Raw genomic sequence first — 144,179 nt, forward strand, 5'->3', positions numbered from 1 at the left:
GGGAAGCTTGGCCAAACACCTGGGAACCTCAGAAAAGGATGGAAACACCACGGAAATGGACAGGAAACAGCAGGGGCAGCATGCATGGATGCCTCTGAGGCTGCTTAATCGCACCATTATGCCAAAATTATGGGCAACAGCATGGCGATGACACTAATGTGAACAAAAACCATATTAGATTACGCCACACGGGATGTACAGTGCGCTTCACCGGCAGAGAGAATGTGGATCGGGATTTCTGGAGACTAGTTTGCTAAACAGTAGCAGGCAGACTAAGCTAGATGAAATTGCATTTGCATCACTGACAGCACACAAAAGGATGACTGTGCCTAATTCAATCAATTGTCCCACTTAGGTGTTTGAAATGGATATGTGTGTCACTAAGAGCCAAAAATAACGTTCGCAAGTCTCCCTGCAAATTCGTCACAATATGGTAGTAACTGCACTACTAGTGCCAACAAGGCCAGCCACCAGCAAATAAAAATAAAATAACGCTATTGTAGCCCTAAGAAGGGCTGTTGGGTTCTTGTAGAATCACTCCTGCCTAACACTATTCTAATAGAACAGCCTAACGCTTTCCCTGACCAGCAGCAGCTCTCTCCCTAGCGGCATCCAGACACAGAATGATCCGAGCAGCGCAGGCAGGGGCTAGTCTATTCCAGGGTCACCTGATCTGGCCAGCCAACCACTGCTATCGACGTGTAAGGGTACCACGTCATGCTGGGTGGAGTGCAGAGTCTCCTGGCTTGTGATTGGCTCTGTTTCTGGCCGCCAAAAATCAAAACGGCGGGAGATGCCATTTTCTCAAGCTGGCAAAATACTCGTCCTAGCAACGAGCAGTTGCGAGTACGCTAATGCTCGAATGAGCATCAAGCTCGGACGAGTGTGTTCGCTCATCTCTAGTTAATACACTTTTATTGAACTTTGTACAGAACAAAGTATTCAATGAAAATATTTCATTCAGATATAGAATATGTCATTTGAGTGTTCCCTTTATTTTTTTATTTTTTAATCTTCTAAGGGGTTTTCTATCTTGCACCTCAGATCTTGTTTTGGTGCACCTTTAAGGCCCCTTTCACACTTGCGTTTTCTGCGCGTGCTTTTGACGCGCAGAACTTGCATTGCACTCTGACCCATTGTAACCAATGGGTCTTTTCAGACTTGCATTCTTTTTCACGCACACACGCACGTTTTTTTTAACGCGCGTTTAAATCTCGACATGCTCTACTTTTGCAAGTCACGCGTGAAAAACGCACCATACAAGTCTATGGAGATGCATCAAAAACGCATTGCACTCTGAGACACTTGCAAGTGCAATGCAAGTGCAATGCGTTTTTCACGCATCGATTGCCATAGAAAAGTTAGAGCTCAGCCCTGAGTCCTTTTTCACGCGCAGGTAATGCGCGAATGCATTGAAATTGCATTGAAATTGCATTGAAAACGCGCGTGAAAAACTGAGACACTGAACAAACTCTGACTAAAAACTGATTGCACTCTGATGCAAAATGCGCGTTTTTCACTGACCAAACCCTGATCGCACCCTGATCAAACTCTGACGTGATCTGCAACGCAAGTGTGGAAGGGGCCTAACATGGGGCTTGCAACACAGTTTGCATGTCAAATCTGCAGCATCGGCCAACTGAGCATCAGAATGCGCCCTAAGTTCTGTCGCATGATGACTAGTGCAGCCACGCCACAAAAGGGTCACGTGCAACAAAAATGTGGCGCAGACACTTCTTAAATACCTGTGCAAGCAGTTTGCACTAAAAAGTAAAATACCATTTTTAACAATTCCTACAAAAAAATGAGGGTTTAATTACTTCACTATGGACGTGTGTATTTGACAGGCCACAAAAGAAGAGCAGAAAACTGTAAACTCAGGCAGGAATAGGAACCTGCTGTATAATTTGCGGATCAGGCAGTTGGTGCTGAGTGGTATAAATGCAAAGCCTCGTATAACTGCAGTAATAAAAAAGAAAAGATAAGCCAGCCAAAGAGGAGAGGAGATGAATTGGTTAAAACACACTCCAAGCTAAAAAAAAAAAAAATGACTGTGGGAGGTGCGATAATAAACATGGGGCAGAACCTGTAACTTGTAAAAACAATTTCAAACAAGATTAAAAAAAAATTGGAAATGATAAGCTAACACGGAGTATAAGATCAGCCCCCTGGGAAGAGATCCAGTTGCACTCTGAACTTCCTGATGTTATGAAACCTGGACACTGCGTTGCTGGAGAGAGCGAGAACTGGCAGCATGTCCCGTCAACTTCTCTCCCGAGCTCTAGTGTCTATAAACTGGCTGTCTCAGGCCCTAGAAACTAGCAAGCCAGGCCCATCTCTACGTGTCCTGGATGCTTCCTTCTACTACCCACCGATCCGGGATGGACGCAAGGAGTATGATGAAAAACATATACCAGGAGCTTTATATTTTGACATTGATGAATGTAAAGACCATGCCTCTCCCTATGAAGTGATGCTCCCTAGCGAGTCCTTCTTTGCCAATTACGTGGGCAATCTTGGCATAAACAATGAGACCCATGTTGTGATTTATGATGCTGATCAAGTGGGTGTGTATTACTCTGCACGGGCCTGGTGGATGTTTAGGGCTTTTGGGCACTGTAAAGTATCGGTTCTGGATGGAGGGTTTAGAAATTGGGTAAAGCAAGGCCTTCCCGTGACATCTGAGGTGGTAAAACCAAAGCCAGAGACTTTCCGAGCAGTGCTAAACCCGGCTCTGGTGAAGAGCTTTGAAGACATTCAGAGGAACCTGAAAGCAAAAGAGTTCCAGTTGGTAGATTCACGTCCTGCAGGACGATATAACGGTGTGGAGCCGGAGCCGGGAGAAGGTAAGACTAACCACTGCAGATATATGTGCATATAGGCTCACAGTCTCACAAAATACTTGAAACGATAAGAAGAATTTGATAGGAATACGTAAAGCTGTCTCCCATAGAGTCCTGGAAAATAATGGTTGTATAATATGAAGGCTAGGGTAGGGGAAAGTATGGCTGCATTCACATTGGGTTTTGAAAGTGGTAGGGGATTTGCCTAATTACATTTCAAAATGCAATGTTAACACAATATTAACATGTGTTAACACCATCTAAAGATTTGCAATGTTTAAACACTGTTATCATAACATTATTGCACCGTATTCACATTTTATAGAGTTTTATAAATGCAAATGTTAACATCAATGTCGTTTGCATTTCAAAACACAATCTAGACACCATGGGGGACATTTACATAAAGTGTTGGTGTCTGCATTGGCTTTGTTACCGACCTGCTCTCGGAAAGAAGATACACATTTAATATTGTAGAGCTGTGCAGAGACATTTCTGGCGCCGAGACCATTTTCTGTCCCCGGGACCAAAATCTGTCCCGAGCACCAGATATATGTCCAACAGTCCCTGCTAGACCAGTTTTCTTTTGGTCTACTTTCCGCCAGTTTACAGCGCCCAAAAATGGCTGTGACACATATTAATTCTGTCTGAGTTTCCACTCCGCCAAAGCCACGCCCCTTTTCGGAGAAGAGTCGGAGCAGACGGAAAAAGTCATTTTTTCTGTCCCCGACAGCTAATAAATAGGTCTGAGAGCAGAACATGTGGTGAGAGCGCCACAAAACTGGCGGAAACACCATAGTAAATGTCCCCCCATGTGTGAATGCAGACTAAGGTAGGTGGATAGTGAGTAGCACATGTGATACTTGTTGACTTGCTGAAACATTTGTTACCATGGGCTAGGTATCACAGGCTGGATAAAGTTGTTGACTTGCTGAGGCTGGTGGTGCCACAGCCTGGATATCACATGTCTATGTGTATTTGCTGGTTTATTGAGGTATATAGTGTTGCAGACTCCACTTTGCAGGCTGGATATAGTGATTGGTGCAATGTCGCCATAAGTGCTGGAGAGTACATCCTGCAGGCTGGATAAAGCTATAGGCATGCTGAGGTCAGTAGTGCAACAGACTGGATTCTGTAAGCTGTACACTAGAGTGTGAGTATAAGACCTTGATAAAGACATGATGGGGCACATTTACTTACCCGGTTCTGTCGCAATCCCGTGGTGCGTTGTCCGACGAGGATTCGGGTCTACCGCGATTCACTAAGATCGTGCGCCCGAGTGCCTGCATCCGTCACTTATGCTCCGAGGTCCGCCGGAGTTCACCTTCTTCTTCCCGATGATGTGAGTGATGATCTTTTAAATTCCGCGGTTTGTCCGAATCAATCGCGTTGTCTGATATCCACCCCCCCCCCCCCCCGATTTCTGCCGCATGCAAGCCGATGCCTAAGCGCCAAATTCCAATCACGTGCGCCAAAATCCCGGGCAATTCGGCGCAAAATGTCAGGAAACCCGACTAAAATGCGTCCGACGGACCCTTAGTAAATGAGCCCCGATGTGTCGGTCTGTGAGACATATCCTATATGTGTCGTGCTGGACTAATGGATATATTCCTTGCACATTTACCAAAGCCCCTGCACAAGTTTTCTGCTGGAATTAAATTTTTTTTTTAATGCAAACTGCTTGCACAGGTATTTAAGAAGTGCCTGCAGCTCATAATGACAGACATGATGTGGCTTGGAATTTTGGAATAATTCCTTCTCAATGACTAAATGGAAGGGATTTAGATGAGTAGTGTATCTATATTCCACCACAGCGCTTCATCATTTCATCTTTCACACTGCCATGGTCCGTCTCCGAAATGTACAGTATCCTGGATTGATCTCACCACAGAGGACGGGACTTCTCTCATCATATATCCGTGCATCATATTTGATGCAATATCTATATAGGACATTTAAAGTGGAATATTAATGACATCAAATGCTTCTTTATTGTTGGACGTTTTTAGAATGCCCAATGTTTTAGGTAATAAATAGTATGTTGTATAATTAGATATATATTTTTTTATATATTTTTTCTAATGCACATATATTGCATTAGAGAAGCACTGATGCCACTTAGTAAAAATGGCATTATGTAATATTGGTAAACACACTTAGTTACAGTGTCTGTGCCATTATCATGTGCAGGGTGTGGATGTACTACACCCAGATTTTTTTTTTTTTATATAGGAAATTAAGAAACCCTATAAATTGTCTGCTGTAACATGCAGATCTCGCAGACTGCTTCTACTGGTTAGCAGTCTTCAGTATTAAGTAGGTGGGAACAAAGAATGAATGTTAAACAGTCTATGGGTTCCCACACACATTACTGAAGTAGGCCTGCCAAAACCACTTACTGTAACATACTGTACAGGGACAGATTTACCTACCGGGTCCATTTCGCGATTCAGCGGCGCGTTCTCTGCGGTGGATTCGGGTCTTTCGGCGATTCACTAAGGCAGTTCCTCCGACGTCCACCAGGTGTCGCTGCTGCGCTGAAGTCCGCCGAGGCCCGTCGGAGTGCACGATCCTATACTTGGTGAAGGTAAGTGCGTGTCCCGTGACACTTTTTTCTAAAAAATGCAGCGGTTTTTCCGAATCGGTCGGGTTTTCGTTCGGCCACGCCCCCCGATTTCCGTCACGTGCATGCCGGCACCGATGCGCCACAATCTGATCGCGTGCGCCAAAAACCTGGGGCAATTCAGGGAAAATCTACGCAAATCGTAAATATTCGGGTAACACGTTGGGAAAACGCAAATCGGGCCCTTAGTAAATGGCCCCCACAGTGTGTTAGTGCATACTGCTCGTATATATATATCATATGTGTGTATACAGGATATTATAGGGATCTGTCACTGTGGCGTGTGCACACTGCAAGTAGAGTTTCGCAAACTTTACAGGTTTTAAAGTCCAAACTTGTATTTATTTTATCCAAATAGAGGCAATAAAATTGTGCAGTCATTTTGAGCATATACACCTAACAGGTCAGGCTTTTCACCTTGTCACACTAATCTATGTCACTTCCCAGGATCTGACTAGTGTCAGAGGTTTATGTCCACTACCAAACCTACATTATGTTCTATAAAAATCCAGGTCCATAAAGTCAAAACTCAGCAAACTAGGTTTCTGTTGTATAGGGCGGCACTGTGGCTGAGTGAGTAGCACTTCTGCCTTGCAGCACTGGGGTCCTGGGTTCAAATCCCACCCAGGTCAACATCTGCAAAGAGTTTGTATGTTTGCGTGGGTTTCCTCCGGGTACTCCGGTTACCTCCCACACTCCAAAAACATACTGTTAGGTTGTTTAGAGTGTGAGCCCCATTGGGTCTGGGACCAATTTGACAAGCTTTGTGCAGCGCTGCGTAATATGTGTGCGCTATATAAATAAAGAATTATTATTAAAAAGGATTATTACACTGCGCAGTATTGAAATTGCATCACCAGGAAGGGCAAGGTGATAACATTTTCAATCACCCTTGTGCAAAAAGTAAGGTGAAATCTTTTCATCCTCATAAACTGGTTCCAGCCTTGTGGAGTGATTTTACAAGCCTCCTGTTATAGCCACTTGTAGCAAACTGAAAGGGACAAAATCCTTGAACTTAGAGACTTAGTTTTATCACCCTGACACATTGATACTTTAGAAAGCCGAGATGTTCAATACAAGTTCCCCAATATGTTCTCATTATCTCTATTTATTCCTTGTAGTGATTCTCCCCGGTCACATTCCTGGATCCTCAAACATCCCATTTACGAGCTTCTTGACAGAAGAAGGGTTCGAGAAGTCCCCAGATGAAATGAAGCAACTTTTCAAGGATAAAGGAATTGATCTGACAAAGCCCCTGACCATTACGTGTCGGCGCGGTGTTACCGCATGCCAGCTGGTCTTGGCATCATTCATTTTGGGCAAGGAAGATACCTCTGTCTATGATGGGTCATGGTTTGAGTGGTTCCACCGGTCTAAACCAGACGATAGAGTCTCTGCATAGAAAACCAGAAATATAATGGTGTCATTCTACTGTGAATGTTACATAACCATAAAGTACATATCACTATAACAATGAGAAAGGGATGGTCAATCGTAGTAAGACTTTAGAGAGAAATTATACTTTAAACTTCATTCAATCAAAACTTAAAGCAGTACCCAGTGTTTCTTCCATTTTCATAGATATGGGCATTTTTTTTTGCATTTAATAATGGGAGTATTTAGTTACTAAAGAAATGAACACATGTGGTGGTAAGCTTTGTTGGAGATATTTGAGATGCTACAATACTTCTTGCTATTATGTAATATTAAAGAATGCAATAAACATGCAGAAGTAAGAATACAAGCCTCAATGTGTCTATATGACTTTAATTACCTAAATCAGGAGCACCTACTCATAGCACTGTGACTGTGATAAGCTTCTTATATTTGTTATCCATGGCCTCTTTCCTTCTAAAATAAACTTTTTCAATTATGAACCAATGAACCAGAAAGGCTACTGGGGCTGCACCTAGAGCCCCTCCAAGTTGCAGATTCAAAGGCTGTTACACTGTCTCCTGCCCCTCTACCTGATGTAATCTCACTGCAGAACAAGACGTTTCAGCATACAGTGTAACAGCCTGAAGACAGATTACCTAACATTTAAATATCAGATAGAACAGAAAAGCGAGTTTGGGAGCGTTTGCCTGTGCATTGGTCCAAACTGTGTACAGTGTTCAATACAGAATTTAGGATTAAGGGATTTAAGATTGAGGAACTTTAGGAGGTATCTGCTGTGTTTTTGTGGTACTGCTGTGTGGGATGTGTGAAAATTGGAGTTTCAAGGCTGAGAGCAATTGCAAAATGTAGCGGAATTTGCTGATCCTTGAGCACAAACTCTCTGGGGAAGATGAGTGGAAGTATGGAGGTGCAGAGTGAGGGGGCAGCTAGTTGGGAAACATGTAATGCACTCCAATAATTTTGCCAGGCTGGTGGATATCAGCTCAGGGGTAGCAGTGCTGCAGCAAGACATGGCCTCTAGCAACCAGGCAACTGTGTGCTCCAGTAAGAAGGGTAATGGGAGCACAGGAAAGGTCAGACAGGTGCTGGTAGTGGGAGATTATATTATTTGGGGAACAGAAAGGGCAATCTGTCACAAAGACCGTGCATACCGAACGGTCTGTTGTTTTCCAGGTGCTCGGGTTTGGCATGTTGAGGATCGGGTTGACTGATTACTGGGAGGGGCTGGTGAGGAACCAGCGGTCATGGTCCACATCTATACTACCTGTACCACGTGCCACACTAGAAAGGCAGCAGGAGATTAGGGAGGTATATATATATGACATCATACAAGCTCCTCCTCAATGACTACAAAGATCCCTCCCCAATGACAACACACACCCCTCCCCCACTAACAACATCCAAGCTCCCCATCACTGACAACGTACACTCCCCTTCCCGCACTGACAACACATACATTCCCCCAACCCCCACTGACAACACACACACTTCCACTCCCCTACTAACAATAAACTGGCTCTCCCTGTACTGAAAACACCCCCCATTCTTCATTGACAACACACAATGCCCCCTCCCTACCGGCTAAATTCATCACTAAGTGACCAATGCCTCCTGTTTCCTGTTCCTCTTCATGCTGCTTCTCACAGTCTCTTGTAGCTGGAGGAAGGGTGGTTAGAGATTGTGCCCTAGGCAATTGCCTACCTCTGCCTACCCCTCATCCTGGTCCTGCTTCCATTGTATGGCCTTGCAGCATCTGACCTACTTGCCAGTGGTGTAACTTGAATCTGCAGGGTCCCAGTGCAAAGTCTGTGCCAGGCCCCCTGACTATAAAGTTTGGTATATAGTACTAGTCTTTTCATATGGGAAAGTGACACCATAAGGACCCCTAACCTCCTGGGCCCAGTTGCGATCATACCCTCTGCACCCCCTCAAGTTAGGCTCCTGCTACTTGTTCCTCCACTTTGGCCATGCTGCAGTAGGCTCTAACAATCACTGCTTTGTTCCTCATTCATGGAAGAATCAGAAACCCCCTAAAAAGGAGTAAAGCAGGATTCTTGGCAATTCTGAAGCTCCTGCATCAACCACTTGGCAATATAACTCCTCCACCAGGCTCTCCATTGTCTTTAGGTAATGGCAGGGTCAGATGACTGCCTAAGATCCCTGGCACTTGAGGTTTATACCACCAATTGCTTCCTGGTGACAGCCTTGCATTGATCCAAACCTGGACCACAGATGACCCAATGCACCTCAGATGTGACCAACTTTATAGCAGGAAATTATATTTAAAATAGAAACTTTAGGATGTGACCACAAGGACCCGATACAACACTTATATTCTAAATTTGGGATAGCAGAGAATTTGCAGCATATTACATTAACGACAAAGTGGATTAGATTTCACTAAATGCCATCCACATACTGACGAGAAACTTTTAGTAAAGTCTAGGTACAAATCATCCTGCAACGCAAGTTAACTGGCAAATTAATTTATGTTGCAGGTGTTCAATGTCAATAGTAGAATCCACTAAAATGTTACTAAAACTTATAATAATGGTATGGATGATTGATGTATCAGTTACCTGGAGCGGTTAATATTCATTAGACCTGGTCATCTTCCAGTTTTCTGTGGTTCAGTTATGATGGTGCCCATTGTGCATGCTTTTTGCAGTGGACAGAATGAACATGTTCACTTGGACCAGTCTATGTCTATGAAACTTTATATACTGCTTTGTGATTTTTAATTATTTTCTATTATATCCCACATTACTCTATTTATTAGCATTTATTCTACAGTAAATGTTCTATAATATAATACCAATACATATAATACCGAGCACTTACCTTTGTTAAATTCCTGTTAAGTGGGTCACATGACCTGTTGGCAGCAGGACTCGCGACTTCCAGTGATATCCGCTGTCCTGCTACCTGCTGGAAGAAGGAGAGGGATGTCAGGATCAGTGGTAGTGGATCCCCTGTACCACCACGGACGATGACATAAGCCGACATACTTATACATATAATACCGAGTACTTTCCTTGGTTAAATTCCTGTTAAGTGGGTCACATGACCTGTTGGCAGCAGGACTCGGGACTTCCGGTGATATCCGCTGTCCTGCTACCTTCTGGAAGAAGGAGAGGGGTATCAGGATCAGTGGTAGTGGATCCCCTGTACCACCGAGGACGATGACATAAGCCGACACCTGGGACCGGAGTCTAAGTGGCACCTGGTTTTCACCAAAGCCGGCCGCAAAGCAGGTTGGACTTGCTGCTGCGTGGTACCACCAAATCATTCCACAGGCGCGACTTTGTCCATGGTGGCGGCCAAGGCAAAGTACAGAGTCGTCAGGTAAACTCGTGGTCGGGGACAGGCAGGAGGTCAAGACAGGCAGCACGGGATCGGAGTCAATAACGGAACCAGAGTCATAAAACACATGCAAAACACAGCAAAATGGAAAAGCTTTCTCAGTGGCACAAAGATCCTGGGGGGAATGCTGGGAGAGGCCGCCTTTTATCAGTTTCCTGGAAATGTCCAGCACCAATTAGTGGTGCCCTGGCCCTTTAGATCCTTGATTGGTGCATCCTAGGTAGTAGGGGCGTGCGCGGCGGGCTCCCGAAGCAGGATCGCGGACAGGTAAAGCATGGAGGGGAGCCGGGGGCTGCGGGGAAGCTCGAGTTTGCCTGCGACCCGGGATGTGGGTTGATGTGGTACCCGTGACAAGGGGCATGCCGAAGACTTCTGCATGCCCTTCCAGCTACTGCTATGGGAACGATTATGATAGAGAGAGTAGGCATACAGTAATACCTGCATCCATCCCACCATTTGCAAGGAGGCAGCAGGACATGAACGTCACAGGAAGTCCCAAGTTCTGCTGCTGGCGACTTCACAGAAACGTAACGTTTAGCTACTATTTCGGTGAACCTACTAGGGTCCAAGGCTTAGTGGCCAACCTTTAATTTTACATGACTACTTATTGTAATAACCACTGGTAATAACCAGTGAATGCCGGAAACTGGAAGATCTCCCATTTGGAGATGTTCTTACAAAGTTATTCATCCATCAAAAATTTACTTTTGTTGATCAGAATCTTAGGCTTGTCCATTTTTTATGCTTCCAGCACATTAACCTCAAAATCTTCCCGTCTCCTGCCTAATATATCTGTCCCTTGACAGGTAACATTTAACAAGATATTGAATGTTATGCAAATGAGCTCTTATCCAGGAGGAGAACAGATAATGAATGTTATTCACTTCCCTGTCTCTGGATTTCATGTTATGGTTGATCCGTGTGTTTTATGGTCATGATGAGAAATAAATATGATTAATAACTTGTTCTCTGTGTGGTTATGAATCCTCACTGTGAAGTAAATGGTACGAGGGCTAATCAACTACTCTAAAAATAAACCTTCCTTGACCGAAGCGTTGGGACATTGCCTGATGACTCAGGATGGTGTGGCTGCAGGATCAAAGATGAGATGCAGCAGTGCAGATTAATAACGTACAGTATCATATAATGGTTTCACCTACATCCTCATCGTGAAAAATAAATATACAAGAATAAATTAGGCAGAAATGATCAGGTTGTGATTTTTAGCATTCTCCTGGAAATTTGAATACAGGCAGTCCACGGGTTACACACAAGATAGGGTCCATAGGTTTGTTCTTAGGTTGAATTTGTATGTAAGTCGAAACTGTATGTTTTATAATTGTAGATCCAGACCAAAAAAAATTCTTTCCCCACTGACAATTGGAGTTTCCAAATTTTTTGCTGTAATTGGACCAAGGATTATCAATAAAGCTGCATTACAGACACCTTACAGCTGATGAGTGCAGCCTGGGACTATAGTAATGCATCCAGAGAGCTTCACCAGAGGTCACAGGGGGCAGAGGGGTATGTCTTCAACTATAGGTCATCTGTAAGTCGGGTCTGTATTTCTATTTTGTAAAAAACAGGTCTTAATAGCTTCGGACCAGAAAAATAGTAGTAAAACCATATCAGCTCTAACCTGCTCCATATTTCCTACCAGGCAGGAGACCTTTTGAGAAATATAAAGGAGAATTCATCAAGCCTTGTGCTGCACACGCCAGTCTCAACCCCCCGAGTGATGGAGTAATTTGCACCTAGTTAATTATGTGTTATATGCCTCGTAATGAATTAGTCACATCTCCTGCCATCTGCAATACAAAGTCAAGACTATGGCAGCTCCTTGCTCTTATGGATCTGACAGTTAGAAGATCTGTCTTACAAGGACAGTATATACTGATCAGCAATGTTCAATTCTGATGGAATATTGTTATAAAACTACTACTACAATTATGTCTGTGTTTCTCCTTCTTCCTCTATAGATTTTGTAGGCTCTCTTCACTGAAGCTAAGCAGTTTAGCAGACAGAAGAGAGCTATTAATTGGAGAAAGAAGAATCTTCCACTCGTAAGATACGGTATATTACAACTATTAACCTGAATGTTAGTCTTACTACCCAAATTAGTTACTATCAGTTTGAAAAACAGAACATTTTGAAGTTTGAAAGTAGAAGAATTTTTCAAAATGTTTACCAAATTCACCTTTTTTTCACAAATAAATGCTAAATATATCAACCAAAATGTCCCACTAACTTGAAGTACAAAATGTCACAGAAAAACAATCTCAAAAACCCTTGGGTAAATAAAAGCCTTCTAAAGTTATTACCGGATAAAGTGACGCATGCTGGTTTTGAAAAATAGACCTTGGTCATCAAGGCACTAAATGAGCTTGGTCACTAAGGGGTTAAGTATTTAAAATATGTTTCAAATATTCAAATATGTTTGAATAAAGATTATCTGGTAATAACTTTAGAAGGCTTTTATTTACCCAGGTGTTTTTGAGATTGTTTTTCCATGACATTTTGTACTTCAAGTTAGTGGGACATTTTGGTTGATATATTTAGCATTTATTTGTGAAAAAAGGTGAATTTGGTAAACATTTTGAAAACTTCTTCTATTTTCAAACTTCAAAATGTTCTGTTTTTCAAACTGATAGTAACTAATTTGGGTAGTAAGACTAACATTTACCATATCTGAGCTTTGTATTGGTGTCATTTTATAAATGTTCTTTTGTTTTATTACAACGTTAAAAAGATCACAAATCAAACAGCATTCTCTGAAATTTTCAAGAAAATTTTACAATCAATAATTTTAGGGACCATTTCTATAGGGGTTTTTGGAAGTTCTGTTAATAGCACCCCCCACATATCATCCCGTTCTATTAACTTCGCCCCTTAAAACAGCATGTAGGAAGCTTGTTAACTAGAGATGAGCGAGCACTAAAATGCTCGGGTACTCGTTATTCGAGACAAACTTTTCCCGATGCTCGAGTGCTCGTCTCGAATAACGAGCCCCATTGAAGTCAATGGGAGACTCGAGCATTTTTCAAGGGGACCAAGGCTCTGCACAGGGAAGCTTGGCCAAACACCTGGGAACCTCAGAAAAGGATGGAAACACCACGGAAATGGACAGGAAACAGCAGGGGCAGCATGCATGGATGCCTCTGAGGCTGCTTAATCGCACCATTATGCCAAAACTATGGGCAACAGCATGGCCATGACAGAGTGACAGAATGAAGCTAGATAGCATGTAAAACATCCAATAATTGACCCTGACATTATAGGGGACGGCATGCAGAGGCAGCGGCAGCAGCGGCAGGCTAGAGAGTGTCATGGCGACATACTCTAAATGGACTCAGGCTTCAAACCAATGGGTGGCAGAGAGGAACCAAAGGAGGTGAGCAAGAAGCGCTCAAATAATATCGGTACATGATAAAAGTTTGCCAGTATATTTTGTGGATTACACAGCAGGGTGGCGACAAAGTTAACATGGAAGACATGAAAACAACCCAAAATTCTGCCTGACACAGCTCGTTTGATAAGGGGACCATGTATGGAGGCAGTGAACTAGTAGTAGATTAAAGGTGCTGCAGTTAAAACTTGTTAGTTGGATCTTGGCATGGAGCTGGCGCTCCGCTGCCAGGCGAGCTTTCGCCAATCCAAGCCCCTGTCTCTAGGCTACTCCCCAAACAGCACTTCTAAGAACCTTTTGTATAAGATCAAGTGTAGTAGCGTTCTTATAAGTTTGGGATATGGCGGGTGAGGGGAATGTAAACAGATGCGCAAGAAGCGCATGATGCGCATGGAGCTGGCGCTCCGCTGCCAGGCGAGCTTTCGCCAATCCAAGCCCCTGTCTCTAGGCTACTCCTCAAACAGCACTTCTAAGAACCTTTTGTATAAGATCAAGTGTAGGAGCGTTCTTATAAGTTTGGGATATGGCGGGTGAGGGGAATGTAAACAGATGCGCAAGAAGCGCATGATGCGCATGGAGCTGGCGCTCCGCTGCCAGGCGAGCTTTCGCCAATCCAAGCCCCTGTCTCTAGGCTACTCCCCAAACAGCACTTCTAAGAACCTTTTGTATAAGATCAAGTGTAGTAGCGTTCTTATAAGTTTAGGATATGCCGGGTGAGGGGAATGTAAACAGATGCGCAAGAAGCGCTGAAATAATATTGGTAAATGATAAAAGTTTGCCAGTATATTTTGTGGATTACACAGCAGGGTGGCGACAAAGTTAACAACTTTGATGTGGAACCCATGAAAACAACCCAAATTTCTGCCTGACACACCTCGTTTGATAAGGGGACGATGTATGGAGGCAGCTATATGGACGACTTTTGGAGGTAGCAATGGAGACAACGTGTGGAGGCTGCTATGGAGACAATTTAATTTGGATAGTGCCTGTATGTGGCAGTCCAAAAAAGTTTTCAAACCAGAGGAGCAGGTAGGTGGCCCTCCAGAAAAATGAAATAGATTGAGTGCCTGTATGTGGCAGTCCAAAAAAGTTTTCAAACCAGAGGAGTGGGTAGGTGGCCCTCCAGTAAAATGGAATAGATTGAGTGCCTGTATGTGGCAGTCCAAAAAAGTTTTCAAACCAGAGGAGCAGGTAGGTGGCCCTCCAGTAAAATGGAATAGATTGAGTGCCTGTATGTGGCAGTCCAAAAAAGTTTTCAAACCAGAGGAGCGGGTAGGTGGCCCTCCAGAAAAATTGAATAGATTGAGTGCCTGTATGTGGCAGTCCAAAAAACTTTTCAAACCAGAGGAGCAGGTAGGTGGCCCTCCAGTAAAATGGAATAGATTGAGTGCCTGTATGTGGCAGTCCAAAAAAGTTTTCAAACCAGAGGAGCAGGTAGGTGGCCCTCCAGTAAAATGAAATAGATTGAGTGCCTGTATGTGGCAGTCCAAAAAAGTTTTCAAACCAGAGGAGCGGGTAGGTGGCCCTCCAGAAAAATTGAATAGATTGAGTGCCTGTATGTGGCAGTCCAAAAAACTTTTCAAACCAGAGGAGCAGGTAGGTGGCCCTCCAGTAAAATGGAATAGATTGAGTGCCTGTATGTGGCAGTCCAAAAAAGTTTTCAAACCAGAGGAGCAGGTAGGTGGCCCTCCAGTAAAATGGAATAGATTGAGTGCCTGTATGTGGCAGTCCAAAAAAGTTTTCAAACCAGAGGAGCGGGTAGGTGGCCCTCCAGAAAAATTGAATAGATTGAGTGCCTGTATGTGGCACTCCCAAAAATTGTTTAAAACAGAGGACCGGGTAGGTGGCCCTCCAGAAAAATTGAATAGATTGAGTGCCTGTATGTGGCACTCCCAAAAATTTTTTAAAACAGAGGACCGGGTAGGTGGCCCTCCAGAAAAATTAAATGCATAAAGTACTATAGCTAGAGCCAGTGGGCCCTGTCAAAAAATAGCCAGTTTCCTCTGCTTTACTGTACAAAGAGGAGGAGAAGGAGGAAAATGAGGAGGAGGAGGAGTGGATAAATTATTTAGGTTGAGGTTCCTTCACCTGGTGGAGATTGGAAATTATGAGAAATCCATGCTTTATTCATCTTAATAAGCGTCAGCCTGTCAGCGCTGTCAGTCGACAGGCGTGTACGCTTATCGGTGATGATGCCACCAGCTGCACTGAAAACCCGCTCGGACAAGACGCTAGCGGCAGGGCAGGCAAGAACCTCCAAGGCGTACAGCGCCAGTTCGTGCCACATGTCCAGCTTTTGAAACCCAGTAGTTGTAGGGAGCTGTGTGATCATTTAGGACGATGGTATGGTCAGCTACGTACTCCCTCACCATCTTTCTGTAAAGATCAGCCCTACTCTGCCGAGACTGGGGACAGGTGACAGTGTCTTGCTGGGGTGACATAAAGCTGGCAAAAGCCTTGTAAAGCGTACCCTTGCCAGTGCTGGACAAGCTGCCTGCTCGCCTACTCTCCCTCGCTACTTGTCCCGCAGAACTACGCACTCTGCCGCTAGCGCTGTCAGAAGGGAAATACTGTTTCAGCTTGTGAACCAGGGCCTGCTGGTATTCATGCATTCTCACACTCCTTTCCTCTCCAGGGATGAGAGTGGAAAGATTTTGCTTGTACCGTGGGTCCAGGAGAGTGAACACCCAGTAATCGGTGCTGGAATAAATTCTTTGAACGCGAGGGTCACGGGATAGGCAGCCTAGCATGAAATCTGCCATATGCGCCAGAGTACCAACGCGTAAGAATTCACTCCCCTCACTGGCCTGACTGTCCATTTCCTCCTCCTCCAACTCCTCCAACTCCTCTTCTTCTGCCCATACACGCTGAACAGTGAAGGACTCAACAATGGTCCCCTCTTGTGTCTTGCCAACATTCTCCTCCTCTTCCTCCTCATCCTCCTCCACCTCCACCTCCTCCGATATGCGCTGAGAAACAGACCTAAGGGTGCTTTGGCTATCAACAAGGGAATCTTCTTCCCCCGTCTCTTGTGACGAGCGCAAAGCTTCCGACTTCATGCTGATCAGAGAGTTTTTCAACAGGCCAAGCAGCGGGATGGTGAGGCTGATGATGGCGGCATCGCCACTGACCATCTGTGTTGACTCCTCAAAGTTACTCAGCACCTGACAGATATCAGACATCCACGTCCACTCCTCATTGTAGACTTGAGGAAGCTGACTGACCTGACTACCAGTTCTGGTGGAAGTTGACATCTGGCAGTCTACAATGGCTCGGCGCTGCTGGTAAACTCTGGATAACATGGTCAGTGTTGAATTCCACCTCGTGGGCACGTCGCACAACAGTCGGTGAGCGGGCAGTTGGAGGCGGCGCTGCGCTGCCCTGAGAGTGGCAGCATCTGTGCTGGACTTCCTGAAATGCGCACAGATGCGGCGCACCTTCGTGAGCAAATCAGACAGATTGGGGTATGTCTTGAGGAAACGCTGAACTATCAGATTTAACACATGGGCCAGGCATGGCACATGTGTCAGTCTGCCGAGTTGCAGAGCCGCCACCTGGTTACGGCCGTTGTCACACACAACCATGCCTGGCTTCAGGTTCAGCGGTGCCAGCCACAGATCAGTCTGCGCCGTGATGCCCTGTAATAGCTCTTGGGCGGTGTGCCTTTTATCGCCTAGGCTCAGCAGTTTGAGCACCGCCTGCTGTCGCTTAGCGACGGCACTGCTGCTGTGCCTAGAGCTACCGACTAATGGCGCCATGCCCACGGATGGTAATTCGGAGGAGGAGGAGGTGGAGGAGGGGTGGGAGGAGGAGGAGGCATAGTAGGCCTGAAACACCTGGACCGAGGTAGGCCCCGCAATCCTCGGCGTCGGCAGTATATGACCAGCCGCAGGGTCAGACTCGGTCCCAGCCTCCACCAAGTTAACCCAATGTGCCGTCAGCGATATATAGTGGCCCTGCCCGGCAGCACTCGTCCACGTGTCCGTGGTCAGGTGGACCTTGTCAGAAACGGCGTTGGTCAGGGCACGGATGATGTTGTCTGACACGTGCTGGTGCAGGGCTGGGACGGCACATCGGGAAAAGTAGTGGCGGCTGGGGACCGAATACCGAGGGGCGGCCGCCGCCATGAGGCTGCGAAAGGCCTCGGTCTCTACTAGCCTATAGGGCAGCATCTCCAGGCTAAGCAATCTGGAGATGTGGACATTAAGGGCTTGGGCGTGCGGGTGGGTTGCACTATATTTGCGTTTCCGCTCCAGCGTCTGGGGTATGGAGAGCTGAACGCTGGTGGATGCTGTGGAGGATCGTGGAGGCGACGATGGGGTTTTTGTGGCAGGGTCCTGGGCAGGGGGCTGACTATCAGCTGACACAGGGGAAGGAGCAGTGGTGTGCACGGCCGGAGGTGAACGGGCTTGTTGCCACTGAGTGGGGTGTTTAGCATTCATATGCCTGCGCATACTGGTGGTAGTTAAGCTAGTAGTGGTGGAACCCCTGCTGAGCCTGGTTTGGCAAATGTTGCACACCACAGTCCGTCGGTCATCCGGTGTTTCCTTAAAGAACCTCGAGACTTCTGAAAATCTAGCCCTCGCCGCAAGAGCCCTCGCCACGGGAGCTTCACTAGTTGACACATTTGGCGCTGATGCACCAGCTCTGGCCCTGCCTCTCCGTCTGGCCCCACCACTGCCTCTTCCAACCTGTTCTGGTCGAGGACTCTCCTCTGTCTCAGAAGCACTGTGTTCACCCGGCCTATCAACCCAGCTTGGGTCTGTCACCTCATCATCCTCCGATCCCTCAGTCTGCTCGGACTTCCTGCCCTGACAACAACTTCCCCACTGTCTGACAACCGTGTCTCCTCATCGTCGGACACCTCTTTAGACACTTCTTCCACTACGTCAAGAAGGTCATCATCACCCACAGACTGCGACCGGTGGAAAACCTGGGCATCGGAAAATTGCTCAGCAGCAACCGGACAAGTGGTTTGTGAGTGTGGGAAGGGTCCAGAAAACAGTTCCTCAGAGTATGCCGGTTCAAATGCCAAATTTTCCTGGGAGGGGGCAGACTGGGGGGGAGGAGGCTGAGGTGCAGGAGCTGGAGGAGTGCCGATTTCGGTGACATGGGTGGACTGCGTGGAAGACTGACTGGTGGACAAATTGCTCGAAGCATTGTCGGCAATCCACGACATCACCTGTTCGCACTGTTCTGGCCTCAACAGTGCTCTACCACGAGTCCCAGTAACTTCAGACATGAACCTAGGGAGTGTAGCTCTGCGGCGTTCCCCTGCTCCCTCATAAGCAGGTGGTGTCTCACCCCGCCCAGGACCACGGCCTCTGACCCCTGCAGTAGTTGGACGCCCACGTCCCCGCCCTCGTCCTCTACCCCTAGCCCTCGGGTTAAACATTTTGAAAATGAGAGTTATAACTTTAATTTTTTTTAAACTTTTTTTTGTGTTTTTTTGTTTTTTTTTTGTGTTTTTTAGTTTTTAAAACCAAACGATGCTATCCTATTGCTATGGCTATTTTCTAGCCAAGTATGAAAGCACACTACTATGCAAGATGAGATGACGCTGAGTTATTAAACAAAATAAACGTAAAATAAAAAAGGAAATGGCAGACTGTGCCTAATTGAAATCCAACCCCTAATAAATTTTCCCACTTCAGTCTTTGCAATGGATATGTGCGTCACTAAGCCCAAAACACAGCGGTCGCAAGTCTCACTACAAATTGCTCACAATTTGCTAGTAGATGCACTGCAGCAAGTACAGCCACCAGCAGATCAACCAGAAATCAAATATATATAACGCTACTGTAGGCGTAAGTAAGCCGTTTGGATTCTCCTATGGCTATTTTCTAGCCAAGTATGAAAGCACACTACTATGCAAGATGAGATGACACTGAGTTATTAAAAAAATAAACGTAAAATAAAAAGTAAATGGCAGACTGTGCCTAATTAAAATCAAACCCCTAATAAATTTTCCCACTTTGGTGTTTGAGGTGGATATGTGTGTCACTAAGAGCTAAACACAACGGTAGCAAGTCCCCCTGCAAATTCCTCACAATATGGTACTAGCTGCAAATAAAAAAAAAAAAGTATAACGTTATTGTAGCCCTAAGAAGGGCTGTTGGGTTCTTGGAGAATCACTCCTGCCTAACAGTAAGCTAATAGAACACCCTAACGCTTTCCCTGACCAGCAGCAGCTCTCTCCCTAGCGGCATCCAGACACAGAATGATCCGAGCAGCGCGGGCAGCGGCTAGTCTATCCCAGGGTCACCTGATCTGGCCAGCCAACCACTGCTATCGACGTGTAAGGGTACCACGTCATGCTGGGTGGAGTGCAGAGTCTCCTGGCTTGTGATTGGCTCTGTTTCTGGCCGCCAAAAAGCAAAACGGCGGGAGCTGCCATTTTCTCGAGCGGGCGAAGTATTCGTCCGAGCAACGAGCAGTTTCGAGTACCCTAATGCTCGACCGAGCATCAAGCTCGGACGAGCATGTTCGCTCATCTCTATTGTTAACCCTTTATGCATTTTAGAAAACTTCAAACAAAATGAAGGTTTAATTTGTAATTCACTAATATTAATCATTCATATGTTCAGAAAGCCATAAAAATTTACCCATATAAACTGAATAGAAGTAGAAAATGCATCTACGAATATAATGTGCAGTTTCTTCCGAGTACGAAGACACCCCACATGTGGAAGTAGCCATTGACCTTTTTAAGGGCAGAATAGTTGTCAGGTGCCAGGACGTATAATTTACCAAATGCAAGATAAACCTCCCAAAATTTAAATTCAATAAAAAGTATTATAATTTATTATGTATCTCATTAAAAAATAATACATATAAAATGTTTCAGACAAAAGTGTTTGAAGAGCCCCCGGGGCCGCGTTCACACGTGCCATTTTGGTTGCTTTTTGAAACGCAATCCAAAGGCTCCACCTGCGATCGCACATTGAGGTAAGATTGTATTTACTTCGAGTTTATATAATGGGGCACATTTACTTACCCGGCCCATTCGCGATCCAGCGGCGCGTTCTCTGCACATGATTCGGGTCCGGCTGGGATTTAAGATGGTAGTTCCTCCGCCGTCCACCAGGTGGCGCTGCAGCGCCGAAAATAATCTTAACGCCCCGGAATGCACCATCCCATAGAAGGTGAAGGTGAGCGCTCCCCAAGCGACACATTTTCGGATTTTAAATGCGGCGGTTTTTCCGAATACGTCGGGTTTTCGTTCGGCCACGCCCCCCCGATTTCTGTCGCGCGCATGCCGGCCCCGATGCGCCACAATCCGATCGCGTGCGCCAAAAACCCGGGGCAATTCATGTACAAGCGGCGCAAATCGGAAATATTCGGGTAACACGTCGGGAAAACGCGAATCGGGCCCTTAGTAAATGACCCCCAATGTGCGTATTGTGGAAGCACAATGGGACTTAATTACTTAGGGTCCCAAGGCCACATTTTCATCGTGTTTCCCGACATTTCGGGGATCGTACTGGGGATTGTGTTGCAAGCAATCGGATTTTGGACTATCAGCGCCGGCTTTCATGTCACAGAAATTGGTGCGGGGATTTAACTTTGACTTTGTGGCGCAAGATCAAGCACTTACATGCACCGGGAAGAAGAAGGTGAACTCTGGTGAACCTGAGCAGGCTTTTTCCATTTTGCTTTCTGTTTATCGCTCCTTTCAAAAATCAATAACTTTTTTATTTTTCCGTGTACAAAGCTTCTGCATAACAAATTGTACTTCCTAGTGACTGTATTGTATATTCCATGCCATGTACTGGGAAGAGGAAGCCCCATTAGTGACCGACGGAGAAATCCATATGGGTGGTCACTAAGGGGTTAAAGGACATCTACCATCAGGATGAAGGATTGTAAACCAAACACACTGGTGTGTGCCCCCTCTGGCAGGATCTGGACATTTCTGTAAAGCGGGGCATCTGCTGTGGACATTTCATTAAAAGGGGGCTTTGCTGTGGACATTTCTGTAAAGGGGGCCTCTGCTGTGGACTTTTCTATAAAGGAGGGCTCTGCTGTGGACATTTCATTTCAGGAGGTAAAAGGGGACCAGTACGGGCTGCCATTGTGTCGTCGGGCGGAGGAGATCAGGCCACGAGGCACGAGGCTGGTTTGGATGCTTGGGAGGCCCTAGTCATGTGACCGGCCCAGGGCCAATGGGACACTTGATTTGCCATTGTTTATGTTACTCATAACATTTTGTTAGCATGATAGTTCCATGCGTACGACCAGCTTGAGAGCACCGTCGGGCTAGGTGTGAAAAAGAGTCTTTGTTGTGCCTTAAAATAGTGACCACAAGGACGTGAATCTCGACACTTTCCCTGCTCTTTTAGGTTCCCGGACTCTTATTTTTGGTGCAATTTGTGTCATAAACTTAGACTCACAAAAAGCAAGTTCTAGTTCTATTTCTCCTTCATGAATGTGGAATCATTTCAGACACTTTTAGCTGTAGGACAGAATTAGAAAAGCGGTCTATTACAGCACACAGTTTGTGCTCCAAAATAAACAAGCGACACAAATAATAAATTCGTTTTTACAATAACGTCATGCATAAACACGGCTGCCATCTTGAAAGCCGCCATATTGGACGGGACCAGTTTTTCCTATGTGAAGGTGGTTATGTGTTATGTTATATGTTGGGTGCTTCTGTTACCAACACACACGTTCCCCACAAACTCTCATGTAACAATTGAAACCAGCGTCTTCAGCTCTGTGCACAGCACCATGGACATGACGTCAAATAGCTGTGCATCACAAGGTGCGTTCCCAGGTGTTGTTGCAAATCTCCTTTTGCATTTTCTTCTCTGATCTTCTCTGATCTGAAACATGACCACCTTCCCATTGGTTTACCCTAGCTTACAAGATTTGCTTATTTGGGCTTCAAGATGAAGAGCACAGGCTTTATCACACCTGAATATTTCTTGGAGAGTTATACATTGGACTGCCAAGACGTGTTTTGTATGAGTTTAATATGTACAACATGGGAATATAGCACTATAGCCTTGCAGCGCTGGGGCCCTGGGTTCAAGTCCCACCCAGGTCAACATCTGCAAAGAGTTTGTATGTTTTCTCCATGTTTGCATGGGTTTCCTCCGGGTCCTCCGATTTCCTCCCACACTCCACAACATACTGTTAGGTTGAGTAGATTGTGAGCCCCATCTGGACAGGGACCAATTTGGCAAGCTCTGTGCAGCGCTGTGTAATGTTTTATAAATAAAAAATAATTATTATTTATTATAAAGTTAAATGATTGAGTTGCTGCTTGTTTGGAGCTTGCAACAATAATTGTGGACAGAAACCCCTGCAATCCCAAACTGCATTGCTCAAATTTTTTTTATTTGGATGTGTCTACAACCCCGTAAAGAATAAAGTAAACCTTGTATTTTTTTTCCTTGGATTTCTGACGTATGCCCAATAACTAATAGAGAAAATGGTTACTTTTATTAAAAGAGACTTAACTTTTAATAAACTTTGGGGTTGCAATTCCCATAACAATCTTGTAGATAGATATGAACAGTTGATAAATGACTCTACTTTTTCCTGCTAGGGGGCAGCGCCATCTACAGGCAGCCAGAAGAAGTGTCATCATATACGTCAGGCTTTAGTTCTTTCCTTCTCCCCATAACAACGACAACAAAATGGTTTCTTAGCAACAAGTGTAAGGGGTAGAAGAAAATGATTCACTTCTCTGCTAAATGTCTACAGACGTCTTGAATGGAGGCTAAAAGCTCAGGTAAGATAACGCTGTAAATGGCGTAGATGCCTTTGGTCTTTATAACTAAAGCTTATGAGTGATCAGGACATGTACCATTCACAAACATGAATACTGAGTGCCTGCTCAGATAGCCCCATGTAAAGTATTTCTGAGTATCCACTCAAGTCTGAGGCAACTGAAGTCCTAATGCGAAATCCGTACCAAGTCTCCAACTGTAATGTATTATTTTAGTCGTAGAAGAGACACCATATAACCAGTGGTGTAACTAGAAGCTGATGTGCCCAAAGTCTGTGCCAGGCCCCGACTATAATGTATGGTTTATAGTAATAGTCTTCTCATATGGGAAAGTGACATCATAAGGGCCCCCTAAGCCTCTTGGGCCCGGTTGCAACCGCAACCTCTGCACCCCCTCAAGTTACACCCTACATATGGGCCATCATAAGTATCCTAGACCCGGTTGCTTACTCTTATCTTAATAAAGTTACACAAGAATAGTAGCATTTTTTTTTTCGATCTGTATCTGATAATACTTGTATTCATTTTCATGACTTAAAGGAAATGTACTATCAAAATCCATCATGATAAACTAGGGACACTTACCCATAGATCCAGGCACCGTGACTGTGGTAATATTCTGATATGTTTTATCCATGGCCTCCTTCCTTCTAAAATTAACTTTTAAGATTATACTAATGAGCCAGAAAGTCTCTCAGAAACCCTCCGTTCTGTAACTTCACAGCCTGTTACAATGTGCAGTGGCACGCCCCCATCCCACTGTGTGAAATTATAGCAGACAGAGAGTGGTGTAAAGTGCTAAGGGGGGCACTAGTATTACCATTGCACTGTTCCATTGGCTTAAAACTGTCTTCCCATTTGTGGATCACGGATGTTCATAGAACTCAAAGGGGCACATTTACTAAGTGTCCGTCGGACGCATTTCCGTCGGGTATCCCGAGTTTTTCAGTTTTGCGCTGAAATGCCCTGGGTTTTTGGCGCACGCGATCGGATTGTGGCGCATCGGCGCCGGCTTTCATGCGACACAAGTCGGGGGGCGTGGCCATCGGGTAACCCAACTGATTCGGACAAAATTAAAAAATCTAATTGTGTTGCAAGATCAGCACTTACATGCAACGGGAAGAAGAAGGTGAACTCCGGCGGATCTCAGCGGGGAAGCGACACATGCAGGAAATTGGATGCACAATCTCATTCCGGATCGGCGGCATCAACGGGACAGGTAAGTAAATGTGCCCCAATAGTTGCATAATAAAAAATGAGGACATGAAAATAGCCCTGGTGTGATAGAGCCCTTAGACGTCACACGTCTGTAAAAAATGGACTGTGCGCTGGCCATATTTCACAAAGCGACCACAGTGCCAAGGATGGGACTCCATGCATTATACTGATATGTGATGTGAGGAGTCCCTTCTTCCCTGTGGAACAACATCACCAAACTGTGACTGCAGTCGCCCTGCACATGAGTTTTTCGCAGAGCAACCACAGATGTGCACCACCAGCATTACAGTTAAACAAATAGGTATCTCAAATAGTGGTTGCAACAATACTTTTATGAGTAAACCGGAGTAATACCTGGTTATTGGCATTTAAAAGGCTATTCCAGGATCAGGATACAGTTCCAATGTGGTCTCTTCTTTCCAAGCACATACATGGTATATAGTACAGTCCTTTCTTGGTATTGCAGCTCAGCCACATTGCCATGAATAAGATTGAGCGCATACCGTGTAATGAGTGGAGGTGATGTCCCTAACCAGTGAAGCATATGCCTTGCTCATGGGAGCTATAGATACGTGTTCAAAACTGTAAACCCCTTTGAATGCAGTAATTCCGTAGTCTCTATAATTGTGAATCAATGTATATACAGTCAGTCCCCGGGTTACGTACAAGATTGAATTTTAGAACTGTATATTTTAGAACTGTAACCCAGACAGAATTTTATTTTGGTGTATGTGACAATTGGATATTAAAAATGTTGGATAGTCATAAGAACCAGGATTAACGATAAAGCTTCATTGTAGACTCCTTTAATAACACTTACAGCTGATCATTGTAGTATAGGGCTAAAGTACAGTAAATTACCAATTACCAGAGGTCCGTTTGTAACTAGGGGTCGTCTGTAAGTCAGGTGTTCTTAAATAGGGGACCGCCTGTATAGAGGTTGTTACTAATTATCTATCCATAAAATGATAACCTTTAGTCTATTCCCTCTCTTTCCTTCTGGCACCATCCATTGCAGAGTACAAACTCCCCTCCCCCCATTGTAATCCGTAAAAGTTGTAGAACACATGTACGATCCATTAAACTCCAGTCATCTCAGCGCTTTATTATTCAAGACATGTTTGTCAATGCTTCACTCTCTGTCAGGAAAGTGGCATCACTTGCCAGGGAAGGGAAAATGTGCTGCAGCTGCGTCTGCCATTACTCATTCCATGACTTTTACTTCCCGATGCTTTTAACACATTTCGTATTCACGCTATTGTTAAATGGCAAGTGCTGTAATTGTCAGATTTCTATTGTGCCTTACGAGACACATTAAAGGATTTTATATGATTCAGAAACGCTTATTATTATTGCTTTCAGTTATCAAGTACCATCCATCTACACCTGCCCCAAGGTCTGCGCCCCCTAGTAATGTCCAAAAGCTTCGAATGAACAGAACAGAATCATACAATGCAAACCAGCGCACCCACAGCTGCCAAAGTAGGGGTAGAAGAGGCGAGACACCTCAATATCATATAATAACACAAGAAGAAGAAGACAGCAGGAACCTGATACCAGCAAATATTAGGCACAAGTATGGCAGCTCTGTGGTTGACCAACTTATCTCTCCAGAGCAGGTGAGTCCTGGTGTACGAAATTCTTCTTCTTCATCTTCATAACTCAATTCAATGAAGTCTCTCCTCTCCTTCCACGTAGGTGAGAAGCCGCTTGAAAGAAGAAGGAAGAACCCAGCACCATCAAGGATACTACATACCTAGCCTGAGGATGAATTCCATCTTCATGGAGGACTATCCATACAAGATCTATTACGAACTAGGATATTGTCTCCGTAGTAATCTATTCCCAGGTCTAGTTCCATCTCCTATTGCTTACCTTCAACTTTCTCTACTATCGGGAATATTTTAGTGCAAATATTCTGCTATTTCCTTGTTTTTATGAAATAGTCTACATAGATTGTGATAGATCTTGTGTCAGGAATCCACATAGTGAAAAAGTCAAAATAAGGGTGCATGCACACGAATGTATAGGGGGCATATTTGTGGCCGCAAATTTATAGTCACATATACGTACCCCATAGTTGTCTATGGTGCACAGGCTTGATACGGTGAGCACAACATGTACCGCGTTGTGGCCGCAAAAAAGATAGAGCTTGTTCTAGCCAGGTCTCCAGCAGGTGATGTGTGCAAGACATAAGGAGGGAGAGGCGGAAGTACTGGTTTCTCCCTGGGGAAACCCCTGAGTGTCTGTAAGATGAGTTACTGGGTAATGGATGGGAAGCCTGTGGTGGTAGACAGCCATATACAGGGATCAGATGGAGGCAATGTTGTGCAAATCAACTCACGTTTTTTTATTGAACAATGGGTAGCAGGCAACGGGCCTTAAAGAGCAGATCTAAATTTTGGTACTGAAGTGGTTGTGGAGAGTGGTCCTCAAGAATAAAGCACCAGCCTGGTAGTAGATGTAGGCTGGGATGGAGCTGTGTCCAAACTGTGGAAGCTGTAGCTCTGGGTTAGAGTCTCCTGACTCAGCTCCTGGGATTGGTTTCTGTGACAGCACTGAAGGTGTGCTGCACACATTGTCACTCTCTTCACTCTCTGACTCCTGAGACAGACCATGTGCTCCCCCTGCACTGGGGTTTTATACTCCCCCTGGTCAGATGGAAGCACTTCTCCAATCACACTCCAGTTTACAATACAGCGACATAATTGGATAACAACTTACACCCATTTAACTATTGCCTTTCCAGGCAGAGGCTACACATGCAGATTACCTAAGTTCTCCCTGCATTATCCTCTGGGTGAGTGGCGCAGCCTCACCAGATGAGTCCTGACAGGGAGAGGGCCTTATTCGCAACTACCCCTTTGCCTATATGTTGGCAGGGGTGTTGCACTTAGTTAGAGGAAATCTAACTGCAAAGAAAGATTTTACTAAGATAGATGTTACTGGTGAAAGATTTCTTTTTAATGGTCATGTTTTCCAAAAAAAAAATTTATAATGAGACTGTGGGGCGTCAACAGAGCCCCTCTGGGATCTGTTGTTCACAATAATGCAAGCTCCCAGCAGCCATTGCAGGTGAAAGACCTTCAGTCAATCAGCGTTCCAGCAGGTGTCACATCCAGATATATTAAAATGAATGGAAATGAGAATATATACGAAAGGGTGAATTATCGAATTATCAATACACAGGCAGTACCGTACCAGATAGCGTCTATAGGCTTGTTCTTTAGTTGAATTTGTCTGTAAGTCGAAACTGTATATTTTATAATTGTAGTTCTAGAAAAACATTTTTTTCCCCAGCGTTTTTTTTTTGTTGCTGTAATGGGACCAAGGATTATCAATAAAGTTTCATTACAGACAATTTACAGCTGATTATTGCAATCTAGGACTATAGTAAAGCATTCAAAGAGCTCCAAAAGAGGTCAGAGGGGTCAGAGGGCGTCTTTTACTAGGGGTCGTCTGTAAGTCGAGTGTCCTTAAGTAGCGGACCGCCTGTACTGGGTATTGCTTGGCCCTAGTGTACAATCTGTAGTATACAATGTGGCATTTCTAATATTTGGTGTATTATTATGTGGCTCAGGGCCCAGGTGTTACAGCAGAAGAGTCAGTCTCCTTTAAATCAGGATAGCATGCTGTGTCCAATGAGTTAGGGACAGGGCAATAAAGCCTATCATGAGTTATTGCTTTCTGCTGCTCAGTTGTCACTTTCTTGTTATTTATTTTGGCTGCCAGTATATGAGAAGCTGCCATTGTCAAGCGCCATATGAAAAGTTGTCTCTCTTCTGACTTGTACTCTCTGATATTCTAAACCAGCCTCTGTTCTCACTTCCCAATTTGGTCACTTTCTACAATCCCTTCTCCTCCCTTGTAATGTAATGTCTTACACCTCACACCTCTTACAGGGGCGCCCATAAAACAGAACAGCTTGGTACATGATTCCTATACCGCAGAAGTGAATGAAAAGGGAAGGCTGGAAAACTACAACCCTCATCACTGGCATGGGAGAAAGACTGACGACTTAGGTAGTTATCATTTTCTTTAATCATAATATATAAGATCATTTGTGTGTGTGCCCTAAACGGACTTTGTCACCATTTTTTTAATACCAGTAAAATAACAGCTCCTTTAGGTAGGGTGTAAAATATCCTTTCTAGAAGTTTATGTGTTAATCACACATTTTCACATTTATAGCAATAAAAAATGGGTTGTCCATCATGTAATTAGAAATCCCCATATCTAATGGCTTTGTACCATTACTGCAGGCGCAGCGACCATTAAAGTGAAGGATAGACCATCAATAACAAATAATGGATGGATAACCCCTCCAAGCAAAGGACCTTTTACTTAGATTTTAAAATAACCACAAATTCTTTATGAAAGTTTAGAGAATTTTTAGGTTGTGAATATATAATTAGTTTATGACGCCCTACATAGGACTCTTTTAGAGTAGGTTGGATATAATAACACAGGCCCAGAGTGGATGGATGCATCTGTATGACATAATTGTGCACACGGCAGTGACCACTCTCCTCTCCATTTCCAGGTAGGTGGCATGAGAGGAACCTTTATTACCTCAGTCTTCAGAAGGCCGTAGAGCAGAGAAGCAGGGGGTCCCAGAAGTGATAAATAACAATAAAGCTGCTTTCATCACCATCCGCCTCTTGTTTTTATAAGGAAAGCGACTTTAACTTTGACTCGATTTTCCATCACTATTTCTTTACTTTTCTTTTACATTCTAATCTATTTAGTATAGAATATAAAAGTGTAACAAATGCTCTTGTTTTCACAAGTTTTAACCAAAAAAAAGGCTATATTTGATTGGTGGAATTGACAGGCCCAGCCAATTTTAGAGCACGAATGCAGATGCAGTTTGCTCCATAAACTGTGTAGTGTCTCGAAACTGTATCTGCACCTACCGTTCCCACAGATCAGATATCAATATAAAATACCAGACAACCCCTTTGAAAGGAACCTGTCACCAGGGACCTCATTTTCACTAAAGATAGGTTGCAGAAGCCCATCACACCTGCATTGCAAAAATGCCTGCCTTTTATAAGCATCTGCATTATAATATAATTGTGTGTTATAACTTACCTGGCACCCTGACAAAATCCTGGGGTAGTCCCAGTGGTTGGGCTTTGGTTTGGATGCATTTAAAAAAACCACCTTTGTGCTTCTGTACAGCTCCTCCTCCTACTCCCTCACAGAACTCACAGCCTGGTGAGCTGCCATCAGCGGGTGTTGCAGCGTATAAGCAGTGTCAGCCTATGCACATGCATAGGCTGACACTGTGGCTTTAAGATGAAGCCATAGACCCCAGGACTGCCATAGCAGCAATCAGCGCCCCCCGAAGACAGGCTGGGGGGGCAATCATGGTGGAAAGACCCCCAAAGACAAGTTAAATGCTGCGTCCACGCTGACCGCGACATTTAACGGGTCAAACACCCCCACTCCGACCGCGGGTGTTATTCGGGGATGTCAGCGGTAGATTACCACTGACACTCCGTGACTCCCGAAGCCGGCTCAGCTCCGGTGCAGAGCCAAACCGGCATTGGCTCAGCGTTGTACTATGGCGCTGAGCGCTAAGCGCAGGAGCCCCTGCTGTACTAGTACGGCGTGGAGCGCTAAGGGGTTAAGGACTAGAGATGAGCGAGTATACTCGTCCGAGCTTGATGCTCATTCGAGTATTAGCATTCTCGAAACGGCTTGAGAGCATTTAATTAAGAAAAGACAGTGAAGAACAGTGAAAAATACAATGAAAACAGTGAACACAGTGAACACAGGATCATTTAAGTGAAGAACACAGTGAAGAACACATTGCAGATGTTCGCGTACATCTGCTACCTTATCCGAAGACACGCGTGCCGAATGGTGTTCTTCAAAATAGTATGTGAAGAACAATGGGGGTCATTTACTAAGGGCCCGATTCGCATTTTCCCGACGTGTTACCCGAATATTTCCGATTTGCGCCAATTTCCCCTGTATTGCCCCGGGATTTTGGCGCAAGCGATCGGATTGTGGCGCATCGGCGCCGGCATGCACGCGACGGAAATCGGGGGGGCGTGGCCGAGCGAAAAACCTGATGGATTCGGAAAAACCGCCGCATTTAAAAAAAGAAATGTGTCGCTTGGGACGCGCCAGTGCCAGTTTTCTGGCACAGAAGCACTGCAATAATTGCGCTCTGTGGGCATGGTGGGGAAAAGGAAATCAAGAACATTCACGGTTGAATGTTCGTAGATTTTTACTCAAAACTATGTGAGTTCGGACCTGCTGTAGTTTTGTCCACCAGCCAGCCTGGCCAGCAGTTAATGAGGTGGCAGCTTCATGATGTATCCGCCATGACGGCGGGGATCAGGGCTTTATTATACGTAGGTGTCCATGGGCCAGTGTATGATAAATCTTCCCTATATTCTCTATTTTTAGAGTCTTTTAGGGATTATTTCTCAATTCATGTCTTCAATATAATGGATGCGTTTTTAAGGATTTTATGTGTTGCCGTTTTTTTCTACTATAGTTATAAAACGTCCCTGGTGACACTTAATCAAATTAAGCACACTTGTAGTTTTAGTTTGGGTTCAGCGTTCAGGTTCGGCCATGCGACCTCGGTCAACAGCCGATCCAGAAAATTACTCACTATGGCCATGGCTGTTCGGCCGGCAATACGTCCATTTGGTGAACTAAAACTTTGGATCTGTTCATTTCTACCTGCTGGGTCTAGATTTAGGCTGCTGTATGTAAGGTTTAATACTAAGAAGCTGAATCAGTAGAAGTGATAAGTTGAGTAGTCACTTGTAAAAGGGGTAAACTTTACGGTAATATCTTTACTCATTCATTTTGTAGGACCAGCCCTAAGGCAGGTGTCCTTCATGCATCAGCAGAGATCTCTGACTTCTGTAGGCCTCTATGATTTTGCAAATGTGGCATATTAAAGGGGCTAAAAATTGTGACAAAATATCCACAGAATAGGTTCCAAATATAAGATTAGTTACTGATGATTAGAAAGGCTCATGTCACACATTTATGAGATGACAGTGTAGACTTCCTGACTTTATACCCAATTTCTTAGATTGTATAGGTGGAATATAAGATAAGTTCCCACTGTTACTGGGTCAATCTGTCATCAAAAACAATAAGCCAGGGACGCTTACTCATAGAACCAAGCACTACGACTGTGGTCATCTCCTTACATTCGTTATCCATGGCCTCTTTGTCCAAAATTATTCTAATAAGTTAGAAGTGCTTAGGTATGGGGGGGAAGGGTAGCAGAGCCCCTCCTTGCTGCATATTCATAGGCTGTTACACTGTGCAGAAGCACTTCCCTCTCTCACTGTGTGCTGAAACTTCCTATACTGTTGTGGGAGTACATCATGCAGAGGGAGGGCAGAAGTGCAGAGAGAGCAGGGGAGACATGCTCCTAACAGCCACTGCAGAAAGTACCCCGGTCTCCCTCTAATGGCACATCTAGTGACCAATCAGAACTGAGCTTTTCTGACACATGGCCATGCTCTTTTTGCTTTGAAAAATAAAAAAGTGGTTGAAACCAAGTGATAATGAACTGAGGCCATACCGTGGAAAAGTAGGATAAGTACACTGTCCTCAAAGCAGGCATTGGCTCTAGCTGCCTATGTGGCAGTGTGCTGAGACATCATGAAATTAATTGCAGAGCATTGGGAGAAAAGTTCTTTTGCTAGAGTTCTACTTTAAAAAAAATTACTCTTATGAAATAAACATGAAACATGTGATACCTTATCAAATTAATTTCTTATTCGTTTTTATCCTTCTTTATGACAATTTAATCTCATGTCTCTAATTGCTCTTATTCTCTTGCTCTCCTTTCTTAAAAAAAGCCATTTGGTCTGAAATGTTAATGAAAAGAAAGTCTATAGACAAGATCCTCCAGAGCCAGATCAAACAATCGCATGTCTTCCCGCGCCACATCCTCACTCATGTTCCTAAAGATGTTCCTCCTGTTCCTCCACCTCAACAACCACCCAAGAAGACAAGAAAAAAGAGACAACAAACCAAGAATGGAAAGCCAGAGGAGAAGCCTCCATCAGTCCCACCACCCAAAGAAGAAGATGATAACTTTTGGGACTTCTATGATAAATCCATTGAGTGATTTATTTAATCAAAGGAGTATTAAGATTTCGATTTCGATTATACTATCTGTGAGAAACCTGTCCAGCAACCGCGCAACCACAACCAGGCTTAGCTTTCAGACTAGGTCTATGGCTAGGGCTATGGCCCTGCGTGCAGCAGGTAAGCCGCCCTGACAAGGGTGAACCCGATATCAGGAACCTAACTAACAAGTGACCCTTACAAGGTGAAAGGGAAGATTTACTTCGTCTGGCAGCTGCGGGATGATGGAACAGACAGTTAACCGGAATACAGAAATAGGCCACTGATCACACTGGTACCATATTTTTCGGACTATAAGGCGCACCGGATTATAAGGCGCACCATCAATAAATGCCTGCTAAAACGTCTAGGTTCATATATAAGGCGCACCGGATTATAAGGCGCACCTAATCATAAGGATGAATGATCAGCAGGTGGCAGATCTGTGCACAGTTCAAGGCAGCTGCTGTCTGTAAGTACGGTTCATATATAAGGCGCACTGGACTATAAGGCGCACCTTTGTTTTCTGAGAAAATCAAAGGATTTTTTGTGCGCCTTATAGTCCGAAAAATACGGTACACAGAAAACCAACACAAGTCTGAGACAGGGAAAGTGGGACAACACTGGGACACAGCACTGAGGGACAAACAACAGATACAGACAGACAAGCAGAGTCGAACCGGGTCAAAACCAAGATGGGGGCAAAGGTACAGAATCACATAGAATGGTCCGTAGGCAAAGCAGAAGTCAATACACAGAATAGCAAACAACAAGCAATAACACCAGATACAGAGATCCGATACAGAGACTGAATAACCAGCCCCGTCTGAGGGGAGAAGGCAGGTATATAAGGCAGTTCCTGGATACGCCTCCAGCAGCCGCCTGGAGGAACTGTCCATCAGACTAGTAACCCTTGCTGGGCAGGGCTGAAATGCAAGGAGCAGGGTGAGGCTCAATTAATCCAAATACAGAACACTAAGCCACAGTTCACACACAAGAAGCACACAAATTAGAGCCACCTGCCCTGCCAACTGCGCACACAGGGACGTTTTACTACCTGTATCAATTTCTCATGTGCTCAATATCTCATGGAACCATCCATGTTCATTTGCAATGGATCAAAAGCCTTCAATACCTAATTCACACTTGTTACAAGACAAAACTCTGGTAAATATATTAACATGATATTGTCATATCACATTTTATGGTGCAGTGTCCCCAAAATGACAGTAAAATGACACAGTTTTGGAGCAAAAGGGCAAAAAGGCATGACCTATGAGTAGGTGTCCCTGGTATATCATGATGGATTTGACAGTAGATTTCCTTTAAGAGACGTCATCATTTGATAACCTGGGGTCTGACAATCAGCATGTACGAAGCAAATGTTGTGGCCCCTCTTTAGTGACTGATGTTATGTCCATTAGTCACAGAATCCTTCAGTCTGTATAGAGCACTAAGCCCGGTATATACAGTACAAGACACAGTGCTGATAGTGATATACTTTATGTCAATATCAACTATTAATTATTTTCTAGTTTTTGCTGATATTGTTTTACACAAGACAATTGAAATAGACAATAAAAGCATAGCAAAAATATTTGTCATTGAATTCATGAGAAATTAGTATCCATAATAATAAATTATTATATCTTAAGTCACCTCTAAATGGGGTCAAGTGGCAGGTCCCTGTAGAGCCCTATTTACCAACTGACACCCTTCTTTTAGCTAAAAAATGTTTCCATCTGATCCCCATATAATCATCTTTAGAATTCTGTCTGGTATCCAGTGATATAAATATATAGCGAGACGAGGAAGCGTGACCTCCTCAGGCTCAATCCAGCAACTCATCCCCATGCTTTCTCAGCATGCAGCATAGAGTTTGCACTGTGACCAGGGTGACATCCTCTCAGGTCCTTTACCTCTTAACATTAGCAAACTGTACATGATTTATATAGCTGATCACATGAAAGCACAGCATGCCTCCATGGACTTCTACTCCTCCCCATCCACCATCGAGGCTTCTGTGATTTCATGTGATCAGATATATGCATGGTGTACAGTTTGCTTATGGTAAAAGGTTAAAGGACCTGAGATGATGTCACCCTGGTCACATGACATTACTGTTGCATGCTGAGAAAGCATGGGGAGGAGCTGCTAGATTTAACCCAAGGAGGCCAAGCCCCCCTTAATGTTTTAGCTAAAAGAAGGCTGTGAGTTAGTTACTAGGGCTTTATGGGAACTAGCTGTATTTGTGAAAAATGTGGTGACAGGTTCCCTTTAAACTTTACCTTTGACCTTATTTCAATCGTGTCCTGTCAGGTGATCCTTTGTTGAATCCTTTGGTGGACAGAATGCATTATGAACTATAATCTTTGACTTCTCCCTTTACTCTCTGAAGACATGTGTTATTGTCCTGGACCTACCCCAGCAGTAGTATAAAAATGTCTTAGGCCTTTCCATTTAAAAAGAAAACTCACTCTTTACCTTGAAGAACCTCATCTACACTATAACCGAATTTCCTCGTTTTTTGGTAAAGCGAGGTAATCTCTTTGCATAATTTTGAATGTTTGCACAGGAGGAAGTGGGGCAACCTTTGCCATCTGCAGATGCATGTTCCCATTCGCTGGTGTCTTCTTCTTTTCTAAATTTTCTTGACTTCCACGAACTCCAGGGAAGAAGCAATAATCTCCTACCTGCTTCAACACAAGTGGACCAGTCCCATCAGGATTGATGATCATCAATGGTCCTTCCTGGGATACTTGGACTTCTGAGGGCAATGGAATAGTAAAGTAGTTGCTGTTCCTGGACTTATGTTTGTCGTCATCCTGTGTAGGTATCTGAAGAGCAGGGTTTTTTTCCATATTTAACACGTAACTCATCTGATTTCCTGGGGATACAGTTTGACAAGATGGAATGAGCTCTTTGGGAGGACTGAATACCTTATTCTCACACTTAGGCAGCATAAAATAATCTGACAATTTTTGATTGTCTAACTCTTTTGCAATTAAATCTGACATTGATTTTGCTCGAGTGAAATTGAAGTACGGGCTGCTGCGTCCCATCTTGGACAGTCGTTCTGTGGGCTGTAATAAGGGCGTTCCTTTTAGATCACAAGATTCTTCAAACTGTGTACAGGCTTGGAGATGGTGGACCTTCTCTGCTGTAGGTGGAGACATGGAGTATGGTCCCAGAGGAGATACACTAGGCTTTGATGGTGTCTCCGCTACAAATTGTTCTGACCCAGGACATGCAGGATGTGGTGATTCAATTGGACTGCAAAAAATAAAGCAAGTAATGTTTTTACATGATTTGTAGTTGAGAATATGTAATTTATGTGATTACAATTAATAGTAGTAAATAAGGTTAGAAAACGACATCAGTCCATCAAGTCCAGCAAATTAAATTATACCATTTTAATCCTGAAGAAGGCAAAAGTCCTGCAAAGCTGATGCCAATTGGCCCAAATCAGGGAAAAATTCCTTCTTGACCCTAATATGGCGATCAAAATAACTCCGTGGATCAACAGAAACTACTTACAAAGAGTTTTATTCCCATACAATGTGATATTATTGCTCTCCAAAAAATGCATCCAGACCCCTACTGAACATGTTCAAATAATCAGCGACCTCCTGCGGTAGAGAGTCCCATAATCTCACTGCTCTTACAGTAAAGAACCTTTGTCTATGGCTATGGTAGAATCGCCTCTCCTCTAGGCGTAGAGGATGCCCCCTTGTCCTGGTCACAGGCCGAGGTATAAAAAGATCTTTGGAGAGATCCTTGTACTGTCCGTTCAGGTATTCGTACATTGTAGTTAGTTCTCCCATTACCGGCAGTCCCCGGGTTACATACAAGATAGGGTCTGTAGGTTTGTTCTTAAGTTGAATTTGTATGCAAGTCGGAACTGTATATTTTATCATTGTAATCCCAGCCAGAACTTTTTTGGTCTCTGCGACAATTGGATTTTAAAAATGTTGGGTTGTCATAAGAACCAGGATTAACAATAAAGCTTTATTACAGAAACCTGTGATAACTGTTACAGCTGTTTATTGTAACCTAAGACTAAAGTACAATAAATTACCAATATCCAGAGGTCCGTTTGTAACTAGGGGTCGTATGTAAGTCGAGTGTTCTTAAGTAGTCATAGTCATCTTTTTTCTAAACTGAATAATCCCAAATTTTGTAATCTGTCAGTGTATTCTAGTCCCCCCATTCCCCTAATAATCCTGGTTGCTCTCCTCTGCACCCGTTCCAGTTCTACTATGTCCTTTTTATACACTGGTGCCCAAAACTGTACACAATATTCCATGTGTGGTCTGACCAGGGATTTCTACAAGGGCAAAACTATGTCGTAAAGATTTGACTTTATTCCTTTCCAAAGGTAAATTATAGTGCCGCGGCCACAAAAGACGTTCACATGCATCATCTTCTAAAGTTACAATTGAAAACATACAGGACTAACCAAACAACCTAACATCATGGACCTGCTAATGATTTATTGTACACATTTATTAACACTTGGAAGATTGCAAGGGGTTTCCCGCAATTAACTGAAATTTTAACAGGATCTTTGGCTCAAACCCAATTATGAAAGTCTCAAGTTCCATAACTATGATAAACCATTTATTAAAGGATAAAGATATAGTCGGGACATACCCTAGGTACTGTATTGTATATGATGAACCATTTGTTACAGTTAACAAACCAATAAACTTCATTATTATTTTTTAAATTTTCTCTAGAATTTATTTGTGATTTTTCCAATGGGTAATCTCCATTTTAAGCCAACTGCACACAAATGTGTGATTCCATGGACTGCACACATTGCATAGGATGGGAGTCCTTTATTCAAACAGTTATATGATGCAAGGACTCCCTTTTTGCAGCCCCTGTATCATAAGAATTGGTTCAGTACTGGCAATGTAGTTCGGTTGAGAGACAGGGAGTCCTTGCATCATATTTCTGTGATGCAAGGAATTTTGAACAGTGCATTGTATGCATTTCGTGGGATCAGACCAACATACAAGTCTGTTTGTGCACATATTCATGTGCGACCTGTCTTAGTCTAGGAGGTAGAGATAGGGGATAAGTAGAACTTAAATAGTAGAACTTCTATTCAGTCTATTATCAAATGGGCGAGTGGAATAAGCCTCTTCCACTGAACCCCGACCCAAATTTTGTTTTCAAATTCGGTTTCGGCTGAACATGGTTAATCCAGAATTTTAACTAGTCTGCTTATCACTAGTCATGAATATAATAAATGAGAATACCCTGTAAAGCATATTCAAGATGCACTTTATATGTGGTCAATAGCCCAGGGAATCTTATGGGTTTTTCAGTGTTTAATGGTCTTAAGAAGGGAAGTAGCAAATGTTGTGACTTTTGACAGAGGAACATGTCTCCCAATAAATTAAAGGGAAACTGTCAATTACGTTTACCCCACTAAACTACCAGAACCCTCTTTACAGGACTGTAATTACAGGGATAACAGCCATTAGCTGCTGCTGTGGGGCCCACAATGTCAGGGGGCCCCGTCCATCATCTGACCTGACACTGTAAATAGTGAAGGATGTGCATAATTATATACGTAATATGCTGCACATTGTATGGCATAATATGTATACAACATATATGTGATGTATATGTGCTGTATGTGATGTGTGTATACTGTATTTGTATATGATGTGTGTATATATTGTATGCGTGTATATATGCTGTACGCTTGTGTATGGCACTGTATGTGTGTACATGCTCTATATGTGTGCGCATGAGTGTATAAATGTGCGATTGTAACTCGCATGTGTGAGTATTACAAATATGTGTACAGGCGGTCCCCTACTTAAGGACACCCGACTTACAGACAACCCATAGTTACAGACGGACCCCTCTGCCCACTGTGACCTCTGGTGAAGCTCTCTGGATGTTACTATAGTCCCAGACTGCAATGATCAGCTGTAAGGAGTCTGTAATGAAGCTTTATTGATAATTCTTGGTCCAATTACACCAAAAATTTTGAAACTCCAATTGTCACTGGGGCAAAAGAAAAAAAATTGTCTAGAACTTCCATTATAAAATATACAGTTTCGACTTACATACAAATTCAACTTAAGAACAAACCTCCAGACCCTATCTTGTATGTAACCCGGGGACTGCCTGTATTGTTTAAGTGGGAAGGGGGGCTCCATTCAGAAGCCTTTCTCTCCTACTTACGGCCCTGGCTCTCTAGCTGCTAGAACCGTGATTCTCTTATTAGATTAAAGTACAATTCTAGTGCTTTGTGATCTTAGAAACCAGGATTGGCTCTGGTTTCAGTAGGCCCCTGGGTGACAGAGCCTCAGTGGGCCCCTTTGCAATGAACTTAGCATTAAAAATTCAGAAACTCAAACAGTCTCCTGTTCCCTAGTTTACCACCCCAAACAGCCCCTCATGTTTTTTTCTATAAGCCCCCCTCACACACATGCATTCTTTATGTACAGCCTTATGTGGGCCCCCAGCTGCTCTGGGCCCGGGACTTGCCTAGATATGCCCAATGCTGGTGCTGGCCCTGCTCGAAACTCACTCCAGGTAAGTGTTGGAGTAGATTTGAACAATATTATGTCAGTTTCTAGTAAATGTGCATGAGGCACATGGCTTAGGAAAAGTGGTGGATACCTGGTATTACTACAAAAAGTTGCAATTTTGTTGTGCAAAAATTAGTTTGCACAAATAAATCCACCAGTGGTAGACCTCATCGTACGTTCCCACCACTGAGTGTTTTTTATTTGGCTTGGGTGTTTTATAACTAGATCTTTAAAAATATAGAAGCCAAAAAAAGAAAATTAACTGTACGTGGCTACTGATAACAGGGACATTATGGTGGTCACATCATGAGGGTGACCGCTCATATCACAGATATGGATTTCTTGGCAAAGAGAAAAATATGCGAATCTAAGTATATTTTAGTCTTTTACCCCACACCCTTGCAATGATTGTATCTTTTCATGCCTATTGTATAATCTTGGCTGGGATACACTGGCATCTATGAAGTTCCATCTGTTTAGCCAAGACACTGTGTGCCCTTTGTTTGGGTGCTATGCACAGAACATGTGTATTTGGCTCTTCAGCTGGGAGTTCAGCCAGCAACAAGAAATCTAAAGTAGAAGCAGGGAAGCTTAGTGAAAACTGAGACCTTCAACAATGGCGTCATTTCTTACAGATGTTCATTAGGGAATGTGGGTAAAATGAGCTTCCTTTTCCAATGATACATCGATAGCCAGGGTCAGACCGGCCCAACATCTGCTGGCTCTGCCTCCGATCGGCGCTGGCTCTGACTCCTGCTTCATCCGTTTGGGACTACAACTCTGCCTCTCTCCTCTCTGGGCACTGATAGAGTTAAAATCAATGATGATGAAGAAATCTGTGTGCAATAGGGAGGTAGGTATCACAATATGAGAGGGGAAGATGAGGGATTATAATATAAGGGGGCGCTAAGGGGCCACAATATGAAGGGGTGGTGTGGGGCCACAATATTAGATGAGGGGCCATAATATTAGATGAGGGGCCACAGTATGAGGGTGAGGTGAGAGACCACAATATGAGGGGGAGATGGAGGAGATACCAATTGCTCTAAGGGCACATTCACATGGCCGTCTGCGGGGACGTACATGCGGCCGCATGTACGTCCCCATAGATGGCAATAGCGGCGCGGCGAAGATGTGTGGCACCGATCCGGCCCGCACACCGCAAAAAGATAGAGCATGCTCTATCTTTTGGCGTGTGTGCGGCCGTGCGCCGCTATTCTCTATGGAGGGAGGAGGGGCCGCCTCCTCCTCCTCTCCAGCACACGGCGGTATGTCGGCACGGCGGGCATACCGCTGTGTGAATGTACCCTAAGATGAACCTTTAGGCCATGTTCACAAGATGCGATTAAATTTTGTTTTGAAACTAATATCAAGCGCATCGTGAATAACTTCCACCTGAGCACAACAATTTTGTTCAGTAAGTAACATTTCGCCATGTTACGAAAACAGTAGTTGCTGCCTGCCAGACACAAGTGTTTTAGTCTAGACACATCTGTTTTCCGGGTAGGTGATATTCCTAATGTGTTTGCTGTGCGTTTCAAAACACAATTCATTCGGACTTTGAGAACATGGTACTATGCAGTGTAACAACACATATCTGTGTCTTCACCATCATTAATAATGCCCAACCCTGTTGATAACTGACGATAGCTCTTCATATACAGATCACACATCTAGTTCATAAAGCCACAAGTGGTACTATTAGAGAGACTGCAAGTGGTAGAGGAACTTCAGCCCACCGGGGCCTGCGTAGGGGCAACTGGATTCCCCTGGTGCCCAAGTAGCTGGCTAGAGCGCAGCCTAGCGCTAGTCTTGTCACAGTTGCTTGGTCCAGGTTGAATAGGCCTTGTCCACACTGGGCAGATCCAGTAAGGGGATTGCAAGAAGAGGGGGAGGCCACAATATGATGAAGGTTTCACCCTGGGGCACTCCTGGTGTATGTGTGTGTTAGGGATCCCTAGGGAGATGGTAGAGTGGAGGCCCGTGATGTTAACGGCAACCAGGGATCAAGCATGGAAACAAGATGTAGAACATCAACCGTCAGTTCCTTTATTCCAGATTTCAATACAGCAATGATAACGGGCTGAGGTAGTGTTCTATCAGCCAGTGTCTGGTAGTTGAAGCTCACAACCTGGATTAAGGAACTTGGGGCTGGAGAAGGTAGAAGCTGCTTTGGCAGCAATCTTAGGCAGGCTCTGTAAGCTGTCAGAGCTGCAACAGGCCTGATGGGATTGGGTTACCCTCAGGTAAAAGAGAGCAGCAGCAGACGACTGTCTGAAGGCCATGTGTCCTCTCACATGAAGTCCTCAGGCTCTTCAGGAACTCCCAACCAGAGGGGGTATATATCACCTTCCACTCTAAAGGGGAATTCCAAGCATCCAACCAATCAGGAACCTCAGGGCAGAACCAGGATTGACAATTCTCATTGGTTAACATGTAAGCCCTCTTTTCCCAGGCAGATATTATACGGTTGCATTGCCAGTTATAGACAGTAGACGGCGCACAGAGGTGATCAGGCTCTATGGACAGATACCAATCTAATAGGAGCAATATTTCATAATGACTGCATTGGCAGGGCCATTACAGTAGCAATTTGTTATCATATCTGTGATGCCAATGTTTATATAAGCAACAAACCTCTTAACCACTGAGTATCTCTAATCTTAGCGCCCACCACTATGAAAGTACCCACTAAGACTTTTGTCACAGGATAGTAGTAGCCAGCAAACTTGTGAAGAGTTAAACATGGCAGAAGAGCTCCTATCCCCTGCACCCTTCCATGGCTGTTACATGGTCCTAAGCCGCTGACACCAGGTCACTTGTTCCACTCAACATAGCTATAGTAGGTAGGTTGAATCAACAATGTCTCTTCTCCGTTGAAGTTGATGACCCCACCCCACCTTCATAGTGCAGTTTCATAAAACACAACTAGGATTTTTTCAGAAGTTTTCATGGTTGTAGTCAATTAAATGAACAGGACTTGCAACATCATTACCATTGCTACACAGTGTAGTGTGGGAATTGTATCTGTTACACGACGTGTCTCCATCTGCACTGCGCCATAGGACATTGTGGTGTTCATATAACAGAGAGCTATCTGACAAGCTCAATTCTGCATATTACATAAAGAGAACATTTTTTTTCAAATTACTTAGATTGTAATGGGTCATGCACTGCTGAGTAGGCGCTTTCACTTGAGACTAGCAAAGAAGTACAAAATGTCACATGAGGAATGGAGTTAGGGCCAAAAAGGGGAACTTTTATAAATTTCTTAAAATGAATCTGAGCTTAACAAGTCCCTAATGAAATGAACATCAAGTTTCTGCCAAGTCAAGTACTGTAGTTTGCTGTACTTTATTACATTATTATACAGCTAGAGAGCCATATAGGGGGGAATTCATGAAGACCAGTGTTTGATACAAAGTTTGCTGGAATGAAATGCACTAATTTATCCAGAGACGCAAGATGGGGAATTCATGTAGATGTAGGGTACAATTCCTCTGTTTCAAGTGCAGATAATCTGGTGGAAACCTGTTGGCCCCATCCTCTTCTAGTTGTCACTTTTTTGACCAGTCACGTAGTCTGGTCTAGTTTTCTTACCGACAATGCATGAAGCCCCCTTTCTGGGGTGGCCGAGAGGGTAAGATTGTGTAAACTGAGACTATAGCTGAAATTTATGCCAGGACAGACCTAGTGTAAAATGGTCTTACTTTGCTGAGATCGCTTCTCGATATACCGTACTAAGAGGATATACTAATTCCAAATGATCCGGTATATCTACTCTTCTTACTCTAATGACTTATTTCTGTATTAGTAGACCAGTATTCGGCACTACAATGGCGGAAATAAAATCAGAATATCAAAGCAGTTGTCCAAGATCTGACTTTACTTTATATGGGCACCTAGTGAGCTAAAATAAAGCTCTAGTCCAGCAGGCGCCATTTTTACACCACTTGTGGCCCATGTTATAAAAAAATGGCCAATCCCAGTCCACAAAGAAGATCTCTGATCTCAATGAGCTCTTCCTAAAGAAAGAAAATTCTCAAATGTAGATCCCCTAATGATGTTTACACAATAAAGATCATTGTCATTTGTTTTTCAATAGTCAACGTTCCAAAAAAATCTATCAAAAATCTATAAAGGAGTTATGGTGGAGGTAGATAAGACACTTCAACACCCCAGTCAACTGAAATGGGCATTGGAGGTCTATTGAAGTCTATTTACAGAAATGTAAATAATTTTTAACCCCCTTACTTTACAATTTTACTTTGTTTTATTGCTGTTTTAGCTCCCATCACTCAGTGATGGTCAGTGTAAGTTTCCAGAGTCTAAGCGGAGACTCTCTAAGCAGACACATTGGGGCATATTTACTAAGGGTCCCGGATCGCACTTTCGTCGGACTTTGCACCGTTTTCGGGAATTGCACGGCTTTGACAGGTATTCAACAGGTGTCTGCGGTAGGATTGTTTCACACGTAAACGGTTTTTGGCATAGCTGCGCTGCTTCCATGCGACACAAATTGTGGGGCGTACCGTCGGACGATCCAACTGATTTGGACTGAGCGCGGGATTTAACTTTCAAATTGTGTCGCAAACCCAAGCACTTACATGCTGGGAAGAAGATGCTGAACTCCGGCGGACCTGAGCGGGGAAGCGACACATGCAGGATATCGGGCGCACGATCGTAGTGAATCGCGGCACAGTGCATTCTCATCGGACAATGCATTTTCGGACCGGTAAGTAAATGAGCCTCTAGTGCTATGAGATGCTGTGTGCTAACAATGTGGTAAGATCATCAGGGTCCAGGTTTATATACACTTTTATTTACATTCTGAGCATTCACTAGTAGCTGACACATAAAAAGAGAGGAGACAGATCAGAGATGAGAGATGATGAGATCCATGAGATGCTTATTACACATGACAGTCTCAGTTCTACTATCACAGCCACAATATACACAGCTCTGCTATATGCCTCCCTCCCCTGCATAAAGGTCTTATCTGTCTTAGCTTATCTTAGCGTGTAGATTTACTCTTGTCCCACACTACTCCCATTGGCAAGTTAGTATGTAGTTACCATTAGTATGTGCCAGTGTTTGTGATTTCAGGCTATTTCAGCCCTTGTATTGAATTGGATTTATATAATGTGTTTGCACTGGAAATCAAATGTGGTTTTATCTGTATTTGAATAATATACTTGCTGCCATATTTGGATGGGGAGAGTGTGCTTGGTTGTATTGTAACAAAACCCTGATTGTGCACGTTCATGGATACATGCTTTTTAAGTGTTTTTATGGTGTTTTTGTTTAATATAAATTGATTGTTTACTATTAAATTTAGTTCTATATGTGAACACTGTTACACACTACTCTGGTTTTCTTGATACATGTAGATTTACTCTCCTCACAATGGGGGTCATTTACTAAGGGCCCGATTCGCGTTTTCCCGACGTGTTACCCGAATATTTCTGATTTGCGCCGATTCTCCCTGTATTGCACTGGGATTGCTGGCATGCACGCGACGGAAATCGGGGGGCGTGGCCAAACAAAAACCTGACGGATTCGAAAAAACCGCTGCATTTTAAAAACAAATCTGTCGCAGAGCTTGCATTTACCTTCACTCAGCCCAGCTCAGTGTATTCCAGTGCGTTCCGCTGCTCTTCAGCGCAGCAGCGCCACCTGGTGGACGGCGGAGGAACTACCTCAATAAATCCCGGCTGGACCTGAATCAAGCGCAGAGAACGCGCTGCTGGATCGCAAATGGACCGGGTAAGTAAATCTGCCCCAATGTGTTGCTTGCTGGAAGTCTCTTTGTGAGCTCATCTTGGAATGCAAAGGTGGGTGCTGGAGGCAGAGAGCAGCTCAGTGCAGCATCAGACAGGAGAACAATATGTCCTCCTGACCCTAAACAAGAAGATTCAGGGTCGGATCCAGGGGCAATGGAAATTGTGTACACCAGGACTGATAGGGACAGAGTGGAATTTTATCTGTGTTAATAACACTTTCGTTGGATTTTCCACCTTTTTCAGGTTCTGCGCGGCTGTGACAGGTAATTAACTGGAAGTTGTGTCGCACACGATTGGAATTTGGCGCACCTGCCCTGGCTTTCCTGTGACAGAAATGGGGGGGCATGCCGTCGGACAATCCGACTGATTCGGACTGAGGGTGGGATTTAACTTTATAATTGTGTCACAAGATAATGCACTTACATGCACCAGGAAGAAGAAGGTGAACTCCGTTGGACCTGAGTGGGGAAGTGACACATGCAGGATATCAGACGCACGATTGTAGTGAATCGTGGCAGAGTGCATTCCGGTCGGACAATTCACTTTTTTGGAATCTGTCAGGATGGGTAAGTAGATTTACCCCATTGTCTTCATGGGAATACCCATTTGAAGCAAGGTAATTATCCCCGTGAGCCCTATCAAGTTGTTCAGCTTTATACTGTATGATTTAAAGGAAATTAACCAGTGGTGGCGAGGGGGCGTGCATAATTAGCAGCCCGGAGTGCCGGACAACTTGTCCCTGTGTTCTGTGCTGCTAATTATAACTTTCTTTTCTAGTTGATCCTGGCATGTCAAGACTAGCGACACACAGTGCAGGATCAAGATGAAGAGGAGAGGAGGTGAGTATTAATAGTTCTTTTTTAATGTTTTTTCACTGGTTGATTTCCATTAAACTCAAGCACACACCATTATTGTAGTTTAGACAATCTCCCCAGTTGGTTTCTTACCTGATTTGCCATGATACTAGAGGCCCTTCCACTTCTGCGTATAAATCCCGATTTATGAACCTTGGAAAATTTGATCCACTGTATTCCTTAGAAATATAAAAAAAGCTGTTTTACTAGAAGCATTTTCCATACTAAGTTCCTCATAAGCATAAATCACAATTAGACTTTCCATGTTTTTATACTATATTTAGGAATCTGTCAATCCGAAAGTTGCAAGCGATGTATACTCTTCAATAGACACAATCTGAATCCTTAAAATCTAATTTGACAGTTTTTGAAATGATATAAACATGGAATGAGAAAATAAATGATACACTGGAGATGACTCAATAGTAGATCACATTAGTTGACTTATTGGGGCAAATTTACTTACCTGGTCCTGTTGCGATCCCCGATTCAGATGGTCTGACGAAGATGAAGTCCGGAGCGATTCACGTAGCTTGTGCGCCCGATTTCCTGCATGTGTCGCTTCCCCGCTGAGGTCCGCCGGAGTTCACTTTCTTCTTCCCGATGTATGTAAGTGCACGTCTTGCGACACAATTTGAATTTTAAATCCTGCGCTTAGTCCGAATGAGTCGGGTTGTCCGACGGCCATGCCCCTCAATTTGCATCGCATGAAAGTCGGCGTGATTGTGCCAAAGTCTTCTCGCGTGTGCCAAAAACCCCTGTTAAATGGAAATCGTCGGGAAACCTGTGCATTTATAGTAATTCCCCTTGTGACCTCTATTCCATTCCTGACTACGCTCCTCTGCTGACCTTGTGCTTTGTTCCTGAATCTGATCAAGTGGTGCCTCTCATGACCTCCCACCTGTTCACGACTTTGCTCGTGGTGGTGGCCAAGGCGAGGTACAGAATAGTAAGGCTGAGACAAAGTCGCGCCTGTGGAGCGACCTGGTGGTACCCTGCTGCAGCAATTCCAACACGCTTTGCGGTGGGCTCTGGTGAAAACCGGGTGCCACTGAGACTCCACTACCAGGTTTCGGCTTATGTCATCGCTCGTGGTGGTCCAGTGGGTCCATTACCCCTGATCCTGACACTGTACCTGTGCCTGTTATGTCTAACATTGCTGGCTTCAAGTTTTTTTTAAGAAAGCATTGCAAAAAATTTCATAAAAAGACGCTGGTTGTCCTGCTTCTACCTGCCAAGTTCTCCATCTTAGACCAGACGAGCTTTTGTGAATTTTTTTTCCGACATTTTAAAAGATTGCAGATGGTCAATACAACTAACTGTACAAGGATAGAACATACAAACTCTTTGGAGATGTTGTCCCTGGGACAGCGTTGCAAGGCTGAAGTGCTAACCACTAAGCCACCGTGCTGCCCATAATTTTTGTTTCTTTCTTTTTTGCGCCTTTTTCTGGCGGATTTGTATATTTGCAGGTTTTTTGTGTTTAAAACACACGCCTTGCTAAGTTTGCAGTGCCTGAGTTTTTCTGTGTTGAGCCTGATTTATTCATGAAATCTAGATATTTAAGTCTTCAAATGGATAATAAGATTTTTTTACACAAATTAACTACAGTCCTGCGCAGGAGTGGGTAAAAGTGTAGGATGGGTGGTGCAAAAATGTGCACATTTTTTATGACCCTACGCACAAAAACAACAGACTCAAATGTCACCGCCTAAGATAAATCAAACAAGTCCTCCACACACACACAAAAAAACAAGCACAAATTTGTAGTCTAGAGATAAATGACCCCCTGTGTGTTGTAAAGTCCTGTTGATGGGTAATTATAACTAAGTTTCTATGGCACAATATGAAGTAATGATCATATGTCTTGGCCGCCCATTTTGGAAGTGGGCAAAATTGACAGAACTTATAATACTTGTTTGGACTGTGCTTGTGGCACCTTATGTGACTGATGGGAATCCCATCTCAATCACATATGTATTGTCTTATCCATCAGTCATAAATAGCGTAGAATATGTCTTCAGATTGTACTTACCAGGGGGAACTTGCTGAGTTTACTCTTCCCCGGGTCAGGGATGGAATTTTCCCATTGCCGCTTTAGTCTAAGAAAAATGAAACCTAGTTAATTGTGGATTAAAGGAGATACCAGGAAATGCAATCTCCAGAAAAAATAGCGCTGCGATATACACTCACCGGCCACTTTATTAGGTACACCTGTCCAACTGCTCGTTAACACTTAATTTCTAATCAGCCAATCACATGGCGGCAACTCAGTGCATTTAGGCATGTAGACATGGTCAAGACAATCTCCTGCAGTTCAAACCGAGCATCAGTATGGGGAAGAAAGGTGATTTGAGTGCCTTTGAATGTGGCATGGTTGTTGGTGCCAGAAGGGCTGGTCTGAGTATTTCAGAAACTGCTGATCTACTGGGATTTTCACGCACAACCATCTCTAGGGTTTACAGAGAATGGTCCGAAAAAGAAAAAACATCCAGTGAGCGGCAGGTCTGTGGGCGGAAATGCCTTGTTGATGGCAGAGGTCAGAGGAGAATGGGCAGACTGGTTCGAGCTGATAGAAAGGCAACAGTGACTCAAATCGCCACCCACAGTACGTCGAACTTTGAGGCAGATGGGCTACAGCAGCAGAAGACCACAGCGGGTGCCACTCCTTTCAGCTAAGAACAGGAAACTGAGGCTACAATTTGCACAAGCTCATCGAAATTGGACAGTAGAAGATTGGAAAAACGTTGCCTGGTCTGATGAGTCTCGTTTTCTGCTGCGACATTCGGATGGTAGGGTCAGAATTTGGCGTCAACAACACGAAGGCATGGATCCATCCTGCCTTGTATCAACAGTTCAGTCTGGTGGTGGTGGTGTCATGATGTGGGGAATATTTTCTTGGCACTCTTTGGGCCCCTTGGTACCAATTGAGCATCGTTGCAATGCCACATCCTACCTGAGTATTGTTGCTGACCATGTCCATCCCTTTATGACCACAATGTACCCAGCATCTGATGGCTACTCTCAGCAGAATAATGCGCCATGTCATAAAGCTGGAATCATCTCAGACTGGTTTCTTGAACATGACAATGAGTTCACTGTACTCAAATGGCCTCCACAGTCACCAGATCTCAATCCAATAGAGCATCTTTGGGATGTGGTGGAACGGGAGATTCGCATCATGGATGTGCAGCCGACAAATCTGCGACAACTGTGTGATGCCATCATGTCAATATGGACCAAAATCTCTGAGGAATGCTTCCAGCACCTTGTTGAATCTATGCCACAAAGAATTGAGGCAGTTCTGAAGGCAAAAGGGGGTCCAATCCGTTACTAGCATGGTGTACCTAATAAAGTGGCCGGTGAGTGTATAGTGGCCAGACCAGGCACCTCCGGTGTGAAGCGCAAAATGGATTATATCTCCAGCCTCTGCTCATAGTAACCTCTCCTGGATATAGATTTCAGTCAGAGATTGAGGATATATTGACCCAACGATTGTCATATAATCATAGTGCTGTCCCAGTGACCACAACTCCCAATCCTTTATATGGCATTACAAATTTATAACTCAGAATTAGGACCTTTAATTGTTTAACCTTTTTATGGCCGAAATGGAAAGGTAAGGTTGATTTTATGGTTGGATCAATCAATTCACTTTCACAAATAATAATTGCTCAGGCTTATTAGGACTTTGTTCAACTTCAGCTTGTACGAAGTTTTAACAGGGTTTTTCATGTTAAAATAATGATAATCTACCCATATAATATAATATTAGTGGGGACCCAACACCCACAGATCCTTAGTTCTCAGCCGCTGATACATAGAGAATGTAACACAGCGCTCTGTTCTTTGTTCTTAGTGGTGATGACAATACATTATAGTGGATTGTTCCATCATCTTCCAGAATTTGAAACTTAAGACCCTTTGGCCCACATTTACTAAAAACAGTATGTGCAGTTTACCTGTAGTACAGTGGATACCAGATTATGCTTTGTGGTGCCAGTTCTTCATGAATCTGGCGCCCCCTGCACTCCCCCAACATTGTGCACCAACTTTTTAACACCTCTGCGAGTTAAATGTGACGCCTTATAAGTGCAGAAATTGTGTTGGGCGAGGAATAGTGCAGCCACGACACAAAAGGGTAGGTGCGGCACATATGTGACGTGTGCACTTCTTAAATTTGCACATTAAAGAAAGTTTGGACATAAAAAGCAGTTTGCACATAAAAGAAAGTGCAAAGTCTGACAGAAAACTGGTGCAAGGCCCTTACTAAATAAGGGGGAGATTAATCAGAAGTGTCCGAGACCAGAACAGTTCTAGTTGTCCATGGCAACCAATCAGAGCTCAGCTTTCATTTTACCACAGCTGTTTTTAAAATGTAAGTTGAGCTCTGATTGGTTTCCATGGGCAACTAGAATGATTTTACCTCAGATACTTCTGATAAATCTCTGCCATATAATTCTGGACTGAGAGTTGTCACCCGCTTTTCAAACTTAATCAAAAATGTCCAGCTGGACCATACAAGGCCACTTAGTCAAGATTTCTATTTGTATTACCTTATTGTGGTCTAATATAAGAACGAGTAGCAAAGAAGGTGATCTGCTATATTACACATGATTGATAGTACTATCCAGAATACTAATACGACTCACCTCCTGAAACAGATCAACCAGAGATAGATGCAAAGCAAAAAAACAACAGAAATGATAAAAGTAGAGACGCTTATGACCACCGTATTCATGGCTGAAAGAAAAAAACACTTTCTTGATTGAATTGACATTTAATAAAAAATAAAATAAAACACAACTACTTTTTTGATCTCTGGTTACACAATGTAAGATCTCTGACTGAGAGAGACAAGTTACTGACAGATAAATCATCTAGCAGTAAAACTAACATGGTATTTCGTGACGTGGCGTGACATGGCCACAAGGGACAGTCTGGAGGCCTCTGTTCATGTTTGATGTTACATATAAATAATGGACAATTGTCATACACATACAACACATACCATTCTCATTTGCAACAGAGGCCTGTCTAATCTATTTTATATTTAGCCATCAAATATGTTTGCTTACTGCTGTAGTGGGGACCAAACTAAAGTTCTCTTGGGAATCCCCTGTGGTGGTCCTGGAGAGGGACTGGCCATCTCATTCCTGTCAGCTACTACAGGCAAACTAAGTCAATTTGTATAATAAACCCCTGTCTGAGTGAGGAAAGTGAAGATACAGTGCCAACTACTGACCTTTTCTTCTTTTATATCTATATATCATATCTGAGTATGTATGATTGTTGTTTACTATGTATCCTGTCACATGGTAGCATGCAGGCATCTTTATTGGCTGGTCACACAGAACCTTCCAGAAAAGAGAGACCAAGGATACTAAAACGGGTTCCCACCCTGGTTCTGTTGTTAGGAGATATAGTGGAATAGCAGAGTTTCAAGTGGAGTCTGTGAGTGATGTAGCAGATTGGAGATTGCTATGAGTTGGAGAGAGAGACAGATAGCCTGCAAACTTTTATTATAAACCTGCAGAAGCTTTATCCAGCACCAGAGTTAAAGGGATATCTTGTGTCAGAGGATTGATCATGGCCTAAGACACAGCCTGCCTACAGACAGGCAGTCAGCTATTGGAGATGGAGCCTGCCTTACAGTTTTGGGGCTGCTGAATTCCAATTTGTGGAATAAAAAACTGAAAGTTGGAACTATCTAAATGTGTGGCCTCAGGATTGCCAATTTACCATCACAGACCTTCCCTTTACCATTAGCCATGGGTCATTACAAGCTGACAGTGCCCTAGGAATATTGTCATCAGCCAGGTGATCACCATGACCACCCCGGTAGCCCTCTACATCAAGGCCACTCACCTCCTGAATTGTAAGTTCCCATTCCCACTTAGGCCCTTATGGCCACGTTGCACCACAAAATACATCTATACTTGTTCTGTATAAAAACCCTAAGTTGTCATGTACAGACTAATTTTTCTATATTGTTATATGCAGAGTTGTATGGTTATAGACAATTTCATGTGTCTATCATGTCACGTGATGACCTTACCTTTTTCTGTTTTCCAGGAATAGGTTTGACTCCACTCACTCCATGGTCCATTGTAACCTGACCCATCATCAGGCTTTGCTCGCACTTTTGCTATGTAATAAGTAGAACCCAAGAGTTCAGAATTTGGAATGTAATATTCAAGAACATTACCAGATACATTTTTGAGTAAAAGGTCAGGGCATTCTTCATCACCCTATAGGTATAAAAACAACAGAGTCAGCATAGAGTAATAAAAAGTCACCACGTAGGTATAAACAGTAGAGGTAAAAGAGTCTCTATACTGGTATAAAGTGTCACTTTGCAGGTATAATAACAATTACTACAGGTATAATGGCAACAACTAAAGTCACAGAACAGTAGAATCGTAATAGATACAATTTCTAGTGTCATGCTAGGAAATATGCTGATATGTTTTCCAAGGTTGGAAATGGGTCGCGGATCGCACTTTCGCCGGACTGTTCGCCATTATCGGGGATTGTACAGCTTTGGAGAGGTATTTAACAGGTGTATGCACTGGGATTGTGTCACACGTGATAGGTTTTTTTAGCAGATGTGCTGGCATCCATGCGATGCAAATTAGGGGTTGTGCCGTTGTACAATCCCACTGAATCGGACTGATCCGACTTTCAAATTGTGTTGCAAGCTAATGCCTTTACATGCACCACTTAGAAGATGGTGAACTCTGTGGGACCTGAGTGGGGAAACAACACATGCAAGATATCGGGTGCACGATCTTAGTGAATCACAGCACAATGCATTTTCAACATCCCTCACCGGGGCCTAGCCTTTTCTTGGGGTCTGGAGGCAGCCTGTTGCCCAGAATACCGGAGTGGCTGGAGGTTGCGGCCTAGGCACGCTTATGTCACGGGGCTTGGTATGGGGACCGGAGGGCTGTCCTACAGCCTGGCAGGTCTCCAGCAGGTGGTGTGTGCAAGAAATATGGAGGGAGAGGCTGAGATACTGGTTCTCCCTGGGGCAACCACCTGAGTGTCCGCAATATATGTCACTGGGTGATGGATGGGGAGTCCGTGGTGGTAGACAGCCATATTCAGGGAACAGCCGGAGGCAACTTACTGCAAAATAACTCACGGTTCTTTATTAGAACAACTGCAGGCAAACGGCCAAAACAATTTTGGAACAGATTCTGCATTACTGGAGTGGTCATGGAGAATGATCCTCAGGAATTGGGTTTAGCTGAGTGTTAGCCCTGATGGTGGACTAACTAACTGTTTATCTCTCTGTGACAGGATGTGCTCTATAGTGAGAGCTGAGGCCTAAGAGGCCTGTTGTAAGAGCATGGGCTCCAAGATCTTTCTGGAACTGACTGACCGACCTAGCCCCTCCCTGTCTTTTATTACCCTGGTCAGGTGGTGGCTCACTCTCCAATCACACTCCAGTGTACATGGTGCAATTGGTAGACAGAATCACATCCACTTAACCCTTACCTGTTCAGGCAATCTACAGCTGCTGATTACCTGAGACTTACTGCATTCCCTCTTTATGAGTTGATCAGACTCACTAGATGGGTTCTAACAGGTTGAGGGCCTTATTCGCAACTACTCCTCTGGCAATGTATTGGCACGGGTGTTGCACATTATTGTCAGACAGTGCACTTTCAGTGAACTACAGCGGACAGGTTAATAAATGAGCCCCACTATCTCCTTTTGGTACCTTTAAAGGCAGGTAGCAAAATGAGGGATTGTTTTCCATTTCCCACCTTGGAATTAGCACATTTCCCAGAATACCCTAGTGGAGCATCAATGGCTATAGGTCTCCACATGCCTATAAGGTGGACTTAATTGGCAGTCTCTCCATAAGGAGAACTCTTACTTCCTGACCCTAGTGTGATGCCGCAAAGGAAATGACTCTTTATATGTCTAGGGTGACACCCTACAAGAGAATCATCATCTGCAGAGAAAGGATAGATAATGTGACATATGAAGGATTACTTGCTTCCAGAAGCACAGCTGGTATATCAGTTTAATGGTTGGTACTGCAACCACTGGTGGACTCCATCCTAACTTGTATTTATAATGTAACTCATCCTTCATCTGGAGGTCTGTGGGGGGGTCAGTCTGAACTAGGAAACAAAAAAAGGTGTTAAATTGATGACCAGGATGGGAGATTGTTAAGACAATACCTTGGAAACGGCTACATTTTACTAGATCTTGATACTTGTATGAACAAAGTAAAATAAATGAACATTCTTGACCGAATCTGAAAGCTAAGAGTGTTGTTATTTTTTAAGACATAGAAAATAGAAATGTATATGACCACACAGAATCCATAAAAAGCAGTTTTAGTTGTTAAAATTAAACTATGAACCACATGTGGTCATCATCTCAACAATATTGTCCAGATAAACAGATATAGACAAGCCTACAATGGGCATTACAGATCATGGGGGGTATTTATCAGCGTATTTATCACCAGCACTTGCGATTATTTTCCCCTTTCCACCACCTTCATGCCAGGGGGCGTTGAATGGGTATCAATGGTGGAGTGGCTCCATGTGTAATGCGTTATCAATTGGGTCTCTTTATAGGCGCAGCTTTGATTGAAGTGAACAAGAGCAGCGGCACCTGAAATAAATGTCTGGTTCCTGGGTATCCAACCTCTGGAACTTTATTAAAGAAATATGTACCTGTAGTCTTCATTTTGAGAGAGATAAAGGAATCTGATAAAGTGTATAACTCTTCATAGATAGCCTCATCTCCTCAGAGATCTGAATCATCAGGAAAGTATTCTCTAGGAACAGAAAGTGTTAATAGTCTTCCTATCTGTATGGTGCTCTGAATGCTTTCAGATACACTGCTCACCATAGGAAAAAGAGCAGCAAAAAGTCACAGTGAAGCTGCGTTACTCAATAAAGTATAATACAAAGTTTACTATTATCATCTTCTCCATTCATTTCTGAAATTAAAAAAAATATGCCCCAAAGGTTAAGTTATAATTTAAAGGACCTGATCTACTGCCTGATGGAAACCCTATGGATTCACAGCCATTATAATTATTTTTGAGATTTTTGAGATTGTGTATATTGTTGACAATATTCCCTCTTCGTCCCCGGCTAATGTAGAAGATATCACATAGATTTGATTGCACAATCATATATTATAGAATTTCCTGGATTTTCTATAATTACTGTAAGCAGGATATTACTCACTATTATTACAAGCTTTGAATTCTTTCAGTTCCATTTTTGGTCCAACTCGAATGTGAAAGTTGCTTTTTGCTTGAGAAGGGAGTATATGGAAAGTACAGCTGTATAATATATACAGAGCCCCAACCTTCATGTGACTGGATAGATTATGGCATGGCTTCTCTCTGCACAAGAAGACACATTCTCCATTAAAAGATCATGAAAAATAATGTCCTGATAAATAAGAAAAAAGTGCAACCAATAAAGCCAGGCAAATTTATCTTAAAGGACATCTGACACCAGGATCAAGGATTATAAACTAAGAACATTGACATACTGGTGTGTGCCCCCTCTGGCAGGATCCACTCTTCTCTTTGCTTCTTATGCCCTGGTTTTTGTTTAAAAAAAAAAGACTTTTAAAATGATGCAAATGTGATGCAAAGGTGTTAATGGAGCCTGGAGTCCCTCAGTCTCATTTGCATCATTTTGAAAGTATTTTTCTTAAAAATAAGGACATACAAAGCTTATAGAAGAGCGGATCCTGCAAGAAGGGGCACAAACCAGTTTATAAGTGTACTTGGTTTACAATCCTTTATCCTTGTGGCGAACATATGGCATGGGTGCCATAGGTGGCACTCGGAGCCTTCTCTGTGGGCACCCAGGCCATCACCCCAGAATGGAGTTCACCAGACAGAGCTCAAAGAATGCTGGCCCAACAATTCTTCCTGTACATAGGTACCTTGGGGAGAAGCTGCAATAGCCCAAATTTACCCTCCTCCTTTCAACTGCGTTTGTGTCCTCAGCAATAAATTACTGCCTAAATTGCTGTGCTGGCACTTTGCCATAAATAAGTGGCTTTTGGTTGAAGTTTGGGCACTCGTGATCTAAAAGGTTTGCCATCACTGTGATAGGGTATCAGTGTATGATTAATGAGGGTCGCAGCCACTAGGAATGGTGGGTGCCAACACGGCAATTTCAGCAGTAACTTATTGCTGCCTTGTTGCCCTCTACTCTTCCACCCATTCAATGGAAATTCAGATTATCTTTATGGCTTTACCTCCAGGATCTATTGAACAAGAAGAATCGAAGGGCCGTGGTAGGAGCTGCAATAGCTCCAATAATAATCCAGCTCTGTCTGCCAATTCTTATTCTTCCCAGGCAGCCAAGGATGTGGGGTTTCATGTCCTAGGAAGAGCCATTGGGGCTTATTTACTAAGGACCGCCATTGTGCCAGTTTTCTGTCGGACTTTGAATGTTCTTTTATGTGCAAACTGGTTGCACATGTATTTAAGAAGTAATTTAAGGGGCAAGGATTGGCGTCCTCGTGGAGTTATTTGTGATATGCGCATTTTTTATCTACATATGTGAGTAGAACTGGAAATGAAAGTTTTAAAAGTTTGAAACTGTCTACACTATGTCTGGATATGTCTCTTATATGCAGTGAGTGGAGGAGACTAGGACAGGAGTGAAAATATTGACGGTTTCTGGTCTGAATGGTGACTTATCCCTGAAAGTGATCCCTTGTGTTTGGTGCACAAATAAGGAGGAAACGTGCATGGATCGTCTTTTTCGTTTTTGAGCTCCGGTCACAAAAGAGTTTCTTCTACTGTATTTAAGAAGTGTCCGCGACCACATTTGTGTCTTACTTGACCCTTTTGTGTTGCGGCAGCACTATTTAACATGCAAAACAAATTTCGTCATTGAAATGGGCGACAAAAATGTGTTTTACTCCCCATGTTAAAGGTGCACCAAAAAGTTGGTGCATTCTGTGGGAGCAGTGCAGGGGACGTCAGATTCATATAAAAAGGGCACCAGAAATTTTTAATCAGCCCCCTCTGCACACTACATAGGCAAGCTGCACTGTTTTCAGTAAATGTGCACCATTGAGTCCTGTCTGGTGAACTCTTTTCATTGACATCGGCCTGAGTGCCCACAGATAAGGCCCTGAGTGCCACCTCTACCACTTGTGCCATAGGTTTGCCACCTCTGCCCTATAGCTATGGCCCAGGATAACCACATAACTTACCCAAGAGTAGATGTCTTTGCTGTACCATCTTGGTAGTATAACATGTAGGGTACTGAACTCAACTCTTTCCGCACTTCCCAAATGCACTTCATCTGTGTGAACCCATCATATTCACAGTGCAGATTTTGAGGGATGGCTTTGTCCTCTGGGGAAACAACACATTGGAGCAAATTTACTTATACTGAAACTGTCAAAATTCAGTATCTAATGCTGAATTATAAACCTGGTTAATCCATCGCCATCTATCCTTCTACCTACTATGTTGCTTACTTTATAGTGAAATCCACTGCAACTGCCACCACCTTTTTCTTCTTGTCATTTAGGTACAAAAAACACATGGATAAATTTGGTATACTGCACATACTATACACCCGTATTTAGTTAGAAATTAAGGCATCATTCCGGTGTTTTTTGGCATGGCACTACACTGATCAAATAGCCAATTATTTTAAGTATTTTTCCAGGCTATAAAGGGAACTTGTCACTAGAATTTTCACCAATAAACTACTACTAGCCTCTCAGGCAGGGTATGAAATGTCCTTCATAAAATTCCGCCTTGTACGAGAAATCTCCCCAATTTGACTATAAAAAATCTCTTCCAAAGTCCATGTGAAAATGAGCAGAGAAGAGTCAAGTTTAGAGGTGTCACTTTAGATCCCCCTGCCTTCTGTTCTATAGTTCCTAAATGCTTTTGTGTCATATTAAAGTTACTGGTCTCATCTTTCAGATCACATCAGGCTTGTGGCTTTGGGGGCTACAGAACTAGCAATGGGGGTTATTTACTCAGGGTTCCGTGGCCGCATTTCCGTCAGGTTTTCCAACATTTTCGGGGCTCGCGCTGCTAGGACAGCTATTTAGTAGGCGCCGGCTTACACAAATCGGGAGCGGACTGTCGGACGATCCAACGGATTCGGACAAACCACGGGATTTAACTTAAAAAATTGTGTCTCAAGCCATGCACTCACATACACCAGGAAGAAGAAGGTGAACTCTGTCGGACCTGAGCGGGGAAGCGACACATGCAGGATATCGGGCACACAATCTTCTTGAATCGTGGCACAGTGCATTGTCGTCGGACAATGCACTTTCGGGATCTCCTCCGGACCATGTAAGTATATGTCCCCATAGTTGTAAAAGCATGCTGCAGATAAAAATCCAATTCCCACCTATTTTTAAACTGCCTACGTGTCCAGACAGTTATGGCTTGATGGGATCTGAAAGATTATATTATCTTTAATATAAAACAGAAAACATGTTTCTAGTTGATATAGAACCAATGACAGGGGCCTCTGAGGCTTCTGAGAATTGTAATAAAAGAACAAATAAAACGACATAAACAGGGCATGGACACTGGTGGGAGCCGGGCATACAGGGATTTCACCAGTTAAGTAAAGACAAAATAAAAATGTAATCAAACTTCAGTGGGGGAGGCTTATACTACATAAATGGGGATGTCTCCAGAGATTTGGTAGTCTCTAAAGGACAGTTTGCACTAAAGTAATGAAGGGCTTGTGATGGGGGCAGTAGTTTGCTGTGATCAGTATTCAATCATTCATTACCACTCACATTAGTGTTCTAGTGAGATTGCAGGGGTATTGAATTGTAACAGCACAAAATGCTACATAATAAATCTGTTTTCAATTGTTATATAGTGTATTGGTATATGGTTTAGTATATGGATATAGTATAAAGAACCATTGCTGCACCCTGACATGGAAATGGGGTCCATCCAACATAGTGACCACAAGTACCCAGGCAGCAGGTGCAGCAGTTCTCTCACTTTGGGGAGTTGTCCTATTTGTGGACAATTTTACAAATAATGCATTGGTTATTATTTCATTGGTTATTTCATTGAGACTGCCTGTGTCCTCTATTATGGCTTCTGGGTGGAAAGGAGAAGGTAGCAGCTCTCCTTAACCAGTCCATCATATCTACAGTCAATATATTTTTAATTAAAGGAGTTTTCCCACTGAAGTATCTATAGTATAGGGGTAACCACTAGGGTTCCGAATATTGGGACCCCCAGTAATTATGAAAAATAATCAAAACTGCACTGGTGCACATGTTTAATCGTCATTCGATTCATTTCGGAGTTCCTATGGGCAGTCGGAAACCCTTAATCTATAACTTATTCCTTATTCTGTGGATAGGGTATTAGTTACATTGATGGGGCAACCACTTCAAACTATAAAGCAGAAATAATTAAAGGGATACTCCTACCTTCCAGGGTAAGTATCAGACCCTAATAGAGTCACCCTTATTATGCTTACCCTGTTAAAGTTTCTTGTTTGCCACCGGGGGCCGTTATTCACATAAACCTTAGCAGCAGGACTCAGGACTTCCTGTGACATCACATGTCCTGCTGTCTTTTAGTAGATGGCGGAGGGAATGCAGTCATTACTGTGTGCATTCCACTTCCATCATAACCACTCCCATATAAGTGGTTGGAGGGGCATGCAGTTGTCCAAGGCATACCGCTCCAATCACTATGGGGGTAGTTATGATGGAAGGGGCATGCACACAGTAATGACTGCACAACCTCCTTCAGCCACTGAAAGACAGCAGGACATGTGATGTCACAGGAAGTCCTAAGTCCTGCTTCCCGGGGGTCACATGAGTAATAGTAAAAAAGGGATGTGCCAGAAAATATTGTAATCTAAGAAAAGTGCAAATTTATACCAATTGTTGTTATATTCTCCTTCCAATGCCATGCTTGGGTACTGTTCCCCAGTGTTTGTATACATGGGTGCAGAAGTAGTGTACCTGAATACAACAAATAACCCCTGCGATAAATCAAATATGTTATATATACTGCTGAGGTGGTAGTAATAGGTTGCATGGTGATATATGGTAAATATGGCTGCAGGACCAGAGCACTGGCGGTGGAAGTGATGAGGGGAATGTTGTTTAATTAATAGGTTATTAGAATCCCTAACACTGGGCCATTAATTCTATAACTATGTATAACCTCAAAGAGTGAGTCATTGTCCATGTTTGCCAATAATAATAAGAGGAAATTTGTCTAAAAGTTATGGCCCATGTCCACTTTACTCACACTGGGGGTCATTTACTAAGGGCCCGAATCACGTTTTTCCATCGGGTTACCCGAATATTATCATTTTTTTGTCGATTTTCCATGAATTGCCGTCATGCACGTGACGGAAATCGGGGGGCGTAGTCGTCAGAAATCCCGACGGATTCGGAAAAACCGCCGTATTTTTTTTTAAAAAGTGGCGCTTGACACGCGCTTACCTGCACCAGCAACGGATGGTGAACTCCAGTGAACTCCGATGGAATTCAGCGCAGCAACGACACTTGGTGGACATCAGGCGCACTACCTTAGTGAATCGCCGGAAGACCCAAATCCTCCACAGAGAACGCGCCGCTGGATCGCAACAGGACCGGGTAAGTAAATCTGCCCCACTGACTTTATTTACCCAGTTTGCATCAATAAATGCCATTAAACTACAGAATAAATGTAGAACTATATAATAGCTCTACTTTGGGGGATTTTTCCCTTTTTGACTAATTAAAAAAAAAATTGACCATTGTAGTCATGTGTTACAGACTACAGCGGTCACAAGAGAAGATGTAGTTGCTGGAGAATTAGGTTTAGGTTGCAGAAAATCTTTGTTCAAAAATACCTTCTTCAGGCACCGTCCATGCAATAGGGTTACACCAGGCACTGCGGTACCGTGGATCTTTGTCTGGTACAGAGCGAACTCTGAACAGGTAAGTGCTCCCTGGAACCAATTGTTCTGGACTGAAGCTGACCTCTGTCTTTCCCATAACATTTAGTACTGCAGCATCCTGGAAAGTAAAGATGAAATTAATAATACCATATATAACCCCCCCAGGACCTAAAGATGTGACAATTATACCTCCCAAGACTCCCAGTCCTGTCTAAGGTAGGTGACTTGGTAGAGTAGATGTCTATAGTAGGAAATATTATCAGGCTTCCTCCAACGTAGAATTATCGAACCATTCTTTAAATCTGACTTTTGAACCATTAACCCTTCTGGTGGCAGCATCCGAACTGGGAAAAAAATGTAAAAAAATAATATTTTTTTAATTAAATTGAAGGTTCCGGAACAGATACTGATGATGTTAATCTGGGAAAAGTTCCATAGTCTAGAACCAACCATGTGGAATCCTAAAGCAGGAGTCAAAATGGCCTATGTGGTTTACTATACCTAGAAATTGGACATCAATGACCTATTTTATCTATAAATGTAAGTAGTGTCTGTGCACTGTTATAGAGGTTAGAGTTCCACTTGTATAATACAGTACTGTCAATCCCCTAGACTTTGCACACAGCCTTCTCTGCTTATTGGATCTGTTGTCTATTAACTTACCCTTATTGTTTGGGATGATGAGAGTGTTTCTGCTCATATCACGCTTCGGTTGCAGGGAGCAAGTGGTGGTCATTACGTAGCTGAATTTGTCATTAAATTGACAGGTCAGATATACTTCTCCATCTCTTTTCTCTCCAGGGTTATCTGGTTCACAGAGTTGAATACTATTGCTATCGAAAGAGAAAAAACAGCAGAAGAGATCATACTGCATGTAGTGTCGCTACATGACAAACTGTATATGTTTGTGCTTAAAGGGGTTATACAATTTTTCCAATATACTTTATGTTTCAATTCAACATGGAATATTATACTATACAGTAGATAGTATGCATAATTTTTTGTTTTATGGAAATTACTATGGATAGTATAATATTCCAAAACTTTAATCTGTCCAGGATTTCTCACCGATTTCATTCCCTATGGCATCTATTCCGATATTCAAAGAGAAAAGAATGAACCCTGCACAACCAATATAGAGCTCTAGGTAATGCCGTCACACCAAAATGTAGATAATCAACACAAAGAAAAAGCACTATGGGGCACATTTACTAAGGGTCTGTCGGATGCATTTCCGTCGGGTTTCCTGAATTTTTTTGTTTTGCGCTGAATTGCCCCAGGTTTTTGTCGCACTCAATCGGATTGTGGCGCATCGGCGCCGGCTTGCATGCAACACAAATCGGGGGGCGTGGACGACAGACAACCCAACTGACAGACTGCGGAATTTAAAAATTGTGTCGCAAGTTTAGCACTCATATGCACTCACATGGAAGAAGAAGCTGAACTCCGGCAGACCTCAGCGGGGGAAGCAACACATGCAGGAAATTGGACGCACGATCTTAGTGAATAACGGCAGCTCCAAATCCTCATCGGACATTCCAGATCGGCAGCGTCAACGGGACGGGTAAGTAAATGTCCCCCATAGTGCTTTTTCTTCATGTGGATTATCTATTCTGATATTTTAACTGGCAATATGTTATTATAATAATAATTCCTTTATTTATATAGCGCACACAGATTATGCAGCGCTGCACAGAGCCTACCAGATCAATCCCTGTCCTCATGGGGCTTACAATCTAATCAACCTACCAGTATGTTTTGGAGTTTGGGAGGAAACTAGTGGACCCGGAGGAAACCCACACAAACACGGAGAGAATATACAAACTCTTTGCAGTTATTGACCCTGGGACTTGAACCCAGGTCCCCAGCGCTGCAAGGCTGTAATGCTAACCACTAAGCCACCGTGCTGCCCTATTATGTATTAGAAATATGCAGATGAATAGTAAATCCTTGATTTCTTCCCAATGTACAGCAGCTTGAGTTCTGTTTATGAATTCTAGATGTTATGTCCATGCCAGTATTGACTGTCTGCAGCTTAGATACATTGATTTTTCTCTGTGGTTTGTGTGTGTACTATGGCTTAGGTTGCTGCCGTATTGGGACTGATTGAACCACACCCCATTTCTCTGCAGCTCAGCCAGGCAATGGTTAACTTGAGTGATGGATGGCAGTACAGTCAGCTGCTGGGGGAGGCATCCATGAACACCTTTATATATCTGCCAGTTCCATTGCACTTTGATGGTTTTATAGTTTTATTTTGATAGTCCCTGATATAATAATAAAGCTTTATTTATATCATATTCCACAGAGCTGTACATATCATGGGGTATATAAACGAGTCAAATAAGACATTACAGAGTAATAACATAATCAAATTGAGTGAGGGCCCTGAATGCCAGAGCTTTCAATCTATGAGGGGTGACACCGAAGGCGACTTGTACGATGGCCCAGCCATTCTTTAGGGGATAAATTAATGACATGTCCTATCTTTCCCCGTGTTACGGAACGTACACAATGCATTGCAATGGAGAGGGGAAGGGTAACCCCTCCTCCTCTCCATCGCAGCTGACGTATGCCCAACCAGCCGTAGCCGTGGCCACATCCTGTACTCCTGCTGCTTATTATGCATACCCATGCCACCTTCCTCTCTCAGCATGGGAGAAGGAGGTGATGTCACGTGAGAGATGTGAATTCACGCGTCCTGCGTGAAGTCACCTCACTCTCCCATGCTCCCAGCAGGCGGGGGGCGTGCACAATTAGCAGCCTGGAGTGCTGGATATCTCTGTATCTCTGTAAATTTCATGTAATGACCACAAAGAAGAGAACGGGACTTTGTGCGTTATATTGTATATATATATATATATAAACCACCCACCAAGTTTTATACTGAGAAGGACCTTCACCCATGAAATCCTTGTACATCTGTTCCTGCTCACAATACACATGTACACGAGAGCCATTACAGGACCGCCAAATTCCTGAATCCATAAATTGAAAGCAGACCGAAAGAGGACACATTGCCCATCCCCCAAGAAGCTGATTCTAGTACCATGTATCAGGGGCGTAACTTGAAGGGGTGCAGAGGTTGCGGTCTTACCAGGGCCCAAGAGGTTTAGGGGGCCCTTATGGTGTCACTTTCCCATATGAGAAGACTATTACTACACACCATACATTATAGTCGGGGGCCTGGCACAGACTTTGTACTAGGGCCCATCAGCTTCTAGTTATGCCACTGCCATGTAGTACTGTGTGGAGTGCAGTACTCTATGATCTGGTCAGTGGGTGAAATCTGGACAATACAATACCCCATGTTCTAATACAGGGCTGAAGGTTACCAATTCCATCACAGACAAACCTGGTGACATTATTCCAGTGGATTAGGTTCATAGGAAGCAGTTGATGAGTTTCTGCACGTAATTTCCATTGACACCTCCAGTGGGTCTTGTAGTTGTTGACACAGGTTAGAGAATCTACAAGTTCAGAGCCTATAAAAGGGAACATTAGAAATATCTCTGATTAGGAACCAAATCAAAGATTCAGCTTGTATTTCTTGAACACCATGACAGACCAGATTGAATACTGATATAAAATTGATGAATGTGTACTATAATTTCAAGGAAACAGAAAGAACATCCATCATACATCTGATATCAGAGTACAAACAGCCGCCATATACACTTTAATCATTTAAAAAGAACCTATCATCTGGTTCGACTGACCAAGCGACCTCAGATAGGGGGAAAGGACATTTCATATTCTTTCACGTTTACCTATAAAAAATCTTAGCTCGTATCTTTGGTTCTATAGTACCTATAAACAATCTTATCTTTATTATGACATAAAAAGCATATTTGTAGGTGCTATACAACCAAAGATATGGGCTTCTGAAGTGCCAGGCCCGCTGCAGCCTCTAAACTTGACTCATCTCATTTGAAAGTGAGGTGAGAAGAGTCATATTTGCCTGACTTTGGGGGAGATTGTTTTTTATAGATAAACGGATGAGATTTCACACAAAAAAGGGGAATTCAAAAACTAATATTTCATACCCTTCCTGAGGGGGCTAGTAGTTTGGAGGGGTAAAACCTGGTGATGGGTTCTCTTTAATGTAAACTGGTAGCATAAATGATCACTGATATACAGGCAGTCTCCTACTTAAGAACACCCGACTTACAGATGACCCCTAGTTACAAACGGACCTCTGGATGTTGGTAATTTACTATACTTTAGCCCCAGGCTATAATAAACAGCTGTAACAGTTATCACAGGTGTCTGTAATGAAGATTTATTTTTAATCTTGCTTCTTATGACAACCCAACATTTTTAAAATCCAATTGTCACAGAGAGCAAAAAAAATTTGACTGGGGTTACAATTCTAAAGTATACAGTTCCGACTTACATACAGATTCAACTTAAGAACAAACCTATAGAACTTATCTTGTATGTAACCAGGGGACTACCTGGTCACATAACCAGTGTTATTCCTCATGTACACACTGGATGGATGATTCATACAACGTCTGTATTAGGAGGCTTCACTTTAATCCTTAAAATCAACCTAAATATTGCTCCAATAGTGAAAGACTACACATACCTGGCGTTCCCTGTATGTATTGCAGGGTGCAGAGTAGGACAAATAACACTTGGGTTCCCATTTTAGCTCATCTCTGAAATCATGAAAATGGAAACTGATTTGATATCATGACATGAAGTCTTCCTTTCACAGAGAATCAGGGAGAATCTAGTAAAAGCAAAAAAAAGAAAAGTTTTAAAAACCGGGGGTGGAGTCCTTGTATTACGGCCTTTTAAACTAAAAAATTGCAATGTTTATTTATTGGTGTTTTCCGATATTCTCAACTTGTTCTATTCTTGGGCACAATATTTTGGCCACACTTGTAAAACGACCAGTTTTTTGGCGCTTCTATTTTTCCTACACGTTTTTATGGCACTTTTTGTGGCACAAAAATAGCCCAGCTAAAAGGTGGTCTAGGGAGTTTTTCAGTCTGTGCACCAATTAATTAATCCCTTGCGCCACAAACTCATATCCCACTTATCCCAAAATATAGTTTCTAGAGCCGTCCTGCGCCAAAAATAATAAATGCCGCTCAAGGTACATAAAGGCTTATTCAGACAACAGGTACAGTCAGGACTAAGTGTGAGTTGACTAAACTGAGCTTATTTCGTGCTTGTCCCGATGTTGCGAACTTTGGCCCTTCTGTCCTAACCCAAACAATGATGTGAATATGGAGCGGTAGAGTTATGGACGGACAACAACTTACAACATCATAGATCTCCAAGATACAGAAAGCAGAGCTACCATCATCAGTCCAGAAAATATGCTCAATTGTTTTTAAAAATTGAAAGCTGCTCAGTGATTGGCTGCAATTATTTAAGATAATTTTAAGAAACCTGCTCCAATTGGTGTCTTACTGGAGTTTGCTAGATATAGTTATATATTCCACAAAGGTCTGGTGTGATGGTGGGTATACAATTTATTTAACTGCAGCTGTTTCTTTCCCCTATACTGTAAAGACGCTGGATTTCCCTAGTTGCCCTTTTGTCATTAGATGTGAGTACGTGACCTGAGTAATGAAAAAATCAAAGTGTCCAATTTCACCAAGGTCAGGTAGCTGCAGGTGAGCGCCGCTGCAGGTTTTGTCAGGATGAGTTTGTATCTAGGTTACAGTCATGGAGTTTAATGTCTCCTTTTCTTCCAAATTCTTTTTACCGCAGAGAAACAATAAAATGAGGTTTTTACGCACATTTTTCTCCACCTGAGTTTAAAAAAAGGCAGAAAAAGACATTAACAACATTACTGGTATGGGATTTATAGTATCTCAGGAGCCTGGACGAACCAGTTGTACCTGTCAAGTAGTTCAGAAGTTATGTATGGCTTTAAAATGTTTGCTTGTACTTATAGTATAAAACAGAAAGCACCAACTCTCCAGACTGAGGCCATAATAGAGTCAGGCTGAAGGCCAGATGTGTTTTTTATGCATACAATAGCTAATATTATATATAACATGATATCACACATTATACTGATGTGCAGAGGTTGCGATCGCACCTGGGCCCAAGAGGTTTAGGGGGCCCTTGTGGTGTCACTTTCCCATATGTGAAGACTATTACTATAAACCGTACATTATATTCGGGGGCCTGGCACAGACTTTGCACTGGGGCCCATCAGCTTCTAGTTACGGCACTGGATGTGTAGTTCCTTATCCCTCCTCTTTTCTGAAATTTTCAGATATATGTTGTATTTCCAAGGCATTGAAGGGGTTGTGTAATTAACTATATTTATGATATATCCATAAAAAAGGGGATAAAAATATAATTGCAGAGGGTTTCGTTTGGACGGGGGATTATAATTCCACTTATTTGCTCCATAGCACTGGGAGTTTCAGGTTTTGGTCAAGCTGCTTGCCAATCCGGAAGTCAATGGAGCTCAAGATTAAAGGGTTGTCTACTTTAAGCAAATTATTGATATAGAATATATATATAGAAAGTATTTGGAAAATTGTACTTTTCCTTACACAAAACATATCAATAATATGCTGAAAGTGGACAACCCCTTGCAACTCTTGGAGCAGCATTGCCTTTAGACCCTGGACTAAACTCTGAACATCTCATGGAGCAATGTACAATCAGTAATCCATGATTGAAAGTAGTATGGTCCAAGAGCTAACCTACCGAGACATGACCATTCACCTAAACTGACAGGCCTGAGGAGCAGAAGTAGCCAAACTCTAGAGGGGCTACAGATATCCACAGCTCAACTATCAGTGGTGCAATCCACAAATCTTCCCTTTATGGATGAAAGCCATTCTTGAAAGCAAGTCATAAGAAGCTTCTAGATGCAGGTAGAGACATATGTGCTAAATGTCGCAAATGACATTTATAATTTCAAATTCTCTAAAATTTGCATCATTTTTTGGCGAAAAAAAACTTCAGACAAAACCGTACTTAGGAAATGGAAAGAAGTGACTTGAGACATTTGTGCAACCTTTTTGAGACATTTGTAACAAATGTCTCAAAAGAGATCTGAAAAAAAAAACATTTAACACAAGGAAAAAGGAACAAAGAAAAGATAAATGACCCCCATATTGTATAAATATGGCAATTACTGCATAAAACTGTATACACATGGACTAACAGTTATAGTAGGTTACACATATGTCCTTACATCACTTCCTTTATCCTTAATCTTACCTGTACTCATGTTCCTGGGGCTCTAGAATCCAGACGTCTAGACACCAGTGTGGACCTTGTAGTGACAATGATGTTGTTCTAGTTTTTGTATTCACATACAATATTTTTAGCTGTTTTCCTGTATGTTGCAACCTCATTCTAGGAATAGGGAAGTGGCTTTATGTTATGATCACAAATAGGTGGGAAGAGACCTTATGGGAAATTCCAAATGGTACAGTCCTTTTTAAAGGGGATGATGCTAATGTTCTGAAATCTTGAGGTCCCATATATATGGGGCAATTACTTTGTAATTGTAGTCCCCACTGCAGGAGAACACACTTGTTGCAAACCCCATATTAGTTATATAATGCCAATAGTAGTGCCGGCAGACATTGGTGGAGTCAAGGATGGAGCTAAGGGTCATCACTATGAGATCATTAATAGTGACATAGACAAGAGGATAAACCAGTGCCATGGATGATAGGAAAATGTCAGAACATCGGGTAGACAAAAGATACTATACAGACAATCCAATGACCTTGGTGAAGAAGAAGACTGATGTAAGCCTATGCCCATCCACCAGGAGGTCTAGTGCAATGTAAGAAGCATCTGGGGATTCACGAAGCATATGATATATTTCCCCTATAGTGTCTATGCTGCCCCTATCCATAGCTACAATCTCATGTAAGGGAGACATTACAGAACAAGAGCACAAAGCATCTGGTCTGTTGAAACATGTTTTCTTCTACATCATGTGGGTCACTTACTTTGGGAAGAGATGTCACCAGTATGGGAAGACCACTATCCAGTAGGGGCAGTTTGATGTCCTGGCCAATGTTCTGTTTGGGTCCTGGTATTCATGTGGATGTCACTTTGATACTTAGCAGGATAATCACCACACACTTTGTCTAAGGATGGTTTGCTGTGATGGTGAGTTGGCCTCCAAATTCCCCAGATCTTAATCTGATCAAGCATCTATAGAGTGTATCCAATCCCTTGAATCGCCACCTTACACCCTACAGGATATGCCGTTAAAGTCTTGTTGTCAGAAACCACAGGACCTTATTATCATAATGGGAAGCGACCCGTAGCGTCACCTGGTTAGCCAGGACTTCTCACAATGGAGATGAAAATGATCTTACATTTTGAGGAAGTTACAAATGAGTCTTTTTATTTCAGCATTTTTCATGTTGCAAAATATTAGTCTACAAACAATGTCATTGTGCCGGAATTATTGCATTCATTTCTTTGTGCAATTAGGCAAATGTTTGAGTTAAAAAAATGAAAAAGCCTGAGGTGTTCCATAATCATTATATCTGCTAATGAATCTGTATTCTGAAGAGCAGATCCTCCCTTTGTTCTGTATGATGGCGGTGACTACCTCTGACCAGTGCTGGGTTCTTCTCTATAATCTCCAGCTTCGCCAACCACCTGTGTAGCGCTGGTATCTGAGCACTATATGGTCACTATATGGCAGTACTATATGTTATAACCACTGCCTGACCCTGTGATTAGGTTTTTCTATGGTCCACTTTGGAGATTTACATATTAAGAAAGTAGCAATATGCACTGTGCCCTGCTACCATTCCTTACATTCCCAGCAAGAATAACAACATAACTGCACAAATTAGGTTATAGAATTGTTATTTTATTGGAAATCATGCATTTACAGACATGTGATGAAAGGTGACATGGGGCATGTAGCATGCATTGAGGGATAGGGGTAATATTGTATTAGAGCTGCCACTGCTTGTGTGTTGTGGCCTATCCTCATTCGGCCCTGCCTATCCCCATGTGACTACTGAGAAAATAAATTATGTTTTAATGAGCAGTTATTTTCTCCTCGTTTTTGGATTTTCAAGGTACTTTATTCTACAGAACTCAGTTTAAATGTGTGCTTTTTCCCTACAGGACATTATTGACAATTATTTAGTTCTTGCCGAGTTAGAAAATTAGATATTTAATTTCCTGTGACAAATAACACATAATAGATTGTACCGTGTCATTCCTGATAAAGTATCAGTGCGGGATGTTAGTAGCTCATTGTACAGACAAAAGGTGCAAATGTTCAATGCGAGGTTAACCCATAATTATGTCCCTGTATATTGTACGCAATATTTGGGCTGCTTTTTGCACTGCTATCTTATTCTTGAAAGTATTTGCTGGTTAGTAGATTTACCCAAGGAAATGCAAAAAAAGTACCATCAGGGTCAGTTTCCTAGACTCAGACTCTATTCACACTACCAGTTTGTTGCGCCAATAGAGGTCTCTTATGCTCGGTAACGGAGCAGTGAGCACACTAAACCACATGTATCACAATATTGGTTGTAGGGTTTGTGGTGTATTTTGGCACAATTTACATATTAACAGCTTTTTTGCATCTTAATTGTCCTATGCCTAGGGTACGCTGCGCACCTTTCTCCCGATAGATTTAGCCGTGTCTATCCAGGTCTGCTGTGCGTCTTTTCCCTATGTTTCAAGTCGCAAAGACATAAAATAGAAATAATCTAGGCCAGTGATGGCGAACCTTTTGGAGACAGAGTGCCCAAACTACAACCAAAATCCACTTATTTACCGTGAAGTTCCAACGTGGCATTTTAAGCATTAGCTTACTATTATGTGTTCTTCCGCATCTTTCAATTGTATCGGCCACCTAATGCCACTAATACAGTTGAGAGAAAGAGGGCAAATAGCTTCTCTCCATGGCCTCTCTGTACAGGAAGAATGATGTGCCTGATGAAGTAGCCTGCAACTGCAGAAAGATTTGGTGGATTTGGTCCTGTTGGGTAAATTCTGTCCTGCAGTGATGGCATGAGTGCCCACAGAAAGGGCTCTGAGTGCCACCTCTGGCACCCGAGCCATAGGTTCGCCACCACTGATCTAGGCACTAAAGTATTCCAACTTCCAGAAGGAGGAGAATCGGAAACATGAGCATGGACCCCTTCCAAACCCGCACCACAATGTCACCGGCTCACAAACGGAGCCTGTGCCATTCAGAGCTTGTATACCAAAAAGATAACTACAATTGTGGGTGTTAACCCTGGGGTTTCTGCATGTTTACCTGGGGGATCCAATCCTTTCTTTAGCAGCGCTGGGGTCCGATGAGTTTTCTTCGATACCTTGTGTTATAAAAGTATGAGCTTGAACAAGCGATCAGAGGATGACAAGCTTTGTGTTGGGTGGGCAAACTGCGGAGCTGGTGCTGCTACTCTGATGTTTGACGAAATACCAAAGAAGTACTTTTTGAGTAAAAGACACAATAAGGCACTATATTGTGCCTTTTGTGCCGTACTACAATGAACAATAAACCCCTGGGCGGCCATGCCACAAAGTATAACAAAAGTCCTATTTTGGTCTGTATTTTTGTTGCATCAACTACTCAGTTTCCTATGGAGATGAGGGGGCTGAGGAGCGATCGGCTGTGTACTTCACTCGGGCAAACCTTATACCTTCCTTGTTCTTCTCCTTACCCCAAAAATATGGAGCAAAAGAGTGTCAAAATTAGTATGGCATACAGATTTCCAAGTGGAGGAGGAATGATTTAGAATGTGTAGGGGCAGAATGAATTACCATGATCTGTGGCGCCCGTCCTTCATGAACCTGGCACCCCCTGCACTGCTCCGGCACAGTGCACCAACTTTTTTTTGGTGCAACACATTTCTGCCGGACTCTGCTTGTAGTGCACAGTCCTACTGAGCAGCGGAACGCCACTCTCAGTGCAGATATTTGTGTCATGTGAAGAATAGTGCAGCCGCACCACAAAAGGGTCAAGTGCGACACATATGTGGCACAGACACTTCTTAAATACATGTGCTATGCACTTTCACAAAGAAAGTGCATAGTTCATCAGAAAACTATTGCACGGCCTTTAGTAAATGTGGGCCATTGTGTCATTGATTTTACAAAGGGGTCAGGAGAAATAATGCAGTGGTGCACTAAGGGCCTCTATAAAAGAACAGTATATTGTCCCCTTAATCTGGAACAGCACAGTATGGAGAACCTTTCATCCTCTCCGTTATCTCTAGAATGAGATTTATCAGCGCTTATATGCCAGTTTCTGGTGTGTGAGCACTGAAATTGTGATTATATTTGTGACTTTGTAGTCGTGCAGGGGGAGGGCACGGGGTGTTTCTGCATTCGCTTCCTCACTTACTATATCGACCTTGTGTAGATTTGTGGACACCCAACAGATACATCAGAAGGCCTAAGTCTCTTGATGTATCCAAAGAGATGATGGTGGACGTGGCCTCATTCATTATAAATCTCCACTTAGTCTTTACATTCTTTAATAGATGATTTTTTAGACCCCCTTCTTCTGGCACACATTACAGTTATCATCCTATTACATATTGCATCCATAACTATAAAGTCTTTTGGCCAAAAGACAGAACTCCCCCAGATGATAATAGGTCTATTCTAGTGAACCACGCCCCATTACACCCCATTATGCTCTATGTACAGATGGTAAATAGTGGGGCACATTTACTTACCCGGTCCATTCTCGATCCCGTGACGCGTTGTCCGACGTGGATTCGCATCCTAACGGGATTCACTAAGGTCGTGCGCCCGATATCCACCAGGTGTTGCTGCTGCGCCGAGGTCCGCCAGAGTTCACCATCTTCTTCCTGGTGCTTGTAAATGCGTGTCAAGCGACACAAACTTTTTTTAAAATACCGTGGTTTTTCCGAATCCGTCGGGTTTTCCGACGGCCACGCCCCCGATTTCCGTCGCATGCAAAATGGTGCCGATGCGACCCAATCCGTTCACGTCCGCCAAAAAACCGCGGCAATTTGGTGCAAAACGGTAAAATTCGGAAATCCCGATGGAAATTCGCGATTCGAACCCTTAGTAAATGTGCCCCATTGTGTCAATCTTATTACAGGGTACCTTGTGTTACATTCATGACATGTGACCAGTGACATCATCGCAGGTCCTTTAGCCTTCTAAGAATAGCAAACTGTACACCATGTATGTGATTACATGATATATGTGGTCAGAAACATGTATGGGATACAGTTTGCTATTATTAAGAGTCTAAAGGACCTGCAATGATGTCACTGGTCACATGTCATGAACTGTGAGCAGTAAGGAGGCATAAGGCATGGGGAGGATTATATGGGAGGGATCAGCCGAGCAGGACACATCCCCCTCTGATGCCAGGTAATATAAGATAAAAGGTGATTTCTGTGGATGTAAGCAAAACAATTTTTAACTAAAAGAAAGATGTCAGTCAGTTAATAGGGCTCTATAGGAACCTGTCAATGGCTGTATGTGTGCAAATGTGGTGACAGGTTCCCTTTAATCAGTGACTACAGGACTGACAGAGCAGAAGTAGTATCTAAAAAAATTACTGTGGACGACCTTCCCCATTGGGTTAGCAACTAAATGGTGACTTCCTTATTGCTGCACAATTTGCTCCCAGATGTTTCCAATGGGGAGCATTTATCAAGCTGCTTAAGAGAAAGAATGTGCTTTGTTGCCCATGGCAACCAATCACAGCTCCCCTTTAAAATATTCACGAGCACTGGTGAAATGATAGCTGAGCTGTAATTGGTTACAATAGGGCAACTAAGCACATTCTTACTCTTAGGCAGCTTGATCAATCTCCCCCAATGTCTCCTGAATAACAACATTATGCTCCTAAATAATATACCCCTCACACCACATCAGACCATTTTGTGTCCCAAAACAATACTGTATATAGTGAGAAAAAAGATGGTCAGAACTCTGAGGTCAGTAAAAGCAAAGTTCCAGCTAGTTAGTTTAGTTTTGATATTTGCTATACTGTGCTTTTACTGACTATTGGTTAAATAAATCTGGAGTTTTTCCAGACCTTGGGGTGCTGACCATGTTTTTTCTTACCTTGCATTATACACAAGTAGCTGAACGCCTCCCCTGCCATAAGGCACCAGTAGGTGAGCTGATCATACTTACCTGTGCAGCTATATTACATGAAAACAATCACATATCATATAAAATAAAATATTATAGCACAGGACATTGAATATATAGAGTTCTTTAAGGGGGCAATGTATTTTAGAATTTATTATGGGGCACTGTGTATGCAAGAACGCCAGATAATAAACTGTATACATTGTCCTAGAATAAATTAAAATATAAATATGTCCCTCCATAATAAATTATAATATGTGATTGCATTGTGTCCACTGGGTCCCGATCACAAGGACTCAGGCAGCTGTTAGGTACAATGGTATCTTAACCCCTTGTACTTGGCCCTTTTTAGTTTTTTCACTTCCATTTTTCACTCCCCACCTTCAAAAATCTATAACTTTTTTATCTTTCCACATAAAGAGCTCTGTGATGGCTTCATAGTGCATAGTGCACTTCATAGTGATGTTACTTAATATTCCATGCCATGTACTGGGAAGCGGGAAAAAAAAGATGCTGAAAAAATGCATTTGCGCCGTGTTCTTGTGGGCTTGGATTTTACGGCTTTCACTGTACGCCCCAAATGACATGTCTACTTTATTCTTTGGGTTGGTACGATCACAGGGATAACAAATTTGTATAGGTTTTATGTTTTCATACATTTACAAAAATTATAACCTCCTGTACAAAAATATTTTTTAAAATGTTTCCATCTTCTGGCGCCAATAACTTTTTCATACTTTGGTGTACGGAGCTGTGGGTGACGTCATTTTTTGCAATATTTGATGGCATTTTCATTGCTATAATTTTTAGGACTGTGCGACCTTTTGATCACTTTTTATTGATTTTTTTCATATTTTTCAAAATGACAAAAAAAAGTGCCATTTTCGATTTTGGGAGCTATTTTCCTTTACGGGGTAACACGCAGTGAAAAAGCATTATTATATGTTGATAGATCGGGCATTTTTTGACACGTCGATACCCAATGTGTTTACGATTTTTACTGTTTATTAATATTTATATCAGTTCTAGGGAAAGGGGGGCGATTTGATTTTTAGTTTTTTTTATTATAATTTTTTTTTAAACTTTTTTTTATTTTTACTTTTACTATTTTTCAGACTCCCTAGGGTACTTTAACCCTAGGTTATCTGATCGATCCTATCATATACTTCCATTCTACAGTATGGCAGTATATGTGGATTTTTCTCCTCATTCATTACAATGTGCTGATAGCACATTGTAATGAATGGGTTAAAATGAGACAGCCTCGGGTCTTTGGAAGACCCGAGGCTGTCATGGTGGCGGATCGCCGCTCACGGATGACGTCACGGGGAGTGACGATCCGCGGCAAGATGCCGGCGCCCATGCGTGGCAGCGATTGTCGGGAAAACACCAGTGAGCCCTCTCCATGCACCGGGACATGGCTTGCGTCGTACTAGTACGGCGCAAGTCGGGAAGGGCACTTATACAATTGATTCTTTTAGCAGGCCCCTTTCTTTAGTGGTGTGACTGGGCCCCATGCGACAGTACCACCGATAACGCCCTGATGGCAGCCCTGCATTTCAACCTTATATCAGCTTTTTGTTAAACATTTTTTTATTGTCTTTTATATATTTATAATTATTTTGTGCAATGGTACTATTTTATTGTGTTTTATATTCTCTTGTATATGTATTATCATTTCTAGAGCACGTAAATTTGCCCTAGGGGATAAATAACGTGTGTATCTTTAAGCTATGTGATATATTGGCCCAGTCCCCTATGTGCACTGTAATAAGAAACAGCTTTTAAAAGCAAATAGACATTAACCTTCTGCTTCACAGCACAATGGTTTCACGTATTTACATCCCTGGTGTGCTGATACACTGCACTAGCACGGAGAGGGTGATTATGATACTGCGGCGGGTAATGCTGTTGCATTGCAACATCTGAATTGAAACCAAACAATCTACATGTAGTTTATAAGTTCTCCCTGTGTCTACAAGGGTTTCTCCAAATCTCCAAAACAAAGTGACAGGGGATTTAGGGTGAATATATGTGATCCATATGGATTGCCATGCAGAAAATCTGCTGCATAATACATTACCATTGATGATAATACTGTGCTGCGGATCTGTATTGTGGGCCACACTGGGGGCAGTGAGCCATGACAAAAGGGCAGGTTACCTATTGAAAATACATTAACACTAAAAAACAGGCAGTAATGGCTTACACCACATTTATCAACTGTTTGAAACATATAAGGAATGGTTTACCGAAAATGGCTTTGATGATAGTAAGATACTGTAAGGTGCGGCAGAATACAACACGTTCCAAAATATTATAAAATCATATTTATCTGTGATTTTCCAGAATTTTTGATTCAAATGACAGCCAGTATAATAAAAGCCATCACCTGTTACAGTATAAATCGAACAAACCTCCCAAAGATAACAGTGTATTCTTCCCAATTTTAAAGAACGCAAAAGGCAAAGTTCCAAATTAATACGTTTCAAAACATTTTATAAGTTGTAAAGAACTGAAAATGGTCATTTGTTGAATTTGCAGCATTACTGTAAGAGAGCAGCTGCTGAAATGCCATTACATACCAGCAAACAGATATTTATAGCTGCGAATCTCAAGGTGTAGGATCCTTCAAAGACTTGATGTGGTGCATAAACCTACTATTCGGCCACCCCTAACCTGTGCTCACAAACACAAACGGTAGCAGTGGGCCCAGACATACATGAAGACTCGTTTTTAAACAGTCTCGTTTACTGATGAGTGTCCTGCAATCCAAGATGGTCCAAATGGATGGAGTAGTGGATGTTTGGTGAATGGCCACCATGTCCCAACAAGACTGTGACGTCACCAGGGAGTTTGCAGAGTCATGTTTTGGGTCGGTATCATGGGGAGAGAACTGGTAGGCCCTTTTAGGGTTCCTGAAGGTGTGAAATTGACCTTGACAAAGTATGTAGAGTTTTTGACTAACCACTTTCTTCCATGGTACAAAAAGAAGAATTGTTCCTTTCGGAGCAAAATCATCTTCATGCACCACCTACAAAGATACCTCTGTGTCATTGGCTGATATGGCCATACAAGGAAAGAATCTCATGGTGTGGCCACCACCTTCCCCTGACCTCAACCCTATAGAGAGCCTTTGGAGAATCATCAAGCAAAAGATCTATGAGGGGGGGGGGGGGCATTTACATCAGAACAGCAGCTCTGGAGGCTTTTCTGACATCATGCAAAGAAATTCAAGCAGAAACTCTCCAAAAATGTACACGTTCAATGGATGCAAGAATTGTGAAGGTGATATCAGAGAAGGTTGCTATGTTACATATAACTTGGCCTGTTCAGATGTTTTGGATTGAAATAGCTTTTGATTTCAATGAATGTGACCTCCTAATGCTGCAAATTCCACAAATGACCATTTACCATTCTTTACAACTTGGAAAAAAATGTTTGGAAACTCTGCTGTGCAGAATAATCTGGAATTGTACATTTTGAGCTTTTTTTTAATTTTGAAGAATATCCTGTTGTCATTGGGAGGTTTGTTCAATAAAATTTGATTTATTCAGGGGTGATGACTTTTATTATACTGACTGTCATTTGAATCGACCATTTAGGAAAATCAGAGATAAATATCATCTGCATAATAATTTGGAAAGTGGTGTATGGTCCCGATATAAGCTAAAGAAATGAATACATCTTCTTCCAACTGTGGTATACCAGGACCCAATTTTACCCATAATTCCAGTAGAGAAATCCATAATTCCAGAAAGTTCAAATTGTTGGGAAGCAATGATGATGGCAAAGGTTGCTAATAGATAATGGCTGTGGTCTTCAGCGGTTTGTGCCCTTACGGAGGACAGTAAGATCATGGATAGCCTCTCAAGACCTTCTACACAGTCATCACAGCAATAATCTGGAACTAAATCCAGGTGAATCAGGCATTTCTGTATTATCCTTACATCTCCTTTGTACTGCCATTGTTAGTGTACCGGATAGCATGGTTTTGGGTTTCACAGAGATCTATGCTCCGCTGCCTCTGATTGGGAGGCAACAGTCTACAAACAATCTTTTACCAGGTTCTCCTAGAAGCCCAGGTATCTCTGAACAAAATTTTGGCCAACAAATGTGGAAGCTATCCAATGGTTAGGTTTTTGGTGATGTATTTTTATTAAAGCTAGAGCATTTTGAAACTTTTATTAAGTTGATGTTCCTGATTCACTTGCAATGGTAGCAGAATCAGGCTTCAGGATGTCTGATGCGTGCCGCTGTTCTGGCCCATCCACACAAATGGAAGAGTCAAGTATTAATGATACATAACAGTCTCCGGTAATTTTATGTTATATTTTCATGACCTTTTTGGAGAAGTGAAGCAAAAAGATTATCTCTATACAATGGCCTAAAAGGGGTGGGATATAAAAGGCATTAGACAGTCTGTTAGGAAATCTACCATCAAAATCCATCATGATAATCCAGAGTCACTAACTCAACGATCCAGTCACCGTGGCTGTGGAATCTTCTTAGATTTGTTATCCATGGCCTCCTTCTTTCTATAAACTTTCTGGAAATTATGGAATTTCCAAATTATGGAAATTAGCCGGAATGGCTCTAAGGGTGTTACCAGAGCCCCTCAGTGCTGTAGCTTCACAAGCTGTTACAATGATCAGAATATGTCTCACAGAGGAGACCATGCTCTGTTAAATGTACCAGCTTGTGAAGCTACAGCACTGATGGGTGCCCACCAGAGCCCTACAGCCTCATTAAAATAATTAGTAAAATTCATATGTATAATTATATTTTATATCAATTATAAAATTTGATGTGCCTTGATCTATGGGTAAGTGTCTCTGGTTTATCATGCTTGATATTGATGGTAGATTTCTTACAAGGGACAAATTGTGATGATTTGGTCAGACTCTAACATCACCGGTCTTGAGAGGTTCCCCAGTATACAATGCTTAGTATGCACCATAATGGAAGAAGTCCAGCATTTATGACCTGTGCTGGAAAAATAAACCCTACCAATAGGGCCTCAAATCTTACAGGACTTGAAGGAGCCGCTTCTAATGTGTTGGTGCTAAATAACACATAAGACACATTGGGCCATATTTACTTTCCTGTCCCGTCGCGATCCCCGCCGATCCGGAATGTCCGGCGAGGATTCGGGTCTGCCGCGATTCACTAAGATTGTGCGTCCAATTTCCTGCACCCGTTGCTTCCCCCGCTGAGGTCCGCCGGAGTTCACCTTCTTATTCCCGGTGCATGTGAGTGCTGATCTCGCGACAAAATTTGCTTTTTAAATTCCGCGGTTTGTCGGAAACGGTTGGGTTGTCCGACGTCCACGGCCCCCGATTTGTGTCGCATGCAAGCCGACGCCATTGCATCACAATCCGATCGCGTGCACCAAAAACCCGGGGCAATTCAGGGCAAAACGGAGTTCAGACCCTTAGTAAATGTGCCCCATTAAGATGTTTTTTCAGAAACCATATGAGCCTGAGCTGTTTTGGTAGAACAAGGAGGAATAGTGGAATGGGGCTGGCCACTTATTGCAAACTTTGACAGGGTAAGGATAAGTTGCTAATATGGTCACCCATGTTACCCTGTTAAAGTGACCCTTGGGTGCAGGACTTGGGACTTCCTGTGACTTGCTGGATTCTAGTAGATGGAGTGGGTCATGCCATATGCCATAACCACTCCCAAATCAGTGGATAAGGTTAAGTATCATATAGATGACCCTGTTAGGGTCTTACACTTACCCTGTTATTGTTTGCTATAAATGACCATCCTCTTCAATGTAATGGAGGATCAGTATGCATATACTTCAGGATTACATTTGCTTGGTAATAAAAACCAGGTACATCTGTAATGACCAATTTATTGTGTGAAATAAGGACTCTGTAACACATCATTTTTCTCTAACACATATCCCTATGAAACAAAAAATTCAGCGTTAACTTCACATGAATATATTCACACCCTTCATCCCAGCAAATATGTATTTGTGATACTTTCCTGAGAGGATACATGTTTATTAGATTGTGTATGTCCATAATTTGGGTTGGTTTTACTCATCATCTCATATATACCTCTCAAACAAGACTTGTATCTGCAGTATCTTTTGCATCCAGTATAGCAACCATGTGTTATAAAACCTCCAGTTTTTTAAAAATGTGTCTACAATTTTTCAAAAACATTCAAAAAATAGACATGGCTATGAAACCTGAGAAAAAGGGTTAAGGTGGAGGCAAACACTCCACACATGAGAGCAAGATCCCCGTTGTCTGGAGAGCTGGGGATCCCATTCTTGTGATCATCGGAGTCCCAGTAGTCTTACCCTCACTGATCAGCTAGTTGTGGATAGACTTGGGACATCCCCTTTAAGATACATGGTCCCTAATTAATGTCAGGGTTAGGTGTTTCAGTGATCCTTATAACATTATTACAAAGCCTAGATTTGAACATTAGGAGTATTCCCATCTGGGCATTAATATCTGATTTAATGCATCTGCCATATAGAAACCTTATTTCAATTGGATGTTTTTAAATAAAATGTACTTGTGTGAAGCTAATTTCCCATAAATGTCCCCATGTTGTCCTTTATAAACGAGATAGATTTCCTTGGACACAACCACCGCTGCTGTAGTCATTGTACAAAGAAAGAAGTTGTTTTTGCATTTGAAATTTCTAGGAGTTACTACTTGTCCCTCAGCTGTCCTCTGGTAATGAATGCTGAGTGCTCGAGCACATGTGTGGTCACTGATGCCGGGTTGAGGAAGTGGTCGTATCCAAGAAATTAATCTTGTATGAGAGGGACAACATGGCTACATTTATGGGATATTATCTTCACACAAAAACAGCAAATATAAATACAGTACAAATCTATTATTGTTTCATTTTTACATACAAAAATATTAATATTAATATTACACTTTCCCCAACCTCCCCTCCTGTGCCAAGCAAAACCAGGCCACATGCACAAAATCAGCATCCTCTCGGCAGCTCCGGCAGCATGCAGAATTTCCTCTCACCTTCACTTTAAATAATGAACTAGGAGAATAATATAACCGGTCCATAAAATTAAATTAAACCATTTTGTGATTGTATGTCAGACGAATTTAATTAAATCTGAATGCCCTGATTGGAATCCCCTTACTATTCCTAATCTGGTTCCATTGGACTTAGCCTAGAGCAGTGGTGGCTAACCTATGGCACGGTTGCCAGAGGTGGCACTCAGAGCCCTTTCTGTGGGCACTCAAGCCATCACCAGAAATGACTTCAGGTATATTCCTGCAGATCCAGACAGCCCAGGACTTGCTGTGCACAGAGCTATTATAAAGTGACAGTGCTACCTGGGACTACTGGAGGAGTGGGAAGGTGTGGACAGATCTGGATTATCATTGTAGCTACTGCTCTGGCACTGACAATTCTTCCTGTTTATTGGACCCTGGAGCAAAGCTACAATGATCATCCAAATTTCTTCTATTTTCTGCTTTATTTGTGTCCTCAGGGTGCTGGTATCAATGAAAGCTGTGACAGAGCAGGGAGTGTAAATCACTAATTACATTTCTGTGTTGGCACTTTGCGATAAATAAGTGGGTCTTGGTTGTAGTTTGGGCACTCGGTCTCTAAAAGGTTCGCCATCGCTGCCCTAGAGGATTACATGTTTAGGTGCACTTTTCTGTAATACATGTTAGGACATTTTTATATATACTCTCATTTCTTTAAGACCTCCAGCCGCTGATTTTCTCCTTATTCCCCATTCCTATACTCATCCAGGTCATCAACGCGTGTGATGTGTAATTCCCAGGGGAAGAAGTTCTCTAGTTGTGATTTTCTTTTTCCTTTTGTAACAAGAAGTTCCATGTCACTGTTGTCCGTCAGGCGAATCAGGTCACCATCTGCATCCTTCACGTTCAGAACCAGGTCAATGCCAGGGAACTGATTTCTGGAGATGGAAAAGAAATTGTTAAGCAGCAAAGAATTAAGAAATTAATTCCCAAAATAGCTATATAGTAGCACTGCAAAAAGACATCTGGTGCAAATAATCGATCTCATGCACACAGTCATATCTCAGATCAGTGTTGTACTTGTATAAATTCCTTATCCCTTAAAGACATTGGGGATTAAGCTAGTCTTAGGGATACAAGTTTTGTTTAATTTGTTATTGCATTTCATTGGTCCATTTTTCTATTTCTAAAGTGCATGGTTTTTGCAAGACACATTGGGGAAGATTTATCAAGCTGTCTGAAAGTCAGTATATTTCTAGTTGCCCATAGCTACTAATCACAGCTCCCCTTTAAAATATTCATGAGCACATGTAAAATGAAAGCTGAGCTGTGATTGGTTGCCATGGGCAACTAGAAATATTCTGACTTTCAGACACTTGATAAATCTGCCCCCTTGAATTTTTCTACAGAATTATTTTGGGGTGTCTATAATTTATTGAAAACATTTTATTAACTATTTTTTGGGGAATAAAGTTGGGATGTGATTCCTTACATTTTCACCAAATTGGAACTCAACAAGCCCATAATATTAACCTTTAGACACTGTCATAAAAAATGTCTCTTGCTCTTGCAGTCTATGCATATCAATGCATTAGATGAACAGCCATTCTACATTCTATATGGTATGTAAAGCCAGAACCAGATTATAGGGAGGGCTCCAGGGGCGTGTGCCCTGGGGCCCCCACCACTTTACTCATAAGGGGGCCCCCACCAGCAATGTAAAACTCATAATTTAATAAAATAACAAGCTGAGTGTTGCACCCCTTGCTGATGCCCCGTCGTACCTCTGCCACCACTTTTCCGCTTTATTAAAACTATACATTGAATAAACAACCTGGAGATCATTGCTCCGAATGTTTCTGCAATGTTGCTGGCATCATGGCAAAATATACTGCAAATGGCTCGCGTTACTTTGACAATTAAGCCGTATAACAAAAATGAATTTGAGTTTCTTTAGCAGCTATTGATTTTCTTCCATGCTAAAAATACCATTACTGCATATTGCGGCCTTGTTGAGAAATGCCGCCCATTAGTAGCGTGACCCGTCTGCAACCAAGGGAAGTGCCCCCTTCCAGTAATAATGTACACATTGAATAAACCAACCAATTAACGCGCACAATAAACCTAATGCAGCCAATTCTCTATAACACAAGATTAAATGGTTGCTTTTATTACTCGGTTTAATAAACGACTTTTTTTTTATAGCGGAAACTTTAGTTTTACCTTATTAACTCTAGCAGCTCATTGTATGATGGCTGTTGCTTCACATCCTCTTCTAATGGGATATCTCTGTAACACAGGAGATTGTGAACATGTGGGTGATTCACCGCCGTGACAGAATAGCGCCCTCTATAGGTAAATACCTGATGGAGCACATGTTATAATCGTGGAAATAACACCGTAGCCAGCTGACCGGAAACCTTTCCACAGGAAGATCTTTGATGATTCGCACAAAGGACTGTGGAAATATTCCCACTCCGTCTGTAGTAGATCCCTGGGAAGCAAATATTCAGTTTTAGTAGGATCTTCATGAATGTCAAGGAAGGCCCCTTCTATGCCATCACAACCTGGATGCTACTATCGGGGGAATCATAAGGCAAAAAATCCTTGTTGAGACCCTCTATGTGTTGCATAAGTTATGGAACTATCTATTTCTGTTAATGAGATGAGGAGAGACACTATGGGGCACATTTACCTGTCCCGTCGCGATCCCCGAGGTGCGTTGTCTGACCTGGGTTCGGAGCTGCCGCGATTCACTAAGCTCGTGCGTCCAATTTCCTGCACGTGCCGCTTCCCCGCCGAGGTCCGCCGGAGTTCACCATCTTCTTCCCGGTGCATGTGAGTGCTGATCTTGCGACACAATTTGATTTTTTTATTCCACGGTTTGACCGAATCAGTCAAGTTGTCCGACGGCCCACCCCCTGATTTGTGTCGCATGCAAGCCGTTTGTGTCGCATGACAGTCCATTTACGTGCGCTAAAACAGCACAAAACAGAAAAATTCCGAAACCCGACAGAATCGCGGTCCTCGGACTTTTAGTAAATGTGCCCCTATAAGAAATTTTGTAAGTTCTAGCATAGGAGGTCAGTAACAATTGACTTCGCCTAAACTAATAGGTTATAAGTGATTGTACAGATTCCTTTGTGTCGGGGGATATACTAAATTTAGGACACTAGTTCAATGTAAGTGGCTTTGGTGACCTGTACTGTAATGTGACATCATTGGAGCACATCACATCACTGTTTGTATTATCCCTGTCATGTACATTACTGTGTGTATTTCCCCTGTACTGTAATATAACTGTATATTATCCCTGTACTGTGAGATCACTGATTTTATTTTAAAATAATTTGTGGAAAGTGTCATGTTGTAATGGCCCCACACTCCATGGCTAAAGGTGACTTTTAAGCCCCATGAAAATGTTATTTTGTTCCTATGTTGTAATTTTGTGGCTGTTTATTATTAATACAGGCTTATTGAGATTTGGATACATGGGTACGACATCCTTATTGGCTGTGTCCGGAAAGTGGGAGTAGTTTTTCACCATCACTAAAACCAACTGTTATAATGGTAGAGCAGTCTATGTTGAGTTACTCAGAGTAAGGCTGGATTCACACTGCCGTGGCACGGCAGGCATACGGCAGTGCAGGGAGAGGAGGAGGAGGTGAGTGCTGCCTACCTTCTCCTACCTTCTCTGGGCTGCTTGATGCATTACTACTGCAAACACATCTATAGCAATGATTATGATTTATAACTAGAGATGAGCGAGCAGTAAAATGCTTGGGTGCTCGTTATTCGAGACGAACTTTTCCTGATGCTCGAGTGCTCATCTCGAATAACAAACCCCATTGAAGTCAATGGGAGACTCGAGCATTTTTCAAGGGGACCAAGGGTCTGCACAGGGAAGCTTGGCCAAAAACCTGGGAACCTCAGAAAAGGATGGAAACACCACAGAAATGGACAGGAAACAGCAGGGGCAGCATGCATGGATGCCTCTGAGGCTGCTTAATCGCACCATTATGCCAAAATTATGGGCAACAGCATGGCCATGACAGAGTGACAGAATGAAGCTAGATAGCATCTAAAACATCCAATAATTGACCCTGACACTATAGGGGACGGCATGCAGAGGCAGCGGCAGCAGCGGCAGGCTAGAGAGTGGCATGGCGACATACCCCAAATGGACTCAGGCTTCAAACCAATTTAAAAAATTCCTTTTGGCGAGGATAGCGTGTAGCACTGTATGTATCAGTATTTTGCCTGGTTAAGGCGGCAGAGAGGAACCAAAGGAGGTGAGCAAGAAGTGTTGAAACGATTTTCTATTTGAACAAAAGGTTGACGGTATATTTAGTCGATAACACAGCATGGTGGCGACATAGTGACCAAGTTCCATAACGTATCTGGTGAAACACCCGAAAAATGAGCCTGACACATCTCGTTTGATAAGGGGACGACATGTGGAGGCAGCCATGGAGACGATTTCCATGATTAAGAGTGACAGTATGGGGCATGCATATTGCGCTGCTATGATTGAAACTTCAGGTCTCCAGCATGGCGGCGACAGATGGGCCGAGTTCCATTATGTATCTGGTGAAACACCTGAAAATTCTGCCTGACACAGCTCGTTTGATAAGGTTGCAAAAGGGCTCGGTCTCTACCAGCCTATAGGGCAGCATCTCCAGGCTAAGTAGTTTGGAGACTGAGGACGTCCATGTGGACGTTGAGGGCTTGGGTGTGTGGGTGGGTTGCACTGTACTTCCTCTCGCGCTCCAGCGTCTGGGGTATAGAGAGTTGAAAGTTGCGCATGGAGACATTGGTGGACGCTGTGGAGGATCATGGAGGCAAAATGGACAGGAAACAGCAGGGGCAGCATGCAAGGATGCCTCTGAGGCTGCCTAATCTTGGGATGGAGCTGGCAGTTCAATGCCAGACGAGCTTTCGCCTTTCCAAGCCCCTGTCTCTCGGCTCCTCCCCACCCAGTATATTTTGTGGATAACACAGCAGGGTGGCGACAAACAAGTTTGATGTGGAAGCCATGAAAACAACCCAAAATTTGTTTGCGAAGGGGATGATGTGCTGTTTATCCTCTCGCGCTCCAGCGTCTGGGGTATAGACAGTTGAAAGTTGCGCATGGAGACATTTTTGAGCTGGCGGTCCGCTGCCAGGCGAGCTTTCGCCTGTCCAAGCCCCTGTCTCTTGGCTCCTCCCCACCCAAAATGGGCCTGGGGGCCAGAAGCATTTACTTTGAAAAAATTATCATTTTCAAAGCAGACGGGGGCTACAAACAGCACTTCTAAGAACCTTTTGGATAAGATCAAGTGTAGTACTGTTCTTATAAGTTTTGGTTATGGCGGGTGAGGGAAATATAAACAGATGCGCAAGAAGCGCTGAAATAATATCAGTAAATGATAAAAGTTTGCCAGTATATTTTGTGGATAACACAGCAGGGTGGCGACAAAGTTAACAAGTTTGATGTGGAAGCCATGAAAACAACCCAAAATTCTGCCTGACACAGCTCGTTAGGGGACGATGTATGGAGGCAGCTATATGGATGACTTTGGGAGGCAGCTATGGAGATGATGTGTGGAGTTAGCAATGGAGACAACGTGTGGAGGCAGCTATAATGATGACGTGTGGAGGCTGCTATGGAGACAATTAAATTTGGATAGTGCTTGTATGTGGCAGTCCAAAAACGTTTTCAAACCAGAGGACCAGGTAGGTGGCCCCGCAGAAAAATTAAATACATAGAGTACTATAGCTAGAGCCAGTTGGCCCTGGCAAAAAAAAAGCCAGTTTCCTCTGCTTTAGTGTACAAAGAGGAGGAGAAGGAGGAAAATGAGGAGGAGGCGTGCATACATTATTCAGGTTGAGCTTATTTCACCTGGTGGAGAATGGAAATCCTGAGAAATCCAGGCTTTATTCATCTTGATAAGTGTCAGCCTGTCAGCGCTGTCAGTCGACAGGCGTGCACGCTTATCGGTGATGATGCCACCAGCTGAAAACCCGCTCAGACAACACGCTAGCGGCAGGGCAGGCAAGAACCTCCAAGGCGTACAGCGCCAGTTCGTGACACATGTCCAGCTTTGAAACCCAGTAGTTGTAGGGAGCTGTGTGATCATTTAGGACGATGGTATGGTCAGCTACGTACTCCCTCACCATCTTTCTGTAAAGATCAGCCCTACTCTGCCGAGACTGGGGACAGGTGACAGTGTCTTGCTGGGGTGACATAAAACTGGCAAAGGCCTTGTAAAGCGTACCCCTGCCAGTGCTGGACAAGCTGCCTGCTCGCCTACTCTCCCTCGCTACTTGTCCTGCAGAAGTACGCCCTCTGCCGCTAGCGCTGTCAGAAGGGAAATACTGTTTCAGCTTGTGCACCAGGGCCTGCTGGTATTCATGCACTCTCACACTCCTTTCCTCTCCAGGGATGAGAGTGGAAAGATTTTGCTTGTACCGTGGGTCCAGGAGAGTGGATACGCAGTAATCGGTGCTGGAATAAATTCTTTGAACGCGAGGGTCACGGGATAGGCAGCCTAGCATGAAATCTGCCATATGCACCAGAGTCCTAACGCGCAAGAATTCACTCCCCTCACTGGCCTGACTGTCCATTTCCTCCTCCTCCAACTCCTCTTCTTCTGCCCATACACGCTGAACAGTGAAGGACTGAGCAATGCTCCCCTCTTCTGTCTCACCAACATTCTCCTCCTCTTCCTCCTCATCCTCCTCCACCTCCTCTGATATGCGCTGAGAAACAGACCTGAGGGTGCGTCTCTTGTGACGAGCGCAAAGCTTCCGACTTCATGCTGACCAGAGAGTTTTTCAACAGGCCAAGCAGCGGGATGGTGAGGCTGATGATGGCGGCATCGCCACTGACCATCTGTGTTGACTCCTCAAAGTTACTCAGCACCTGACAGATATCAGACATCCACGTCCACTCCTCATTCTAGACTAGAGGAAGCTGACTGACCTGACTACCAGTTCTGGTGGAAGTTGACATCTGGCAGTCTACAATCGCTCTGCGCTGCTGGTAAACTCTGGATAACATGGTTAATGTTGAATTCCACCTTGTGGGCACGTCGCACAACAGTCGGTGAGCAGGCAGTTGGAGGCGGCGCTGCGCTGCCCTGAGAGTGGCAGCATCTGTGCTGGACTTCCTGAAATGCTCACAGATGTGGCGCACCTTCGTGAGCAAATCAGACAGATTGGGGTATGTCTTGAGATTTAACACATGGGCCAGGCATGGCACATGTGTCAGTCTGCCGAGTTGCAGAGCCGCCACCAGGTTACGGCCGTTGTCACACACAACCATGCCTGGCTTCAGGTTCAGCGGTGCCAACCACAGATCAGTCTGCACCGTGATGCCCTGTAATAGCTCTTGGGCGGTGTGCCTTTTATCGCCTAGGCTCAGCAGTTTGAGCACCGCCTGCTGTCGCTTAGCGATGGCACTGCTGCTGTGCCTAGAGCTACCGACTGATGGTGCCATGCCCACGGATGTTAATTCGGAGGAGGAGGTGGAGGAGGGGTGGGAGGAGGAGGAGGCATAGTAGGCCTGAGAGACCTGGACCGAGGTAGGCCCCGCAATCCTCGGCGTCGGCAGTATATGACCAGCCCCAGGGTCAGACTCGGTCCCAGCCTCCACTCGGTCGCTGTGCCGCCAGCGATATATAGTGGCCCTGCCCGGCAGCACTCGTCCACGTGTCCGTGGTCGGGTGGACCTTGTCAGAAACGGCGTTGGTCAGGGCACGGATGATGTTGTCTGACACGTGCTGGTGCAGGGCTGGGACGGCACATCGGGAAAAGTAGTGGCGGCTGGGGACCGAATACCGAGGGGCGGCCGCCGCCATGAGGTTGCAAAAGGGCTCGGTCTCTACCAGCCTATAGGGCAGCATCTCCAGGCTAAGTAGTTTGGAGACTGAGGACGTCCATGTGGACGTTGAGGGCTTGGGTGTGTGGGTGGGTTGCACTGTACTTCCTCTTGCGCTCCAGCGTCTGGGGTATGGAGAGCTGAACGCTGCACATGGAGACATTGGTGGATGCTGTGGAGGCGGAGGTGTGGTTTTTGCATGGGAGGTGTTGGGGCCGGGGTCCTGGGCAGCGGGCTGACTAGCAGAGGCAGCAGGTGACACAGGGGAAGGAGTAGTGGTGTGCCCGGCTATTGTAGCCCTAAGAAAGGCGGTTGTGGTCTTGTATGCCTAGTTTCTAACCTACACTGACAGCACACAACTGGATTTTAAGTCACTTTAAGTTTTGAAAAAAAAAAAAAATCGTCAGACTGTGCCTAATTCAATCAAACCCCTAATAAATTGTCCCACTTAGGTATTTGAGATGTATATGTGTGTCACTAAGAGCTAAATATAACGGTCGCAAGTCTCATTGCAAATTCGTCACAATATGGTACTAGCTGCACTACTAGTGCCAGCAAGGCCAGCCACCAGCAAACAAAAAAAAAATATATATAACGCTATTCTAGCCCTAACAAGGGCTGTTGGGTTCTTGTAGACTCACTCCTGCCTAACAGTAAGCTAATATAACAGCCTATCGCTATCCCTGCAGCAGCAGCAGCTCTCTCCCTAACGGCATCCAGACAGAGAATGATGCGAGCAGCGCGGGCAGGGGCTAGTCTATTCCAGGGTCACCTGATCAGGCCAGCCAACCACTGCTATCGACGTGTAAGGGTACCACGTCATGCTGGGTGGAGTGCAGAGGATCCTGGCTTGTGATTGGCTCTGTTTCTGGCCGCCAAAAATCAAAACGGCGGGAGATGCCATTTTCTCGAGCTGGCGAAGTATTCGTCCGAGCAACGAGCAGTTACAAGTACGCTAATGCTCGAACGAGCATCAAGCTCGAACGAGTGTGTTTGCTCATCTCTATTTATAACCCACATCTCTTTCTTACCTCCAACCAGTTCTTGTTGACTCGGCTTAACAGATATATGAGATCTCCACACTTAAAGCTCAGTTCTTGGATTGCGTTCCCCTTAAAGTCAAAAAGAGCCTAATGTAGAAAAGAAACACAGTAACCATGAGTAGATAGTTGATGATTTTTGCTCTAATAAGCATTAGAATATTTTCAGTATTTTATATGTTATTGGGCTCTCTACTGCCAGATGGGCGTTCCTGGGTTGGAATAGAAAGCCTGGCTCCTCCCATCTGACAGTATAGCTATGACAATGATGACAATCATTACTTGGGAATGATGGGGGCTAGAGAGAAATTTCCAATAGAATTAGTGCAGCAGAACTCATTACAGGTTGTAAAGAGTTGGAGGTGATGGAGATAATAAATGATTCTTTTTAAAGGTGGATTTTTTTTATTTATAACATTTGTCCCCAAGCCCCAGCACAGGGAATTATTCTTTTGGTGCGTGGGGATCTCAGATCCCTTGTGATTGGCAGAACATTGTGCACAAGTCACCTTTTGCTTCCTCGGTCTGCTTTAGACTTCAGCATTGACTCATCCTGCGAGCCATGCTGGAAATCCAATCAAAGAGAATGGAGCACAGTGCAAGGTTTTGCATTGGAATTTCTGTGGATAGGGTATGAGTGTTACCAGGGGCGTAACTTGAGGGGGTGCAGAGGTTGCGGTTGCACCCGGGCCCAAGAGGTTTAGGGGACCCTTATGGTGTCACTTTTCCAACCTCTTGGGCCCGGGTGCGACTGCTCACCCAATCAGTGGTTGTTGGGGTGACCTAGATCAACCACTGATTGAGTCGCCTCCTCTTGTGTTCGCTGTGGTGTCGGGATAAAGAAACAGGGCAGCCATTGGGGGGGTTTAGTGGGACTGTGTTCAGGGGGCCTCAAGGAGGGGAATGGGCTCCAGGTCAATGAAAACCATTCCTCCTGAACACAGGGACGTATTATCATTCTTGGGGGTGGGGGCCCACAAAATTTTCCAGTCAGGGGCCCCAAACTTCCTAGTAGCGGCCCTGTAAACAAAGCTAGTGGAGTTTGATGGGAGCAGAAGCAGCTCTACAGAAGTAGAGATGGAGTGGGGAACATCAAGAACAGTTTAATTTCCTCGTTACTTGCAGACCCCATTTCACCATAATTTTACTTAGCTCAAAAATAGCCTAAACTTTAAACTAATGTATCATTTAGCATAAGTCTTCCAGATGCATTTGTTTAATGATATTATTCAGAATAGTCAGCAATAAAAAAAAATTCTGTGCTTTAAACATGATTTCCCATATTATATCCATTTGTAAGATTTTTTTCCACCTATTTTTCCAGGCACCTAGCATAAATATGTGTGACACACCATAACTAATTGTGACCCCGTGTTACTCATAATGCTACGAGCCGCCACTCTCTATGAGACCCCACCTCATTTACATGGACATCTAATCAGATCTTTCTGCATAGATCACAGGGACACAATTTTATCTGCCTATTATGGGAAAAAGGAGACATCTTGCTTTGAGCGCTACTCTATAAATACATTAGTCTGCTCATTATATTGAGCGACCACAATCCCTAGCACAACGCCAAGTATGTCTAGAGCAGTTCCTGGAGATTATGGTAAGTAATGATGTTAAATGTTATACTATTAAAACTGGATTGTTCAAAGTATATGGTAATCATCGTTATTGAATTTTTCTTATTAGGGAATGCAGAAGTGCAAATCGAGTGAACGGATGACCCTAGAGGTGAACCTCCTTACTGGGAAGATAAGTCTATTACACAAGGCTAGGATAACCTGATGTCTTAATTACTGTATATATTACACTATAGACTCTCTTCTCTATAGGATGACAACATTTTTAACAAATTCTATAAGTGTATCACCTCTGCCCGGGGACGCTCCATATCTGAGATGTGCTGCGAGTTCTTCTTACTGACAAAAACCAAAAAACAACACATTACTCCATGGGTCTGTCTCAGGGGCGTAACTAGGATAGACAGGGCCCCATAGCAGACTTCTGAATGGGGCCCCCCTTTCCGTTTTAAATTTTGCATATTACACTCATATATAAACACACACATTTATATACCTATATACATAAACATACAGCTCATACACACATTTATACACTCTTACACACATACACATCACATATGCACACATACAGTGCCATATACAATCGTACAGCATATATATAATGGTGCATATCCTTTATTCTTTATTGTCAGGTTGGATGATGGGGCCCCCTTGACAGTGTGGGCCCCACTGTGCTACCACTGTAGTTATGCCCCTGGTCTGTCTATTCACAAAGTGCAATTTTCATTTTCGTATTGATTTCTGGGGATATTCTGTATAATATTGATAGCTATCCATGATTATGGGGGTTGCCATATTGATGGCACTACAGTTAACAGCATTTAGTCGTTTGCTTTACAGCAGTCAGAAAGCCATAGACAGCAATAGGCTGAAGCTGAATATCTATGAGCTGTGACATCATCTATGGTCAGAAGTGAATCTAATGATGGCGTTTTGTAGATTTTCTCTTCCATTTTATTCCTGTTTAACTTGTCTGTGATGAAAATAAGGTTACTGCTATTACTACTTTTTATTAAATATAGATGAAGAAGTGAGACATGTTTAAAGAGTTTGACTGATGGTAGATGGCAGCACTTACAGGCTCAGCAGGTGATGCCATTCCTGGAACTGTTCGTAGTAAAAGCAGGAAGAGCAACATTAACAGGAAAAAAGTTTTTAAAAAATATGTAAATTAGCCAGAGGAGCTCAGGTCGACATCAACTGACAGCCTCTCGGCATCGCCGTCTTTTAATTTATTCACATCCCGTCTGCTCCCACCCAACGGGACCTGATTGAAGTTGGCCCCCTCACCTTGTTCAAATCAAACAAAACTGGTGTCAAACATTAGTGCTACGTTTGTGCTTGTTTATGCAGCAAAAATCTTTGTTTGGGCCACTATCGTTTTTAATATATTCATACTTTTTTCCAGAGGTCATCAGAGTTCATTTCTTCCAAAGTACAACAGGGCACATTTACTTACCCGGTCCTGTCGAGATCCAGCGGTGCGCTCTCCAACGAGGATTCAGGTCTTCTGGAGATTCAGTAAGCTTGTGCGTCCAACTTCCTGCAGGTGTCACTGCTGCGCTGTGGTCCGCTGGAGTTCACCATCTTCTCCCCGGTGCATGTAAGTGCTTGATTTTGCAACACTCTTGGTTTTTTAAATTCCGCGTTTTTTCTGAATCCATCGGGTTTTCCGACGGCCACGACCCCTGATTTCTGTCGCGTGAAAGCTGGCACGATTGCGGCAAAATCCCCGCAGAATTTGGCGCAAAACGGAAAAAGTCGGGAAACCTGACGAAAGTGCGGCCGCGGAGCCCTTAGTAAATGAGCCCCAATGTGTTTGTTAGCTCCCCCTGGTGATCAAACCAGGGAAGTGTCACTAGATTTGTTTTTTGCCAGTTCATCCTAAACACCTTTAACCGATGTAAACATACCTTAGCGGCACAAACGAAAATGTTTGCTGCACAAACCAGCACAAACGTAGCACAAACGTTTGACACCAGTTTTGTTTGATTCCGTAAATGTGGGGGGGCTGGTTGAACTTTTGACCTTTAATTTTTTTGTTCATTTATTCAAAACAATTTTGAGCATTCAAACTCAAACTCAAATTCAAATTCAAACAAAAATTTGAGCAGCAAAAACCAGCACAAATGTAGCAGAATTGTTCGGCACCAGTTTTGTTTGGTTTGGGCAATGTGGGGGAACTGGTTGACCTCTGATGACCTCTGGAAACTTTCATTAATATCTTAAAAACAATAGCGGCACAAACAATTTCTGCTGCACAAACCAGCATAAACGTAGCACAAATGTTTGACACCAATTTTGTATGATTTGAACAAGGTGGGGGAGGGGGGCAACTTCACTCAGGTCCCAAACGGGCTTGGAGCCGGCCAGTGACGGCAGAGAGCCAGGCTTGGAGAGTGTGGGGTGTGAGCTATATCTAGGCAGGACTAGCAGTGCATAAATTAACACTTTCAATACCGATATTCATTGGTGCCAGAAAGACCAGGTATTTTTTCTCTGGAAAAGCATTACATATCATAACAAAGTTTTCTTTGTTTTTTTAAGACATGTGAGATTTTATCTTGATACAATAGTCTTATTAACTACATATTTTAAATTTGCCAATAATTGATTACAATTTTTAATTGAATATACTAATAAAAGTTACATTTTAATACTTGGTTATGGTATAAATGGGCGAAAATATAGCCCCCTTTTTTGATGGCTCGTTATAACACACAACTCCAATTACCTTCTGTTATACTAACAAGCCTTGCACCTGTGTGATCATGGTCAGATTTCTGTCTACTGGAAATAAACATAGAAGCTTTCTATAGCAGGACAGCAAGCAGAGATCTAGAAAACTGTTAGGAATTGATACAGAAAGTATATTGGAAAAATTCTATAACTTTTTATCCTAAAACATTAATTTGCTGAAATGACCCCTTTATGTTAAGGATTTGCCTGTATTCAAATGAAATGGCCAAATATTTGATTTTTAATGTACCGATTGTTGTAGCTGGTCAAAACCTTAAAAGAAGAGTAGGTAATTTATGCTTTAAAATCCTGCGGGTCAGTTAATTTTTATGTAAATTGGAAAAAGAAATCATACATTTTCCGTGTTTGAGGTCGTAACCTGCGCAAGGCTCGAGGGATTCTTTTGCTGTCTTCTAGAGTTTGGTGGAAGAACATGCGGAGATCTTCATCTAACAGGATCCATACAGGAGAGTTCAAAAGTGCCTGGAGGATACAGGAGGGTTAGCCACAACAATGCATTTTCAGCTGTGGTCGTAGGAATAAAAAAACACATTAAAAAACAAAACAAAAAACAAAACTTTTAAAATGTGGTATCCAAATTTTGAAAAAGTCTGTCTTTTTCCAAAAGCTTAAATAGTCCTTATACAGTGGTTAAAAAGATGAAAGATGAGTTACGTTTTATTGACTAAAAAAGGAGATAACAATTGCAAACTTTCGAGAATTGAGCTGAGTAGTCTAGAAAGCTTGCAATTTTTATTACCTTTTTCCAGAACCAGCGCCAGAGCCTATTGGTTACAAACGGTTCTGCATGGTATCCTTGTTCAGGTTAAAGCAATACCAAACACATCCCAAAAACAAGGGTGCCACCATGTCAAGAAAATAAAAATCAGATGGGTCAGTCACATAATAAACCCATTTCTGTCTCCCTTCTCCCTGTCTGCTCCTATACAGATGCTTCTGATCTCCACTGCACTGCATCTACTAACACCATGGGAAACATTGGCCGTTACCGTCTGTGGAGGGGGATGGCATCTACCGGTGATTAGCTAAACATTCTCCCCTATTTATACTTGCAGTGTTGAGAGACGCCCAAGACGTTCAATCTGAAATGGTAGTTTTTATTAACTGGAAAACTCCTATCTCTTTAGGACGCTGCCAGTTTATAGCTTAAAGGAGTATTCTCTTCTGGGCATTCACATCCAGATTCATTAATCCGTCATATATAAACATTTCTTCAATTAGATGTCATTAAAAAAAATGTACCCGTGTGATGATAATTTATCATAAATGTAGTAATATGGTCCCTTAGAAAGAAGACTGTGTCCTTGGATACGACCACCTCTGCTGGAGGGATTGCACAAGGAAACAAAAAGTTTCTGTATATGAAATGTCCAGGAGTTACTGCACGTCCCACAGCCATCCTGTGGTAATGATTGCTGAAGCCAGGTTCTCAGGTAGGGATCAATAGCACATGTCTGGCCACCGCTGCCAAAATGTGAGATGGTTGTATCTGAGGAAGCCATCTCATTTCTAAGGGACAATGCGACTACATTTATGAGAAATTATCTTCACACAGGAACATTTTTTAAAATAACATTCAATTAAAGAAATGTTTACATATGGCAAATAATTTAAATTAAATGTAAATGCCCAGATGGGAATACCCCTTTAAGACTCCCCCATTTTATATATTTTGACATGCATCACTTTGTATGGTTATAACTTTTGAACACTGTCACTTATCAAAGCAATTTCAAAAAAGTTTTTTGTTAAATGTTGTACTTCCTTTTAGTGGTAAATTTTCTCTGAAAAGTTTTGTGTTTATTTTTGAAAAAAAATGTAAAAAAAAAATAGTGAATTTTTTTAAAAAATTTGCCATTTTCAAAATTCAAAATTATCTAGTTTTTAGGCAGATACCTACACCCTCAGTGTACTGGGGCACTAAATTATTACCTATAAAAGGGCGAGGGCTACAATTGTTTTCAATGAAAAGAATGTGCCAAGTGTATTTATCAAGTGTCTGCGCCAGTTTTGTGTTGCGGCTGCTCTGTGTCCCACAAGACAGAAAAAATGTGACAGACTAAATGTTGTGCCACATTTACTACTGACGTGCACCACAATTCTGCAGAATGAACAAAGTGCACTTTAAAAAAAAATGGTGCGCAGTGCAGGGGGCGTCAGATTCATGAAGACCGGGTGCCAGTTTTGATAATTCTGCCGCACTCTGCACACTCCACAGGCAAACTGCACATAGTACAGACTGCGCTAGTTTGGATAAATGTGGGCCATTGTGGGGGGAAAAAAATCTATAATTTAGGCATCACCATTTTCCAAGTGTTATAACTGTTTTAATTCATGGCCTATATAGTTGGTTGAGTACTTTTTTTTTCCATGACAGTACCATTTGTTTACCATTGTTATTACAGTACCATTTTTGTATTGATTGATTGCATTATGTGAGGGACGAGGTAAAAATCATAATTTTTGGTGGGTTTTTTAAAAAAAAATTTATGGCGCTCATTGGGGCACATTTACTGAGGGTCCGCACGCTGCTTTTCCGTCGGGTTTCCCGACTATTTCCGATGTGTGCTGCATTTAACAGGGGTTTGTGGCGCACGCGATCGGATTTAGGGGCAATTGCGCCTACTTTCACGCGACACAAATCAAGGGGGGGGCGTGGCCGCCAGACAACCCAACTGATTCGGACTAAGCGTGGTATTTAAAATTCAAATTGTGTCGCAAGCCATGCACTCACATGCATCAGGAAGAAGAAGGTGAACTCCGGCGGACCTCAGCGGGGAAGCAACACCTGCAGGATATTAGACGCATGTTCTTAGTGAATCGCCCCCATCATCCTCATCGGACAATGCACCTCGGGGATCGTGACAGGACCGGGTAAGTATATGTGCCCCAGTGTGTAGGTTTAATAGTGATTTTGTTTTATTGTATGGATCATTTTTGACACGCCAATACCTTATATGTGGGTTTGTATGGTGATTTTCAATTTTTATTTTATATGTAAATGTTATTTATAACGGGGCTTTATTACATTGTTTATTTTTATTTAAAAACTTTTTTTTTCACTTTTTTAAAAAACCTTTTTACGTGTCCCACTGGCCTTCCTGTAGAGTCCTACCACAGACAGGACCTTACAGGCATATAGCCCAGACCCCAGGGTTGCCATAGCTCCAATCGGTGATCTCTCAAAACGCTAAGATCATGCAGGGAATCCCCCAGTAGGCATATTAATGCTGCAGCCAAGTAACACCTAAAATCGGAGTTTGCACCGACCACTGGTGTTAAATGGGGATGTCATTGGTAGATCACCGCTGACACCCCCCGGTGCAGAGCTGAATAGGCATCCGCTCCACAACGTACTAGTACAGCGTAAAGAACTATTAGCGGGACAGTAAGGCGCGGAGTGCAAAAAGAGGTTAAAGGAAGTAGAGAACATCCCCTGCCCCCGTGATAACTACTCTAGTTCAAGTTCTTTAAAGTGCTGCTTTGATACTGTTCCTCTCTGTTAAAATATTTTATCTGATTCAGTTAATTTGGGCATCTGAAACAGAATCAATAGGTTAAATCAAAATACAAAAAGCAGTTTTCATGGAGTTGCAATTTGCAAGGAAGGTAATAATATCAAAGTGGAAGTCCCTCAAGGCATCTTCAATTCGAAATTGGGTTCTTTTGATGAACAAAGCTTTATTTGTTGAAAAATGTAATAGGAAAAACATAATCCTTTAAGCCCTCGCAAGAAAGGTCCTATCTTCTTCTGTAAAAGCCAATATCATGTTTATTGCACTTTTTTTTTATTAAGTATATGTAGAGCACTAATACATTAAAGGAAACCTTCCATCTCGGACCTCGCTATTAAGGTAGGACCGATGGCAGATTCCTCTAATAAATGCCATTGCAGCCCTTTAATCTTTCAGTGGCCGAAGTTAGTAAATTTTTTATTGCCCTAATATGCAAATTAGTGAAAGAGGCTTCTCGGGGGTGTGGATTAGCCGGAGCTACTAGGCTACTCCACGCCCCAGTAGCCAATTTAAATCCTCCCACCCAGAGATCTTCAGCGAGCAGCTCCTGGTAGCGGCGCATACTTGTTCGCACTTTGCAAAGATTATGCATGCAGAGGGGGCAGCTGCACGTACTCGACTCTGAAAGCTGAGATACTGCGCAAGCGCAATAGCTCTGGCTTCAGGAACCCAGCACGCGCAGCCACCAGCTCAAGCATGGACGAGTGGTACCAGGAGCTGCACGCTGAAGATATAATAGGAGGATCGAAATAGGCTACTGCAGTGTGCAGTAGCTGTGCCATGTAACTTCAGCTCCGGCTACTCCACGCCCCAGTAACCTCTAGGGCAATAAAACATTTAAAAACTTATTGTGCACTGAAAGAATAGCGCTACAAAGGGCTGCAATGGCATTTATTAGAGTAACCTGCCACCGGATCTACCTTAATAGTTAGATCGGAGATGGTAGGTTTCCTTTAATGGTGCTCCAAAAATCTTACAGCAATCTGATCTTAGTGCATATTTCAATCTCACTGGGGCTTCATTCACACTATGTTTTTTTTTATATGTTCAGTGTATAAGCTCTTTGTGTATATGCTAAACATATCCATAGACATATACTGAAAGCTTTTTGCCTCCTTCTGCACAGTATACATCCCATCCTGAAACACCGGATGGAAAGATGCAGCAAGCCGTGCTATATCATCCTGCTGCAGAGTGATGTATATGCTCAGTAGAGGCCATAATAGAGTATGGATGACAGATGCAACTGTATTGCATCTATCCCTGGCTTCTGGTGAGAGTACACTCCGTGAGGTCCCCAGTGATGTAACTTTCCATATAATGTGACACCCAGAGCATAGTGATTGGCTGCTGCCGATGTTCACTCCTCTTCCCGTGCACAGGGGGCTGGGGTGGAACAGGAGGACATATTACACTGTATATGCATGTAATTACATACAGTGGAATACAAGCTAACCCTGCGTTTTAAGGATACATTAGGAATTCGCCGTATCAACTTATCTTTACAACATAGCTGTATAACTGCTTTAATAGTATTTTTACCCTCTCACCCACACAGGTTCTGTTTTAAGAGAATTGGACAAATTGAAGAGGACAGAAAAAGAAGGTATGAAAATTAAAATTGTGGGGGTTTTTTATATTGTCAGCTGAAATTATATGTATATGATGATTATATTTGAAATGATAATAAATACATAAATAAGGAAAAATTCTATTTAATAGATATATTTACAGCATGAAGGCCCCTGAATGTTGTTTTGGAAGACTATACTGTCAAATAAGAAAGCAGTTGGTATTGTTAGAAACATACAGCAAGTTCTATTATGTTTAAAAAGTGCAAAAAATCTATTCTTCTACTGTAATGGTAAGGGCTTGTTCACGCACCATCAATATACAGAACAGTAACGTAGATGGGGCTGAATAAATTGCTTCATTGTAGTTTCTGTGCAAGGTATGTTTAAAGGGGTATTACCACAAAGACAAAATTCTCAAATATGTTCAGGATAACAAAATAACACATTCTCTAATTCAATGTTATTAATAAATATACAGCATTTCACAGATATAATTTCAACCTGTCTCTATCAGTCCTGGTTTTACGTTTTGGTTGTCCCTGGATACGACCATAAATTCCTTCTTGTCTAACAGCAGCGTGCATAGGAGACAGCAGCTCTACAATCTCTACAGGCAAGATAAGGTCTTGATCTGAGGATGGGGGGTGGAATAACAGAGATGACTGCGTGTTTTGTTGATTAAATGAAGTAGCAGAGCCAATTGTCTCATTGGGGCTCATTCACTAAGGGTTGCTCTGTGCACTTTAGTTGGAATGTTCACATTCTTCATGGCTAAAACGGCTTGCTCAAGTACTTAAGAAGTGTGTGCGCTGCTATTGTGTCAGACACAATCCTTTTTGGGCGCAGCTGCGCTGGCTTACATGCAACACAAATTAGTGGACGTGCCGTCTGTGAGTTCAATTGATTCGGACTGACCGAAGTATTTAACATTCAAACTGTTTCGCGTGTTAAAGATGCACCACAAGAAAGATGGTGAACTCTGTCGGACATGAGCAAGGAAGCGACACATTCATGATATCAGGCGCATGGTCTTAGTGAATGGCCGCACTCAGCAATATAGACGGACAATGCACTTTCTGTGAACTCCAGTGACCGGGTAAGTAAATGTGCCCCATTGTGTCTTATATCCATATCAAGATCTATTTCATCTCTCTTTTTCTACGTGTCAGATACTAGTAGAATCTTTAGAAGTTAAATGAAAGTGTAGCTAAACCGTGTATCATGATAGCCTAAGCATATTATCAGCACAAAGCATCTCACAGCACAGAGGAATCATGAAGTGTCTGTTCTGCTAGTGCCCTCCCACACTGCTGAATCTTACACTGACCATGATAGGATCAAAAACAGCAATACAATTGAATAAAATTGGAAACTGGTTTAGCTGGTGAGAGCCTTTGGACCGGGATTGGGGTGTAAGAATTCTCCTTATGGAGACTTTTCCAATTAAGGCTGCCCTGCAGGCATGTGGAGACTTATACCCATCCTTGAAAACTTATTTGCATATTTCCAAGAATCCCCAAGTAGAGCATCAATGGCTATAAGTCTCCATATGGCTGTAAGGCAGCTTTGATCGGAAAAGTCTCTATATGGGGAACTCTCCCAATCCCATTAACATTATGAAAATCCACCAGTGATCATCCAGCGCCCCCTGCCTGTACAGCATCTGTGCAGCATGGGATGTCCACCTCTATTTATGAGGGTACATCTTCCAAATATTCTATGTAGAGGTTCAATTGGAATCTGTCAATGCGATTTACCTACCCAAACTAACTTCTGTCTTACAGAGCTATGGCCACGCACGTGAATCATGCATTTTTTTATTGCTCCTATCATGCCAAAAGTTAACTTTAGAAATATGAAAATTAAGCTGAAGTGCTTTGGCAAAGCATCCGCGGACCCTAGAGTGATGTACCTGAAAAGGGTAGGATGAGAGAAGGGGCGGGAGATGGTGGCAATGTCTCTATTATCACTGAGCCCTGATATGCTCTAAAAACACTTCCCAAAGCGCTTCAGCCTAATTTGCATATTTCTAAAGTTAACTTTTGGCATGGAAGAAGCCGCTGTAAAATAAAAACAAAGATATGGGTGACATATGTGGGCACAACCCTACATAATATAGCAGTTCATTTGTGTAGACTAATTGTGGTGACAGATTCTCTATAAATGATTGTCCACTTTAGACTCCATGATGTCCTTTTATTGGCTCTTCAATTGTCAGCTGTGATCTATGGAACATATAGCAATGAAATCAATGGGTCCTCCTCGGCACAGGGCACTTTGTAGTGATAGTGCGGTCTATATTAATGCAAAAATTCTCTAATAAGCAATGTAAAAACAATGTAAGAACATCTCATGAAATGAATGGTAATTTTGTATGGTGCGGGGGACATGTTCATTAATGGATTGCAGCCACTATACCTTCATATAGGCATTCAGGAGAGGAATGCGGCCCTCAGCAATTTCCTTCTTGTTCCCAACATAAATCTTTGCTGCAAGACAAGGTTATTAGATGCATTAGACTGGGCACAGCGCACATAGCAGCTCACACATCAAATAAATGTTAAATTAGGCTACAGAGGAAAGCAGGTCCCATGACAATGGCCATTGACTAAAGCTACCGATGGCACTGACCGCAGCTCGAAGACAAAGGACTGGGCTGTCAGTTCTCAGGAGATCCGATAAATGTATTAGCCATTCCTTGCATGTTCTGTAATAACTCAACATACTACGGCCACTTACCTGGTAACGGGGGGAGGGAGCAGATGTAAGGTGCCATACCATTCTCAGGTCCATAGGCGTCCTCAAGCTTTGTGTGCAGAGTGAAGAACTGGCTATATCTCCTGTATATAAAATACTTTGATCCACCTTTTGTTTTAACCTCAATCACAAATGTCTGCAATGACAACAAAATGGATACCTGGGGTGAATGCTGTTACCTAGGGACCGACGATCCTTACTGTTATGATGAGTACAAGATATCATCTATAAATACTTTTTTACATTAATAATTATATTTTGAGCTATTTATTTGTAGTATTATTAGTTATAGGGTGACAGAGCTGTTCTTTGCTGCAAATTTTAAGTTTCTTTTCTAGGTGATCCCGGCGTGTCTGGACTAGTGATGGACAGCGCCAGGATCAAGATGAAGAGGAGCAGAGGTGAGTACCGTATATACTCGTGTATAAGCCAAGTTTTTCAGCACAAAAAATGTGCTGAAAAACCTCACCTCGGCTTATACACGAGTCAATTTTAAAAAATAACGTAATGCTCACCCTCCGGTGTCCCCGATGTTCGTCGCGGCTCCCAGCAGCTCCCCGTGTCTCCTTTTTTCTTTTATATCTTCTCTCTTCTCTAGCCGTCAGAGTCACGTCCATGCAATCTGCCGGCCATCGCACACTATGATGCGGCGGTGTCACCGCTGATGACGCGGGGCCAGGCTGTAAACTACATGGGGGCAGGCTGTATATTACATGGGGTAGGCTGTATGCTACGTGGGGCAGGCTGTATGCTATGTGGGGCAGGCTCTATACTACATGGGGCAGGCTGTATGCTACATGGGGCAGGCTGCATGCTACATGGGGCAGGCTGTATGCTATGTGGAGGCTGGCTGGCTGTATACTACATGGGGGATGGAAGGCTGTATACTACATGGGGGCTGGCTGTATACTACACCGTCGGTTCGAGTCAATAGGTTTTCCCAGTTTTCTGTGGTAAAATTAGGGGTCACGGCTTATACTCGGGTTGACTTATACTCGAGTATATACAGTATTTGTAGAGGTTTTTTCACTGGTTGATTTCCTTTAATTGGCAAACTTTCCATAAGGAGAACTCTTACTTCCTGCCCTTTGTGTACAATAAGGGTACAAGTTCACATCTAGGTGTAAAGTAAGGACACCAGTCCATGTCTAGGTATACAGGAAGGACTAAAGTGCATGTCTAGGTACACAGTAAGGACACATTTGTGGATACAAGTTCACATATAGGTCCACATTAAGGGCACAAGTCCACGACCATGTGTAAAGTAAGGACACAATTCCATGTCTAGTGTTACAGTAAGGACACAGGTACACGTCTAGGTTTACAGTAAGGACACAGGTCCACTTCTAGGTGTACAGTAAGGACACAGGTACACGTCTAGGTTTACAGTAAGGACACAGGTCCACTTCTAGGTGTACAGTAAGGACACAGGTACACGTCTAGGTTTACAGTAAGGACACAGGTCCACTTCTAGGTGTACAGTAAGGGCACAAGTCCACGTCCATGTGTAAAGTAACGACACAGGTTTACGTCTAAGTGTACAGTAAGGATACAAGTTCAATTCTATGAACATAGTTGTTAAAGTACTGATTTGTGTACTACTTTGATGAATGTACACTCACCGGCCACTTTATTAGGTACACCATGCTAGTAACGGGTTGGACCCCCTTTTGCCTTCAGAACTGCCTCAATTCTTCGTGGCATAGATTCAACAAGGTGCTGGAAGCATTCCTCAGAGATTTTGGTCCATATTGACATGATGGCATCACACAGTTGCCGCAGATTTGTTGGCTGCACATCCATGATGCGAATCTCCCGTTCCACCACATCCCAAAGATGCTCTATTGGATTGAGATCTGGTGACTGTGGAGGCCATTTGAGTCCAGTGACCTCATTGTCATGTTCAAGAAGCCAGTCTGAGATGATTCCAGCTTTATGACATGGCACATTATCCTGCTGAAAGTAGCCATCAGATGTTGGGTACATTGTGGTCATAAAGGGATGGACATAGTCAGCAACAATACTCAGGTAGGCTGTGGCGTTGCAACGATGCTCAAGAGTGGCGTTGCAACGATACCAAGGGGCCCAAAGAGTGCCAAGAAAATATTCCCCACACCATGACACCACCACCACCAGCCTGAACCGTTGATACAAGGCAGGATGGATCCATGCTTTCATGTTGTTGACGCCAAATTCTGACCCTACCAACCGAATGTCGCAGCAGAAATCGAGACTCATCAGACCAAGCAACGTTTTTCCAATCTTCTACTGTCCAATTTCAATGAGCTTGTGCAAATTGTAGCCTCAGTTTCCTGTTCTTAGCTGAAAGGAGTGGCACCCGGTGTGGTCTTCTGCTGCTGTAGCCCATCTGCCTCAAAGTTCGACGTACTGTGCATTCAGAGATGCTCTTCTGCCTACTTTGGTTGTAACGGGTGGCGATTTGAGTCACTGTTACCTTTCTATCAGCTCAAACCAGTCTGCCCATTCTCCTCTGACCTCTGGCATCAACAAGGCATTTCCGCCCACAGAACTGCCACTCACTGGATGTTTTATCTTTTTCGGACCATTCTCTGTAAACCCTAGAGATGGTTGTGCGTGAAAATCCCAGTAGATCAGCAGTTTCTGAAATACTCAGACCAGCCCTTCTGGCACCAACAACCATGCCACGTTCAAAGGCACTCAAATCACCTTTCTTCCCCATACTGATGCTCGGTTTGAACTGCAGGAGATTGTCTTGACCATGTCTACATGCCTAAATGCACTGAGTTGCCGCCATGTGATTGGCTGATTAGAAATTAAGTGTTAACGAGCAGTTGGACAGCTGTACCTAATAAAGTGGCCGGTGAGTGTATATACCTATACAAGGTTTGAAAGAAAGTTGTAGAACTTTTATTTTAACTGTGATAAAGTTTTATATCCATAAAGTGAGAGAAAAACTTTGAAACAGGTCACAGGTATTAACCACCTCTCAGCAGAGCAATCATTTCAATAACAGCTGCTAGCCTCAAATCCCTATTTATAAGTAACTTGGAATGGACTTTTAATATTTTATGGTATGATCAGCAGTAAGTTTCCTCCCAAACTCCAAAACATACTGGTAGGTTGATTAGATTGTGAGCCCCATTGGGGACAGGGACTGATCTGGCAAGTTCTGTGCAGCGCTGCGTAATCTGCATGCACTATATAAAGGAATTATTATTATTAATTATTAAGACTCATGTGAAGGATGTATAAACATCTAGTAGATTCTTTATGTCAGACCATTGATGGTTCCTACCCAACTCAACAGACTCTTTGGAGAAATGAAACGTCTATGTGCATTGAATACTCTAAATGAGTGAATCTACTTACATAGTATACTGAGAAACCACTTATTTCTTCGACATCTGCAATATAGGCAGACACGGCAACGTCTTCCGGAAGCTGTTCAAAGTCACTAAGACAATAAACAATGAACACAAACATCAAAAACATGAATGAATAAGAGTAGCTGCCTTATGAATATGCCTATATTTTCTGTAGCATGTGATTAAGATAAAGGGGCTCATTTACTAAGGGCTCCGCGGCCGCACTTTCGTTGGGTTTCTCGACGTTTTCCATTTTGCTGAGAATTCCGTCGGATTTCGGCGTGACAGAAATCGGGGGTGTGGCCGTCGGAATACGATTTCGTCGTGACAGAAATTGGGGGCGTGGCCGTCGGAATACCCAACAGATTCGGAAAACCCGCGGACTTTAAAAACAAAGTGTGACGCAAAATCAAGCACTCACATGCACCGAGAAGAAGAAGGTGAACTCCGGCCGATCTCGACACAGCAGTGACACCTAGCGGACATCGGGCGGACGACCTTAGTGAATCACCAGAAGACGCGAATCCTCGTCGGAGAACGCGTTGCTGGATCGCGACAGGACCGGGTAGGTAAATGTGCCCCAAAGTCTCATCTACTGTGCATTGCTGGTACTCCTCATGGCAGCATTTGGCTACTAGTACGTTTGTGGTGCCTTTTTTTAACCAGCACTGAAGAGCTATCCTGACATCACATTAACCCCTTTACGACTGTCATACGGCTATAAAAGTCCTTATTAACAGTGGCCAACTTGAAAAGGTTATACCTTCTGAACCTTGGCAGCTAGAAACATAATTCTGCTGTCATTCTAAGAACTAGGCATAACGACTATTACAGTTGGATTAAAAAATTACATTTTTATATACAGGGTTCATTTGAGTCTGTAACATTTGACATCTCTGGTTCTTTAAATGACACCAGAACTGTGTTTCTAGGGGTCACGGTTCAGGAGATATGACAATTTGAAGTCTGCCCCCCTCCGTGCAGTCAGCTGAAGCCAGAATGTAGAAGTAGCTGGAGAGAAACAGAACTGAGAGTTTGTAGAAGTACTTGCACCCTCAGCAGCTGAAACTGGGAACAGGTGACGGGTTGACTGTTCATATTTGTACCACATTGTAGTAAAGGTTTAGTCAATTGTACAACTTAAAAAAAAAAGCTTTAAAGGGAAAAATAGCAAATAAGTATATTTTTTTACATTTTTAGTCATTTGTGAATTCCATAAAGAATAAACAAGTAATTAATTAAAAGTATCCTATCAAGTTAAACTCTCACATGTCATGAAAACACAACAAGGAAAATTCTTATGATTCAAGAGCTTTCAGTAAATTAGAATATCAGGAAAAAGTTATCATCAGTAATTCAATTCAAAAAGTGAAACTCATATATTACATAGAGTCATTACAAACAGGGAACTTTTGCAGGTGTTTATTTATGTTAAAGGGGTATTTCCATTTCAGCAAATGAATGCTATTGTTTGTACCATAAAAAGTTATATAACTTTCCAATAGACTTAATGTATCATTTCCTCACAGTTTTCTAAATCTAAAACAATAACAAAATAATTTGCTGAAATGGTAAAACCCCTTTAATGTTGATGATTATGGCTTATAGTCAAGAAAACCCCCAAAGTCATTGGCCCCTATATATGAAAACTGGTGCAATATGCCTTTTGGTGCAACCTGCTGTTTGCCTTGCTAATATATTGCTTTGTGCCGCATTATATCATAGTGTCGCAGGTTCTTAATTAATCAGGTCTATTTTTAGGATGTGACACAGTTGCACCTGTTTTTGGTGCACTTTGCTTGATTATGTAGAATCACAGTAATAAATGTGTCCAAACTCCGACTAAGCACCACCATGCTCCTTTAGGTGCACAGTTTTCTAAAGTGCTGGACAAAATACAAATTAGAATATCATATAGGATCGGTGTGATGTGTTATGGAGGGATCAGCTGATGGTGCTACAGAGGTGGTTTGGCGTGGAGGGATCAGCTGATGGTGCTGCAGAGGTTTTATGGGATGGAGGGATCAGCTGATAGCGCTGCAGAGGTGGTATGGCATGGAGGGATCAGCTGATGGTGTAGCAGAGGTGTAATGGCATTGAAGGATCAGCTGATGACTCTGCAGAGGTGTTATGGCTTGGGAGGGATCAGCTGATGGTGCTGCAGAGGTGTTATGGCTTGGGAGGGATCAGCTGATGGTGCTGCAGAGGTGTTATGGCTTGGGAGGGATCAGCTGATGGTGCTGCAGAGGTGTTATGGAAGTCCAGTTGTGTGAAAGAAGCCTTCAGCTTGCCTGCATTGTTGGGTCTGGTGTCTCATCTTGACAATATATAAATAATCTATGGGTTTACAGTTAGGTGAGTTTGTTGGCCAATCACACCCAGTGATACTGTGGTCATTACACCAGGTATTGGTTCTTCTGGCAGCATGGGCAGTTTCCAAGTCCTGTTTGAAAATTAAAATTCAATCTCCAAAAAGCTTGTCGGCAGAGACGGCTGCAGTGAATTTGGTCTTTAAAAAAAACAGTGTATCTACACCAGCAGATGACATGGACTCCAAACCATCACTGATTTTAGAAACTTCACACTAAACCTCAAGAACCTTGGATTGTGCCTCTCCACTCTTCCTCCAGACTCTGGGACCTTGATTTCCAAATGTAATGCAAAATTTACTTTCATCTGAAAATAACACTTTGGACCACTAAGCAACAGTCCAGTTCTTATTCTCGTAGGCCCAGGTGAAACGCTCATGGCGTTGTCTTTTGGTCAGGAGTGGATGACACACGGAAGGCGACACTTGTAGCCCATGTCCTGGATACGTCTGTGTGTGGTGGCTCTGGAAGCACTGGCTCCTGCAGCAGTCCCCTCCTGCTCCCAAACTTTTGAATGGCCTTTACATAACAATCTCATCAAGGTTGTGGTTATTATGATTGCTTGTGCACCTTTTTCTACCACACTATTTTCCTTCCACTCAACTCTCCATTAATATACTTTGATTCAGCAGTTTGTGAACAGCCAGCTTCTTCAGCAATGGTTTTATAAACTCCCCTTGTGAGGTGGCAAGTTTACTATCCAACCAGCCCCCTCCTTGCATAGTAACAGTACATCTGATTGGTCAACATTAAAAGGGTTTTCACACAAACTAAAGTTAGGCCCTATCCACCGAATAGGGCCTAACTTGCTGGTTTGTGAGGGTCTCAGGGCTGAGACCCCCACAGATCGCAAAAACGAGGGGTCCATTGGACTGCGCTGCCATCTGTTCCATTAGTCTGACGAAGTGACGGGGGGTCCAACGGAGGTACGTGGGACCCCATCAGACCCCTCGTTTTCGTGCTCTGCGAGGCTTTCAGCACTGAGACCCCCACTGATCAGCAAGTTAGGCCCTATCCTTTAGTTCATGGGAAAACCCCATTTAATACATTCCTTCTCAGGCAAAGAATTACCAGCTTCATTACTATTTCTAGACACTGGAGGTCCCCCTAGGTGGATCAGGCCATAGAAAAAAACCTTACTGCATGGATAGGGATTTGATTTCACAACACTAGATAAAACCCTGCGTTGGCAGGGGTGTTGCACCTCCCTCTAAGCCCTGTAGCTTTAAGAAAACCCTTTTGTAGTCTCATCTTACAATGACTGCATGTTTAGCATAGTTAGCAGTAAAGAACATATGTGACTGCGGAATCAGACCAAACTGGATTTGTTGTAGTCTGTGGCTATAGAGACGCCTAAGGAGCTAAGAGTCTGAAAATGCAATAGCTGGATATTTTAAATAGCAGTATTTCCATAGTTCTTTTGTTTTCAGGAACAATGACAAACAAGTGTTGCAAATATAGACCTTCCCTTTAGGTGGTTTTTACCTTTGTATTTGACACTTACCTTTCATCTCTTAGTTGTCGAGGGAGAGACATGATCAGATATCAATTGAATGTTTGTAGATGTATCCGACCTGTGTTAAGAATGGTTGAAACATTAGAAATAAGGAGACCGTACGAAGAGGCATCAACAGGACTGAGTGTGTGTTGAGTCTGAATATCTTTACTGTTAGGTTAGTCATTTTTTTAACCAGTCCTATTAGTTGTTATTGTATATATGCACAACTATCAAGTTAAGAGCCCTCCAATCCACTTTTTATTGTGGTTGTTATTTTGGGGGTTGCCAACCCTTAGGATATCGGCACATAATCTGGCCCACCAACTACTGCATGTTTGCTGTTCCACTCTGCTTACCCCACCCATGTCAAGTTCATGGTGCGGTGAGAAGTCACTGGGGGCCTAGTGCTAGCAGCAATTTGTGTGGCTAGCTGACAGCCCCCATTTATGGTTGTGAGCACAAGGCCTAAGATAAGAGTATATATAGCAGAAAGGCAGACCATACATTCTATGTATATTCCAAAAATGTAATAGTTGGGCAAAACCCTGTTAAAGCTTCATCTATTTGTAGTACATGTACAGTGAAGAGGTTAGCAGTTCCTGCAAAACAGTATATTGAAGGCACAGTGTGGCACAGGCTCAGGAGTTCATCCCACAGTCCAACCAGCCCACAGTGTCAACTTTAATGGAAACATACCTTGTGAATGCTGTAGCTACACTGATACAGAAACATATCTTGTTTAATCCCTGAGCTAAGTGGTTATGCTGAAAAAACTATTATAAAATCAGGATAATGAGTCTGTCACTCCTTTGCCTGGCTCAGGGCTTCTCCTCTTACACTGCTCAGGACAATGATGTTATCACTGACAGGCAGAAGTAATCAGTTGCTGCACCATCCCCCAGCTGCTGTGTATGACTGATCCAGCTCAGGTTGATGAGTCCTGTCTGAACAGTGCAGACAGCTCGGTAATGTGTTTATGTACTGCGAGAAGCATGTAATCCAGCTTTCCCAAGGTTCTAAATGTAATAATTATTTTTTCAGCAAAACCACTCAGCTCAGGGATTAAACAAGATATGTTTTTGCATCAGTGAAGCTACAGCATTCTCTAGGTATGTTTGCTTCATAATGGATGAAATCAAATGATAGATTTCCATGAACAACCAGTATTAGATATTAAGATTCCAGTTGTTTACTCCCAACTAAAAATGTTATGAGTCTCGAAAAAACAACAGCTTTTTTTGTTAAAAATCCACTGAAAAATCTTTGGTTCACAGTATACAGCAAAATCAGCAATGTAAATGCATCCTCTGGTTCAGTATGGTTCTGACAATACATCATTTACACAGTTTTGTGTTCATTTTACTAGTTCAGAAATTAACCCCTAGGCGCACCAGGACGTTATAGTACGTCCCCGGGGCTAGATGCTTAGCGCACGGGGACGTTCTATAACGTCCTGCTTCTGGCACCGGCTCACGAACGGAGCCGGTACCAGAAGCAGCGGCTGTCAGCTGTCTAGTACAGCTGACAGCCTGCGCTAACACCCGCGATCGGAGCCGGCTCCGATCGCGGGTGTTAACCCCTTACACGCCGCGGTCAAACATGACCGCGGCGTGTAAGGGTGTTTGCGCTGTGGATCGGATCCCCCGTGCCGCTTACCGGGGGATCCGATCCACTTCTGGGCAGCTCCGAGGACTGGCATGTGCCCCGGAGCTGCCCAGTCTCCATGGCAGCCAGACCCCTTCCGGGTCTGACTGTAAACTGTCTGAGCATGCGCAAGCATGCCAGACAGATTACACTGCTCTACAATAAAATAGTATTGTAGAGCAGTGTATTGAACTTAAACCAGTGATCAGAGCATCACTGGTTCAAGTTCAAGTATGTATAAGTAAAAATATGCAAAAACACTTAACACTACACATTATAATAAATAAAAAATAAATACATAAAAATATAAGCCCCTAAAATGTCATTTCCCATAAAAACACTTAATAAAGTATAAAAAACACAAAAACACAAAAAACCGCGCATATTTGGTATTGCCGCGTCCGTAACAATCTGTATAATAAAACAGAATCGTTACTGGACCCGCACGATACACGCCGTAGAAAAAAAACGCAAAAACGTTCCGAAAAAAGATAATTTTTAATTAATACCCTATAAAAAATGCTCTAAAAAGTAATTTAAAAAATGTTATGCACTCCAAAATAAGCCCACTAAAAAGAACAACTCTTCTCGCAAAAAATAAGCCCCTAACCAGATTTGTCAGACGAAAAATAAAAAAGTTATGCATATGAAAAGATGGTGATGCTAAAATGAACAAGATTTTCTCCAAATTGGTTTTTATTCAGTACAATTGAATAAAATACACAAAACCCCCACATATTTGGTATCCCTGCGTCCGTAACAATCTGTATAATAAAACAGAATCGTTATTAGATCCGCAAAGTGAACCCCGTAAAAAACAAAACAAAAAAAAGCTCCAGAAAAAAGATCATTTTCAATTAATACCCTATAAAAATGCTCTAAAAAGGGATTTAAAAAATGTTATGCACTCTAAAATAAGACCACTAAAAAGAACAATCCTTCTCGCAAAAAATAAGCCCTTAAACAGATTTGTGAGGCGAAAAATAAAAAAGTTATGCATATGAAAGACGGTGATGCTAAAATTAACAACATTTTTGCCAAATTACTTTTTATGCAGTAAAAATGGGAAAAAAATAAAAAATCTATATAAATGAGGTCTTTTTGTAATCGTGGCGACCCATAGAATAAAAATAATAAAATAATATACTATTTTTATGGTATGGTAAACAGCCAAAAAAAAAAACCATAAAAATCTTCCTGAAAAGTGATGATTTTCATTTCCTCCACCAACAAAGAGTTAATAAAATCTCACCAATTAGCCTATAGATTCCCCCAAATTACGTACCAGAAAAGTGCATCTCATGTGGCAAAAGAAATAAGCCCCTATAGGTCCACAATAAAAAAAAGAAAAAAATTATAGCCTGTACAATGTGACATAGCAAATCTGATCTGGATGGCGCCTCCTTCCCTTCTATGCCCGGCCGTGCGCCCATACAGCAGGTTACCACCACATATGGGGTATCCGTGTACTCGGGAGAGATTGGGTAACAAACTTTGTGGAGCCTTTATTCATTTAATCCATTGTAAATGTTTAATTTTCCACCCAAAATGGGTGTATTGTGAAAAAATATTACAATTTGCAGACTGTACCTCCATTTTGTTTTAACCCCTATAAAACACCTAAAGGGTTAACAAACTTCTTAAAAGTGGTTTTTCATACATTGAGTGGTGTAGTTTCCACAATGGGGTAATTTATGAGTCTTGCTATTATTTAGGCCTCTCAGTGTCAATTAGAAGTTGAGCAGGTCCATCTAAATACGGGTTTTGGTGATTTTACAAAAAATGTGAAAAATGATACCTAAATTCTGAGCCTCAGAACATTCTAGTAAAATATGTGGAATCTTAAAAAACCATGCCAGCATAAAGCAGACACTTGGGAAATGTAAGTTATGAATTTATTTGGGAGCTATGACTATCTGCATCAAAAGTAGAGAATTTAGAACGTTGAAAATAAAGAATTTTTCCAAATTTTTGCCAAATTTTGTTTTTTTTCATAACTAAACACAAAAGATTTCATCCAAATTTTTAAACTAATTTGAAGTACAATGTGTCACGAGAAAACAATCTCAAAATCCCCTGGATATCTCATAGCGTTCCAAAACTATAACCACTTAAAGTGACACTGGTCAGATTTGAAGAATGGGGCCGCGTCCTTAAGGCCAAAAGAGGCTGCGTCCCGTAGGGGTTAATATATTAATAATTTTTATTCCATTGTGTTTAAAGACCCATAGTATTTTTAATTTTCCATTAACAGAGGAGGAATGGGTGAGTTTGTTTTTTGTGAGATCAGCTGTATTTTTATTGGTACAATCAAGGGATATATATGACTTTTTTGCAGCAGAATCTAAAATATGTATTAAAATGCTGGACTTGAAGACCATTGCCCCTTTCTGTCATGTCACATGTGTTGGCAATACAGAGGGTCCTGTAAAAAAAAATGCACAGTGCAGAAGTTTTCGCTCTCAAAAAACTGTTTTTTTTCAGTTCTTTTCATTGTGCAAAAGTAGTTAAATATTTACAAATGAATAGTCTTATAATTTATTCTGCCAACTATCACAACTGAATAAAAGTAATATTCTGGAAAAATCACTGCACCATACAAACCAATAGCTGCTGAATCATGAAGCCAAAGGCCTTTAAGTGATCCTAACATAATCATAAAGGGTTCAGTGATTTTTACAGATGCCTTTGGAACATCCCCCAACGGGGCGTAGCTTTTCTTCAGTGGTTGTAGACAGCCGGGGCCCAGAATACCTGGGTGGCTGGCTTATGTGGCCTTGGGCATGCTATGGTCACGGTGCTTGGTTTTTGGACCAGAGGACAGGCCTACAGCCTGGCAGGTCTCCAGCAGGTGGAGTGTGCAAGAAATATGGAGAGAGGCTGATGCAATGGTTTCTCCCTGGGGCAACCCCGGAGGTGTGTGTAGGATCTCTGGGTGGTGAAGAATGGGGAGCCCGTGATGATGAAGCAGCCTGATCCAGGGATCACACGGAGGCACATTGAGCAAAGCAACTCGGTTCTTTATTTGAACTCGAGCAGCAGGCAACTGCCTAACATCAGCAGCAGTATTCAGAAGGCTGGAAAGCTGGCAGGAGTTGGTTCGCCGGAAGGATTACTCACAGCCTGGTAGGAACTTCAGGCTGGGCTGGGTAAGATGGAGCCGAGTCCAGGTAGTGGACCTCTGCTCTGGCCTTGACTCCTGACTGCCTATGGGTGTCAGGCAACTGGCCTGAAACACATCTGCTTCCTGGTAGTGTGACACTGGTTTCTGCAGCGCAGGCAGGTGCTGCACTCTCCTCTGCTTCTGCTTTGCTGACTCATTGGGGCAGATTTATCAAGCTGCCTAGAAGTAAGAATGTTCTTAGTTGCCCATGGCAACCAATTACAGCTCCCCTTTAAAATATTCATGAGCACTGGTAAAATGAAAGCTGAGCTGTATTTGGTTGCCATAGGCAACTAAGAACATTCTTACTTTTAGACAGCTTGATAAATCTGCCCCACTGAGTCTGACCATGTGCTCCCGCCCACAAGGGGTGAGGTGGCAGCAATCTCCAATCAGCTTCCAGCTAGTTTTACAATAAAAACACAGCATATCATTGGTTATACACAATGGATATGTCAACTCTTGCCTTCCCAGGCAGTGATTCCAGCTGCAATTACAAAGTTCCCCACTTTTGGAGAACTTCTAGCGAGGTGATCAGTCCCCCTAGGCAGCTCCTAACATGGAGAAGGCGCTATTCGCAACATCTACCTAGCATCGGCAGGGTTGTTGCACCTTACTGACCCTTTTTTTTCTATTGAAGTTTTCACATTGGCTTGTGTTTTTATTGATCCCTGGAAAAAAAATTTAAAACTTTTCACTAAGGCGGATCATGGAAGGCAATAGAAGTCCATGGGTCTGCCCAAAAAAACTGATGACAGGTGTTAGGATAGGCAGCAGAAACAGGATCTATCTCTAAAAAGTAGTCTTAAAGGAAAATATAGCTTTAATATTAAAAAATAAGAGGTTACAAAAAAAAAATAAACAGGATAACCAAACCTTCCTTCAATGTCCTATACTTGTAAAAAAAAATACAACCATTAACAGACAAACATTAATACTGATATATCTAATCTAACCTACATTCTACATAATAATTCTAATCTACTCATTCTATTAATTCTGCTTCTCTAGACATTTAGCCCTGTATATACAGTACTAGGGATTGCTAAAATATAATTCTTCCTGTTTCCTATTGAGTTTATGATGATAATTGCCTCATGTATAAAGTTCTCATCTGATGTGTATCACATATTATGGATATAGTAGTTCAGATCTAGAACTACTAGGCGGTCCCCTACTTAAGAACACCCGACTTACAGACGACTCCTAGATACAAATGAACCTCTGGATGTTGGTTATTTACTGTACATTAGCCCCAGGCTACAATAATCAGCTGTAACAGTTATCAAAGGTATCTGATGATAGAGGTGTCTCTAAGATTAATTGTTAATCCTGATTCTTATGACAACCCAAAAGTTTTAAAATACAATTGTCACAGAGACCAAAAAAATTTGGCTGGGGTTACAATAATAAAATATACAGTTCTGACTTACATACAAATTCAACTTAAGAACAAACCTACAGAACCTATCTTGTATGTAACCCGGGGACTGGCTGTATTCAGCAGTTACACATTCGGAAATATCAGATTTTTAATGATTGCAGTATCCATAGAGCTAATCATCAGGAAACCCGTGTGTAATCTTCCTCTTACTTCACTGACACATAAAACTGTCAGGAACGTACATGAGCACACTGCTCCACCAAGTAACACACAGCTTAGACACATCATCGGCTTCCTAATCTGTCATAGACAATTGAGTTTACATGGTGTAAATGTACGGCCTGGAAAACAGATGACCCCTGGGTCCCATCTTGGAGCAGACAAGTCTACGGTCCCATGCTGCTCCTGTCTCTCACCTGTCCCACAGCCTTAGGACTCCACGACGGGTTCACTGTAGTCTCTGTCAGAGGAGGAAGTATGTAGAATAAATTGTAAGAAAAAGCAGAAGCAGAGTAATAGGAAGTGGTGACACAAATCAGACGTATACCTCCCCTTCCACCAGCTGTTCTAGTCTCCATTTTCAGCTCTGATGACAGCTATGGACACTAGAGATTTGTAGTCGCACATGTAGAAGAGTTTTGCCGGTATATTAACACCAGTCATCTCATTCATGTTTAATAACTATGCGAGGGCTGATTGGTACCTGGTCGGCGTATGAAACGTATAGAAATACATCTACAACTTTTTTTTCATGAAGGTAGTAGTAAGTGTGGATGGATTCTAGGAAGTTCCACCCATTTTGCTACTGCTGATGTCTGTTGGCACCTCCAGAGAAATGGAGAATAATGAATGTCCCATGTGAATGGTGGTGGCCATGCCCAAATACCACACTGTTCACTTCTACACTTATATATTTGCTCAATCCACATGGGCAAACACAGGTTCACAGGGTAGCAGGTAGATCCCCTGATGCCCCTCTGCCCCATTCCAAGCTATTCTTGGTACAGTACACTCACAGTACTAAACAGCATCTCAATCAGTCCATGTATCCATATAATAAACTGGGTGGGTGAGTTAAAAGCTCCCCAGTTTATTATCTTACTTATACATAAGGTAACTGACATGACATCTAGGTACAGAGGAATACCAACCAATATTCATCCTCACTAGGACACAACCCTGCCCTGCGGCCCCGTTTCCAATCCAATTGGTGGGCTACTGACAAAGATATAGGCATGATACAGACAGAACCCCCAAAACAGGAGCAGTCAGAGGAAAGATCCAGGCAGCAGGATACAGACAGAACTCCCAAAACAGGAGCAGTCACAGGTAAGATCTAGGCAGCAGGCTACTGATAGGACCACATAACAGGAGTGCCCCTTTTTACATGAACGTAATGGGCACTGATATCCACTCGCAATCGGTCCCCATAGACATCTATGGCACCGAGTCACAGTAAGGTGAACAGACGTTGTTTTATCACACCATGACGTATCGAAAAGTATAGGACATGTCCCATATTTCGCTGTACTAAGGCACCAGCCACTTACTACTCTATGGAGAGAGGAGGGGTGAATAGCGATCACCCCTCCTCTCTACAGTGCGTGGCTGTATGTTCTGGGCTATGGCCCGGGGAGTATACGTTTGTGTGCAGGCAGGCAGAGGCAAGGGCTAAGCAGCAGGCTAGGATCCCCATTACAGTAACATTTACACCCTCTGTGTGAGCAAGAAGGTCCTATTCCTGCCCGTATTTGTGGGTCGGGTGGTCTTTTCTGCTGTCATCTGTGCAAAAAGGTGAAAAAATATCTCAGGACAGACAGACGTGCATCAAATGACATATATCATGTGATGTTTTATAAATTATGTCCAAGTTGACACCTGAATTGGGGTTTTCTGTTGCACTTGCCGTTTTAGAATGCAATGGAAGCTAAAAATGGAAGGTGAACAGAAGGTCTTCCTTTAATCTTCCAATCCCCATAGACTTGAATGTACAGAGGGTTCCGATTCCGTTCCAAGTTGACTTATAATACCACTACTATTATTATTATTTATTTATAGAGCACCGTTAATTCCATATTGCTGTACAATCAATAAGGGATTCCCATACATTACTATAGACAAGAACAAATGCAAGTACAAGTACAAAAACTAAAGAGATCTGGAATAAGTGGGAGGAGGACCTACAATATATATGGGAGGGTGGATGGAGACACGAGGTGAGGGAGTAGAACAGCTAATGTGTGTTGTAGTTGTACTATACACTTGTTTAGCATGTTTATGATTGTTTAGATTTTGTGTTTCTCAAAAGTTTTTGGATCTCGTGCAGATATTTTTCTTTTACACAAGAACAACACAATTACATTACACTGCCACAGCCGGCGGCAACTCCTATCACTCTCAGGGCTGGGAGATGTCACCTGCAGCGTATTATCCAGGCTACCCCTGTTGGATACAGAACCAGGGATAAACAAAGCTGCTCTCGGAAATCTGATTATCAATATGAGTTAGAGCATATAGTTAATGGTTTCACCTCAAGGGCCATTCCAAATTGGATTCTGAATGTAATATTGCTAAGGGAAAGGATAGGGCAGCATTAGCTTCGCAAGTCAAACCGGTTAAACAAAATTATGGTCTTTATTAAAAAAAAAAAGATCCCTGTACTACATCATGATGAAGATTTATATGAAGGATGGGACACCTCAGTAAGAAGGTCTTATTGTTTCTAAAGGTCAGATAAATACTCAATCTTAACATTTGTATTTGTAAACTACAGGTAGTAACAAATAGTTTTTGAGGTAGTAACAAATAGTTACAATTATTCCAAAATTTATGAACCTTGTCATGTATTTCTTTAATGCGTGCGGTCGCACTTCGATGGTGGGTGCTATTCTGGATTAGGGATCCCACCCCAATGGTATTAAAGAGTAAAGTAATCCAAGCACTCCTTAAGGTAATTTTGTATGCCAGAAAGTGATATTTATTTACAGATTGGTGATCAAATAGTGACGTTTCGGCCTAACATAGGCCTTTGTCAAACACGATCACAGAGGAGGTTAGTGGAAAAGGCTGGCTGGTACATCAGGCAATAAGTATTGACACTGTGTGTCTGGTAGAAACAGCACACTTTCTACCAGACACACGGGGGGTCATTTATTAAGGGCCCGATTCGCGTTTTCCCGACGTGTTACCCGAATATTTCCGTTTTGCGCCGCTTGTACTTAAATTGCCCCGGGATTTTGGCGCACGCGATCGGATTGTGGCGCATCGGCGCTGGCATGCGCGCGACGGAAATCGGGGGGCGTGGCCGAACGAAAACCCGACGTATTCGGAAAAAACGCCGCATTTAAAAACCGAAAATGTGTCGCATAAGGACCGCTTACCTTCACCTGGTCCAGCTCGGTGCATTCCGGCGCGATGAGTTTACTTTCAGCGCAGCAGCGCCACCTGGTGGACGGCGGAAGAACTACCTTATTAAATCCCGGCCGGACCCGAATCCAGAGCGGAGAAGCCGCCGCTGGAACGCGAATGGACCGGGTAAGTAAATTTGCCCCACAGTGTCAATACTTATTGCCTGATGTACCAGCCAGCCTTTTCCACTAACCTCCTCTGTGATCGTGTTTGACAAAGGCCTATGTTAGGCCGAAACGTCACTATTTGATCACCAATCTGTAAATAAATATCACTTTCTGGCATACAAAATTACCTTAAGGAGTGCTTGGATTACTTTACCCTTGTCATGTATTATTAAGTTTGAGTAACATTTTTATAAATTGTGTATGTGCCTTTCACCTGGGACAACGGGGCTTATTTACTAAGGGTTGTGGATCGCACTTTCTTCTGACTTTGCACCATTTTTGGGATTTGCACGGCTTTGACAGGTATTTAACAGGGGTCTCCGCAGGATTGTGTCACACGTGATTGGATTGTGGTGCAGCTGCGCAAGGCTTCCATGCAACATAAATTGGGGGCGTGGAGTCGGACGAGCCGACTGATTCGGACTGAGCGTGGGATTTAACTTTCAAATTGTGTCGCAAGACAATGCCCTAACATGCACGAGGAAGAAGAAAGTGACCTACAGCGGACCTGAGCGGGGAAGCGACACATGCAGGATATCGGGTGCACGATCTTAGTGAATCGCAGAACAGTGCATTATCATTGGACAATGCACTTTCGGTGAACTCTGTGGAGCGGGTTAGTAAATGTGCCCCAATACGTGAATTTATCCCAAATCTTCTTCCACTGAGGTCATAATTTATTCAATTCAGCTTTTGAGGTTTTACAGATCAGTTGCTAATGCTGGCGATAAAACACAGACATTAATGTATACACAAAGGAAAAGTTTAACCGTTTGCTGCCGGAGCCAATTTTCACTTTCCTGACCAGGCGCTTTTTCCAGAATCTGACACGTGTCACTATAATTGGTCATTACTTTGGAACTCTTTAATATATTTTCAGGTGATTTTGAGAATGGTTTTTAGTGACATTTTAGTGTTAGTTAGTTAGTTAGTTACTTCATGTTAGTCAGAAGGGTAACAGGGGTAGCAGCCATAGAGACATGAGACATGAGAATCTGGAGTCACACTCAGGTCTCACCAGGGCTCTTCTTGTAAGATTGAATGGATGGCCAGGCCAAGGAAAGTGGTGGTCATCCCAAACTTCTTCCAGTTAAGTATTATGGAGGCCACTGTGCACTTAGGAACCCTGAGTTCTGCAGAAATTCTTTTTTAAGGATCTAGCCAGATCTGTGGCTTGCCACGATTTTGTCTCTGAGCTCACTGGACAGTTCCTTAGACCTCATGACTCTCATGTGATCTGCCATGCACTGTGAGCTGTGAGGTCTTATATAGACAGGTGTGTGTCTTATCTTATCAAATCCATTTTTGGCAAGTTAATTTTTGTTTTATGGCATTCACCATGTGGGTTTTGTGTTTTTTACATTTGATTAGATTTTACTATGGAAATGGAAATAACTTTTTATCCGGCTCTGTTTGTTATGTAAAAGCAACACGGTTCCGTCCAGAACATGGACCTTCGTCAGGCATCAACCACCATTGTAGCTTCTAGATTCTTCTTGGCTGTGTGGTATCTTATATTTGTTAGACATCAAGGACAACATAATTTCATATTTTATGTGACATGGATTTGGTGCATTATTAGTACAGCCGCTGAATTGTGGATTTGGGTCACAGCTATCTGATATATACCTCTGCATTATTAAAAAGTAAATAAAATCTAGCCTAATACATTAGTCGGATACTTCATTGTTAATTCATACCTAATCTGCATATTAATGCAATGAGAGCTTTGTCTGAGACAGAGTCTCCTTTAGGTGCGAGTCTTCTAAATCAGTATGGTAATTGTATAAGATGAAGTGAGATATTGATTATTACATGCTCCGCTGCTTTCTAGCCCTGTGCAGTAAAAGTTCAATAAAGGTAAAACCGAAGGCAGAGGAACAACATCTGCTGGGTCTTAATGAGCTTCAAAGCTAGAAATGGGCTCTTAGAAGATTAGAAAGGGTATATCCAGCTAAAGGAGAAATACATTTTATTGTGTTTTCTAATATTAATATCATATTTAGAGATGAGCGAGCACTAAAATGCTCGGGTACTCGTTATTCGAGACAAACTTTTCCCGATGCTCGAGTGCTCGTCTCGAATAACGAGCCCCATTGAAGTCAATGGGAGACTCGAGCATTTTTCAAGGGGACCAAGGCTCTGCACAGGGAAGCTTGGCCAAACACCTGGGAACCTCAGAAAAGGATGGAAACACCACGGAAATGGACAGGAAACAGCAGGGGCAGCATGCATGGATGCCTCTGAGGCTGCTTAATCGCACCATTATGCCAAAATTATGGGCAACAGCATGGCCATGACAGAGTGACAGAATGAAGCTAGATAGCATGTAAAACATCCAATAATTGACCCTGACACTATAGGGGACGGCACGCAGAGGCAGCGGCAGCAGGCTAGAGAGTGTCATGGCGACATACCCTAAATGGACTCAGGCTTCAAACCAATGGGTGGCAGAGAGGAACCAAAGGAGGTGAGCAAGAAGTGCTCAAATAATATCGGTACATGATAAAAGTTTGCCAGTATATTTTGTGGATTACACAGCAGGGTGGCGACAAAGTTAACATGGAAGCCATGAAAACAACCCAAAATTCTGCCTGACACAGCTCGTTTGATAAGGGGACCATGTATGGAGGCAGTGAACTAGTAGTAGATTAAAGGTGCTGCAGTTAAAACTATGTTAGTTGAATCTTGGCATGGAGCTGGCGCTCCGCTGCCAGGCGAGCTTTCGCCAATCCAAGCCCCTGTCTCTAGGCTACTCCCCAAACAGCACTTCTAAGAACCTTTTGTATAAGATCAAGTGTAGTAGCGTTCTTATAAGTTTGGGATATGGCGGGTGAGGGGAATGTAAACAGATGCGCAAGAAGCGCTGAAATAATATCGGTAAATGATAAAAGTTTGCCAGTATATTTTGGGGATTACACAGCAGGGTGGCGACAAAGTTAACAAGTTTGATGTGGAAGCCATGAAAACAACCCAAAATTCTGCCTAACACAGCTCGTTTGATAAGGGGACCATGTATGGAGGCAGTGAACTAATAGTAGATTAAAGGTGCTGCAGTTAAAACTATGTTAGTTGGATCTTGGCATGGAGCTGGCGCTCCGCTGCCAGGCGAGCTTTCGCCAATCCAAGCCCCTGTCTCTAGGCTACTCCCCAAACAGCACTTCTAAGAACCTTTTGTATAAGATCAAGTGTAGTAGCGTTCTTATAAGTTTGGGATATGGCGGGTGAGGGGAATGTAAACAGATGCGCAAGAAGCGCTGAAATAATATCGGTAAATGATAAAAGTTTGCCAGTATATTTTGGGGATTACACAGCAGGGTGGCGACAAAGTTAACAAGTTTGATGTGGAAGCCATAAAAACAACCCAAAATTCTGCCTGACACAGCTCGTTTGATAAGGGGACCATGTATGGAGGCAGTGAACTAGTAGTAGATTAAAGGTGCTGCAGTTAAAACTATGTTAGTTGGATCTTGGCATGGAGCTGGCGCTCCGCTGCCAGGCGAGCTTTTGCCAATCCAAGCCCCTGTCTCTAGGCTACTCCCCAAACAGCACTTCTAAGAACCTTTTGTATAAGATCAAGTGTAGTAGCGTTCTTATAAGTTTGGGATATGGCGGGTGAGGGGAATGTAAACAGATGCGCAAGAAGCGCTGAAATAATATCGGTAAATGATAAAAGTTTGCCAGTATATTTTGGGGATTACACAGCAGGGTGGCGACAAAGTTAACAAGTTTGATGTGGAATGCCCTGTAATAGCTCTTGGGCGGTGTGCCTTTTATCGCCTAGGCTCAGCAGTTTGAGCACCGCCTGCTGTCGCTTAGCTGCTGTGCCTAGAGCTACCGACTGATGGCGCCATGGCCACGGATGGTAATTCGGAGGAGGAGGAGGTGGAGGAGGGGTGGGAGGAGGAGGAGGTATAGTAGGCCTTTGAGACCTGGACCGAGGTAGGCCCCGCAATCCTCGGCGTCGGCAGTATATGACCAGCCCCAGGGTCAGACTCGGTCCCAGCCTGCACCAAGTTAAGTGTAGTAGCGTTCTTATAAGTTTGGGATATGGCGGATGAGGGGAATGTAAACAGATGCGCAAGAAGCGCTGAAATAATATCCCTAAATGGTAAAAGTTTGCCAGTATATTTTGTGGATAACACAGCAGGGTGGCGACAAAGTTAACAACTTTGATGTGGAATCCATGAAAACAACCCAAATTTGTGCCTGACACACCTCGTTTGATAAGGGGACGATGTATGGAGGCAGCTATATGGACGACTTTTGGAGGTAGCAATGGAGACAACGTGTGGAGGCTGCTATGGAGACAATTTAATTTGGATAGTGCCTGTATGTGGCAGTCCAAAAAAGTTTTCAAACCAGAGGAGCAGGTAGGTGGCCCTCCAGAAAAATGGAATAGATTGAGTGCCTGTATGTGGCAGTCCAAAAAAGTTTTCAAACCAGAGGAGCAGGTAGGTGGCCCTCCAGAAAAATGAAATAGATTGAGTGCCTGTATGTGGCAGTCCAAAAAAGTTTTCAAACCAGAGGAGCAGGTAGGTGGCCCTCCAGAAAAATGAAATAGATTGAGTGCCTGTATGTGGCAGTCCAAAAAAGTTTTCAAACTAGAGGAGCAGGTAGGTGGGCCTCCAGAAAAATTGAATAGATTGAGTGCCTGTATGTGGCACTCCCAAAAATTGTTTAAAACAGAGGACCGGGTAGGTGGCCCTCCAGAAAAATTAAATGCATAAAGTACTATAGCTAGAGCCAGTGGGCCCTGTCAAAAAATAGCCAGTTTCCTCTGCTTTAGTGTACAAAGAGGAGGAGAAGGAGGAAAATGAGGAGGAGGAGGAGTGCATAAATTATTCAGGTTGAGCTTCCTTCACCTGGTGGAGATTGGAAATTATGAGAAATCCAGGCTTTATTCATCTTAATAAGCGTCAGCCTGTCAGCGCTGTCAGTCGACAGGCGTGTACGCTTATCGGTGATGATGCCACCAGCTGCACTGAAAACCCGCTCGGACAAGACGCTAGCGGCAGGGCAGGCAAGAACCTCCAAGGCGTACAGCGCCAGTTCGTGCCACATGTCCAGCTTTGAAACCCAGTAGTTGTAGGGAGCTGTGTGATCATTTAGGACGATGGTATGGTCAGCTACGTACTCCCTCACCATCTTTCTGTAAAGATCAGCCCTACTCTGCCGAGACTGGGGACAGGTGACAGTGTCTTGCTGGGGTGACATAAAGCTGGCAAAAGCCTTGTAAAGCGTACCCTTGCCAGTGCTGGACAAGCTGCCTGCTCGCCTACTCTCCCTCGCTACTTGTCCCGCAGAACTACGCACTCTGCCGCTAGCGCTGTCAGAAGGGAAATACTGTTTCAGCTTGTGCACCAGGGCCTGCTGGTATTCATGCATTCTCACACTCCTTTCCTCTCCAGGGATGAGAGTGGAAAGATTTTGCTTGTACCGTGGGACCAGGAGAGTGAATACCCAGTAATCGGTGCTGGAATAAATTCTTTGAACGCGAGGGTCACGGGATAGGCAGCCTAGCATGAAATCTGCCATATGCGCCAGAGTCCCAACGCGCAAGAATTCACTCCCCTCACTGGCCTGACTGTCCATTTCCTCCTCCTCCAACTCCTCCAACTCCTCTTCTTCTGCCCATACACGCTGAACAGTGAAGGTCTGAGCAATGCTCCCCTCTTGTGTCTCGCCAACATTCTCCTCCTCTTCCTCCTCATCCTCCTCCACCTCCTCCGATATGCGCTGAGAAACAGACCTGAGGGTGCTTTGGCTATCAACAAGGGAATCTTCTTCCCCCGTCTCTTGTGACGAGCGCAAAGCTTCCGACTTCATGCTGATCAGAGAGTTTTTCAACAGGCCAAGCAGCGGGATGGTGAGGCTGATGATGGCGGCATCGCCACTGACCATCTGTGTTGACTCCTCAAAGTTACTCAGCACCTGACAGATATCAGACATCCACGTCCACTCCTCATTGTAGACTTGAGGAAGCTGACTGGCCGGACTACCAGTTCTGGTGGAAATTGACATCTGGCAGTCTACAATCGCTCTGCGCTGCTGGTAAACTCTGGATAACATGGTTAATGTTGAATTCCACCTCGTGGGCACGTCGCACAACAGTCGGTGAGCGGGCAGTTGAAGGCGGCGCTGCGCTGCCCTGAGAGTGGCAGCATCTGTGCTGGACTTCCTGAAATGCGCACAGATGCGGCGCACCTTCGTGAGCAAATCTGACAGATTGGGGTATGTCTTGAGGAAACGCTGAACTATCAGATTTAACACATGGGCCAGGCATGGCACATGTGTCAGTCTGCCGAGTTGCAGAGCCGCCACCAGGTTACGGCCGTTGTCACACACAACCATGCCTGGCTTCAGGTTCAGCGGTGCCAGCCACAGATCAGTCTGCGCCGTGATGCCCTGTAATAGTTCTTGGGCGGTGTGCCTTTTATCGCCTAGGCTCAGCAGTTTGAGCACCGCCTGCTGTCGCTTAGCGACGGCACTGCTGCTGTGCCTAGAGCTAGCGACTGATGGCGCCATGCCCACGGATGGTAGTTCGGAGGAGGAGGTGGAGGAGGGGTGGGAGGAGGAGGAGGCATAGTAGGCCTTTGAGACCTGGACCGAGGTAGGCCCCGCAATCCTCGGCGTCGGCAGTATATGACCAGCCCCAGGGTCAGACTCGGTCCCAGCCTCCACCAAGTTAACCCAATGTGCCGTCAGCGATATATAGTGGCCCTGCCCGGCAGCACTCGTCCACGTGTCCGTGGTCAGGTGGACCTTGTCAGAAACGGCGTTGGTCAGGGCACGGATGATGTTGTCTGACACGTGCTGGTGCAGGGCTGGGACGGCACATCGGGAAAAGTAGTGGCGGCTGGGGACCGAATACCGAGGGGCGGCCGCCGCCATGAGGTTGCGAAAGGCCTCGGTCTCTACTAGCCTATAGGGCAGCATCTCCAGGCTAAGCAATCTGGAGATGTGGACATTAAGGGCTTGGGCGTGCGGGTGGGTTGCACTATATTTTCTTTTCCGCTCCAGCGTCTGAGGTATGGAGAGCTGAACGCTGGTGGATGCTGTGGAGGATCGTGGAGGCGACGATGGGGTTTTTGTGCCAGGGTCCTGGGCAGGGGGCTGACTATCAGCTGACACAGGGGAAGGAGCAGTGGTGTGCACGGCCGGAGGTGAACGGGCTTGGTGCCACTGATTCGGGTGTTTAGCATTCATATGCCTGCGCATACTGGTGGTAGTTAAGCTAGTAGTGGTGGAACCCCTGCTGATCCTGGTTTGGCAAAGGTTGCACACCACAGTCTGTCGGTCATCCGGTGTTTCCTTAAAGAACCTCCAGACTTCTGAAAATCTAGCCCTCGCCGCGGGAGCCCTCGCCACGGGAGCTTCACTACGTGACACATTTGGCGCTGATGCACCTGCTCTGGCCCTGCCTCTCCGTCTGGCCCCACCACTGCCTCTTCCAACCTGTTCTGCTATAGGACTCTCCTCCGTCTCAGAAGCACTGTGTTCACCCGGCCTCTCAACCCAGCTTGGGTCTGTCACCTCATCATCCTCCGATCCCTCAGTCTGCTCCCCCCTCGGACTTCCTGCCCTGACAACAACTTCACCACTGTCTGACAACCGTGTCTCCTCATCGTCGGACACCTCTTTACACACTTCTTCCACTACGTCAAGAAGGTCATCATCACCCACAGACTGTGACTGGTGGAAAACCTGGGCATCGGAAAATTGCTCAGCAGCAACCGGACAAGTGGTTTGTGACTGTGGGAAGGGTCCAGAAAACAGTTCCTCAGAGTATGCCGGTTCAAATGCCAAATTTTCCTGGGAGGGGGCAGACTGGGGGGGAGGAGGCTGAGGTGCAGGAGCTGGAGGAGTGCCGATTTCGGTGACATGGGTGGACTGCGTGGAAGACTGACTGACCCTCGTCCTCGTCCTCTACCCCTAGCCCTCGGGTTAAACATTTTGAAAATGAAAGTTATATAACTTTAATTTTTTTTTTAACTTTTTTTTTTGTTTTTTCTGTGTTTTTTAGTTTTTTTTTGTGTTTTTTAGTTTTTAAAACCAAACTATGCTATCCTATTGCTATGGCTATTTTCTAGCCAAGTATGAAAGCACACTGCTATGCCAGATGAGATGATGCTGAGTTATGAAAAAATAAACGTAAAATAAAAAGGAAATGGCAGACTGTGCCTAATTGAAATCCAACCCCTAATAAATTATCCCACTTCGGTCTTTGCGATGGATATGTGCGTCACTAAGCGCTAAACACAGCGGTCGCAAGTCTCACTCCAAATTCCTCACAATTGGCTAGTATATGCACTGCAGCAAGGACAGCCACCAGCAGATCAACCAGAAATAAAATATATATAACGCTATTGTAGGCGTAAGTAAGCCGTTTGGATTCGCCTTTGGCTATTTTCTAGCCAAGTATGAAAGCACACTGATGAGATGACGCTGAGTTATGAAAAAATAAACGTAAAATAAAAAGGAAATGGCAGACTGTGCCTAATTGAAATCCAACCCCTAATAAATTTTCCCACTTCGGTCTTTGCGATGGATATGTGCGTCACTAAGCGCTAAACACAGCGGTCGCAAGTCTCACTCCAAATTCCTCACAATTGGCTAGTATATGCACTGCAGCAAGGACAGCCACCAGCAGATCAACCAGAAATAAAATATATATAACGCTATTGTAGGCGTAAGTAAGCCGTTTGGATTCTCCTTTGGCTATTTTCTAGCCAAGTATGAAAGCACACTGATGAGATGACGCTGAGTTATGAAAAAATAAACGTAAAATAAAAAGAAACTGGCAGACTGTGCCTAATTGAAATCAAACCCCTAATAAATTTTCCCACTTTGGTGTTTGAGGTGGATATGTGTGTCACTAAGAGCTAAACACAACGGTAGCAAGTCCCCCTGCAAATTCCTCACAATATGGTACTAGCTGCACTACTAGTGCCAGCAAGCCCAGCCACAAGCAAACAAAAAAAAAAAAAGTATAACGTTATTGTAGCCCTAAGAAGGGCTGTTGGGTTCTTGTTGAATCACTCCTGCCTAACACTATTCTAATAGAACACCCTAACGCTTTCCCTGACCAGCAGCAGCTCTCTCCCTAGCGGCATCCAGACACAGAATGATCCGAGCAGCGCGGGCAGCGGCTAGTCTATCCCAGGGTCACCTGATCTGGCCAGCCAACCACTGCTATCGACGTGTAAGGGTACCACGTCATGCTGGGTGGAGTGCAGAGTCTCCTGGCTTGTGATTGGCTCTGTTTCTGGCCGCCAAAAAGCAAAACGGCGGGAGCTGCCATTTTCTCGAGCGGACGAAGTATTCGTCCGAGCAACGAGCAGTTTCGAGTACGCTTATGCTCGAACGAGCATCAAGCTCGGACGAGTATGTTCGCTCATCTCTAATCATATTATTAAAATTATCAAAAAATGTCTTTACTGCCAATTATTGCTAATGACTTGGGTATGCAGGGCTGACGGCAGAACCTTCAAAGATAGCATTATCCATTGTGTGGTTCCCATAAATCCCTTGTTTCTCCATAAATTAACTATATGTTATATTGCCTTGCATCAGAGGGGGGCATGTTCTGCTTGTCCGACCCCTCCCACATACTCCTCCCCATGTCCCATGCCTCTTCTTAGCATTCAGCACTCAATGTCATGTTACTATAGTGATACTCCTAAGGTCCTTTACCGAGTTACATTTGCAAAGTCTATCACATGTATGTATTTGATCACATGAAATCACAACATCCTCCATGGACTTCTACTCCTCCCCATCCTCTATGGAAGCATGCTTTGATTTCATATAACCAGATACATACATGCAAATGTAACTAGGTAAAGGACCTTATATGATATTACCCTGGTCACATGACATGATGTGGCCAATGATGTGACAGAGCGCTATCTCTCGGTGTTCCATACAGCAGTATGTCCTAGCAGTAAGACCTGTCAATCAGGAACAAGGAGGTAGGGGGATGAAAGTAAAATTGTTTGTTTTTTATTATTATTATAACAAATTCACCATCTATACACATCAGTTAAATATTTTAGCATTCTTTGCATTTATTTATTTACATTTTTATACTTTCTGATACCAGTGACTGTAACGCTATGAACTCGCTGAACCGGCGTCTGGTCATACGCACAGCTGATATATTTGTGACCTTCTATGACCTACACTTATACCTTAAATACCATCTTGTCTATACTGCTGGGATACGAACCAGACGAAGTGCTCGGCTCGAGCGTGAAATGCGTTGTTCTGATTTTTATATATAATATATATATTTTTTATATATATATATATATATATATATATATATATATATATATATATTTATTTATTTCATAGTTGAGTTGAGTTTTTATAAATAAAATAAATTTTTATCTTCTTGGAGAGTCATCCAGCGCCAGAAAAAGCTCATTACCCACCCTCATTTGGATTTACTATTTCTGGGAGCAGCTTTCCATCCTGGAGAAGGAACTATCCTGGGAGCATGGCAGCAGGAGGACACGGACGTGTGTACAGACACATACATATCAAAGGGGTTACTGGAGTTGTGCCCAGTTGCACAACCCCATAAGGTTAGTAGTTCCGCTACTATCACATTAATTCCTGTATCATGAAAATACTACACCATAGGAGCGCCCCTCTCTCCGTTATATCTCCACTTCAGCAGTGATGGACGGCACAGCGGGAGAACAGGAGTGCCCACAAGGAGAGCCTTGTATCAAAAATTCTAATACCTGGGCCACCCCTTTAATGGCTGGAGGGCATACTCATAGGTGTAATTACAGAGCTGTGTGTATCTACTAATCCTTGTTGCAGCATTAATTTTTTGCATCATTTATAAACTATACATAATAATAATGGTGTACATTATTCCTGTAGTGTGAATGTTAGTACCATAATATTACTGAAAAGATGTACTATGACATCATTGTGTGTATCATTCCTTTTCTGTGACATCACTGCGTGTATTTAATATTTACTGTGACAGCACTGTGTGTAACATCCCTCTACTCTGATGTCACTGTGTGTATTATTCCTGTACTGTAACATTACATCAGGCATGATAAACCAGGGACACTGATGTTGATCCAGGCACTGTGACTGTGGTAATCTTCTTATATTTGTTATCCATGACCAACATTTAAAATTATGTCCGTTTACAGAGATCAAGACAAATAGTACTTTTGAGTGGCGCCCTTTTATATTCCATGCAATGCACTGGAAAGCTGTATAAAAAAAAGTGCGGTGAAATCTGCAAAAAAGCAGACACTTTCTCGTGGGCTCTGATTACTGCAGGCAGAGGGAGGGGGTACGTGCTGTGGGAGCAGGGGGAATCTGGTAAGCCTCCAAAGCACTTCTGACTCATTAGCATAATTATAAATGCTAATTTTAAAAAGGAGGCCATGGATAACATGTATAATGGATAAAGAGTATGTAATCTAAGGGGTCTGAGATAATAGAAGGGGTAATCTGGTAAGCCCCCAAAGCACTTCTGGCTCATTAGCATAAGTATAAATGCTAATTTTAAAAAGGAGGCCATGGATAACATGTATAATGGATAAAGATTATGTAATCTAAGGGGTCTGAGATAATAGAAGGGGTAATCTGGTAAGCCCCCAAAGCACTTCTGGCTCATTAGCATAAGTATAAATGCTAATTTTAAAAAGGAGGCCATGGATAACATGTATAATGGATAAAGATTATGAAATCTATAGTATATAAATAAAGTAAAAGTTTAAATCACCCCGATTTCCCTAGAACACATATAAAAATAAACAGTAAAAATGATATACATGTGCAACATCCCTGCTAATGCAAGGCAGAGGAGTTGTTGCGAATAACCCCCTTATATGTGTGTCCCCTGGTAGTCAGTCTGATCAGCTCCCCTGCAGGACACTACACATATATTCAGGTAATTGTGCAGCGGTAGATTCTGCCTGGATAGGCAAGGGTTAAAGCAATGTTAAAGCAAAGTTCCCAATTTTGTACAAAATATTTTCTTTTTTTTAATCTACTAAAACCTAATAAAACCTATATAAATTTGGTATCCCAGTAATCGTACCGACCCATACAATAAAGGGGAGGGGTCATTTACAGCGCAAAAAGAAAGCCGTAAAAACAGAGCCCACAAGAAAGCATCTCAAATGTGCTTTTTTGTAGATTTCACTGCACTTGGGATTTTTTTATACAGTTTTCCAGTGCATTGCATGTAATATAAAAGGGCGCCACTCAAAAGTACAATTTGTCTTGATCTCTGTAAACGGAAAAATGAAAAAGTTATAGCTTTTTGAATGAGGGGAGGAAAAAAACAGAAACGCAAAAACAAAAAAATGAAATTGCAAAAAATAAGAGGTTACATCTACAAATACAGGCGGTCCCCTACTTAAGAACACCTGACTTACAGACGACCCCTAGTCACAAACGGACCTCTGGATGTTGGTAATTTTTTGTACTTTTGCCCTTGGCTACAATAATCAGCCATAACAGTTATCACAGGTGTCTGTAATGAAGCTAGAGTGTTAATCCTAGTTCTTATGACAATCCAACATTTTTAAAATCCAATTGTCACAGAGGCCAAAAAAAAATTTGTCTAGAGCAACAATTATAAACTATACAGTTCCGACTTACATACAAATTCAACTTAAGAACAAACCTAAAGAACCTATCTTGTAGGTAACCCGGGGACTGCCTGTATAATAAGAAATACATTTGTATGTGGTTTCTCATGATGGTGTGATCAGCATAGACACAGCAGGGTATTTGCAATGCAGTGTTTTTGGCACATTAACCCCCTTGCTGAATGAAGGGAAGGGACGAACATCAAAGTAATTAACAGCACCTGTCGGGTGGCAATGTCCGTCATGACAAGCATTTTGTTATTCAATAGTGGTAATGATAAGCCAACCACCAAAGAGTGTGTTAGCGCGGCCTTCATTTGGTATTAATGCTCATTACATGCGTGTGGGGACCTTATAAATAGTCAGTCATAGTGACATTCATCAGGACATTTTACATATCTTTATATATCTCACTTTATCCCATTGGATAAATGAACTTTTATCACTATTTTAAGTATATTTGTGAAGTGTAGCTTTGCTTTAGAGCCACTGTGAAAAATACATTAAGAAATTGCTTCACCTTTTGACTTGTGTATTTGGGTATTACAGCACTCAAGTGAAAATCCCTTCCCAAATATTCACTCTCCAATATAGGAGATCAAAGGAACTATCGGAGCTCTGATTCGGTCTTTATTAAAACAGTTGGGCGCTGCAATATTTCATCCATAGGCCAATTGACTGATTTTAAAGTGACCATGTATGGCCGAAATATTACCCCTCACTATGGTTAGGCTACATGTAGACAATGGGGGTCATTTACTAAGGGCCTGAATCGCTCTTTTCTGTCGGGTTTCCCTAAAATTACCGGTTTGCATCTAATTGCGCCAGGCATGCATGCGATGGAAATCGGGGGTATGGCCGTCGGAGAACCCGACAGATTCGGAAAAACTGTGGTGTTTTTTTAAAAAAATGTGTCGCTTGACACGCGCTTACCTGCACCCAGGATAGGATGGTGAACATCGGGCGCACTACCTTAGTGAATCGCCGTAAGACCCGAATCATCGATGGAGAACGCGCCTCTGGATCGCAACAGGACCGGGTAAGTAAATGTGCCCCAATGTATCCTTGTCAGTTATTCCATAATTTATAACTATTCCAAAAATCTTTCCCTTCACTTACAGATATTAAAGAAGCAGCTATAGGAAGATTCCCAGTGACGGATCTCCTGGCTGTCAGTAGAAGACATGTACCATTTACAGTGTGTGTATTCTGCTGACTGCGCTGGCATGGCAGCTGTGTAGAATCTGATCTCACTCACAGACGCAATGGAAGTAATAGTCATAGAAATAGAAGATGTCCTAATATACAAGCAAAGGTTTACAGAAGACAATATTCCCAGCTATCAAGAATTCTTCCTTTTTGATGCATCACTAAAATACCAATCCCATTTCACTGACTGTTTCTGTGATGGGGTCCAGTCAGTAGCCTGCCACCAAGCACTTCCACCAAGTTATGGGGGTCAGTATACTGCTGCCTAGCACTTCTGTAATGTCCTGGAGTTGAGCCATTATTAAAGGGAACCTACCACCACGAATCTACCTATAGATTGGGTGGTAGGTGCATGTATTGGACGTGAGCATAGCCTTATTTAGAGATAATCCTCACATCCCCGCTATCTTTTTAAAATCTTTATTGCCCTTATATGTAAATTTTCTAAAGAGGCTTCTGGAGTGTGGAGCAGACAGACATTAGACTACTCGTCACGGCTACTCCACGCCCCAGTAGTCTCTTTACTCCTCCTACCCTGAGATTTTCATTGCACAGCTCCACGTAGCTGCGCACCCTCATCCGAGAAGCCAGAGTTCTGCACATGGGCAGTAGCTACGGCTTCGGAGCAGTGGCCTTGCAGCTTCTCGGCCGACGATGTCAGGGTAGGAGGAGTAAAGAGGGTACTGGGGCGTGGAATAACCACGACGTGTAGCCTCATGTCCGGCTACTTCACGCCCCAGTTGCCTCTTTAGAAAATTTACATATTAGGACAATAAAGATTTTAAAAAGATAGCGGGGATGGGAGGATTAGCTCTAAAAAGGGCCATCCTCACGTCCAATACATGCACCTACCACATGTTCTACGTTTATAGGTAGATTTGTGGTGGTAGGTTCCCTTTAAATCTACTTGGTGTTAGTACTTAGTGGACCCAGTTGGGACTTGCCATCACAACTCAGGTGTTATTTCTACTGACCCACACTCACCAGGTACTGAAGTAAAGCTCATGGCTAAGCTAAGCTACATTGCCAGTTCATTCCTATCACATTCTATTGTATGCCATCGCCGTGCCCAATTTGTGATCCATCACTACCATCAAGTGGAAGCCAGTAGTATTCCTTGGGTATGAATGTATGTATGATCTTGTACTCTGTAAGGGTTAAATTACTTTGTATTGACAATATGTCTACAAACAAATGTTATATTCTCAGATTTTAATGGCTGCCATTTGCTGGGGTCCCCAGAATTGTAGCCACAGACCAAGGCTATAATTAAAGCCCTGTTTGCAATTCTGAGTCTTTCTCTCAGCTACTGTCTGAAGACAGGTCTCCTTTTCTCACACCTGTCAGGAGACAGGTTGGAGGTTAAGATCATCCTTAACACCCAGTGATTGCACCAAATAATGCTGCCCATGAAGCAGAGCCAATCTGGCTCCTCTACAGAAAGGACATTGATGCCAGTCTCACTGGCCACTGTGCCTTGGATGAAGATTTACTACTTCCACAGCCAGCCAACATGTTGCTCTCAATGATTTTCTTGCCAGCCTGTTATCCTGTTGCTGCTGTAGGAATTCTTCACAATAAACCAAATAGTGAGTTATTTATTCTATTTTTCTTTGCTTCACCATGTTGGCCCATGACAAGGGTGGATGTGGCCTACACTAAGCCAAAGTACAAACATGCCAGCTGCACCTGTCCTAGCCTACAAGCTCCACCAACATCTCCGTTTATATAAATATGATCCTGTCTGCCTCGGTGATGTGTATTGCACTAGCCTTTTACAGTTTCTGTTATGGGGTCCAATGATGCCCAGCCCTTTTCCCTGACTGTTCCTGATATATTAGTCCTGTCAGTAGCCTGATGCCCAGTCGTTCCGTCCCTCCTAGCCCCTGCCTCCTAACTGTATCTGCTATGGGTGTCCTGTCAGTAGCCTGTTGCCTAGCCATTGTCTCTTGACTGTTTTTGTTATGGAGGTCCTGTCAGTAGCCTGCTGCCTAGCCGTTGTCTCTGACTGTTTCTGTTATGGGGGCACTGTCAGTAGCCTTCTGCCTAGCTCCTCCCTCTAACTGTATCTGTTATGGGGGTTCTGTCAGTAACCTGCTGCCTAGCTCCTCCCTCTAATTGTAGCTGTTATGGGGGCCCTGTCAGTAGCCTGCTGCCTAGCTCCTCCCTCTAATTGTATCTGTTATGGGGGTTCTGTCAGTAGCCTGCTCCCTAGCCATTGTCTCAGTTTCTGTTATAGGTGCCTTGTCAGTAGCCTGTTGCCTTAACTTGCTTATAACAGTTTCTGTTATGGGGATCCTGTCAGTATTATGATGCCTAGCCACTGCCCCTTACTTGTCAGGATCAGTGGTAGTGGATCCTCTGGACCACCGTGGACGATGATGTAAGCTGACACCTGGGACCGGAGTGTAAGTGGCACCCGGTCTTCACCAGAGCCCGCCGCAAAGCGGGTTGGCACCGCAGGTGCCCCGGTGCCAGCCAAGGCGTAGTACAGAATCGTACGGCAAGATTGTAGTCGGGGATAAGCAGGAGGTCGAGATGGGGAGCACAGGATCAGAGTCCGGGACTTGGCGGAAGATCAGGTTGGGCAGCACAGGAGTAAGGTCAGGAACAGAATCAAGGTTACAACTGGAAATCAGGATAATCGCACAGGGCAACCAACAAGCTTTCTCTAAGGCTATGAGGCACAAAGATCCGGCACGGGACACAGGAAGGGGCTGGAATTTATCAAGACGGGCGGCTGGCCAGCGCCAATCTTAGCTGCACTGGCCTTTAAATTTTACAGAGCAGACGCGCGCCCCCTAGGAGACGGGAATGTGCATGCCGGAGTGCGGCCATTGTGGAGACTGCCACTGGTGCCGGAAAAGGTAAGTTCCTCTCTGGGGCACACGGAGGTACACGGGTGCTCCGGCAACCCCGGATATGGGTCGGAGGGGCACGAGTGACATTACTCTTTTTGCTATGGGGTCATTAGGAGCCTATTGCCACTGGCAGTTTCTTTTATGGTGTCACCTTATTAAAGTTGTGTGTGCAGATGCTGTAAGATAACTAGCTATAGGAGCCTCAAGGTTTCATCCCACTATTGGAAAGTTATTTCTAATAATCCCCAGACCCCAGTTTAATTTAATTTCATATGATTATCACATGATGGTCACTTGATTGTCACACAATATAACACTGACACATTTTTGTTCCTTTTTCTTTCTATTAATGGGAAATTGTGACACATTCTGTACAGAGACGTGTTTTCAGTCACATCTTCTGTGACACTTTACAGGAATCCTAGAAAGCAATCATTCACACACAATAGGGCTGAGAGTAGATTTACTGCTGTAAGGGGACAGCAGTCCCGATATGGTGTCACAATATCGATAGTAGTGGCTTTGTCTCAGTCGGACATGTCTATCTCCTGCCTATAGTGAGGTAACAATCTAAGTGTAAGTTATATGTGTATAACGTATGGGCCATTCGCCTAAAGGAATTCGTTGAGTGAATTAATGAATTTTAGTTCTGTGGGGTGACAATGCAGTTACATTATCAGGGTACAGGTGTATATACACTTTACTTTGGCTTCTAACATTGTACTAACACACTGATATATAGAAAGAGATGAGACAGATCAGAGATGCATGAGATTACACAGAGGCTGACAGACTTTTACACTGTTACACTGTGAGCTCTGCTACATCTCACAGATATGTGCCTGCCTCCACTTTCCTTGAGACAGTCTGTCCTCTATATTGAGAGCTGAGGCCTAGGAGGCCTATGGTAAGAGCATGTGCTCTAAGAAGTGTGTACTCACTAGGAGAGCTGCTCCTAAGTCAGGAGCTGGGGACTAAGAGGACTTACCCCTTCCTGTCCAGGGGTTTTATCATTTCCTGGTCAAGTGGTGGCTCACTCTCCAATCACACTCCAGCTTACAGATTGGAACATCATTGGATAACAAACATTAAATAGTTTTAACTACCTTTGCTAATTACCTCTAGATAGCTGTATAATCGCTGAAGTGAGTTATGCAGGCTCACCTACTGGGGAGACACAAACCAGGAGCTTATTCGCAAACACTCCACTGCCTGCACATTGGCAGGGATGTTGCCGCTCTATCTCTGCTCTCGGCTCTTTTCTCGGCGGAAGTAATCAGTGAGTGTCTCTGAGCTCCGTGCAAGCGGCAGGGCTACAGGCTCAGAGCAGAGAGAGAAATCTCATCTGCATGATCTCACACAGGAATCCAAGATGGCGGCCCGACCCTAGATCAGAAGTTACAGGGTCGTGTCTAGGGGCAACTGAAATTGTGTACACCAGGACTGATAGGGATAGGTTGGACTTCTGTGAAATGCTGTATTTTTGTTAAAAACAGTGAATTAGAGAATGTGTTATTTTGTTATTCTGAGTACATATAAGTAATTTGTCTTCGTGGGAATACCCCTATAAGTGATGTTGATCCAGGGAGTGATCCTGACTGCCATATTGGTGTCAGGAAGGAATATTGGGGCAATTGACATCAGTCTTATCAGGGGTTTTTTGCCTTCCCCTGGAAAATCGCCCTAGGACTTATAGGTGAATAGGACTTGATGGACATGCATCTTTTTACCACCTTGTCTACTATGAAATTATTAGTGGTATAAAATTTGAACTTTAAAATTATAAGATTTAACAAAAATCGTTTTCTAAAAATCAAAGCTTTTTATGGACAAAATTTGCAGATTGGCTAAACATTTTTAACATGGAAGGCAATTCTGCATGTGTCATGCATACAAATGGGGCAGATGCAAAACTATCCTTGATTGAAAGGTAATTTCAGGTGTGCCCCGCCGTTTCAGGCTTGGAGGTATGTCCAGGGATTCAGCCAAATCTGTTTGTGAGGCAGGATGCTATAGGCTCCCCGCTCCACCACTGTGTGGCAGAGATGAGCATACATGATGTGATTACGTCGATGTGCCTGCTCGCTTCAGAGCCCCACACAGCAATGGAAGTGAGGAAAGAAGAGAAGAAGACTGCCCCAGGGGTGAAGTGGAAAGGTGAGGACTTGATTGTTTTTCCAAAGAAAAATAGAAAGAATTGGAGGTGGGGTATAACAGAAGGGAGCAACATAAAGATTAGTGCTACCAAAATGGGGGCATTATAAATGAGGGGGCTAGAGAAAAGCAGCCATTATACAGCACGGGGAGCACTTGAAGTGGCAATTAAAATTAATGAGATGTCATGGGAGGTGCATTATACTATATGTGAGCCAATAAGGGGTGGGTGTATAATTTTATGTGTCCCCACTTTGAACCTTTTCTTTGTCTTCTAAATAAAATGCTAATCTATACCAAGTATAACTCTGCTCCCTGTAACACGCGTTTCATCATGAATGCTCTTGGAATCGCAGTTTAGACATCTCCAATACTTAGTGTCATACATGTTACAGCTATTGGTTGGGAAATGTTGAGAAATGTTGGCTATGCTACCTTCCCTTTTTTTGTAACAAAACAGAACAAAATTTCTGTGTACAGGCAGTCCCCAGGTTATGCACAAGATAGGTTCCTTAGGTTTGTTCTTAAGTTGAATTTGTATGTAAGTCAAAACGGTATATTTTATAATTGTTGTTCCAGACAAAAAATTTTTTTGCCCCAGTGACAATTGGAGTTTCAAATTTTTTTGCTGTAATGGGACCAAGGATTATCAATAAAGCTTCATTACAGACACCTTACAGCTGATCATTGCAATCTGGGACTATAGTAAAGCATTCAGAGAGCTTCACCAGAGGTCACAGGGGACAGAGAGGTCCGTCTGTAACTAGGAATCTTCTGTAAGTCGGGTGTCCTTAAGTAGGAGACCGCCTGTACTTTCTTTTGGTAACATGTTTGCATATCCTCTTTTTGGCATTTGTTGTTCAATAAACTGAATGATAAAAAAATAAACAAAAAAGATAATTTTTTAGCTCTGTTCATTGCATTTCTTAATATGTTAAACAATTTATCAATAAATGTATTAAAAAGAATAAATATGTTTTTTTAAAGGAAATGTTCAATGTGCTCTGTATTACACGTGTAAGTGGGGATTGGTTCTAAGGATTGTAAATTCTCGAATATTATGTTATGCAATCACTTTTTATACAATTCTGATGTTGGTAGGAGATAGGAGACATACAAGTAAAGCAATGTTGTAATGTTCATAAAATAGCAATGTTGATAAAATACAATACATGGAATACAATACATTGGGGCTCATTTACTAAGGGTGGTGCGCCACACTTTTGCCGGACTGTGCTTGTTCTTCATGGCTAAAACGTACTTAGGAAGGTATTTAAGAAGTGTCTGCGCTGCGATTGTGTTGCACGCGAGCCTTTTGCGGTGTAGCTGCACTGGCTTCCATGTGACACAAATTAGGTGGTATGCCGTCGGTCGGTCCAACTGATTCGGACCGAGCGCCGTATTTAACTTTCGAATTGTGTTGCACGCCCTACGTTAAAGGTGCACCACAAAAAAGATGGTGAAATCATGGCGACAGATTCATGATTTCTGGAACATGATCTTAGTGAATCGCCGCACAGTGCATTATACACAGACAATGCACTTTTAGTGAACTCGAGTGACCTTGTAAGTAAATGTGCCCCATTATTCTTTATTACATACACACAAGGAATTACAAAGTAGCCTTTAAATACTTGGTGCATGGTGTACTGGGACAATAAATAAGGTGCACAGTCTTTTAAACTCCTGGGACTATGTAAAATCTTTTCAGTTCCTCCTGCTCCATAACAAACCGTCTGCAAACAGGACACTATATACAATCTGCTTAGCTACTCTTGCTCTATTACATGCTGCCTGCAGATAGGACACTAAATACAATCTGCTCTGCTCATCCTTTTCTACAACATGCTGCCTGCAGATAAGACATTAAGTACAATCTGATCATAACATACCCCCGCAGATAGGATGCAATCTTCTTAGGTTATAGTGCTCTATAACAAGCTGCCTGCATAGACATTATGGTCCATATTTACTAGAAACAGTACAGTCTGCACTAGCAGCAGTTTGCCTGTTAAATATGCAGGGGGCGCCAGATTTAGGATTTGTGGCGTACGTTTTTCATTAATCTGGTTTCTCCTTTACTGCTGTGACAGAGTGCACCAACTTTTTTTGGTGCTCCTTTAACTTAGGGTGGGCAGCACACTTCTGTCGGACTTTGCATGATAAATCTGCTGCATGGTCTGACTGTGCAGAAATTTGTTTCGCTTGGTGCCTAGTGCAGCTGCACCACAAAACATATGTGGCGCGGACACTTCTTAAATACCCTGTGCAAGCTGGAGTTCACCTTCATCTTCCTGGTGCATGTAAGTGCATTATCTTGCGACACAAATTGAATCTTAAATACCGCACCAAAATCCGATTGTGTGCGACACAATTCCATGCTAAATACCTGTCACAGCAGCGCAATCCCCGGAAACGTCGGAAAATCCGACTAAAGTGTAATCCGCAATCCTTAGTAAATAAGCCCCACTGTGTACAAAATTATATACCTATTCATGTATTTGCTTACCTATGGCACATAAAACATGGATTGACATGTGCAGGCAAATATAACTAATTTCAATAAATTATATATATATATATATATATATATATATATATATATATATATATATATGTGATGTGATGTAATGTCTAGCAACCAATGAATGTTCCCAGAATACTGAGGATCTCTTAGTGGTTAAATATGCCACTTTTTCTGGCCGTGAAGGGGTTAATTCTGCTTTTCAATTAATGGAAATCAGATGCAGATTTAAGATGTGTCTTCTCACTTCTCTACAAACACCTCTCATATTTTCTTTAGCCCGGCTGATACAGTAGACAGCTGCTGCAATGCTCAGAGTGGCCTGCAGAGGGCAGTAGGGAGGTGATCTGCTATACTGCAAAGTCTAAAGTGCTGAAAATGAGAAATTCAATCAGAGATCATTCTCCCGTCTCTCAGACACATAGACACAGTATCAATGTCATACACAGTGTGCATGGCTGGCAGATTCAGACACAATGTCACCGATGTGACATAGGGGTAACAAACAAACATGATTGAGCCTTTTTATAACAAATGCAGTTTGGAAAGCCAATGAGTTCAAGGTAAATGCGATGTATGTTTGCAGATTAAACCACACACTGATTTCCTGATGGGCACAGTTTCCAATGGAAACCAGGGTTACCTTGAGAGCGTGCACATAAATCCACTGGAAGCTGGAGATATAACCATAGGAAGCGCTGCTAGGATGGCGCACAAGTTATCAGTATTATATAGTGTACTGACCAAAAAAGTGCATATTGTGTGGTTTACATCAGATATCTCACCCTATTCCGCAATCAGGAGAGGTTAACCCTATCAATACAACTTATCACACAAGCGAAAGGTGCTTAGGAGACTCAGGTTTAAGAAGTTGGGATTTTCCATTTGTTTTCAGGTCACAGCTGTAACTAGTAGTGATCTATACAGAACTAGTACATCACTGGGTAAGGAATGTGCAAATAAGTTTAGTAGATTGGGAAAAGAAAAACTAACCATCAGTATAAGGCAGTAGCCTCATGAAATAATAGCCAATAGGAAAGAAATCATATCATAGACTAGACAGCATTGTTACAATGTCATTACATCTCATCAGTACAGTGTGGGAAATCTGTTTGGATAGGTGAAAGGCCATTGATCTAGGGAGAAACTTTAGGCTTTATGCAGGTTTGGTTTTGCAGAACACTTACAGACAAAAGGAGTCTCACAGTCCTTGTCACACAGTCCTTTTGAATGCACTGGAGTATTATGTGCCATTATACTGCAATTCTTCCCTCTGGAAACTCGCCAGCCGAATAATAGACTCACACTTAATCTTTAGGAACTTTTGTTGTATCACTGCATCAGCTCCTGGCAGAAGACGAGGTCACAGCTTATTTCCTCCTCCTCCCTGTACAATGATCTCTATATAGATAACTCTGACCCATCATTACATCACTACTGACAATAGATGATGTCACAGCTTATCTCCTCCTCCCTGTACAATGACCTCTATATAGATAACTCTGACCCATCATTACATCACTACTGACAATAGATGATGTCACAGCTTATCTCCTCCTCCTCCCTGTACAATGACCTCTATATAGATATCACTGACCCATCATTACATCACTACTGACAATAGATGATGTCACAGCTTATCTCCTCCTCCCTGTACAATAACCTCTAGATAGATAATACTGACCCATCATTACATCACTACTGACAATAGATGATGTCACAGCTTATCTCCTCCCTCTCCCTGTACAATGACCTCTATATAGATAACTCTGACCCATCATTACATCACTACTGACAATAGATGATGTCACAGCTTATCTCCTCCCCCTCCCTGTACAAAGACCTCTATATAGATAACACTGACCCATCATTACATCACTACTGACAATAGATGATGTCACAGCTTATCTCCCCCCCCTCCCTGTACAATGACCTCTATATAGATAACACTGACCCATCATTACATCACTACTGACAATACATGATGTCGCAGCTTATCTCCTCCCCCTCCCTGTACAATGACCTCTATATAGATAACACTGACCCATCATTACATCACTACTGACAATAGATGATGTCACAGCTTATCTCCTCCGCCTCCCTGTACAATCACCTCTATATAGATAACACTGACCCATCATTACATCACTACTGACAATAGATGATGTCACAGCTTATCTCCTCCGCCTCCCTGTACAATCACCTCTATATAGATAACACTGACCCATCATTACATCACTACTGACAATAGATGATGTCACAGCTTATTTCCTCCTCCTCCCTGTACAATGACCTCTATATAGATAACACTGATATAAAATGCCAAGCTTGATCTTCAACAAAGGAAATTGTGACCTTATCCATAATCCTTTTGGTTTGGATTTGGGATTTTGGATTTCTAGATCACCCATCTGAGTGGTGCCATGGTTGCATAGGCTCGCTGCCAGTCCTTTCATTTCAATGGGACAGCCACAAGATGGTCAAGTAAAAGTACTCACTAATCTCTGGCAGCACAATAGCATGAATGGAGCATAGCCATTACTCCAGTTGTCTAAGGGCACAAGGGACCCCTGTTTACATGATAGATATAAACATAAATTCTGGGATTCTAACCTTTCAGGCAGGAAATTATGCTAATGATGTCACAGCTTATCTCCTCCCACTCCCTGTACAATAACCTCTATATAGATAACACTGGCCCATCATTACATCACTACTGACAAAAGATAATGTCACAGCTTATCTGCTCCCCCCCCCCCCTGTACAGTGACCTCTATATAGATAACACTGACCCATCATTACATCACTACTGACAATAGATGATGTCACAGCTTATCTCCTCCTCCCTGTACAATGACCTCTATATTGATAACACTGACCCATCATTACATCACTACTGACAATACATGATGTCACAGCTTATCTCCTCCCCCTCCCTGTACAATGACCTCTATATAGATAACACTGACCCATCATTACATCACTACTGACAATAGATGATGTCACAGCTTATCTCCTCCCCCTCCCTGTACAATGACCTCTATATTGATAACACTGACCCATCATTACATCACTACTGACAATAGATGATGTCACAGCTTATCTCCTCCCCTCCCTGTACAATGACCTCTATATAGATAACACTGACCCATCATTACATCACTACTGACAATAGATGATGTCACAGCTTATCTCCTCCCCCTCCCTATACAATGACCTCTATATAGATAACACTGACCCATCATTACATCACTACTGATAATAGATGATGTCGCAGCTTATCCCCTCCCCCTCCCTGTACTGTGTCCTCTATATAGATAACACTGACCCATCATTACATCACTACTAACAATAGATGATGTCAAAGCTTATCTCCCCCTCCCATTACAATGACCTCTATATAGATAACACTGACATATCATTACATCACTACTGACAATACATTATGTCACAGCTTATCTCCTCCCCCTCCCTGTACAATGACCTCTATATAGATAACACTGACCCATCATTACATCACTACTGACAATAGATGATGTCACAACTTATCTCCTCCCCCTCCCTGTACAATGACCACTATATAGATAACACTGACCCATCATTACATCACTTCTGACAATGGATGATGTCACAGCTTATCTCCCTCCCTGTACAATGACCTCTATATAGATAACACTGACCCATCATTACATCACTACTGACAATAGATGATGTCACAGCTTATCTCCTTGCCCTCCCTGTACTGTGTCCTCTATATAGATAACACTGACCCAACATTACATCATTACTAACAATAGATGATGTCACAGCTTATCTCCCCCT

At 43.0% G+C, this 144,179-nt stretch overlaps 4 protein-coding genes across 6 annotated transcripts; 2 read left to right on the top strand and 2 right to left on the bottom strand.

The window, feature by feature from the left end:
- Positions 1-2,182: 2,182 nt before the first annotated feature.
- Positions 2,183-11,192, top strand: LOC140105258 (thiosulfate sulfurtransferase-like). The gene is made up of 2 exons (XM_072129203.1): positions 2,183-2,846; positions 6,588-11,192. The coding sequence occupies exons 1-2, from the start codon at positions 2,255-2,257 to the stop codon at positions 6,866-6,868; spliced, it is 873 nt and encodes a 290-aa protein (XP_071985304.1). The 5' UTR covers positions 2,183-2,254; the 3' UTR covers positions 6,869-11,192.
- Positions 11,193-23,215: 12,023 nt separating this feature from the next.
- On the top strand, positions 23,216-32,828 carry CIMIP4 (ciliary microtubule inner protein 4). Of its 2 annotated transcripts, none has more exons than XM_072126896.1 (5): positions 23,216-23,375; positions 25,953-26,209; positions 26,289-26,439; positions 28,493-28,612; positions 32,438-32,828. In XM_072126896.1, the coding sequence occupies exons 1-5, from the start codon at positions 23,357-23,359 to the stop codon at positions 32,707-32,709; spliced, it is 819 nt and encodes a 272-aa protein (XP_071982997.1). In that variant the 5' UTR covers positions 23,216-23,356; the 3' UTR covers positions 32,710-32,828. The 2 variants fall into 2 exon arrangements, with proteins under 2 accessions (XP_071982997.1, XP_071982998.1); XM_072126897.1 differs by lacking the exon at positions 32,438-32,828 and adding an exon at positions 29,134-29,243.
- Positions 32,829-33,893: 1,065 nt separating this feature from the next.
- CSF2RB (colony stimulating factor 2 receptor subunit beta) lies at positions 33,894-68,114 on the bottom strand. 2 transcript variants are annotated; one of them, XM_072126894.1, is made up of 14 exons: positions 68,027-68,114; positions 65,412-65,558; positions 64,176-64,305; positions 61,484-61,653; positions 61,010-61,164; positions 60,773-60,938; positions 57,129-57,273; positions 55,127-55,287; positions 53,910-54,040; positions 51,961-52,153; positions 50,555-50,645; positions 47,938-48,004; positions 45,996-46,081; positions 33,894-35,981 (listed from the first exon to the last, which is right to left on the bottom strand). In XM_072126894.1, exons 2-14 carry the CDS (start codon positions 65,470-65,472, stop codon positions 35,213-35,215), a joined length of 2,325 nt encoding a protein of 774 aa, XP_071982995.1. In that variant the 5' UTR covers positions 65,473-65,558; positions 68,027-68,114; the 3' UTR covers positions 33,894-35,212. The 2 variants fall into 2 exon arrangements, with proteins under 2 accessions (XP_071982995.1, XP_071982996.1); XM_072126895.1 differs by having other exon boundaries at positions 65,412-65,484; positions 68,027-68,106.
- Positions 68,115-79,744: 11,630 nt separating this feature from the next.
- Positions 79,745-115,879, bottom strand: NCF4 (neutrophil cytosolic factor 4). Its single transcript, XM_072127869.1, has 11 exons — positions 115,813-115,879; positions 109,212-109,281; positions 105,343-105,427; positions 101,974-102,127; positions 101,653-101,723; positions 94,480-94,607; positions 91,673-91,721; positions 89,785-89,883; positions 83,256-83,386; positions 83,116-83,181; positions 79,745-81,830 (listed from the first exon to the last, which is right to left on the bottom strand). Exons 2-11 carry the CDS (start codon positions 109,241-109,243, stop codon positions 81,635-81,637), a joined length of 1,011 nt encoding a protein of 336 aa, XP_071983970.1. The 5' UTR covers positions 109,244-109,281; positions 115,813-115,879; the 3' UTR covers positions 79,745-81,634.
- Positions 115,880-144,179: the final 28,300 nt, after the last annotated feature.

Source organism: Engystomops pustulosus, chromosome 10 (genome assembly GCF_040894005.1).
Source record: "Engystomops pustulosus chromosome 10, aEngPut4.maternal, whole genome shotgun sequence".
NCBI lineage: Eukaryota > Metazoa > Chordata > Amphibia > Anura > Leptodactylidae > Engystomops > Engystomops pustulosus.

Excerpts from the sequence above, each read along its gene's own strand:
- CSF2RB (XM_072126894.1), bottom strand. The coding sequence starts at position 65,472 with ATGGGAACCCAAGTGTTATTTGTCCTACTCTGCACCCTGCAATACATA. Across the intron at positions 61,165-61,483 it reads CATCATCCCAAACAATAAGG|TTCGGATGCTGCCACCAGAA; the intron begins GTAAGTTAATAG and ends TTTTTTTCCCAG. Across the intron at positions 48,005-50,554 it reads TGGTTGATCTGTTTCAGGAG|ACTAAAGCGGCAATGGGAAA; the intron begins GTGAGTCGTATT and ends CATTTTTCTTAG.
- CIMIP4 (XM_072126896.1), top strand. Across the intron at positions 26,210-26,288 it reads AACTTATCTCTCCAGAGCAG|GTGAGAAGCCGCTTGAAAGA; the intron begins GTGAGTCCTGGT and ends CCTTCCACGTAG. Across the intron at positions 28,613-32,437 it reads GAGAAAGACTGACGACTTAG|CCATTTGGTCTGAAATGTTA; the intron begins GTAGTTATCATT and ends TCTTAAAAAAAG.
- NCF4 (XM_072127869.1), bottom strand. The coding sequence starts at position 109,243 with ATGTCTCTCCCTCGACAACTAAGAGATGAAAG. Across the intron at positions 105,428-109,211 it reads CGACAACTAAGAGATGAAAG|TGACTTTGAACAGCTTCCGG; the intron begins GTAAGTGTCAAA and ends TTATTGTCTTAG. Across the intron at positions 83,182-83,255 it reads TATAACATGTGCTCCATCAG|AGATATCCCATTAGAAGAGG; the intron begins GTATTTACCTAT and ends CCTGTGTTACAG.
- LOC140105258 (XM_072129203.1), top strand. The coding sequence starts at position 2,255 with ATGTCCCGTCAACTTCTCTCCCGAGCTCTAGTGTCTATAAACTGGCTG. Across the intron at positions 2,847-6,587 it reads GGAGCCGGAGCCGGGAGAAG|TGATTCTCCCCGGTCACATT; the intron begins GTAAGACTAACC and ends TATTCCTTGTAG.